Source organism: Rhincodon typus, chromosome 3, assembly GCF_021869965.1.
Source record: "Rhincodon typus isolate 14 chromosome 3, sRhiTyp1.1, whole genome shotgun sequence".
Lineage (NCBI taxonomy): Eukaryota > Metazoa > Chordata > Chondrichthyes > Orectolobiformes > Rhincodontidae > Rhincodon > Rhincodon typus.
In genome coordinates this window covers 3399094-3531538 of record NC_063334.1, presented here as the reverse complement: position 1 = coordinate 3531538, position 132445 = coordinate 3399094, and the positions used below count along the sequence as shown (strand labels likewise).

At 40.6% G+C, this 132445-nt stretch overlaps 4 protein-coding genes across 7 annotated transcripts in view; 2 read left to right on the top strand and 2 right to left on the bottom strand.

Annotated features, from left to right (window-relative positions):
- Window positions 1-28018, top strand: part of LOC109917483 (zinc finger and BTB domain-containing protein 5) — a 28735-nt gene extending 717 nt beyond the window's left edge. The window contains exon 2 of the mRNA XM_020517317.2: window positions 23969-28018. Within this exon, the coding sequence (XP_020372906.1) occupies window positions 23973-26018 (2046 nt within the window). The 5' untranslated portion in view covers window positions 23969-23972 and the 3' untranslated portion in view covers window positions 26019-28018. The remainder of the gene's footprint in view (window positions 1-23968) is intronic.
- A 2460-nt stretch (window positions 28019-30478) lies between these two features.
- Window positions 30479-48326, bottom strand: LOC109917484 (glyoxylate reductase/hydroxypyruvate reductase). The gene is made up of 9 exons (XM_020517319.2): window positions 48155-48326; window positions 46335-46465; window positions 43253-43325; window positions 40521-40637; window positions 40349-40437; window positions 37969-38073; window positions 34814-34949; window positions 32470-32600; window positions 30479-31508 (listed from the first exon to the last, which is right to left on the bottom strand). The coding sequence occupies exons 1-9, from the start codon at window positions 48238-48240 to the stop codon at window positions 31387-31389; spliced, it is 990 nt and encodes a 329-aa protein (XP_020372908.1). The 5' UTR covers window positions 48241-48326; the 3' UTR covers window positions 30479-31386.
- A 2639-nt stretch (window positions 48327-50965) lies between these two features.
- Window positions 50966-88854, bottom strand: LOC109925772 (glyoxylate reductase/hydroxypyruvate reductase-like). Of its 2 annotated transcripts, none has more exons than XM_048595081.1 (9): window positions 88571-88854; window positions 77433-77563; window positions 75208-75280; window positions 70011-70127; window positions 68291-68379; window positions 61983-62087; window positions 57704-57839; window positions 51442-51572; window positions 50966-51245 (listed from the first exon to the last, which is right to left on the bottom strand). In XM_048595081.1, exons 1-9 carry the CDS (start codon window positions 88729-88731, stop codon window positions 51124-51126), a joined length of 1065 nt encoding a protein of 354 aa, XP_048451038.1. In that variant the 5' UTR covers window positions 88732-88854; the 3' UTR covers window positions 50966-51123. The 2 variants fall into 2 exon arrangements, with proteins under 2 accessions (XP_048451038.1, XP_048451039.1); XM_048595082.1 differs by lacking the exon at window positions 88571-88854 and adding an exon at window positions 84153-84243.
- An 18436-nt stretch (window positions 88855-107290) lies between these two features.
- On the top strand, window positions 107291-128621 carry LOC109912970 (myoneurin-like). Of its 3 annotated transcripts, none has more exons than XM_048595078.1 (6): window positions 107291-107384; window positions 108537-109816; window positions 112100-112269; window positions 115154-115280; window positions 116255-116363; window positions 123901-128621. In XM_048595078.1, the coding sequence occupies exons 2-6, from the start codon at window positions 108708-108710 to the stop codon at window positions 124372-124374; spliced, it is 1989 nt and encodes a 662-aa protein (XP_048451035.1). In that variant the 5' UTR covers window positions 107291-107384; window positions 108537-108707; the 3' UTR covers window positions 124375-128621. The 3 variants fall into 3 exon arrangements, with proteins under 3 accessions (XP_048451035.1, XP_048451036.1, XP_048451037.1); XM_048595079.1 differs by lacking the exon at window positions 107291-107384 and adding an exon at window positions 107521-107859; XM_048595080.1 differs by lacking the exon at window positions 107291-107384 and adding an exon at window positions 107878-108262.
- Window positions 128622-132445: the final 3824 nt, after the last annotated feature.

The window sequence follows — 132445 nt, the reverse complement described above, 5'->3', positions numbered from 1 at the left end:
CCCCCCCCCCCCTCCCTTCCTCCTACTTCCCCAGTCCACATTTACCCTCATATCCACAACCACTCCTCTTCCTCCATCCATCAGGCAGAAGATACAAAAGCTTAAATATATGTACCAACAGATTCAAGAACAGTTTCTTCCTGTTATTAGATTTCGGAATTGACTTCTCAAATTTTCAGTTTAAATGTTGATCTCACTCTTTGTGCACCTTCTCTGCAGCTGTAACATTGTATTCCTCGCTCTGTTCTATTACCGTAATGCACTTTGTATGATATGATCTGCCTATATTGCAGGCAAAACAAAACTTTTCACTGTAGCTAGGCACGCGACAATAAATCAAATAAAAAATAAATCACCGCCCCCCCCCCCCCCCCCGCCAACCTTCTCTTCACCCGGTTTCCTGTAATCCAGTTGGGCAATTCCTACAGACCCTGCTACATCCTAAAGAGACGTCTTGCATTCAGCTTCCTGAGTGTCCAGATCTGGCCTTTAGCCCATCTCTGATTTGTTCACTTGACAGTTGTCAAGTGTGCGTTTAGTTGCATCACCTTACTCTTACCTCTCTAGTTGTCCTACTTTAGGACAACACTTAAAACGCACTTCACTGTTCTAGTATTTCCTTCTCTACATTGGCGTCAAAATTTTTTGTTTGAGTGCTTTTGTAAATCACTTGGAATGTTTCAAGGTACTATAGAAATGCGAATTATTTCTGTCCTTCCCATCTGCCCCCCAATCCGACACCCCCCAACACACACACACACACTCAGCATCCGATTGTATAAATTCCCTAAGCTATCTTCTAAAGTCTGGCCAGGATATCCCTGTGCATCAGGAGTATCCTCATTGAGGCAGCAGTCCAGGCATCTCCCAAATGACGACTATTCTCCACATCACCGGGCAATCCTGTCCATCTTTTCTCCGTTGTTCACGCTATTGCTGTCTGATTGTATGACTTGGATTTATTTCTCTAGAGCTTCTTTGTGATCATAGCTCAAATCCTGAGCCAGTCTTTTAAACTAGGAGGAGCAGCCTCATCTGCCTGACATTCGCGCTCCAATTTAAGCATCAACATGAGGTGGTTTCCGTTCTGTGATTTCAGTACGTTGTGTCCAGCTGGGACCTCGCTGGCATTGAGAGTTGCCCCCGCCCCCCGCGACGCTGAGTTGGAGGTGTCATTGCAGGCTCTGAATCCACATACCGCGAATCCATGCAGAAATAGAGTATTAATGCAACGTTATTAGGCACATGAACTGGATGCGGGCCATCCGCTTCAACGGTGCATTGCAAACTGAGCCGACACTGACAAAGCATTGGGCAGCCATCAGCACCCCTGTCCACTAGATATTGCAGTGGTAGCAGCTCCAAAGCTCTTTGTATCGCAGTTCCTGCAAACAGCTAGAGCCAATGCTGGACAGGCGCGGGTTGGAGACTTACTGAGTGTGTGTGTGTATGTGTATGTGTGTGTGTGAGAGAGAGAGAGAGAGAGAAAGGAGCGGGGTGGTGGGAGAAGAGATCAGGTCAGTGCACTGACAGGCTGGTGGGAAAAGGCGTTCGGCATCCTGTGCCTAAACTGCCAAGGAAGCGGGGGTGGGGAAGAGAGGAAGGAAGGAGGCAGCAGGCTACGTGTGCGAGCGAGTGCATTGGCCGATGGTGCTAATCTTTCATGCACCCGGTTCGCAAATGTAGATTCAGTTGCTCTTGCTATCTTTGCATGGACTGCACGTAGGATTTCTCAGTGGACCGCCAGTGTTATTGCAATGTCGCACAGAATGGTAATGAATGAAGAAGACTGACCCGCATCTTGTTCATGGGGAAATAAATAACGTCCTAGTTGGGACGCGATCCGTTTTCCGAACAGATTGAACGGTCTGATTGTTTTCGCTGGTTCAGACTATGCCACATACCTGAGTTAATTTGATCTATGAGCGAGTGGTAGCAAGGAGTGGTAGCCCAGGGGTTCACGTCCTAGTGTAAGTCAGTATAGTTTGAAGCTCAATAAGGTAAGAATGGGATTCTGAATCTTGCCTGAGAGCACTGCCTTGATTCTCCACCGCCCCCCTCCGTATCCATCTACCAGAAGTTGAATTTTATGCAATCGTTTTATTTAATTTCTTTGCAAGAATTTTTTGACGTTGGTGGACTGATGTAATTATAGTGAGTTTATAACGAAGTTACTTAATAAGTATTGCACTGGATATCTTGATTAATGTTTAAACGTGTTTAGGAATAACCCTCAGAAGAGTAATGGTAAATCCAAACTGATTGAAATAGCATTGTGAAGGAAGCCCTCAGAAACCACTACTCCCTCTGATTGTTGTCACCAACCTCAATGAGAGCAAAGATGCATAAGGAGAAATTGAATTAAATGAACACGTTTGGTCAGCTTTTTGTCCTATTCTTTCCTGCGATTTAATTTTTACTTTTTCAGAATTGTTTGTAGCCTTATATTTCAGATGAGGCCCTAGTTAGTCCCTTTCATCCGATAGCTCTGATTCAATGAAAGCAACAAGTCAATAATCCCATGGTTTACTAATGCAGGTAGTATGTTTTTTTTAGTTTTAAGGGTGTGAACATTGGCAAGGCCAGCATTTATTGGTCGTCCCTAATTGCCCTTGAAAAGATGGTAGTAAGTGCCTTCTTAAACTGCTGCAGAGCATGAGGTGTGGGTGGATGCACGGTACTGTTAGGAAGGGAGTTCCAGGATTTTAACTCTGACAGTGAAGGAATGACAGCAATTATAATTCCAAATCAGGATGGTGTGTGGCTTGGAGGGAAATGTGCAAATGATGGTGTTTCTATGCATCTGCTGCCTTAGACCTTCTAGATGGTAGAGGTTTTGGTTTTGAAAGGCCCTGTGGAATGGAACATTGACAAGTAGTTACAGTGCATGCTGTAGATTTTACTATAACTGCCACAGTGTGCTGATAGTGGGGGGAGTTGGTGTTTGGGGTGTTGATCGAGGAAGGCTGCTTTATCTTGAATGATATCAAACCTCTTGGGGGCTGCACTAATCCAGATGAGTAGGGAACATTCCATCATGCATGATGTGTGCTTTTGTCATGTTAGAGTCAACTTTAGGCTGTTTGGTGAGCTAATTGCTACAGAATTTCCAGCCTCTGACCTCTTTTTAGGTCACTTCTTAAAAAAAAAATCTTTCATGGAACCTAGGTGTCACTGCATGGGCAGCATTTATTGCCTGTCCTCTGTTGCTCTTGAGATGGTGCTGGTGAACTGCCTTGTTGAATTGCTGCAGTCTATGTGCTATAGGTAGACCAATAATTCTGTGAGGGAAGGACTTTAAAGGATTTTGACCCAGTGGTGATACAGTGAATGGTGATTGGTTTGGAGGGGAACTTGCAGGTAATGGTGTTTACATGTACCAGTGTTCCATGTAATGACCATTAGTCTTCCCCACGGGTATACTTCCTTTTTAAATGTTTTTATTTAATATAAATACTGGGTCAACAGATTTCTATGCATCTACCGCATAGAGCAGCAGACTAGAGCTTCATTGCCTCAAATCAGTAGAGAGTTAGGAGCTCACATGTACACAGTGTTAGCTGTACTGATCTGGGGAAGCAAAGTGATGAGTTGGCGGACTGACACTGGATTGTTCCCGTATACTTTCTCGTGACTAGTGTCAGAGCAGCTTTAGCTGGCACTTGAATGTTGTACAGTATCGTGCAGTAAAACCTAGGGAATGGGAGGAATGGAATCTTCTAGTGAAAAAGGATCTTTCCTGCAAGAAGTGACAGGTTGATAAATGAATGGTGTGAATTGTGTGCTTATTCTGACCTATCGGCATTGTGCAGCGCAACAAAAAAAAGGTCAGTTGGCTTTTTTATATTTTTTTCCCTCGTGCTTTCTTGCACCGTTGGATTTTGATCCAAGTTCAAAAATAGCCGGTAGCTGTTTGATTTTTTTTTGTCAAATCTTTGTCATCACAAACACATTGTATTTGAAACTCATCAATTCCATTAGCAGGATCATCTCAGGGTAAAATTGAGTGCTAATAAAGAAAGAAACCTTTTTTCCTGCTGATATTAGTTTTAGATAAGTGACAGTGAATTGACATTTGGCAAACTGTCTTATGTTCCAGTTTAGCTCGCTCTAGTCCTGAAGGTTCTGATCTGTGCTGGGATACTATTCTGAAAGGTTAATTGACCTCCAGTAATTTTTCTGTGGTCAGTCCTTTATATGAATCCCCTCCCAGGGATGTTGAGGTCAGATATTAACCTGGCAGAGATTAGCATAACTCGTGCTGGTTGGGATTTAGATTTGGGGCTTCCAGGTCTCAATGGGTGGTACATGGGAATTTGTTTCCATCTACTGGAATAATTAAGTTTTAAAGCTACTTGCATCTGCCCTCTTTGAGTTGAAAATTCATGTTCGTGCTGTCTGCCTTTTGCATGTATTCAAGGTCCGTGTATGGTAAATATAAGTGTAATTTTGGAGGAAGATTGGTAATCGATGCTTTGACCTACCATCAATAGATGAGTGAAGCCAAACAAAGGCAATGCCAACTGAGCTGGACAATGAAGGAGAAGCATTGGAAGAGGTTGACCCACAACTAGTGTCAATGCTGCAAGGAGAAGGTGTGAGAAGATTGACAAGTAAAGGAGGTGGGAAAGACGAGAACAGTAAGTGGGTTGAATGAAGTTTGAAACCTGGTGCATAGGAAGGTGTGCCCTGGCTTGGAGTTGATGGTTTCAGGGGAGGTTAAGAACAGAGAAAACAAGTGGAAAAATGAACAGGAATTTGGCATCTCTTATCGGACACTGTAGGAAGAGATAAATAGACAGAATATTTTAAATCTAGAAGAAAGATCGATTGTGTAAGTGTGGTGTGAGCAAGTTTTACACTGGTTTAGCAATTAGACTTGAGAAACCGAGATCGATCTCCTTGGAGCAAAGAAAATTAACTGGATTTAGTAAAGTTATTCAAAATTATAAAGCGTTTGTAGTAAATGAGAAGCAGGCTCCAGTCGCAGAAGAATCAGAAACCAGAGGATGTAGATTTAAGATAATTGGCAAATGAGCCACGGGCAAAATCAAAGTTTTTTTTTTTGTTTGTTTTGGGCAGTGTGCTATGATCAGGAATGTACTCCTTGTACAGGTGCTGGAGGCAAATACATTGAAAATTTTCCAAAGGGATTGAATATATACTTCAACAGGATAAATTGCAGGCCTTCTGGGGGAAGTGCAAGGGAATGGAATTAATTGGATAGCTTTTCAAACAGTTAGTACAAGCGTGCAGGTCTGAATAAGCCCCTCCTGAGCTGAACCATTTTATTCATCCTTGCCAGCATTGCATTTCAGCAAACATCTGTTGGGGTTGATAGGTGGTGCATTATAATATAACATTTATTGTACCCTATAGAAAAGCTTAGTAAGCTTTTCAAAGCCCTAAAGTTTTCCATTGCAATGTATATTTGAAATTTAGTTGATTTTAAGACAGCTTGACCTTCTGGTGTTATGTTTCTAAATACAAGGATTCTTTCTTGCAAGTGATTGATTGTAGGTTTGATTATAATGCCTCATGTCAGGTTCATTGACTTTTTTTTAATACACATGTGTATAGATTTGATTTATATATTTATTTTCAATTTGGTGGTCACACTTAAGAAGTCGTGATATTCCCATGGGTGAATATGATTCCTAATACTGTATATTTGATGTAGCAGTAATGAAGAAATAGTAATTAGGTATTAAAACTGGGTTGCTTTCATTCATAGAGATGGAATGTGCAGTTGGTAGTTTTTTTTTTCTCTTGTTATTCCTGCCACTGCTTCATGATGCTGCTAACTGCTCTTACAGTAAGCAAACCTGACTTGAGGAATACACCTTGTAAGGTCATAAGGGTGTAAATTCAGTGGCAGAAATACTCATCAAGCTGATTGCTTTGTCTTGGATAGTGTCAAGCTTCCTGAATATTGTTTTGACCAGGTGAAGTCGTGCTGCTCTGATGTGCATGCTCCCCTTGTTCTTGGTGTTTAAGGAGGTGAATGAGGTACCATTCCAAGTGGCTACTTTGTCATGGCTGCTGTAGAATTTCATGAATGTTGTTGGAGCTGCATTGAACCAAGCAAGTGGAAAGTGTTACATCGAACTCCTGATTTGTGCCTTCTATATGGTAAGTGTGCTTTGGGGAGTCAGTAGTGTGAATTGAACTGGCTGAAGACTGGCATCTGTGAAGTTGTGGTCCTCAGGAGGATGCTGAGATCATTTGAAACATATGGCTCAAAATGATTGCAGACTCATCAACCTTGCCTTTTGCTGGGTTCCTCACTTGTTGTAGATGGGTATATGTGTGAATTCTCCTCCCATTAGTTATTTAATTGGCACCATCATTTGCAACTGGATGTGAAGGTTTGTCAAGCTTTGCTCTGTCGTTTGTTGCGTTGCTTATTTATACTGATGCGTGCTGCCTCTGCTGTTCAGCTCATACGCAGTTCTGGCTTGTTGGTAGTGGTAGAGAGCGAGAGGTCTCAGGCCATGCAATTAGAGATTTTCTATAAATAAAGAAATTCTTCTGATGTCCCAGTTTAAATGTATCCAGTACCTACGTTGATGCCTGGTCTGTTTTTTTTTCATGTTTGACTTTTCTATAGAGGTAAGATGTATCTGAGTAGCTTGCAGGGCATTTCAGATGCCAGTTAAGAATCAATAGTATTGCTGTGTGGTTGGAGTCACGTGTCAGCCAGACTGGATAAGGATTGCAGAATTCCTGTCCCACAAGGGATGGAAAAGAAATCCCTTCCCAAGAGTACATTGGTGAACCATATGTTCTTCAGAATCCACTAGTTTAATGATCATTATTAAGACTGGCTTTTAAATTTTGGTTTATTCAAACTTTCCAGCTGCAGTGCTGAGATTTGAACTCATCTACAGAGTACATCAACTCTAGATTACTAGTCTAGTAATGTTACCGCAATTATAGTTTTTCTAATTGTGTTATTGAAGGTTGGGGATAATGTCTGTCTTTTTGGTGGTGGCCTGTTACTTGGTTAATGTGCTTTAACGGTGTATTTGGATGATGTTCAAGGAAAATTGTTGATGAATATCTAACCCAGTTACTTTATTTGTTAAATGTATACTTATTTATCCAGTCAGAAATCCCATGCTGCTGAGTGAATCTAAAAATATATTGGTCGAATAGAATCCTAAAACACAATTGTTTTGTTTCATAGCTAGGTTTTAAATAATTCTGGAACAAGTTTTAGATGGAGAAGCGTCCTCCCTAGGGATGTAGCTGAGTTTATTCCTCTCCAACAGAAGGAAAGTCTGAAGTATTCTTCTGACTTGCTCGAGCAATATAGTTGATTTTATTTATGGTTCAACTGTTAACCTATCACCCCTGAGCTCACTAACGTACATTGGCTCCGGGTCAAGAAATGCCCCGATTTAATTTTTTTTTTAAAATGCTCATCTTACTTTGAAGTCTCTGTACGACCTCACCATGCCTTATTTTTGTTGCCTTGCAATACTATGAGATATTTGTGTTCCTTTAATTCTAACTTCTTGAGCCGCCCCAACTTTACTTGTTCCATGTTAGTGAGTGACATTCTTCTTGGGTCTAATGATCCTTGTGACAACATTAAAAGAAAGTCCCCAATCTTGCTGCAATAAATGGAGAATGTTATGCACTGTTTGCCTTTGTAAATATAATGAACTGAAACCCAATTGGACACAAGCAGTATATAAGGTTTATACAAAGTTGCATTAAATCCTCTAGACCATCTAGCTGTCAATTTGTGAACTACACTGTTGATCTGTGAGAACAAGTTGGGACAATGGAAGAATGCAAGATCAACTTAAAAATCAGTAGAGTATCAAGGAGTCTCTTGTTTTTGCCGACATTTGGATTAGAACCCTCTGGATAGCCTGCATAATAAGTCCAAATGAGATAAACTTAAGCAGTTTCTGTGTGGAGTTGAGTGTACCATTTTAAAGTAAAGCAGTAGATGGACAAGAGGTGAACCTCTTCAATGAGGGACGTATCCTTATTGTCGAGAAAGAAAGCACTCACAATACACTCCCCACTCTCCCCCCACCCCCGCCCCCCATCTCGGGAGAAAACATCTGGCATAGAGCTTTTTTTGACTGAACTTGAGATAGACATCACTCATTTTAATCAGCAAGAATCATGCATTCATTCGTCCTTTGGATGCTCCACCAGAATTGTCCACGGTCCATAACTAGAAGCATGTCACTTCAATTTGGTTGGCTACATAGCTCTCCTTTTGTCTTCTGAAATTTATTATATTGGTAGAATATGACCTTTTAAAGACGGTCAACGAGATTAATTTTTGCTAAGTCCCATTAACCACACTGTCCTCCTAATTTTGGCAAAGGCAAATTTAAGTAGATTAGCAGCTTTCACATTATGGATGCTGTGACTTTCTGACAACTTGAGGATAAGGTGAGCTTGTAGCCTTATTACTGGGAGGTGTCAGTATACCAGACAAGACCACCAACCTTTAAGTTGCAATCTGATCGGGGTCGAGAGACTATTTTTGACTTTAAAGTAGACACAAAGTTTGAAAGCATTTGCTAAAAGAATAAATCCACAAAATTCCAGAATTTTGAACAAACACACAAACTTGTATATACAAACGTTTAGAAAAATACTCCAGGAAAATCTGCTGGCGGTATCCTCGGGAGATTGTATCAACCTTGAGTGGATGGGTAGTACGGAACCAAGATTCCTGAAAATAAAGGACTTCTATTGGTTCGGCATGTTTCACTTCTTCGGGGCACTTAGAGTCATGGAGACATACAGCACAGAAACAGGCCCTTTAGCCCAACTTGTCCTTGCTGACCTGGTTTCATAAACTGAACTAATCCCATTTACCTGCATTTGGCCCATATCCCCTTGAATCTTTCCTATCCGTGTACCTTGCCAAATACCTTTTAGACGTTGTAATTGTACTTGCCTGTACTACTTCCTATAGTAGCTCGTTCCATGTACGCACCACACTCTGGGTGGAACATGTTGCCCCTCCGATCCCTTTTTAAATTTTGCCCCTCTCACACCCAGGGAAGTACATTCAAACATAATCACTGTTGTTACTTGGGCAAATGTGAAAATTTCCGTGGAATATTTTCATATCCGAGCAATTTGGGTTTAAAGTATCATCCAAAGGGTAGCGTCTCTATTGCAGGGAACTCACTAACTGCCAGATTATTTAGTCTTGACATCATTGCTGTTTGTTGGAGCTTACTGCGCACAATTTGGCGGCTCTTTTCTTTACAGGGAAAATAAAACTCCAGCCAGCAAGTGCTTTTGAAGTTTTAAAAAGCTTTGGGACATCCTAGAGATCGTGAAAGGCTTTTGATAAATGCGAATCTTCTCCTATCACAATTAAACATCAGCCTAGCTCTTGTGCCGACCTTTGACTTAAAGGCAAGAGTGTTCCCACTAGTCACTTTATATTTGCCTTTATAAATCTGTTGGTGAGGGCTTGTCACCTAGGTCCTCTAATCAAATCATGATCTTAAAAGAAGCGTGTTGAATCAGTCCTTGGGTAATGAAAGGAAATGTTTTAGAATCATGGTATTTGAGCAAAATCAGCTTTTTTTTTATGGTCTCTTAACTCCTCTAGCTCTACAACCAGTGTCTCCTCACATTTCTTTGTTATGTGGGGCTTGTTCATGAGATTTGGGCGTCCTCGTACATGAATCACAAAAAGTTGATGTTCAGAAGTAGCAAGTAATTAGGAACGCAAATAGAATCTTGCTGTTTACTATGAGGGATGGAGTATAAAAGGGAGAAGTCTTGTTTACAGCTCTGCTGGGCAATAGTTTTGATCCCCCAAGGAGGATATTGTAGACAGTTCAGAGAAGATTCACTGAGTTTATTCCTGGGATGAAAGGGTTGCCTTAAGATGAAAAGTTGAGTACGTTGAACCTTTTTTTTTGAAAGCTGTGATCTTGTTGAAACTTATGGACTTGCCTGAGTAGATGCTAAGAGGATGTTCCCCCTCTCAATATCTAGAATAAGGGGCATGATTTCTGAATTAGGTGCATCCATTTAAGATGACAAACAGGATTAATTTTTTCTGAGGGTAGTGAATCTTTGGAAGTCTATAACCTGCGGAGTTGTGGAAGCTGAATAATTGAATATATTCAGAGCTCAAATAGACAGATTTTTGAACAATAGTGTAGTCGAGACCTGATGAAACGAAGAGCAAAATAAAGTTGAGGCCACAATCACCCATGATGTTATTGAAGGGTGGAGCAGCATCTGGTTCAAATAGTCTTCTCTTGTTCATGCTTGAATAAATTTGTGCTGTTGTGCCTTCCGATTCAGAGTCCTAAAAAGTGAGGTAACTGCCTCCTTGTGAGGTTTATATACAAGGTATAAGGTTGTACTTCTTAGTTTGCGCCAGTTTATAAGACTAATATGAGCCTCCTTGAGGCATTACAGATTGATGATAGATATAGAATGGTTAGCATTAATTTCTTTCAGGAAGAAGTTTCTGTTATCTTTAAGTTCTTCTTCCTTACTGCATATTTGTGACTGATTCACCTTTTTTGTTTGTGCAACTCGAACAGCCTTTAAATCAAGTTAGATCCTTTTAGAGACATCTGGATGAGGTTCGTCTTTGGTAGGTCCAAAGAGTGGAAGGTTTCAAATGCTTCAAACTTGGACCTTGAAAGGACTTCAATCTTTACAAAAAAAAAGGCCAGAGTGATTGATCTGTTAATCAAGCAGATGAGGGAGGGAGCAATCCAATTATTTCTGTCTGTCTGGAATGGGGTTATCCAGTATGATACGTACTCCATAAATGCCATGTACAAGTGATATTCAGGGCATTCTACATTGTGATCTCGTTGTAAAGCAGCAGAGGACACAGAATGTATTTTTTATTTGTGGAATAATCTTTTCAGCATGGTGACTTTGATGCCAAAATGCACAGTTTGTATGTAGGTATGTTAAAGGTTCCTCTTTATTGCTTTTGAGTTAAGAGCAGCTACATATTAAGAGGCATGCCAAAACCACTTGCTACAGCAAGTTCTCACAGATGTTTGTAATTGCTTGACTGACTGATTTTATTCAGTCACCTACTATGTATTCCAGATAGAAGACTCCATTCAGATTGACTGTGTGTTTTTTAAAAAAAACCTCTGAATGTTTGGGGAGAAAAAAGACCAGGTCAAGTTGTTTGATTTTGAATATTTATGGATCATTATCATTTTGAACAAAATGTAAGGCATTTTTAAAAAACAAAATGTGAACATTCCTTTCACGTATCATTTTGCAGAAGGAAAATATTTTTTCTCAAATTTCTAGTGTTGAAAATATGAGACCAGATTTGAGAGATTAAGACAGTTAGGAAGGTTGGGGCTCTGCCAATTCTGTCCTCTTAAACCATTGGGAACAGGAGTGGGTTGTTCAGTCTCTCAAATCTGCTCTGTCATTCGATAGGAACATGGCTAATCTGACATTCCTCATCCACTTTCCCAACCTTTCCCCGTAGCTATTGAGTCCCTACTGATCAAGAGTTTATCTGAGCCTTAAAGTCTCTGCCTCCATAGCTCTCCGTGGCAAGGAGTTCTGAAGACACTCAACCATCTGGACAGAAGAAATTCCTCCTCATCTTGAACTTAAATTGATGCCCTTTGGCCTTATACTCTCCCACAAAGGCAAACATCATCCTCTGTGCTTACCTTGTCATGTTCCTTAAGAATCCTATATGTTTCAATGCAATCTCCTCTCATTGTTCTAAGTTCCAATGAGTAGAGTCCCAGCTTATTTAACCTGTGCTCATAAGATAATCTCCTCCATGCCAGGCATCATCCTAGTGAACCTTCTCTAAACTACTTCCACTGAAATAATATCTTTCCTTAAATAAGGGGACCAAAACTGCTCTCGGTACTCCAGATTTGATTTCACCAGTAAGACTTCCCCACTTTTTATACTCCAATCCTTTTGAAATCAGGACTAACATTCCTTTGGCCTTCCTTACCCTCCTGTCTACTTGGATTCTTAAGTAGCCTAATTTGAGGTACCTTATGAAACGTATTCTGTCCACTACTCCTCCCTTATCTATCCTGCTTGTTACCACCTCGAAGTATTCTAGTAAATTTGTCAGGCATGATTTCCCCTTCATGAAATCATGCTGACCCTGCTTGGTTAGATAAGGATTTTTTTTCAAACATGCTGGTATTACTTCCTTAACAATTGATTCCAACGTTTTTCCAGCAATAGATGTTAGACTCATTTGGCCTATAGTTACCCAATTTTTGCCTTCCTCTTGTCGTTCCCAACTTTTAATCATGCTGCTATCGGAGGCTGTGCCTTTAGCTGCTAAGATGCTAGGTCTGAAATTCTCTTGCTAAACCTCTAATTTTTATTTCCCCATTTTAAGATGCTCTTTTTGGTCATTGATATATCCTCTTGTCTTGGTGCCAGATTTTGATTGGTAATGCTCATGTACAGTACCTGGGATATTTCACTACTTTAAAGGTGGTATATAAGTGCAAGTTGTTGTTCAGTTGCTTTCTGTTTTAAGAAACAAAAATCTGAAAGCTGGATGCCATAGGAGTACTAAATCTATTTTGCACAAAAGAAAGTGACAAGGTCTGAAGAGCTCACTTATTTATAGACCTGAGAACATTTTAAGCAAAGGCCAAACTTCATTTTCTTGATTGACATAATACCTACCAGCCATCATTCCGAAACTGCTTTGTTAAATCCAATTCTGCCAAGAGGCAAATCTGTTTGATCTAACTTTGACAATAGAAATATGATTGAAAAAACTAGGGGCTCCTGATCTGATTTTATACTGTTGTATAACTTAAAAGTAATGGAAAAAGAACAGTGTGGATTCGTTAGGATTTTACAACAGATAAAAGATTACAATCGGGGAGAAAATCTTGAAAGTTAAGCAGTTTCTGTTTAAAGTTGAGATAGTTGAGCGGTGATGCCATTGAAACTTTTGTGATTCTGAAATGGTCTGATAAGATTCGTGGTTTGTTCCAATAGTCTCACACCTTGGACCAGAGATTCTTATGGTTTCGGTAATAAACTGTCTTCTCAGAAATTAATATTTCGACTACAAATAGTCTTGTGGACATTTGTGTCTCCAACAGCTGGGTCAGTGCAAATGATATTAAGTAAGTCACAGAATCAAAGGAATCTGACAGCACAGGAAGAGGCCATTTGGCCCACGTGCCTGTACCTGGCCTTGAAATGAACATCATTATCTAGTGTCAGTCTCCTGCTTTTTGCCCATACCCTTGTACTTTATGTTCATCCAAATAATCATCCAAGGCCCCCTCAATGCCTCACTTTAACCTACCTCTACTGCATTTCTAGGCAGTGCATTCCATAACCCAACTACATGCTAATTGGAAATTTTTTTTTCTTGTATCACATTTGCTTCTTTTGCAAATGACTTTAAAACTGTGTCTTCTTGCTCCTTTTTACAAGCTGTGACAGTTTCTCCTGCCTACTATATCCAGTTTGCTTGTGAATTTGAACACCTCTCTCAGATCAACTCTTTGCCACCTTCTCCAAGGATAACAGTCCCAACTCCTTCAATCTTCCCTCCATAACTGAAGTTACTCATCACTGGAATCATTCTTGTAAATTACCTCTGCACAATTTCCAATGTGTTCATATCCTTTCTGTTGTATAGTATCTAGAGCTATACATAATATTGAAGATGAGGTCTAAAAATTGTCTTAAGTTCACTGTCACCTCCTTGCTCTTTTACTCTCTGCCCCTATTAATAAAGCAAAGGGTACAGCTTTACTTATATCTTCACCTGTCCTGCCATCTTTAATAATCTGTGCACACGTACGTCCAAGGCCTGCTGCTCCTGGAGTCCCTTTAGAATTGTTTCCCTGATTTAAAATTGTCTTCCAATGTTCATTTGACTAAAGTGCATCACCTCTCATTCTCTGCATCAAACCTCATCTGCCAACTATCGCCTCCTCCACCAACTTATCTATGCTTTTATGGAATTCTATACAGTCCTCCTCTCAGTTTGCAAGTTTTGTGACACGTGAAAACTTTGAACTTGTCCCTTGAACATCAAGATCTGGATCATGAGTATATGTATAGTAAGTGTAATTCCTGACTGGTACCCTCAGCACTTGATGCAGGCCTCTCAGTGGTTATACTGTCAAGCCTTTGATTTCCCCTTGTACAACATGGAGGTAGGCTATGCTGTAATCAGACTAGAATTATCAAATTAATCCCTGAGAAGTTATTAGGAAAATGTTAGTGTATTATAAAGGATAAAATTGAAATATATAATGGGATCAAGCGGAGTCAGCTTGGCTTCAAGAAGGGGCAATTATGCCTGATGAATTTACTAGAATACTTTGAGGTAACTAGCAGGATAGATAAAGGGGAAGTAATGTATTTGATGAGATATTTCACATTAGTCGACTTAAGAACCCAAAGTGTTGAGGCAATATATTAGCATGGGTAGAGAATTGGCTAACTAATAGAAGATGAGAGAGTTGAGATAAGAAGTGCATTTTCAGGACGGCATCCTGTAATTAATGGAATGTCAGAGGGATCACTGCTGGGGCCACAATTATTTGAATTGGATGAGGAATGATGGCCAATTTTGCATATGACCCAAAAATAGGTTCGAAGGTAGTGAGGATGACAGTGGACAAAAATTTCTTTGGCCAAAAAAAGAGAGAAGATGTGAGGTTAAGCATTTTGACAGGAAGAGCAGAGGAGCTGAATATTATCTAAATGGAGAAAGACTGCAGAAAGCTACAGCACAGGGCGATTTGGGGATCCTTGTACCCGAGTGACAGAGAGCTAGCATCCAGGTTTAGCAAGTAAAAGGGAAGGCAAATGGAATGTTGGCTTTTATTTCAAAGGGATTGGCATATAAAAGTAGGGAGGTTTGCTAAAACCACACAAGGTTCCACTCAGACCACAGCTGGTATACAATGAGCAGTTTTGAGCCCCTTACTGAAGGAAAGCATTCAAGATAGTCCAGTGAAGGTTCACCAAGCTGATGCCAGGTTTGGACAGACCCTTGCTTATGACGCTGTACTTACCATGGAAGCACTTGACCCTGCTGCTGATTCATGTTGTCACACAGACTTGATTTCTTTGACATGCACAATCTCCCATTTCCAAAAATAACAAGCAATCACTAGTCATTGTGGAACTGTGTCACAATTTTTAAATGGGTTTGAAATATAAAATTTTTCTAAAGTATAAACTAATGCTATAGTTGGAACTTTTCCAAGTTTTAATAATTTTCGACTTGGAGGTGACAGTGATTTAGAAAATTTTCACAGGAAACGGGAAAGTGTAGGGGTTATGATGCGTTCTTTCTCTGTTTTGGTGGGACCATGATTGACAATTCCATGTTTGATTGTTTCGTTTGTAAATATAGTGCTGAAATTTCTTTGTCACTTTTCTGCTTTTACAAAACAGTTAGCTGTTAGTTTGTGGATAATGTGTTGTCTGTGTTTTAAGTGCCTGGAAGGCAAGAGTAGAGGGTGAAAAGGAGGTAAGAAACCTCAGGTGTTTTCACTGTAATGGAGTGGCAGGGCTGGAGGTTTAAGAAAGTTACCGGGAAAAAGGATATGGTAAAAGAGGCTAAACCAGTGGGATTATTTAAGGTAGTGAAGGAACTCCCAAAAGGAGTCGAGGAGCTGCAGGAGAGCTCACAGCGTAGTTACAGCCTGGAAAGTGAGACAGTGCCCGATCTCTACAAAAACTTCACCTCCTGTGGGTAAGGTTTACTCAGTAAAAACAGGGGAAGAAGGCAAAGAAGCTGCAAATAGTGAGAGATACGGGAGCTGGTCAGTCTCTAATAGTAAGAGATGAAATATTTACGCTCCTTCTGAAATGTTACCTGAGAGAGCAGTAATCTGTGGAATAGATGAACAGAGATTTAGTGTTCCCCTGTGTAAGATCAGGTTGGAAGGTCCAGTCAGGATAAAGAATCACAGAACTGGTTAGCAAACCGATAGACTTAGGTGGGAGATAAAATAAAGTTAGTGCAAATTACTGCTTAACAATTGGAAAGCAAACATCTACAGCATTTCTTGAATTTTATTTAGAAGCGGCACCAACGCAATCTTTTTAAATTGTCCTGTAGGAGCCTGATGCTGCTATTAGTTCCTGTTTTGTTGAATTGGCAACATTCTGACAAACTCAGAGACACCAATTAATAGCAAATGCATGGAGTTCACCTCAAGGGCACTAAAATGGCTTTAGAATTTATGGAATATTCATAATGCACAAGGACAAGTTATGGTTCTTTTACACAGGGGTGTGGAAAGAAAAAAAATTCACCATCACCAGTGAGAGTGGATTTAACTACCCAAACCCCTAGTCCTACTTCAATTTCAAAAGTTGTATCAATATGATCAGATCATTAAAGGTAAAGAGGATAGAATCATACAGTACATAGGATCAGCCCATTGAATCTGTACTGCCAAAAATATACTACTAGCTGCATCAGTCCCTCTTTTTTTTGTGCTTTAGGCCCATAGCCTTGAATGTTATGATACTTTAAGTGCAGAACCAAGTACTTTTTAAAGATTGTAGTTTCCCATCTCGGGCAGTGCATTCCAGATCACCACCACACTCTTGGTGAAAATGTTTGTTTCGTAAAATTCCCAATAACCCTCCTGCCCTCCACCTCAAAATTATGCTCCCTTTTTATTGACCACTAAGGGGAACAACTGCTTTCTGCTTGGGTCCATGTCCCTCACAATCTTATGCAGCTCTATCAGGTTCTTCTCTCACACGCATGTGCATACACCTTCTCTGCTGCAAAGAAAACAACCTGAGCTTATCTAGTCGGTCTTCACAGCTGAAATGCACCATCCCCGGCAACATCCTGGTGAATCTCATTTGCATCTGTCCAGTGCAATCATATCCTTCCCATAATGTGGTGACCAGGACTGCTCGCAGTAGCTGCGGCCTAACTTGTGGCCTTAGCTGTGGCCTAACCGAAGTTCTGAACAGCTCCAACGTGACTTCCCTGCTCTTATAATCTATACCATGACTGATATAAGACAAGCGGCCTGTTTGTCTCCCTAGCTACCCTTTAACTAGTCCTGCCACCTTCAGGGATCTGTCGGCAAGCACCCCAATATCCCTCTGTTCTTTGGAGCTTCCTAGTTCCATTCATTGAATAATTCTCTGCCTAGTCTTTCTTCTAAAGTGCATCACCTCGCATTTATCAGGATCAAATTTCACCTGCCACTGATCTGCCCGTCTAACCAATCTGTTTATATCTTCCTGTAACCCACTCCTTTCTCCTCACTGTCAACCACTGGCCAATTATTGTGTTATCCAGGTGCTGGAGGCTTGGATTTTTTTCCCTTTGGATCTTTTTGCCATGAAGTTCCAGTTTCTTTGGTTGCACGTTATTTCAACAGCGCAGAGAGCGTATGAGGGAATGAAACAGTAACCCTGCTTCTATTTGATAACAGAATGGGGCTTTTAACAGTCAAGGAGTTAAGGAAGGGGTGGAGTTGCTCAAATGCAATGGATGTGGAATTGTGTAGTCTTGGTGATGCAGGTGCGTGGTTGGAAGCTCACCAGGGTGGCTCAGAAACTGAACTGTACTATCCCTATAAATACTGAGGCTGCAAGAGCAGGTCAGAGGCTAGGAATCCTGCAGTGAGTAGCTCATCTCCTGACTTTCCCAAAGCCTGTCTGTAATCTACAGGGCATAAGTCATCACTCTGATGGCACACTTGCTTGGATGGGTGCACTTCCAACAGCACTCAAGCTTGACACCATCCAGGATAAAGCAGCCCGCTTGATTGGCACCACATCTACAAACGTTCATTCTTATTGCTACCAATAGACAGTTGCAACAATGTGTACCGTTTAAAAGATGCACTGCAGATATTCACCTAAGGTCCTTAGGCAATATTTTCCAAACCCACAATCATTTCCATTTAGAAGGACAAGGGCATCAGATACCTGGGAACACCCGCAAGCTACCCACCACCCTGACATGGAAAAATATCACCATTCTTTTGTTTGGTTTGGTCAAATCCTGGAGCTCTCTCCCTTAACAGCACTGAGAGTGTACCTACAGTAGATGGACTGCAGCGGTCTAAGAAGGCAATTCACCACCACATTCTCAAGGACAACTGAGGATGGACAGTAAATTCTGGCTTAGCCAGAGACGACCTCTTCATAGGAGTGAATAAAAAAAAGAAGACCCCAAAGTATGCAATGCCAAATCATTTGCAAATATGTCAGGAATAAGGTGGAGTCAGTAGTTGGTGTAGTGTAAACTGAAGACAATGACTTCTTCCTCCCCAGGAATTAATCGAGGAAAATTGCTGCTCATCCACTTTTTTAGATGTCTGACCAGCAGTGGGCCAAATCACAAGTCAGATGACTTAACAATAAGTCTATCTTTTCCATTTCCTTTTTCAGCCCAACTCTTACCAATATAATTTTCATCCATTCCACTATTCATTTTAGGAGGTGATAATACATTTGAGGACTTGGAAGCAGAAGGAATGTTAGAAATGAGTAATTGTTTGCAAGCACAGAGGGGTGAAGCTGGTAGGTTTAAAAAGAATGGGAGATATTATTTGAAGGGAAATAACCATTAACAACATCAGCTAATATGTGGGCCAGGAAGAGAAATTGACTAATTCACATTTTGTTCCATGTAATGTCAAACAGCGGGTATTGTGGACAGGATTGTGAGGGGAGATAATGAAACGAGAGAAATTTGAGTTTAGAGCTTGGATCAGTATAAACCTTGCTTTGGACTTGAGACAGGAACAGCTAAACAAATGGATTCAACCTTAGTGACAAAGTTGTCCATGACCACCTTATGCCTGTGGTTGGAGGAGAGGGGTTGAAGAGTTTAAGGAGATGGTTTGTAGTGAAGAAGAGAAGCAAATTTTATTTTCATTATGGTTGGATCCTGGAATAATGAGCAGTTTTGATGGGGGAGCAGATTGTGCTTTATATGGTCCAGCCAGATCTGGAAATGAATGACGAAACCATTTATCCATCCTAATTGTTCAAGTCTACATCTCGGCAAATTGCCGTAAAATCCCAAATGCCAGTTGGTAAAATTGTCTGACGTATTTACTCGCTATCAGAATCTCCTAGATAATCTAAATAAGGCAGGGTATACTGACTTGCTATAAGCAGCACCATAGTAATTGGAGTGTGTGTGTGTGTTAATGATTTATTACCAAAGTAACGGTCAGTATTCCTTTTATATTAGTTGTACATGTGTCTCTAGTAAATGCTTCAGAATGAGGTGAAGAAAGCAGCTGTTTAGAAGTTATGCTGCTGTGATTTCGATGCACTGATCTGAACAAAGACTAGATGAATAATTTTGTAAAGGTCATTGCAGAATTTGTACAGATTTTAGAAGGAAACTGCGCATAGTGTTTTGTGTATGTGGGCTGAATATTAGTTTGAGTTGTGTGATTTGTACACTCTGTAAAAGATATATAATTTAACTGCCTGAAATCAGACATTTTGGGCAAATATTTATTCTGCAGCAATAGAATTGGTTATTGTGATAGTAGGGTTAATATAAGGCTCATTGTTTATCACTTACATAAAATGCAATGAATCTTGCAAGAAATACTGATCTATTTTAAATATAGCTCTATTACGAATTGCTTGTCGTGAGATTTATTTTATTTTCAAAATACAAAATAGCAGGTGATCATCTCAACTGCTTGTGGAGATTAAATCTTTGTAAAATATTGCTGTACAAAAATTCTACAATATACAGAAGCCAGTTCTTCTGACATGGAGTGATATCTGCAGCTCCATGTGCTTAATACACTATCTAAAAGGCAATCTAAGGTATCTATCCCAAAGGATTGCTAATCATGCCTGTGAATGTGCAGAGTATCTTCAGTTTAGAGATGCTTCTGTACTACCCCTTCTCTAATGATACAGCAGTAAACCTCAAGGATATAATAAAACTATGGAGCAACAAATTCTCAGGCTAAAGCCGAAGCCAAATACAAATAACTAAACTGCTTTATTTCGCGGCAAACGGAGAGGCAGAATAACCGTTATTGTCAACTGCTTTATGAACATCTCTACTCAGTCCTCAAGGGTAACCCTGACCTTATGGTTACTTAACATTTACTGTATCATTTGCTCTCACACTTGCCTTTGAATCCTAGGTTTGCTGCTATGTTCCACTGAAGCTCCATGCAAGCACCTCATTTTCCACTTGAGGCATTTTACACCTTTTTAGACTGAACATTCAGTCCGATTAAATTCAGACAATGAATTCAGTCTTCCATTTTGATAGATCTAGCCCCACATGTCTGTATCTTGTTTTTAATGCTTTTGCTTACAGTTGGTACTGACATTTCTCCTTCTGTTAACGTGTACTTTTGGATCTGTGCTTTTTGTTTTACATTCATTTACATTCCCTTTTGCCTTTTGCTACATGACTCCTTTGATCTCCAAACTCCCTTGCTCTCTTGCCGTCCCTGACCTTTACTTCTGGTCCATTTGCACCTCTCCTGTTTTTCAACAATATAAAATGGATCATATTTCCACCTCCTGCTCTATACTGAAGCAGAGTCATTTCAGACTTCATGTTAACTCTGTTTCTCTCTCCGCAGATGGTTCCAGACCTGCTGTTTTGCTATTTTTATTTTAGATCTTCACCACTGGAGTGTTTTTTGCTTTTTGTTTGACTTATTATCTTCCAGTTTCTTCCAATGAATGTACCTTGTCTTTGTATAATAATATGAAATAATAAAATTGCTGTTTTTTTTCTAATGTTTGTGAGTCCCCTTACTGTCACACTTCTGAATAGAAACCGAAAGAACTGCAGATGCTGTAACTCAGAAACAAAAACAGAAATTGCTGGAAAAGCTCCAGCAATTTCTGTTTTTGGTACTATACTTCTGAGTCTGACTAAAAGACCGCCCACACAATTTTAAAACCAGAAAGGTATAAGGAGATAGTAAGAGCTGCCGATGCTGGAGTCCGAGATAAATGTGGAGCTGGAGGAATAAGGAGTCTTTTTTTTTAAATCGAAACATCTGTATTCAAAGATTCTGCAGTATAATAGCTGAGGTATTTTCAGATTATCAACATGGGCTAATGAATTGCCTATTGGGCTAGAGTTTGCAGTCAGTGGCAAAGCCATTGTGCTCACCTCTGAATAGAACTGCCAACATAGATCAATGGCCTGCTTAACTACCCTGTCTTCCTACAACTTCACCTTTTGAAGGAACTATAAACCTGCACTCCAAGCTCTCTTTGTTCAGCAACACTCCCCAGGACCCTGCCATTAGGTGTATAAGTCCTGCCCTGATTTGCCTTACCAAAATGCACCACCTCATTTATCTAAATTAAACTGTCATCTTCCACTCCTGGCCCATCTGATAAGGTTCAGTTGTACTTTGAGGTAACCTTCTTCATTGTCCACCAATTTTGGTGTCATCTGCAAACTTGCTAATCATTCTTCCAATATTCACATCTATATAAAAATGAAAAACATTTATATAAAGATGAAAAGCAGTGGAACCCAGCATTGATCCTTGCGGCACACCACTGGTCACAGGCCTCCAGACTGTAAAACAATCCTCATACCACCACCCTCTGTCTCCTATGTTCAAGCTAATTTTGTGTCCAAATGGCTAGCTCTCCCAAGATTCCATGTGATCTAACATTGCTAACCAGTCTACCATGTGGAATCTTGTCAAACGTCTTCCTGAGGTCCATCGCTCTGCCCTCAAAAATCTTCTTTGTCACTTCAAAAAACTCAATCATGTTAGTGAGACGTGATTTCCTGCTCGCAAAGCCATGTTAATTATCCCTAATCAGTCCAAATGCATGAAAATCCTGTCCCCCAGAATACCTTCCAACAAAGTGCCAACCACCTATAGTCTGTAGTTCCCTGGCTTTTCCTTACCACCTTTCTTAAATAATGGCACCATATTTAGCCAACCTCTAGTCTTCTGTCACCTCACTATCTCACTATTGATGATACAGATATCTCAGTAAGGTGCCCAGCAATCTCTTCCCTAGCCTCACACAAAATTCTAGGATACACCTGATCAGGTCCTGGGGATTTAAACACCTTTATGCATATTCTTGAGATGTCCAGCACCAACACCACCTCTGTAATATGGACACTTCTCAATATATCACTATTTATTTCTCCAAGTTCCCTAGCTTCCATATCCTCCAACGTAAATAATGACACAAAATATTTGTTTAGTATCTCTCCCATCTCCTGTGGTTCCACACATGGGTGGCTTTGTTGATCTTTAAGCGGTCCTATTCTCTCTCTCAGTACTTTTTTGTCCTTAATGTATTTGTAAAATCTCTTTGGATTCACCTTAACCTTATTTGCCAAAGCTATCTCATGACCCATTTTTGCCCTCCTGAGTTCCCTGTTGACTATACTCCTACTGCCCTTATACTCTGTGAGGAATTCACTTGATCCCAGCTGTCTATACCTGCCATATGCCCCCTTTTTCTTGACCAGTGCCTCAATTTGTCTAGTCATCCATCATTCCTTATACCTATGAGCCCAGTCCTTCACACTAACAGGAACATACTGCCTCTGGACTCTCATTATCTACTTTTTGAAGACCTTGTAACGAACTTTTTCAAGGGGTTTTGTTTCAAAACCATGAGAATAAGAGTACTGGTAGTTCTCCTATAACACTATAATTGCATTCTTGTGTGACCTCGTGCTATAGAAAATCGCATTATAGGGAAATCGCTATACCTGAACAGCAGAAAGTTTGCATAATGCAAACAGCATCCACTATTCATCAATTGCATTACATCCAATTCGCATTAACGAAACAAGCATTATAGCAGAACCACCTGTAGATGTTCTCGTGAGTTCACTGATTTCCAGTTGACTGGATCCTGAGGAAAGGACTTCAACATTGCAAACTTAGAGAATCATAAAATCATTGACAGCAATTTCTGGATTTGTTCCCCTGAGCATGGACATGCTAAGCAGTCATCCTCTGCTTTCTGTTGGTTAGCCAATCCTCTTTCGAAGCTAATAAGTAACCCCTTGTGCTGTTACCTTGGTGTCATGCTTGGTTCCTGTGCTAACTGCTTTGTTCCATGAAGAGGATGAATGTACTGAGAACGTCTGATTCTTGAGACATTATTGACTGTTTAGAGTCATTACTGTGACCGCTTGGAAGAGGCCACCTCATAGTTCTGGTTAGCTGCAGCTGCTGCTGAGCTGATTTGTAAATTTTAAAAGAAGTTTTAAAAAAATACAATTGTGACCGGCTGTAGTGCTTTTTTTTAGTTTGGTTGTAATAAATTTAACTTCTTTAATATTGGCTGAAAAGTGCAGATGAACATAATTGCATTTGACTGAGTGTACATGAGGAAAAACTCTGGTGTCTCTGACTGCAAACAGGGAAAATATCATTTAAAATACTGGCAGAAATGTTCCAGATGCTATAACACTTCGTGCAGTGTGACTCAGGTAGTGAACATTCAACGGTGCCCAATCAAGATGCAGCTTTTCCAAATTAGATTTCATAAAAGGAGTTACTAGTGTAGAGAAACGGATAAGTACTTTCTCTTGTTGATAGTTATTGTGCATGTTTGTGAAACGGAGAATCAGTTGTTTTGTTTCTGTGCCATCTTGGCCAATAGCAAGCATTATGATAATGTGATCGGGCAGTAGCAAGCTGCTGATAGCTTTGCTATTGCAATCAACTGTAGTCAGTGAGTGGAATCCTTCGCTTTAAAACTTGGTACATGAAATGAAATGAGTAAGTATTTGCTATGATTAAATTTATACTTTTATAAGGAATGCTTTAGGCTAAGACCACCCTGTAGTTTTAATGCATTCGCCATTATCATGAACTAACTAACTGCAAGTCGATTATATGATTGTGACGAGATTTGTTTGTAACCAAAGAAAAATTACTAACTGGGAAATGATGACTGCTACAAATGGGGGAAGAAGGAAAAAAAACTATCACTGGCTTTCTTTCTCTTTTAACAGGATCATGGATTTTCCAGGGCATTTTGAACAAGTCTTCCAGCAGCTGAACTATCAGCGGCTTCATGGACAGCTCTGTGACTGTGTGATTGTTGTTGGAAGCCGTCATTTCAAAGCCCATCGCTCTGTGCTTGCAGCATGCAGTACCCACTTTCGTGCTCTCTTTACTGTTCCAGAGAGTGATCAGTCACTGAACATGGTTCAGCTGGACAGTGAAGTAGTTACAGCCGAAGCCTTTGCCGCCCTTGTTGAAATGATGTACACATCCACACTGATGCTAGGGGAGAGTAATGTTATGGATGTGCTGCTCGCAGCTTCCCACCTTCACCTGAATTCGGTTGTTAAGGCTTGCAAACATTACTTAACAACGAGGACTGTACCCATGTCTCCTACAAGCGAAAGGCTTCAGGAGCAAAATGCTCGGATGCAGAGGTCCTTCCTGCTTCAGCAGCTGGGTTTGAGCTTAGTAAATTCTGCCCTCAGCTCTAGTCAGGGAATAGATGAGCAAGTCAATGTGAACTCATCACTTCGCCATCACTTGGAGGATCAGTCGACTGCATTTCCTGTCCAGCGATTGCAGAAAAGGAAAGCCATTCCTGATGAAAGATCAAAGAAGAGGATGAGACCTTCGGTGGATGAGTCTATCATCACCGAAGAAACATCAGATAATGGGCAAGCCGTGGTGCACACATGTGAGGAATTATTTACACCAGACTCCCTGAAGTTGGGAGATGGTTCCAAAACTGATGCAACTGTTGAAAACAATGTGGAAAGTGCTATCATATTTGAGCAGGCCTTTAGCACTCCAGAAGATAACCAGGTACCCAGTCAGTCAGACAACAGTGCAGTAGGCCATTCTGAAACATCCATGGCTTCTCAAGCAACTCATGTTGAAACTGCTTTTAATCAAGATTCTGCTAATGAGAAGTCAGATTTCCACTCTGAGACCACAGAACTTCATGTGAATGGAAGTGAGGAGCAGGTCCGAATTGTTGTGAAAGCTGAACCATTGAGCTCACCTGATCCTCAGGATGAGGCCAGTGATGTTGCCTCACAGGCTGAAGGTAGTGAGTCAGTAGAGGTGGAAGGAGGAATGCCTGGTGCAGAGAAACTGGAGCTTAGCCCAGAGAGTAGTGACCGGAGTTTCTCTGATCCTCAGTCCAGTACTGACAGGGTCACTGACATACATATGCTAGAATCTGCGAACACTGACTCAAAAACCCCCTTTCACATTTCCACCTTTTTGAATAAGAACCGAACAAACAGCTACAGTGGGGGTCAGAACACTGATGACAACATTCCCAACACAACAAGCGATGGCAGAATAGAAAATGAAGCTACTTATTTAATGAGTTCAGTGCCTGGCATTTCTGCTGGAGCCAACTCTTCAATTGCTGCGGCTCGGCTGGAGAATCCATTTACTGATGGTTCCGATACTCATTTTATGCGACCCATGCATGACTTGCTGGGGCTGTCCTGTGGGCAGCCTTCCGGCTACAAAGCTGGGGGAGAACCATTCCGATTAGATTTTCCTAGACCTAGTTCTGGATTGCATTCATTATCCAGACAATCTATCATTTCATCGCGAGGAGGAGCCAGCAAATTCCCAGGTTATCGTCGCATTGCCCCTAAAATGCCCATTGTTACCTCAGTTGGAGATGCAGGCTCTGGTTCCCAGGACACTGGTTCGAACTCCCAGATCCGAATGTTGAACAGTACCGTTTCTGCTTTTGAAAATAATCATTCTATGCAGTCAGGTCCTCCCCAGCTGACACGGGCATCGGCAGACGTGCTTTCAAAGTGTAAAAAAGCCATGTCAGAACACAATGTTTTAGTGGTGGAAGGTGCCCGTAAATATGCCTGTAAAATTTGCTGCAAGACTTTTCTAACATTAACAGATTGCAAGAAACATATCCGTGTCCACACAGGAGAAAAGCCCTACGCTTGTTTAAAATGTGGGAAAAGATTCAGTCAGTCGAGCCACTTGTACAAGCATTCCAAAACAACCTGCTTGAGATGGCATGGCAGCAGCTTGCCAACTACTCTACTTTGAGATTAGACTTTCAGCATGACCATTTTCATGTCTCTGAAGGATCTTTAGATCTTTTTAAAACAAGGTGGTTTGTAAAATTAAAGAAGAAAATAAGACTTTTCACTTAATTAACAGCAAAGTGTCAGTAGGGTGCTGAGTTGAGCAACTTTAAATTTTGTAGAATTTAGTAACTGTATATATGTACTGCACTTTTATATGCTCTTAAGCAGTTTTGTTTTGGTAGTTGCACAATAATGCAAATCTGCCAAGTGATTAGTACAGAGTTGTCAGTTTGTGTATCTTTCAAAAGTTTAGCTTGTGTTTTATTTCTTAAAAATATTTAAATTAAAGAAAGAAACCAGTAACCTAATTTTGTCAATCGTTGGGAACCTCAGTATTTATGTGGGATGGTAGAGGTTTCAATCTCTCCATCTACCAATGAACAAACCTTTAATAACCACACCATTGTGCAGGAGGACTCATCCAAGATAAGTGCATGAAATGTTTAAGAACAAATCCTCACCTTTCAGTTCTGTAAAATGGTATTCCTATACTATCTAGCACCATCACCAGCCGAAGGCAGTCGTCCAGTAGAAATGTTAAAAGAAACATTCAAATGTGTAAAGTATTGCAAAATGAAGATAATAAATAAAGAGAACTATCCTGGAATCTGGTTCACCAGAAGTGAAATGAACCTCCTTCGGACTGTTTGATGGCACAGAATTGTCTATGATTTGTCGTTATCTCTTTAATGGTGTTGGACAGGGGCATACTTGTGTAACAACTTATTGAACTTGTAGACGTGCATGGGGAGACCTGTATTTTTTTTTTTTAATCCCATGTGACTTCTAAGCGTAAGCTATATCACTTGCACCAGGCACAGTTTGACCAGTCAGAAGGGCAAATAATACATGCATACATTCAGTTTCTTCATGAGCCAATAGTTTCCTAATTTTCCAGCTCTTGCTACTGGTTCTGAGCTCCTGAATCCACTGCTGATCCTTTTTACTTTAAAGCTTATCTTCCTCTTGGTGTGCCATATCACAACGTCCCTTTCAGTATACCAAACAGCATCAGACGTGGACAAGATGCTGCTTTGAAGATCAGTCTGTTGTGAATGATTTGAATCTGTTACTAGGTGCAGACATATTAAAATATTTCAATCTACCTTTCACAAGCACAAAAACTATTCATCCAAAATTTTAAGAAAATTTTCAGTCACTAACCTATTTTGTCCAACGTTCTTTCGAAGGAATGGTCTTCATTACCAAAATCTGAGAGCCTGTCGTGTAAAACTAAATACTGTGCATTTTGGTGTATAAATTGCACTTTTGAGGCAGTACTTTTGATTATGTAAGATAATGACTACACTGGTCAGTTATACAGAATACTTTCGGTCTGGAATATTTACTCAGACTTGTAAGTGCAACACAGTCTTTCAGGATATTATTTGAAGTTTATGGATGCCAATGTGTTCTCTACGGGTTTTTAACAAAATGGTTCTGTTAAAAGTTGGCATTAATTAGCACACAGCACTCTGAATATGTGCTGTCCTTATGAACATTTAAAATCTTTCTTTTAACCACAAAGGAGAAAATGTAAATCTGTGGAGAGCCCCATAAGTGTTTTTATTACAAGTCAAGAAATATTCATGTTGGCATTTTTCAGTATTTAGAGATGGAAGTTCTCAATTACAATGTGAAGATCAGGCTGAACAGCAGCACCTTTCTTCAGCCCATCCAAAGTTTCAGTTGTATGAATCCTCTGTTTCAGCTTCTCAGAACTTTTAATAATGTGAAAGGCATATTTATTCGACTAGGTTGTGTGAAGAGCCTTACACTACCAGTTATCCTGACTCAACTGAAATGCCAAAAAACTGCAATGGAATGGGACTAGAGGAATAATGGTGAAAACACTGTCAAAGTATACTTGTGTAGTATAAAGTAATTTTGTACACTATATACAGTCTCTGTAAAAGGTCAATATACTGTAATGAATAAAAAAATTCATGTCCACTAAAACCTTCAATTTGTAGACAATGTTATTTCAGATCTGCTCTTTTACAATGAGATGCTTTACATAGTGGTAGTGTAAATCGTCAAATATCATGATGCTATCCACAGGATATCTGACTTGCTTTACCACATTCAAATTCGTAAAACGAAGGAAAAAATCATTCAAGTAAAGATGAGAGTTTAAATTTAATTATCTAATTCACTAAATGGAGTGTGAATTTATTCTAAATTGCATTAGTTTAGTGTAAATATTGATTTATCAATGTGATAAGAATGGTTTAACAGTTTATTATTGCAATAGTATTGTAGAACCTGCAGATTCTCAGCTCCCAGTGTGTTAGCTAATTGATTTTTTTTTAAAAAAAAGGAAATGCCCTACTATTCTAACATCTAATACTGTGACGTTTGGTGTGCAAGTTATTTGAGAAGTGAAATTGCAGAACAGGGCATTTGATTTCATTGTCTTGTATCCCCCAAAGTGCTTCACACCAAGTAACTACGGTTACTTGGCTGCCAAGTTTGTCTCATCCAGTTTGTGTAGCAGAAACTCAGACAGTAATGAGATGAATGTCTAATTAATCTGCAGTGTTGATTGAGTAATACATGCTTTGTTCGTGTTCGAACCAAAGTTTCAAGGAGCAGCTATAGCCCATTCAATGTTGAGTCCAATCTGTCATTCATTTAGATCATGGCTAATTTGTAACACAACTATGTTGATCCTTAGACTCCATATCTTTGTACAATCAATCTTTCCTGTTTAGCTTTCAACCTGCCAGCTGTCATACACTTGAGCTTATTCAAAATTGTCAGTTTCCTGTTCTACTCACCGTTCACCTTTGTTCCTGCTAATTTACATTGACTCCTTGTTCCTGAAAAGCCTTGTTTAAGGTGGTTTGAATTCCTGCAGCATCTTGTCCCTTCCTGTCTCTCTCTAACCTACTATGATTCTTGTCACCAAACTGACATTGGTTTCTTAGGCATTCCTCATCACCTCTCCCTATGTGGAATTGTGCCTTCAGTTGTGTAACAGAATTCCCTCATCAAGATTGATCTTAAAATAAGCCACATAATCAAAACATTTGGTCTTGTATTCAACTCCTGCTTTGACCCAGTCTCCATTGTTTCCAGACAGACTTAAATTTAAGCATGTTATTATTCATGTGCTTTTTAAGGAACCCTGCTATGCACTGTTGTGCAATACATGACCTCTGCTGTAAGAAATGGTATTTCTCAGCATACAATGGAATTGGTAGGTATTACACAAATTTTCAGGTGGAAAAAAACAGTCCTACAACTGTTGAGGTTTCCCAGTTCAGGCTTCCGTGTAGATATTTTGAAGTTGATTAGAAACGCATCTTGTATCCTTTATCTGTGTCAAGTAAAAGCTAATAAATGGCTCCCAATATAAGGTAAACTAAAAGATGACTGAGCTAAAGTGATGGAAAAGGGGAGGTGACTGTTGTTTTTGGTAATCTATGCTTTGTGAACCATAAAGGGAGTACTATCTTTTATCCTCCAACAAATATGGTTAAGCAGATTAATTGGTCACTCAGCCCATTGCCACTTCTGGAACTTGACTATAAATGACTGTCATCTTTATATACAAAATAACCGGTAATAAATGCTGATCTTTTGTGCAAACAGCATTTTTTTTTTCCTGCTTATTAAGGTCTCAGTGAGCAATTAGATAAATGACTAGTGGTAGTGGTTGACGGCTAAATATTGGGAGAACATTTGATCTTAATAGCATCATGAGATTTTTAGATCCACCCAAGTGGTGGACAGAGTTTGTCATTGGAAAGGCATATGACAACCTTGATGTGTTCAAGTTTTTAAATAAGGCTTAAACCCATGACTTGACAAACAACAACACAAGTTTGGAGGTATGTTAGCATTATTCCTCACCCTTCTCACTAATTTGGTTTAAGTTGTGGGGACGGCCAGACTAATAGTGCAGTCAGACCCAGAGTGAAACTGTTTATTTAAAAAATGATTCAAACTTCATTTAAGTGCAAATAAGGGAATTTCAGGATAAAACTAATTGACAACCAACATGTTATAAATAAATATACAACTGACTCAGTAAATCAAGAACAGTGTTTAAAATTGCAACACAAGATATCTTGGAATGAATTATATAATTTGGTACAGGATTTGTGACACTTCCTAATGAGGAAATACCAACATCATAGAAATTACTCGGAGCATTTTCTTTGCTATTAAAGTCATTTGATTTGATCATGAGAATATTTTAAAAGTTGCAACTGAAATAATCAAAATAAATTCTGGAAATATACAGCAGGATACCGGAGAATTGCTTGAGTATGCAGTCGGAACACTGTCTGTGACAGATTATATTGACGTTTCACAATGTACTAGACAACCTTTATAGCTGCACTGTAGGATGTGTATGTAACAAACATGTAACAAACAATGCTTAATATACCGATGAGTGACACCAGTGTGTTTCAGATTCAACTTTTTTAATGTTGTCAGACTTAATGCTTACAGTACAAATGTCTGCCAAGTAAGCAATGTTGATAGGAGTGTTTATACAATATTTTGAAAAATACTTTCTGATCACAATTCATTCAAGACATGAAAGACAAATTAAGCTCTTTAAAAGCTTATGGATGGCATGAGGTTTTGATTGTTGTGAAGACATGGCCAAATTGTAAAAGTGAGTTCAAAGTAAATAGAAATTTATAAACAAAGTAATGCAAAATTCAAGACTGGACAGCAATCAAATAAGAGTGACCAGCAGCAGACCAGACTGTTGAAAGTTAAAGATTAGGTTAGGTCTATGAAATCTGGATGACTTAGAAAAGGGTGTTCATACATGAACAGGGCTAAATACCATGGTCATAGGGCTGCAATCTAAACTATATATTTGAAATAGTCAACATTTTCATTTTTCTTCTCTAGTTTAGTCAATGTGACCTCTGACTTGCAATTAAAGAAACAACCTGTAATAAGATATTAGATAGAATTGTTGGAAAAGAATATCAACTGTTTACCAGAAACTGAGTAGCATGATGAATGATTAAATTACAATATGGCATAAATATGGCAGTTCATCAGACTGAAAGTCATAAGATGGTACATCGTACCCCTTCAAACCTTCCACATTGTGCATAACCAGATGAATAAGTTAATCACTATGATATAGAATTAATACTTGCCATGGATAGTAAGTCGAATGATCCTGAGTTAAATTGATTATAAAACACATCCATTTCACTTTTTGATTTTTAGACAACATTGAAACTCAAACTTTTAAGGCTAACTTCCAAGTGTATCCTTCTTAAAAGCCATTGTCTGAACAGAAATTCTGAAATAAGTAAATGTGCGAATGTTAGACCATGTGAATCCAGTTAGAGTTTAAGTTCACTTGGCATTTGCTCTCCTTTGAGCCCTGCCAGGAGGTTGTTGGCTGTTAGTACAGACATGGTGTTTCTGGTTGCATAAGTGGCACTTCCAATGTGAGGTAGTATAACTGAAATGAAAACACATCACCAGATTTCAAAGCCCAAACCAAGAAACATTTGTGTCCCTCCAAGTAATGACTTATTTGGAAATCTAAAAGAAATCCAAACACATCCAATCACTTAATGTTTACAGATGTGAAAAACTTCATAACAAACATGGGCAAGACTGTCACAATCAACTGAAATCTAGATAGTATATCGGAGGCGTAGCAGTAATGTCATTGGACTACTACTGTATAGACCCAGGCTAATACTCTGGGGAAGAGGGTTCAAATACCACTCTGGCAGCTGGTGCAATTTAAATTCAGTTAATAAATGTGGAATATAAAGCTCGTCTCAATAATGGTGACCATGAAGCTACCATCAATTGTCACAAAAGTTCATTCCTTTCACCAATAGCCTTTAGAGAAGAAAATCTATCAAACTTACCCAGTGTATCAAGCGTGTGCTTTGACCCACAGCACACTGTCCCCTAAAATGGCTCTAGTAATCCATTCAGTACAATTAGGACTGAGCAACAAATGCTGGCCATGCCAGCAATGCTCATATCTTCTGAGCAAATTACTTTTGAAATGTAGGGAGCACAGCAATTAATTTGCACATAGTACAATCCTAATGCAGTGATAAGTGACCAAATAATCTGTTTTAGGTGTTAGTTGAGGGATAAATACTGGCTGGAATACTGGGAGAACCCTTTGAATAGTATCAGCCCAGACTATTCAATTTTTAGTCATCACAGGGCCATCAGGCCTGGAGGTACCGAGAAGATACAGATGCTTTAGAGAAGACTGACCTATCATCATTTCCTCCAACTCAAAAACATTCCAAATAAAAAAAGGAACTACTTGAAATATTCAAGTCAGTCAGCCAACATGTAGGAAGATTAATAAATGTCACTAAGGGTCTGTAATGACTGATAAGATTTCTGTCCCTGCAGCTTCCATTAACCTGGTGAAAGTTAGAACTTACCACAGTTTTTCAGTGACAGCAGAGGGTGATCAGTGGGTAATGGCTCAGGGACCGTGACATCTAATCCTGCTGCAGCAATCTGACCACTGGAGAGAGCATGATAAAGATCATCCTGGTTCACTACAGCTCCTCTGCAGGACACAAAGAAGTCAACAGAAACAGCGGCTGTGTTTCAAGGAAATCTTTTACCTTGGCCATGTGTGAAATTGATTACTTCTGTGTCAGTTCAGTAACATACACAATGCCTAAACACGATACCTCAAGTGATTGAACAGTGCAATGTAGCCATAAATGAAATATAACATTTAACTTTAACCACTTATTTTCCTTTTTCCACCTGTTGAGGTGATGCCAGCATAAAATGCCATGGGCAACAGGCCATGCACCTTTCTGACAGACTGTCAGATGATCCCAACTGTAGGGGCCATCTAATTTGGAAAGGCACAGCAGCGTTGTGATTCTAGAATTGTGCCAACAACCTAGAGGTCATTGGGCAGGTATTAGAAAAAAAATGAATTGCTGTAAGAAAACTGGGTCACTGTTATCTTTTGTAGAAGTAAACCTGCCCCTATTTGTAATGGTGTACACATTCCAGTCCACATTATTACAAAGATAGTAGGAACTGCCGATGCTGGAGAATCTGAGATAACAAGGTGTAGAGCTGGATGAACACAGCTAGACCCGAAACGTCAGCTTTCCTGCTCCTCTGATGCTGCTCGGCCTGCTGTGTTCATCCAACTCTACACCTTGTTATTCCAGTCCACATTATGATTGGTTGTTCATAGATTTTTTGATTGACGCGTTATTACGCACCTCTGAAGTGGATGGGGCTTCTGGATCAAAGGTACAGACATACCAGGCACCACAAAATTCCCTTTATTTGCTGTTAATATCTTGGATAGGAAGGATGGCCAATAAATAGGGTCTTGTTAGTGTCATCCACAATACAGGGAATTGAGTTAATCACAGTGCTCAGGCAGCCCGGTGAACTTACGGAGCAAACATCAGTTAATTAATGAAAGAAACATTTATGTGGAAGGAGTTGTTTTTTAAAATAGAAAGAATAAGTCACAGCCAAATAGCCTGGATATTTAAAGAAGCATGTCTTTTAGGACAAAGATTTGGTAAACCTACTGCCCAATCTCGAGACCTAAAAAACTAAATCTATATTGCTAACAATCACAGTAATGCAGGAACATGAGAGCATATGGCAGAAGATGTCATTGCCAATCCCTTAGCTCAATGACAGTGAAGTTCCTTTACAGAAAGTTAGCTGTTGCACATATAAACATAGGAATTGCTAGTCAACAAAGGACGAATCCCCATTTCCTAATCAAATGATACACCTAGTAGGACTAGTTATAGGGTTATAGGGAGAGGTTGGCCAGAATAGGATTTTATTTCTTGGAACGTAGGAGAATGAGGGGTGACCTTATTGGGGTGTATAAAATCATGAGGGGCATAGTTAGGATGAATACATAGTCTTTTTCCCAGGGATGGGGAATTGACAACTAGAGCGCATAGGTTTAAGGTGAGAGGGGAAAGATTTAAGGAGGACCTGAGTGGCAATATCTTCACACACAGAGTGGTGCGTATATGGAACGGGCTGCCAGAGAAAGTGGTTGAGGCAGGTATAATAGTAACATTTAAAAAACATTTGGATAGATACATGGATAGGAAGGGTGGAGAAGGATATGGAACAAACGTGGGCAGTTGGAACTAGCTGAGCGGGCACCATGGTCAGCATGGACTAGTTTGGCCCGCAGGGCCTGTTTCCATGCTGTATTACTCTATGACTCTATAGTAGAGTTGCTGACTAATCATTAACATCAAGCTCTACCAATTAGTCCAGAACAGAGGAGAATCCCAGAAATGGAGCTTTGGGAGTCATGAAGCCAAATTCTACTTCAACTGCTCTTCAAAAAAAAACACTCATCACACATCAGGTTAAATTACTCGGTTATCACAAAAAAGTGGGGCTCTTGTCGTGCAGTGGTGGTCTCCCCACCTTTAAGCCAGGAAGCCCAGGTTCAAGTCCTACCTGCTCCAGAGGTGTGTAATAACATCTCTGAACAGGCAGATTGGAAAATATTTTAAAATCCCACTAAGTTGATTTATGAAAGAAATCTCTCATTTGCACACATGTAAGTCAACGTTAACTGCTCCAATCAGTTATACCCCAAGAATAACTTCCACAAATTGCTCACTCACCCACAGAAATATTTTTCCACAAATTAACTGAGAATAGTTCTCATTCAAGTTAAACGTACATATGCCTAGTTTCCTGCAAATAGCTTTTGAAAAGGGAAGGGGTTAGCTAGGATCAGGATACAATGTCACCTACCTGCTTGTATTGATAAAAATTGCTGTCTTCTTCATTTTGGAAAACAGGTCAGCATTACACATATCCTTTGTTTGGGGACTGAAGGAACACGATATGACGACGAAGTCAGATTCTTCGGCTAACGCACTCAGGGGTACTGCATGTGAAATGAACATACGATCTGATTCAAGTTGCATTATTTAATACCCCTTTATAAGATCACTGTACTTTTTTCCATTGGAATAGGAATTTAGTGCCACTGACATCATTGTCATCTGCCCCCCTTTTCTCCATTTTTCTTCTCACCCCTACTCGCTACCCCCTCATTGCTTTGCTCATCGTTTGCTTGGCTCTGCACCATAGCTCCACTTATCCACACCACTTCACCATTTTAGTCAGTGGCCCCCTCTCTTGATGGTTGCTGTGAAGTGAGAAGCAAGAAATAAAACTTCATGACAAAACATTTATTGCAATAATAGTACAAACTGGTCAGAGGAGATTTAACTACCTCGGGCCTTTAAACAAACTTTGCAACAATATATATTAGCATTGCAAAACTGTAAAAAAAAAAATTCATAATTAACAGGTTTACAAATGAAGCAAGCCACTTAACTTTTAACTTGTTTTAATTCATGCTTTTGTTAGCATTGTTTCACAGATGCAAACTGAATTTGGGGTTATATTGTTTCACAAATCAGTTCAATTTTGGCAAGAAGCTAACTCCAGTGAGCTGGGTAGTGATGTTACAGGCACTGACAACTGTATATGTGATGTGTACATCCTCTGTACGCCCACTGACAGCAAATGCAAATAAATTTCCATGTTCCTACTGTAGAGTCTGATGATTATTTTCACTGGTCTGACAAACTGTACCTAACTTTAGCCCAAATGGGAAATGGAGTGAGAAGAGAGAAATTTCAAATGCAGGAAAGCCACCAAGAGAGCCAAACTGCTCACTAATTGATACAAAAACAAAAGTTGCTGGGAAAGCTCAGCAGGTCTGGCAGCATCTGTGAGGAAAAAAATCAGAGTTAATGTTTCGGGGCCGGTGAGCATTCCTAAGAAGTTAGGAAGGATCACCGTACCCGAAACATTAACTCTGATTTTTCTCTCTCATATGCTGCCAGACCTGTTGAGCTTTCCCAGCAATTTCTGTTTTTGTTCCTAATTTGTAGCATCTGCAGTTCTTTCGGTTTTTATTTTGTTCATTAATTGGTATTGCTTGAAGTAGAAAACATAGTTAGAGGAGGCCTTGGTACATTTGCATTTCAAATTCTATTTTCGTGCCCATGTTTGATGATATTGCAGTCCAACAGAGTGCAAAAGCAAACCTGTAAACAAATGATGCCTCAGCCTGGATCTTTTCATTACAAGGACAGACTAGGGAGTTAGGATTATTCACTTTGGGGAAAGGGGGCCTGCTGGTGTCAAATTGGGAAATGTTGAGATTTTGCAAAATAGGAAATAGAATTTGCAACAAACTTAAATACAAGATATATATGATAATTTTAGAACTGCACACCTGTAAAACACAGGCAAAATATCAGGTTAGACATTGGTGGCTTTCGTCACTATGGCTGTACCATAAAACTGTACTCAAGCCAGCAAGTGATAGGACTGAGGTTTTTTAGGATTGATACAATATCAACCATCTCTTTTAACACTAGGTATAATGGAGTAGTGAACACAGTCATGTGATATGTTCCGAGTTCTGCTCAGCAACAGGCTTGGTTGCTTTGGGGATAGAGAGGTCAAGTTCAGACTTAGCAGGAGCAAGGTATAAAACGCTCACATACAAAAACAATCCATAGAATAAAATCCCTAGAGTGTGGAAACAAGCCATTCGGCCCAACAAGTCCTTACCGATGCTTCAAACAGCATCCCACCCAGACCCATCCCTATACCCGATCCCTGCAATTCCCATGGCTAACACACCTAACCTACACGTCCCAGAACACTACGGGGTAATTTAGTATGGCCAATCTACCTAACTTGGACATCCTTGGACTGTGGGAGGAAACCGGAGCACCCAGAGGATACTCATGCAGACATGGGGAGAATGTGCAAACTCCACACAGACAGTGGCCCGAGGCTGGGATCGAACCCGGGTCCCTGGCGTTGTGAGGCAGCAGTGTTGACCATTGAGCCACCGTGCCACCCTACAAAGACAGGAACAACTGTGCTGACTAAATAGATTTTCAGTTTCCAAGTTCTGGACAGAAAGAGGGAAGTCTCAGAGAATGACAAAATGCCATAGCTAGTGTGGCCAGCAGTGCACTTTCTGTAAAACGCACGCATCCAAGCAGAGTGTGGGAGCGAGGTTAGTCTCTGGTTGAAGAGACACATTCTACGGCATTCTAAGAAATCCAGAAGATTTGTCCCAACAAGGCCAAGAGAGATCGGCAGGCTGGATTTTACTGCTGGTAGTTAGTTTGAAAACTCTGAAGCCTGTACAAAGAATGTTTTGATGGTCACTTCACAAAACAAGGAGTGAACCCATTGAAAATTGGGAGTTAGGTCAGTTCTCCTGAAATGCAACAGTGGTGTGGGATTTTCAGTCCAGTTAAAGGGGAGATAGCTTTTCTGTAGACTAGTGTATCAATTGTCCATTTGATAATATTTGGATGATGGTGCTTTTTATTTGTTTATTACAGTAAAAGTCTTAAAACTTGAAATCCAGGAGTGTGATCCTTTCAGTCAGTACGAGTTTCCGTGGGAGAATGCCTTTGACTGTGTGTTTGTAAACTCTATTAGATGATAATATATAGGTAACTACAATAAAACTGGAACCTGATTTTGGATTATGGGGTGAAACAAAAACAAGAAATTTCAAAATGTCCACAAGATATCTTTCAATGCTTCAACAAACAAGTAGTGTTAAACAAAATGATTAAACACTTCTGCTCTTGTACAAACAATGCACAGTTGGAAGCAGAAGAAAATCCTGTGCGAGAGTCTGGTGTAACAACTGAAATGATAGCAACATGATCCATTCAGAAGAGTGGAAATTCCAGAAGGAAACAGGGAAAAGGGAGATCCATGGCAGGCACAAGTATGGAGGAAAACTAATTTAATGCTACAACTTTTCTCCAAATGAAAATTAAAACAGCAGCTGTGTTTGACAGACCTGATTTCTAAAAAGGGAGGACCCTAAAAAGAACTTAAGATTCACTTACCATATTCACCCTGAATCTGGCTAGCAGCTTCAGGCCTAGGCTGACGTCCAGTGTAGAGGAATTTCTTCACTCCAAATGGCTTCAGACGCCGTGCAATTGCAAGGCCTAAAAGCAAAATGTGCTTTCAAAATTATTTTAAGGCAAATTCTTGTATTTATATACAAAAATACTTACCATGTCACAGTCAAGGATTCAATTTTTTTTTTTTTTTTTAATTTTTAAATTTTTTTTAAGTGCAGTAAATGAAATGTAGACAAACAAAATAGCTAATCTGTGCACAGAATGATGTCAAACAGCAAATGACATATCTTGCCTGGTAATCTATTACTAGTGATTTTGGTTGGGGGATAAGTGTTGGTCAAGACATCACAAACACTTACTGTTCTTCTTCAACAGGTATCCTGGGATCTACTAAGTCCACCTAAGGAGGCATAAGGGGAGAGTGCTTCATCCAAAACTTGCTGTACCTGTAGTACGTTGGCCTGCACTATCTACTGAAGTTTGGGAGCAGAGTTTGAACCCGTGACCTTCCAAGTAATTCAAGTTAAATGTAGACTAATAATAACAGGTATTGTGTGAAGTGTACTTGATGATCATATTGCTGACTGCCAGTACAAGGTTTTAACTGAGCCATATCTATGCTAGGTAGGAAGCAAAGTTCAATTAAAAACGCCAGTGACTTCAATCTGCTCTCAATTTCTCCCAGTATCTAGTAACGTAGTGAAATTGGCAGAGGCTTCGAAAGAGGGAAGGTAACAGACATTGACAAAGGACATACATATATCCTTTTTGACATCATACTGAAAACAGTCCAAGTAAAGCACATATGTTTTGTTGAAACATATGCAATCCACTTAAAATCAAGAATTATCACAGGATGTTTTACATTTCACAGTGAAGGGTTACACCTGAAAGGTAAAGGGCAAGACCAGAAAAATTCTCAGATAAAATACTATCTGACAAATATTTATGTCTGAACCATTAGCTAACTCCTTTTTGTGCTGATGCCAAATGACATGCTCAATGTCTTTTCTGTTTTACGATTTTGTTTCAGATTCTTGGCATCTGCAATTTTTTTTTCTATTTCTGAAGGAAGTTGACAACTTCATTGTTCCATTGTAGTTACTCTTTTAAAATCCATTTTAGGTAGCTATCACTTAAGGTAAAAAGGGTCAGCTGTGGTTCAGCAGATAGTACAGTACCCATGCCTCTGATTCAAAAAGCAGTAGGTTCAGGCTGCAGTCCAGGAGTTTATAACAAAAATCAAAGCTGCCACTCCAGTGCAGTGTTGGGACGTGCTGCACTGCTGCTGGTGCTATCTTTTCAACCAGACTTTAAACCTGAGCTGTGCTTACCTCCTTAAATGGATGCACACGATCCTACTGCATATTTCGAAGAGGAACAGTTGAATTATCCTTGCAGTCGTGCTCAATACTTATCCCTCAATCACTTCAAGACCAAATTTTGCTCATATATTGCTTTCTGTGGGAACTCGTTATGTTTAGATTGGCTGCCACATCTCCTACACAATAACAATGACTGTATTTCAAAGCTTTAAAGCACTTTGGGACCTCCTATAGTCACGGACGGTGGTGTATAAATGCAAGACCTTTTTTTCTCCCCACATCTCTTGCATTCACCACTGTCCCATTTGCCGCCTAAAAAAATTCAGCAGGCTGAAGGCAAGTGGAAAGTTAATCTGTTATTTCCCAATTTACAGCTCAACTGGGGCAGCACAGAGCCTCACAGCACCAGGGACCCAGATTCGATTCCAACCTCGGGCGACTGTCTGTGTAGAGTTTGCACATTCTCCATATCTGCATGGGTTTCCACCGGGTTCTCTGGTTTGCTTCTGCTATCTAAAGATATGCAGGGTTAGGTGGCTTGGCCACGCTAAACTGTCTCGTAGTGTCTAGGGATCTGCCACCTAGGTGGATTAGACATGGCGAAATCTAAGATTACAGAAATAGAGTAGGGGGGTGGATGCTCTTTGGAGGGTCGGTGTGGATTCAATGGGCCGAATGGCCTGCTTCCACACGTAGGGATTCTATGATGAACTGGGGTATGATTTGCTACTATGTTCTTAACAATTCTACCACCCGTGCAAATTAACACACATCACCTCTTAATTGTTTTACTTATTTTTACCAGGAATCTAGTGTGAAGCAACAATACCTGCAATCCCTTGAAGTAATTTCTAGAATTATAAAAAAGTACCTTTACGACGTAAACAGTAATGTCAAATGCATCCACTGAATGTAAAATGTTGTGTTCAGAATCCACATTTTAAAAATTCTTTTAAATAATCTACGCCCCTACATCATCATCATCAGCTGAATATGATGTTTTGTAAAAAAGTGCTTTTTTTTAATGAATTTACCTATTCTTCCTAAGCCCACGATTCCAACAGTGCTTCCAGACAGTCCATAGCCACACATCCAAAGGGGTTTCCAAGTGATCCATCCACCACTGGAACAGAACAAACATATTAGTGATCTTTACCAAAATTAACTGCTGAAAAAAAGAGAAAGTTTCCTGTACACATCACCTACTTTTTCACTTCCTCAGCTGCCTCCATCAGTCGACGGGATGTTGCCAGGAGTAAGGCCACAGTGAGTTCGGCAGTGGCATCGGTCAGGACATCAGGGGTGTAACCCACTCGGATTCCCCTTCAAACATAGAAAACATTTTTAAAACTGGTGTCAAAAAAGCAGTAAATTATCTGAACTGATCAGTACGTTGGTGACCCGAGGTCATAAATTTAAGATAACTGGAGAAGATCAGAGAAATAAAGTCTTTACAGACAGAGTAGCTTGTATTATGCAATATTTGCCATTCAATGCTGTTGAAGCAACAAGTAGAATACTTATAGTTTAAAACAAAAGAATAATGATCAAGGATATAGGAACCAAGGAGAAGGATTAGATTGGATGGGATATTAAGTGGATAGGGGAGTGAGCAGGAGAATGGTATCTGATTGGATGAGATACTTAAAGATAGGCAGACTGTACAGGACAGTGGAATTGGTCTAGATGGGATTATGAAGATATGGGGGCTGAGCACACAGTTGAGAGGAGAAAGACGATCACAGAAAACCCGCTTGATGAGTGAGAGACCTCAAGAGGTGAGGCACGTGGGATGACAAAATCGACACTGTGAATCTGGAATGTGTTTGGGATAAGGAGGACAAGGTTGTCAACTAAGGTGGGCGGAAGGAGATTTGCGCTGTAGAATAAGAGGTCAGACAGTGGAGAGTAGAATTCAGGGCACAAAGCTATGAGATCCATGGAGAGGATTCTTACAAATTTATATTTGAAAAATTAGAATAACTCTTCAAAAATGCAAGAAAACACAATGTTTGATTTGAAAGATTTCTAAATTATCAAAGTATTTGTAGTCAGCTCCTCTAAAGTCTGGCTTCTAATTAGTATTGTAGATATTTTCTATAGCCAATTCACAAAGAGATCTTGGAATTAGCTTTAAAATATCATTGTCCATACTAAATGAAATCCATGGCGGATTGCAGCAATTAGCCTGCCAATAGTTCACAGTGTGTAAGTACTTGGGTGAGGCTGGTGCCTCTAGCACAAATGCTAAAATCAAGGTGCATGATGTCCATTCTATAAAAAAGATTAATACAAGGTGTTTGTTTATGAGTGATTAAAGGTATTCAATGCTGGAGTAGTCCTCTGCTTTTGTTTTTCAGTTTTACTATCAAGGACTCCCAGTTGCAGTACAATCTGGGGCTTTAGTTGTTCTGTTCTTTAAAATATTAACCTTTCCTTTTCCAACACCACCTTCTTTGAAGGCATGTGGTGCTTTTTTTTAGGATAGCGATATATCCAAGAAAAATGAAGGGATGAAAGTTTTGAAATAATGGTTGGATAGTCCCATGTCGAACAGGTGTGCAGTACTCCACAGCACTGTAGATGATTGTCTAGTCTGATTCACTAATAAAAGAGACCTCCTTAACCACTGATGAGGTCGCCGAGTATGAATTTACTCAATTCCAGATCACCCTGGTTAGTTCAGCAGTTTTCAATCATTAAACTACTGGGCACATTCAGCCTTTGGCCCTGTCATGGCCATCAGGCACCTAAGCTTTCTGAACTGAAAACAGTAGGGTGCATCTCTGCAGAATACTCATTACACACTCCAACGTGAACAATGTGGCATTTCCATGTCCCATGCTACAAACCCCAGATTGCTTCCTGAGTGAACTACACAATTTTGTATCAAGCCAGAGCAGTTTGTTCTTCGACTCTGCTCCCCAGATGTTACAGGGGCCTCGTCTTTTGAAACCTTCACATCTGTGGTCTGTCCCCAGTGGTTACTGATTCAACCTGATTTCTGGGAACCAAAGTTCAATTTCATGCCAGCACCAAGGGTTTCTGGACAAAAGAATTCAAACAGGTTTGTCTGGGTGTAGGCAAAAAGCAGTGAACGGCCTCACTTTAGAAATGATTAGCAATCTCATTCAGGGAAGTCAAAGAATATTGGTGCTTAATGGAAAATGTCAGCTGTAATAGATACTGTATTGAAATAAAGGTAGCTTTAATCTATATCTACCCCAGTACAATATCTGTCCTGAGAGCATTGATTTAACAGTGCAGCAGCACTAGTCTACATCTAACATGTCTTATAGCTCCTACAGGAGTGCTTGCTAGGCCAGTGGTAGAGGGTGCTTCACTCGGTGTTTGGCCTGTACAGATGTCCTGTTCTGTACTGTACTGACACTTCATCCCAGAGAAAAACATGAACAGAAGACAGAATTTTGCTTCCTGTAAATCTAATCAGGTTCAGGACAGGTTTGTGGGGGTGAACAGAGCACTTTCTGATTAACTGTGCACTCAGAGTTCCAGTAATTCATCAGCTCTTACAAGTCAGTATTACGTGGCAGCAGCTCTGAAGCCCTTCTTCAGAGTGACTGAACTCCAAACGTTAACCCTGCTTTCTCTCCACAGATGCTGCCAGACCTGCTGAATTCCTCTAGCAATTTCTGTTTGTTTCAGATTTCCGGCATCCGCAGTTCTTTGTTTTGTTTGATGCATGAAAACTTTTTGCTTATGAATGTCCTTCAAGGAAGGAAGGAAGAAAGCTAGCAGGATCCTGTCCACACCCCCTGTTCCTCTTACCTGCCCCACACGACCTGGTTTGGTCTATGAGAGATTCCAGGCCCACACTACACAGTTGACTCAATGCCCTCAGAACAATAAAGGATTTGCAATGACATTGCTTGGTCCACGTCAAGACTAAAAAGAAATCTTTAAAAACTAATTTTTACCGCTTTTTAATTTCATCTATAGAGAGGTGGTCGAATCCAACGGACAATGTGCTGATGACTTTCAAATTTGGTCCTGTAACAGAACAAGAAAAAATAAATTTCTTTGAAGAGAAGCATTATTTTAAACTAAAATCGAATGTCTTTGATCCCATGAATTGGTCTGACAGAGTTTTAAGAGTCATACAGCACAGAAACAGACCCTTTGGTCCAACTAGTCCATGCCGGCTGGGTTTCCCAAACTAAACTAGTCTCACCTGCCTGCACTTGGTCCATACGCCTCCAAATATTTCTTATTCATGTACTTATCTAAATGTCTTTTAAACGTTGTAACGTACCCGCATCCACTACTTCCTCTGGCAATTCATTTCACACATGAACCACTCTTTCTTAAAATCTCTCTCCTCTCCTTAAAAATCTGCTCCTAGTCTTGAAATCGCCCACCCTCAGGAAAAGACACTTGCCAGTCACCTTGTCTACACCCGTCATGATAATAATAAACCTCTATAAGGTCACCTCTCAAACTCCTCCACTCCAGTGAAAAAAAATCCCAGCCTATTCAACTCTCCATTCCCAGCAACATCCTGGTAAATCTCTTCTGAACCCTTTCCAGCTTAATAATATCCTTCCTATAACAGGGAGATCAGAACTGGACACGGTACTCCAGAACAGGCCTCACCAACATCTTGTACAACTTCAACATAATGTCCCATATCCTATATTGAAAGCTCCGAGAAATGAAGGCAAGTGTGCTGAATGCCTTCTTAACCACCCTATCAATATGTGATGCAAACTTCAAAGAATTATGTACCCGAATTCCTAGGTCTCTCTATTCTACAATACTACCCATGGCCGTACTTTTATTTGTATAGTTGTTTGTTATTTGTTTTACCAAAATGTAACAAATCACCTTTAACCAAATTAAACTCCTTCTGCCACTCTTCAGCCCAATGACCCAATTGATCAAGATCTCTTTGTAATCTCATAACTTTTTTCACTGTCCACTACACCACCAATTCTGGTGTCATCCGCAAACTTACTAACCATGCCTTCTCTATTCTCATCTAAATTATTTATATAAATGACAAACGAAAGTGGATCCAGCACCGTTCCCTGGTGAACACCGCTGGTCACAGGCCTCCAGTCCGAAAAACAACCCTCCACCACCACCCTCTGTCCCCTAACATTAAGCCAATTTTGTATCCAAATGGCAATCTCACCCTGAATCCCATGTGATCTAACTTTATTAATTAGTCTACCATATTGAGCCTTGTCAAAGGCTTTACTGAAGTCCAAGTAAAAAATGGCTACCGCTCTGCCCTCAGTCAGTCAGTCACTGGGAATAAGTGAGTCCAAGAATGAACAAACACTGACTCTTGTGCAGCAGTTTATCAGTAAGTCCTAATGGTTGAATGCTAGAACAATCCACCTCAACACAACCCCTCTACTTTAAGTTATGTTCTTTATTCTTTGATGTGCCCACAAACTGAAGACATTGGCTCACTGTCTTTTCATCCATGTGAAAGGACATTTAATAATCAGCAATGAAACCCACTGAACAAACTATATCTTTCATTCAGGAATTAATCTGTTTGCAGCCAGACAAAGGAAGTACTCTATAGGAATGGAAGCACAAGTCATCCAGCCTTTCAATTCTGCTCTGCCACTCCAGACAATCATGTTTAATCACATTGTCATTTCATCTCTACCTTACTATCTATCCCTGATGCCCCTAACTTTGATTCCCTTGTTTATCAAACACAGCCGTGAATAAATGCAATGACCCAGCCTCCGCTACCTTCTGGAAAAGGGAATTCCACAAGTCAACGTCATTCTAAGAGAGAGCATTTTTCCTGTCCACATCTTAAAAAGGGTGATCCTACTCCCACAACATTCATTTGATACAGTCGAGTCCTCTCAGGATTTTATATCTTTCAATGAGGTCTCCTCTCATTCTAACTCCAGTGGGTATAGGCCCAACTTGTTCAGCCTTTCTTCATAAGTCCCTCATCTCAGGAATCTATCAGATGAATTTTTTCTGACAGGCTTCTAAAGTAATTATTTCCGTTTTCAAATAAGGCGACCAAAACTGTTCACAATACTCCAGATGTGGCCTCACCAATACCCTGCACAGGTGCAATAAAACATCCCGATTTTTATATTCCATTCCCTTGCAATAAACAACATTCAATTTATCTTCCTAATCACTTGCTGCACCTGCATACTAACATGTACTAACCTACTTAATTCATGTAACTCGGCATCTCAATTACTCAGTACCACAAAGTTCTGTAATCTCTCTCCGTTAGTATACTCTTGTTCGATTTTTCCTGCCACAGTGGACAAGTTCACATTGTCCCACTGACAAATTTGTATCCCACCTGACAAACTTCTGCCTATTCACTTAAACCATCTGGATCCCTTTGTAGGTTCATTGATAATTCCTCTTGATAACTTACTCTCCAAACTATCTTGGTGTCATTAACAAATTTTGTTAGCATACGTTCGATGCTTCCAAAAGTAATTGATATAGACTGCAAATAGTTTAGGACCCACTCATTCCCATCACACTCCACAAGTTTCTGCCTGCCAAACCAAAAAACACATTTACCCCTACTCTGTTCCCTGTTAGCTAACCAGTTATTCAACTAATGCACCAGGGGCTTACGTTGTGCAGTAGCCTTGGAATGTAACACATTATCAAATGCTTTTTACACCTTTTCCACAGATACCACATCTTGTCCAATAACATACAGTGTCAGAGTAATGGAGGTCAGATATCTCTTTAAGGAGAATCCAAAACGAACCGTTTCATTAAAGTGATTCTCTCTCCCTAGATCAAAAGTCTCAACCTTCTTTTAAATCTGATTTCTTTGTGTGGCAAGATGAAAGAGTGTGCAACAGAATCAATCCTAAACAGAAAGGAAGACACGTACAGAAACAATAATTCTTTACCATCACTGGCAGGTTTCAAATATTTATAGTTCACAATGGGGCAGCTAGGTTTACACAATAAAATACCTCTCTCACATGCCAGCATCTTTACATAACTGTGAAAGCAATTCTGTGAAGAACAACGGTTTACCTGCTGCTTGTAAAACCTCATGATCGATTTTGTCTGATAACATACAGTACAGGCCATGCGCCCCTGCAACCCCCTTCAGCAACTCTTCCTTAGGAACCGGCTCATCGGAGTCCCATTGTTGAATATTGCAACTGGAACACAACAAAAATCAAACTAACAATCACAATGAGGCTACATTTATGCCTCATAGTAAGCTGTACGGAAGAAGGTTGACTTTGAAGAGAACAAAAACAGAAGTTGCTGGAAAAGCTCAGCAGGTCTGGCAGCAACTGTGAAGAGAAATCAAAGCTAACGTTTCGGGTCTGGTGACCCTTCCTCAGAACTGTTCTGAAGAAGGGTCACTGGACCCAAAACGTTAGCTTTGATTTCTCTTCACAGACGTTGCCAGACCGGCTGAGCTTTTCCAGCAACTTCTATTTTTGTTCCTGACTTACGGCATCCACAATTCTTTCAGTTTTGACTTTGAAGAGACGCTGTTCAGAAAGTGACTAGAACCACAAGCTGAATATAATTTTACTTTTAATTTAAAAAAATCTAAACATGTGACATTGAGTTTTGCTGCTGTTGTTTTACATCCAGAGTGAAAGAGGTAGATAAGCAGTTAAAAAGATGCAGGCATCATGTGAAGAAAGTTAAATGTGTGGTTGGTTCTGAGTGAAGATCAGCTCAGGACAGTCCTTTTGCTTCTTAGGATAATCATCAAATGGGTTATGGGATATATTAATGGCGCAACCAATGTTCCAGTTAGGACAAGAGATTGTGTCCTGGATGACCCATTACATTCAATCTTTTCTATTGGAACTGATAAAACTAAATTTGTCAAAGTTACCACAATATTGGAAATTAATTTAAGATTATCTGCAAAAGAACAAAAGCAGCAGTTAGAAGTTTTTTTTAATGCAAAGGCCTATTGGGACATGGAATATTCAACAAAAAACAGACTCAAAAGCAATATCTGTAGGGCTTTAAAGGGGAATTCAACAAACGTTTGAAGAGAAGTTTACAAGGACAAGGAACGATGACACAAGAAAAGTTCTTTCACAGAGCTAGCATAAGAGTGATGAACTGAATTAAAACCTTTGACAAGATTACAACTTGACCAGATTAAGTAAGCAACTAGAATTAAAACTTTAGTGCCGACCTCATCAAGAGCAAAACTTGCAAAATGTTCATTAATCCACTGATTCAAGGATGAGAGATAGTAGGATGAAATGTGTTTTAGTACCAAACAGTTTGTCTCTAAAATGAACATTCACGAGTTTCACCACGTCCACCGGACTGCAGACTGCCAAAACACAGGCAGGACATTAAAACGTTGTGACCTTTTGCTAATCCCCTAGGAATCAAAAAAGTGAAGCTGGTGGGACCTAAAAGAATGAAACAAAAGCTTTCAGCGTAATCATGAAAACAATCTTCATGGAGACTCAGGTATAATCTAAAACAAAACACAATAAAAACTGCAGACGTGATCGAACTTTGAATTAAGAACAGAAAGCGATGGAAATACTCAGGAGGTCAGGGCCGATGTCCTCTTGATCAAGATAAGGTCATTAACGTGAAACGTAAACTCTGCTTCTCTCTCCACAGACGCTGCTGGACCTACTGTGTGTTTCTAACATTTTGCTTTATTCTTCAATTGCACAGACAGCGTCCTCTCCCTCTCTCTCTAATGCCTTGTTTTCCCCTCCCCTACCCCCGCCATTGGAGCTCCCCAGGCTCAGGGCCTTCAGGCTGGGCGGCGGGGGCTCCCACGGCCCGGGTTCACTCGGGGCGGCCTCAGGAGCCCAGCCCGGAGAGGAGGAGGAGAGGCGGATACTCACATCCCGGACTCGGACAGAACCTGCAGCCCATCTTTAGGAATCCGGCGGGTCACGAACACTTTCATCAACTGCTGAGCGGCCTTCATCCCCGAAACCCCTGACCAGCACCGCCCACCGAGTACATCACACACACCCACCACGGCGGAGGCGGGGCCAGGTTCTGACCACACCGCCCCAACCCCGCCCCTCAATCGCACTCGCCCAGCCCCTACCCACAGTAAACGCCCGGCCACGCCCCCTCCCCAACGTCGCCCATCACCCCGGCCACGCCTCGCCCCCTCTCCGCCCGGGCTCGCAGCTGCCATCTCCCGACCGACAGAGGAGCTGCAGGGAGTGGCCAGCGCCTGGGTTGGGGTTGGGGGGAGGGGCAAGTGGGAGAATGGTGGGATTGAGGGGGGAGAGAGAGGAGGAGTCAGCGGGAAGGAGTGAGATGGTCAAGAGCTGAGAGAGAGATGGTGGGGAGTGAGTGGTGTAGGAGTGGGGGAAGGCGTTTGGGGCGGGGAGGGTAATAAGTTTGGAAGGGGGTGAGGGAAGGGGTGAGGGTTGGGGAAGAATTTGAAGTGGGGCTGGAAAGAAGGGGATAGGAGGGGTGAGGAGGGAGGAAGGGATGGTGAAAAGGGGGGGGGGGTTAGTGGAGGGAGGGCAGAGGAGAGGGGGACTGGGAAGTGCCAGTGCTGCGCTGTATGGTGTCCCACAGATAGCCTTGTCACAGTTGGTAGAACACTTTCTGACTCTGCACTGATCCAGACCCTGACCCTAACAACATAGTTCCCAAGGCTGTTGTCGTGTTGTGCCAGGTTCCTGAGTCATAGTTGGTGGTGTTTGGCATAGGCAGCCAATCCACTGTCATGTTCAGGGTTTGTGCATTAGGTGGGTTATAGGTCTGGGTGGATGTTCTGAGGGTCGGTGTGGACTTGTTGGGCTGAATGGCCTGTTTCCACACTGTAAGGATTCTATGATCTATAACGGGATTTGTACATTCTAGGTACAGATGATTTGAAAGATTTTAAAAACAACTCAATATCATGAATATTTTGGCATCAGCATTATGTTTTGGTGAAAATATTGATCCTATTCTCTCAGCTTCCTTTGGCAAGAGGCATTTTTAACATCATTAATGGTCTCGACAAAACATGGATTTTTCACCCTGTCCACAAACATGGGTGAAATTACATCTTGGTATTGCACAGTTTCACTTGCCTGCCAACCTCTGTACAGCTTCATCTCATAATAAGCAGTTGACACGGGTAAATCCACTGGTATCAACAATGATGTTGGGAAAAACATTTTTTTAAAAAATTATCTTGATTGCCACAAAGAAAAGATGGGAATGAAGATGGAACCACTGCATGGAAGAAATGTCTCAAATACAAATATTAAAAACAAAGGATGGGAAATTGTAAGAACATAAATAGGAGCTGATGTAGACTATTCAATAGGATCATTTATTATCTTGGACTTCAATTTCACACTCTGGTCCAATCTTAATACTTTTTGATTTCCCCATTGTTAGACAGCTATAGAAATCTACACTTTTATCTCAGACTTGAATATGCTTAACAGCTGAACATCAAATACCCTGTGGGGTAGGGATTTCCAAAGATTCACAACCTTCAGATATAATTTATGCATAGAAGGTGAAGATGGACTAATGAGATATACCTACTGCACAGAGTGCTAATGACCTACAACCTTTTGGCTTCAGCAACTTGTCAGAAGAAATAGCTACATGATTTATTTCCAGTGCGTCAGATTATTGGATTATGAGGGTGACTGGAGAAGTTTAGGATTGCCAATGGAGGTAACTGAAAGGGAACCTGACAGCGCTGAAAATTATTGTGAATGGTATAAGCTGATGCTCAATTGAGGCACTCTCACCTCTTTATCAAAAGGATTAAATTGAATTCCAGGACTGAACTCAAAATCAAAGCAAACATTCTGGGGTAGTAGTGAAGGAAATTGGCAATACTGGACATGTTCTCTTTGAGATAAAGTGTCAAACTGAGGTCACATCCTTCATCTCAGTTGGACATAAAAATACCAAAGCACTATTTCAAAAGAAGTTATCCCTAATGTCCTGGCTAATTTATCTCTCAATCAACATTAAAAAAAAACAGGTTTGCTTGTCATTCTATTGTTCAATTGTCATGATCATACTGTTGTTTATGGGAGCTTGCTGTTAGTTCCCATGTTTTCTGCATTATACCAGTGACTACTATTCAGAAGTAAAGCACTTTGAGAGACCTATTTGTTGTTAAAGATACTATATGCTTTTCTTCTTTCATTTAGGAGAAGTGTGATTAACAGAGGATTTTTTTTATCCTCCACTACTTATTCGGGAGTTGTGTTTTTAAGGCATGGATTGGTATTGCAATACAGAAGATTGGGGTGTGTGATTAACTTTGAAGTGAGCCAAGATGAGGCCCTAACCTTAACCCTTTCTCATTTCATATTTAGCTTGTGAAAAAGACAAAGGGTTCACACTTTAAATACACACTGCTGGCCAGTGGTTTCAAAGTTAGATTGAATGATTTATTCCTAACAATTTTTTCCTGAACTTAAATGAGAAGATGCAAAGTTAGATTTTGAATGTGATTTCAGAGCTTCTCATCTACTGGTGTCCTGACCTCCACGATGCAACGCTAACTTAGCAATTGCAGAATCAGGGTAAAAGTTGCAGGACAGTCTCAGAACACTTACTTCAGGGTATTCTGTTTTCTCGTTTACACATTTGGAAAAAGAACAACTTGATTGGACTTAAAATGTGAATTGTCGCAACTATTCTACAGAGATAAATGACTCACTTTCACATTTGTTAGCAGTTTCAACTTTATTAGTTGCAAGGTTCATTTCTTCAGAATAGTTGAACAAGACTTTTATAACCATATAACTAATTAGCATTGCATAAAGTTTCAGGTCACAAGATCTACAGCAGAAGTCCCCTCACAGCTAGGGCACAACCTCCAACCTCACAGGGTCAGCTCCTTTGGCATCGGTTCACCTTTGAGGCCAGCCAGGAGATTATTGGCAGCCAGCACAGCCATGGTAGTGCGAGTGGCGATGGTGGCACTTGCAATATGTGGCAGAATAACTGGAAGTATAATGTAAGATAAACCATTTTTTAGATATGGACCATGGCTCACTTCAAGCTATTTATAAAGTGAACATCAGAGAGCTGAACAAATTGGATTTTAACTGATTGCATTTACTTTGTTTTATAACATAGCGAAATCTAAATTACTCGAGACATTAAAGGACAGCCGGTTATTCCCAGTATTGTAACTTACCACAGTTTTTCAGGGCAAATAGAGGATGGTTGGTGGGTAATGGCTCAGGAACTGTGACGTCTAATCCTGCTCCAGCAATCTGACCAGTGCTCAAAGCCTGATAAAGATCATCCTGGTTCACCACAGCTCCTCTGTGAAAGAAAACAAGAGTCTTAATGGTCAGAAGATCTTAGATGTTTCCCCAAACTCTGCAAAAAGGATGTAAAGATTTCTTCCATTTTTACTGCCTGCCATTAGCATTTGTTGGAAGTATTTAAAAGATAATAATACATCTTTTTGGCCTCATCATGAGTGCACTTTCCTCACTATTAAGTCCTGGGTTTTCTGGTTCAGGAATAGGGAACTTACCCACGGCCCTACACAACAAGCTCTGAGAGATAAAATCACTTTGACTTGAAGCAGCGGGTTCTTCATACTTTCAGCTGCACTGCTGAAACTTCATGACAGGTCCTCCAATGCCGGGTATAACAGCTGGTTTCCTTTTCACAGATAGCCCCCTCATCTCTTGTCCTGTTCAGAATTGGAAGACAGCCTCGCTCTCCAGCAAGCTCTCTCCTGACCTGTCTCAAGACCTGCTATTGCTCATTTGTGGTGAATGCAGATCATTGTGCGTCACTATCTAATTCAGGTGGAGTGGCAATGTCCGTGCTAGGGTTATGGAGATTGTGACTGTGCAGCCTCAGAAAGATTGCGCTCTTTCTGAGAAGAATATGCCACATTATGTTAAATGGAATCCAAAAGTGGATCTGTGCATTATATTACACCAAAGTGACAGTAGTCTAGCACAGAGGCAAGGTGCCCTCAACCGTATCCTCTGGAACACCCTGGTCCATTCCTCCTCCACTCCCAACGCGTCCCTACAGCCTCATGATACCTTCCCCTGCAATCGCAGAAGGTGTAACACCTGCCCATTTACCTCCTCCCTCCCCAGTATCCAAGGGCCCAAATATACCTTCCAGGTGAAACAGCGCTTTACCTGCACTTCACACAATCTAGTCTACTGCATTCGCTGCTCACAATGTGGTCTCTTCTACACTGGGGAAACAAAGTGTAGACTAGGTGACCACTTTACAGAACATCTACATTCTGTCTGCAAAAAAAGACCCTGAGCTTCCAGTTGCTTGCCACTTCAACACGCCACTATGTTCTCTGGCCAACATTTCTGTCTCAGGCTTGGTACAACTCAGTGCAAGCAGGAGGAAAACAGCAGCTCATTTTCCACTTGGGAACACTGTAGCCTTCTGGACTTGAGATCAAGTTCACAATTTTAGCGCTTCAACACCTTTTCCCATGCTTTCCCTCACCCTCACACACCAGGCCTTGTCATTACATGGTCTGCTACCACACACTACCAATTGTCAGTCCCTACCAGTCTCCATTAGGAGCTGCTCATTTCCCCAGACTGACCTTTAACCACTCCTTTATCCAACTGTTTTCTCTCTCTTTGGGCTCTATCTCCACCTATGGTTTGCTCTCTCCACTACCCTCACCCCATATTCGGTATAAAGCCATCCATTTGCTAGCTACCATCAGTTCTGAAGAAGGGTAACTGGACTCGAAAAATTAACTCTGATTTCTCTCTACAAATGCTGCCAGACATGCTCAGATTTTCCAGCAATTTCTGTTGTATTTCTGTGTATTTCTATGTATTTTGTCAACATAATTGCAGGTCAAGCTACAGAGAACGGAATATTGTCTTTTCATTTTTGTGTTTTTTGAAACTGAAATGAAAAAGAACTGTCTTAAAAAGCAGTGTTTGGAAAAGCGCTTTTGAAAGCAAGTAACCCCATGTCTTTGGTAAACAAGCAGTAATTGAGATCCAGATTTCAGATGATCTGAAACCAAGGGTGTTTAAGTATGTAGCTCTTGTTGTCTGTGGACTAGTTACAGTGATCAATGACAGAAACCGTTTTTTTTTTATTCACTTGTGGGATGTGGACGTCGCTGGCTGGCCAGCATTTCATGCCTATCCCTAGTTGCCCTTGAGAAGGTGGTAGTGAGCTGCCTTCTTGTGAGTTGGTTGTGAGCTTGTTCACAAATGGCTGAGCAGCTTGGAGTTGGAAACAAAGACTTAGAGAAAGGGAGAGAAAAAGAAGGGTGAAGATCTCTCTGCCCAGAAGCTGCCTGTTTTCTGCAATTCAAACCTTACGAAAACAAATTACCTTTCCTGCAGCAGTCACCATAAGCTGTAACTTTTCAACTGATAATTTTTCAGTTGAATCAGTCACCCTTACAAATAAGTTGAAACACGAGAAAAAGGCATCTGAACAACAAGAGGGCCTGACCAACTGAAGAAGGGTCATTTCAACGTTAGAACTGGGAAGCAAAGACCACTTTCCAGTTTTTCTACCTGCGGCAGTAATAGATGCTGTGATGTGGGGGTGCTGGTGTTGGACTTGGGTGGACAAGGTCAGAAATCACACAACTCCGGGTTATAGTCCAATGGGTTTATTTGAAATCTCAAGCTTTCAGAACGCAGCCCCTTCATCAGGTGACATGAGAGAAAAGAGCACATGGAATTTATAGGCAGAGATCAAGAGCAGAGAGATCAAAAGATCATACGATGGGTGTGAGGGTAGTGTTGAATAATGAGTCTCTGCAGGTGACCAAGAGTGTTAGACAGTGTGAGTAAAGTGTCAACACCTTAATAACAAGCAAAGGGATGACCTATAATCTGACTAACTGAGGCAGAGAGATGGTTACAAAAAATTAAAACTAAGGTGGTGCTGGAAACAAACTAAATGACTGGAATAACATGATAGGTATAAGAGTCACAAGCTGAGGGTTTAACCAATAAAACAAGTAATCCAAAACTGTACAAACTAATCAAGATAGACAGATCATAATAATTCATCAAGGTGATGGTTTCAAAACAGGACAGTGAGGAAGGTTTTACAGATACAGAACAGTGTGGTAGGGTCACATGTTGCGCAACATGAACCCAAGATCATGGTTGAGCCCATCTTCATTGGGTATGGAACTTGGATAACAGCCTCTTCTTAGTGATTCTGCATTGTTGTGAATCTCGAAGTCCACCTTGGAGGGCGCTTACCCGAAGAACAGAGGCTGAATTGCCTCAACTGCTGAAGTGTTCCCTGACTGGGAGGGAACACTCCTGTCTGGTGATTGTTGTGTGGTGTCCATTCACCTGTTGTTGTAGCATCTGCATGGTCTCACCAATATCCCATGCCTTGGGGCATCCTTGCCTGCAGCATATGAGAGAGACAACATTGGCCGTGTCACATGAGTCTCTGCTGTGTACACAGTGGGTGTTGTTCCCATGTGTGATGGTAGTGTCCGTGTCGATGATCTGACAATGTCTTGCAGAGGTTGCTGTGGCAGGGTTGCATGGTGTTGTAGTTGACGCTGTCCTGAAGGCTGGGTAGTTTGCTGCAAAAGGTGGTCTGTTTAAGGTTTGGCGGTTATTTGAAGGCAAGAAGTGGAGGTGTAGAGATGATCTTGACAAGGTGCTCATCATCATCGATGACATGTTGAAGGCTGCAAAGAACATGGCGTGGTCTCTCCACTCTGGGGAAGTACTGGTCATATCCTGTATCTATCATCTGAGGAGGTTGTTGCAGATTTTTTCTGTGGCACTAAACTGGTGATCGATGAGTTGAGCATAATTTTCCCCTTCTTATGAGGATGTCCTTCAAAATCTTTCGGTGTCTGTTGCATTCCTCCTCATCTGAGCAGAATAATAAATGCAGCTTTGTGGAATATGTCATACATGTCAGGTGGCAGGAAAACCTCAACATGTAATCTGACCAGCACCTTTATCTGTTTTTGAAGAACCATTTAGTATTGGTGTATTAGTCTGGTATTTGGGTCAGCACAGTGGCTCAGTGGTTAGCACTGCTGCCTCACAGCGCCAGGGACCCAGGTTCAATTCCACTCTTGGGTGACTGCCTGTGTGGTGTTTGCATTTTCTCTACGTGTCTGCGTGGGTTTCCTCCAGGTGCTGTGGTTTCCACCCAAAAATGTGCAAGTTAGATGGATTAGCTATACTAAATTACTGATTCTGTTCAAGGATATATAGGTTAGCTGCATTAGCCATGGGAAATGCAGGGTTACAGATATACAGTAGGGAGATGGATCTGGTTGGGATGCTCTTCAGAGGGTTGGTGTGGACTTGTTGGGCCAAATGGCCTGTTTCCACATTGTACAGATTTTATGGATTCCGGTGGATTGTATAAGGCCTTTACTGAAAATGAAAGCAGGACATCAGTATATTCTTACAATTATGGATATGATAACTTGATTCCCAGAGACTATTCCTTTAAGGACAATTACATGTGAAGCAGTGGTAGAAAAGTTAACACAGTTTTTTACTTGTTATGGACTACAAGTTGAGGTACCGTCTGATCAGGGTTCTAACTTCATGTCTAAAGTTTTCCAGGAAATCATTAGCAGTTTGGGCATAAAACTATTGGAGTCACTGCATATCATCCACAATCACAGGAAGATTTGGAGAGATACCATCAGACTCTCAGAGCCGTGGTTAAGGCATTCTGTCATGCACCCACAGGATTGTGACAAAGGATTAGAATTTTTAATATTCAATACCAGAGATTCCCCAGATGAACCTGCATGATTTAGTCCAATTGAATTGGTTTATGGTCAAGAGATTAGAGGTCTATAAAAATTGATTAGGCAGAAGTTCTTGAATGAAAGAAACAAGTTCTCAATGTTGGATCTTGTGTCTATGTTTCTAGAAAGATTGACAGGTTCATGTAGGCTAGCACAGGAACATTGAAAAGTCTCATAAATGAAAATGAAAGAATGGGCAGATTCAGCAACTCAAATGTTTCAGGTGGGAGGTGAAGTATTGGTATTGTTACCTTTACAAAGTGAACCTTTGGAAGTAAAATTCAGTGTTCATATAAAGTAGTTAGAAGGTTTGGTAAAGTGACTTATGAATAGTCCTGATTTTAGGAAGAAGAATCAGTTATGTCATGTAAACATGCTCCATAGGGAAGCGGGTAAAGAGGAGCAAGTGTGTCAGATGATCAGAACAGTGAAAAATGATCGAGATAATGAGAATGAGGTTGAAGGAGAAGTAGAAAATTCTCAAAGTGAACCTCCAACAATTCAATGAGCTAACACAGAAATACTATAATAGTTAGGCAGTGTTCTCATTGTTAGAGAATACCTGGATGCATTACAGTAGCAAGATATGATGTGGTCACAGTGTAGTCACGATCAATAAAACAACATCCCAACTGGTTTAGTGCAGAGAAACAATCTCAATTGGAAATAGAAATTCAGTACATGCTAGCGAACCATTTATTTGAACCTAATCAAACCAGCTGGATTTCATCAATAATGTTGGTTCCTAAATCAGGGGAGAGGGGATCAATGAGACTTTGTATAGGTCATAGAAAGTTGAATGTGATCACGAAGACAGATTCATACCCAATTGCATGATTGGAAGATTGCATTCATAAGGCTGGTAGTGTCTCATTTCTTTCTAAAATTGATCTATTAAAGGGGTACTGGTAAGTGCCATTAACATCAGGGCAAAAGAAATTTCCACTTTTATTACACCAAATGAGTTATACCAATGTTGGATGATGGTAGTCGTGTTAAGGATCATCCCACTTACATTCCACTGGCTTAAGAATCAAGTTGTAGCTGGAGTTATAACTGAGTAGAGATTGAGTTGCTTTTGTAGTTTATAGTAGTACTTGAGAAGAGGATGTAAGACAAGCTAAAGACCTGTGTAAGCAATTACAGTTTGCTGGTTTAGCAATAAATTGAACAAAAAGCGAATTTGTGAAAGCAAGAGTTACGAACTTGGGATATGTGGTTGGACAAGGACAAGTCTTGCCAAGGACAGTGAAAGTGAAGGCTTTAATAGAATTACCTATTTCTAAAACTAAATGAGAAATCACGAGACTTTTCGGAATGTATAGATTTTACCAGAAATCTGTACATAATTCTAATACAACAGCTGTACCTTTAAATTGCACCACTGTGCATACTTAGCAAAAGGACTTAACATTTGGTATGACTCCAGGAATTACAGGACTCAGTTTACAGCACATTATTCTTGTAGATCATAACAATATCATGTTTGAGAACCTCTATTCATAGGGACTGTTGGATAGTCATGTCTAATTTGTAAGACATTAAAGTGAACAACAATAAATACAGACATTTTTAAAAAGTGTGCACAGAGGTAAATTCTCTGCTAGTACACTAGCTAAAAATAAAATCCCATCAGGAGACACTTCAGTACACCTCTGTGTTCATATCTCACCTGCTCGCATTGATAAAAATGGCCGTCCTTTTCATCTTTGAGAAAAACTCTTTGTTGCACAAACCGTTTGTCTCAGGAGTCAAGGTACAGTGCACTGTCACAAAGTCTGATTGCTCTGCCAATTTATCCATGGGCACTGCAATGGAGGAGTCAACATCAGTACTTCTATTATCCTGAAACAAATGAACTTTTTCAACACCTTCCTTATTCTGATTATTGGAATGAAGGATTTTTCACTTAGTCTTTAAGTTTAGGATGGTGTAGTTGTCTGAATAGAGCTTTGTTCATAAATCAGTATTTAATTGATTTACATGTCTTCCTAAAAATGTCATTGCATGAATCTTAAACCATATGATGCTACTTAATGCGTCTTTTCTGTGGTTTCTCCTCTTCATATTAAGCCTCATTCAGTGCTGGCGTTTGTCAAAATCCACATGCAATGAGCCAGTACAAGTGATGAAGTGTTGCTTGGGTTGGCTCACCTTCAAAACTTTACCACCGGCATTGAAAAAGTTCCCAATCTATTTGACCTGACTAAAGTTGGCCTGTGAGAAATCTACAGTGCAAAAATGGTTTACTGAGCCAGTACATCAGTACATCTTTGTGGAGAAATTCCAGGTATCCCGAGTCCATGATAAGCAAAATCAATTACCATACTAACAGCCTACTTCCAGTCAACTGAGTGTAGCATCATTAGGTTAAAATCCTGCAACTATGACCTAACAGTATTGTAGAAAAATCTTCACGCTGCAGACTGTAGTGAAAGTACAGCACCTTCTCAATGAAATCTACAGAGAGCCAATAAATGCTGGTGTTAATGCAGCATTCCAAAAATAAATATATTTGAGAAAAAGCTATGCAAGTTTTTGGTCAACCGTGTTCAATTCTGATTTCCATGAAAGGAGACACTTAACAGCTTAAAGTAGGAGTGGAGATGAAAACCAAACCCCGGAAAAATGTACAAACTAAGTAGAAGCAACAATGGCGAGTACAGAGTTGCTTTGGCCAGACAAAATAAGTTAGATTGAATATCCTTATTAAGTATCTTGTGCTTTTCTCATGGTTGTTTAATCCAACCCTCAAAAGTAATTTATCCTAATTAACTTGCACTATTTGTAGTGGAGAGGACCGATAACTTTTGAAGTGACACATGAGGGAGATGAACAAGTAACATGTTGTTAGCAGTACGTCATTTAGTCTCTTCAATCTGCTATGAATCTATTTTTATTTCTATTTACAGGAAAATGGATCTAATGTGAATTATCAACACAGACAATGCTATTTATGCCAGTAAATAAATGAATTATGCCACATTAAACATAGTAAGGATCAATCTCCCATACTATTACACATGGGAAGTTAGTGTGTAGGATTTCTCAGGGACTTCTTCTGTAACTTTTTTCTGGAAACCCATTTACTTATGTAAGCAGTTTTTTAATTACTGAAGTTTTACCGCAAAGTAAGGGAATCAAGAGGAAATTGCTTTCTCCTGTCCTCCAAGAGTAATCTTTAGCTTGGGGATAATTGCGGAACATATCAGTTCTCTGTAAGCCTGTACCATCTGTAATAATTACTATTTTATTGTTCAATTAAATATATTGACATAATCGTAAACTCACATTTATATAGCAGAGACTGTCAATGTTAAACTGCTGCAATTGGATACTTTCTCCACTGGTAGCAGTGCAATACTTTCATTGACATGAGAGTGACAAGTTTATATTGGCTGTTTACTTCATAAGTGCGGACGTATTCTTTTGAAGCATATGTCACATTAATGAAAGAGCCAAATATTCTGCAGTATTGAACTAATATTTTAATTCACCATGTGACAGATTCTTAGGATGTGTTAACATATCCTACAAATTTTATGAAAGGCCATTAACAATGAATTATGCTAAATCTATATAAGACATTAATTTGTATTAGGGTTATAGAAAAGATTTAAGAATGGTTCAAGGAAGATGAATTGCAGTCACGTGTACATATTGGAAAAACTGGGGTAGTTATTGTTACAATTCATAGAATCATACAGTACAGAAGAGGCCTTTCAGCCCATCAGATCAGCATCAACAAAAACTACTCTAAATCCACATTCGTCCCACTTGACATTTCAAGTGCTCATCGAAGTACTTTTTAAAGGTGGTAAGGTTTCCCACCTCAACTACTGTCCCAGAGAGTACATTCCAGATTCCTACCACACTTGAGTGAAAACCTTTTCCTCAAATCTCCTTCAATCCTCCTGCCTTTCACCTAAAACTTATGCCCTCTTGTCATTGACCATTCAACTGAGGGGAACAGTCGCTTTCTATCCACCCCCTCCATGCCCTTTGTAACCTTATACATCTAAGTCAGGTTCACCACCCACTACCCACCCCCCGACACACCACCCTCTCCGCTCTGAAGAAAACAACCCAAACTTATCCAGCGTCTCTTCAACGCTAAACTGCTCCATCCCAGGCAACATCCTGGTGAGTCTCCACTGTTTCCCCTCCAGTGCAATAACATCTTTCCTGTAGTGTGGTGACATATCCAACATATCTCAGCACATTCTTCTTCTGAGGGCAATGTTTAAAATCATCATGTGTTTAGACAGAGGAATTAAAGATAAAAATTTCCAACAGCTGAAGGGCCGAAAGCCAGAGGGCATTGACTTAAAGGTAATTGGTAAATAAGGCGGATGTGACACAAGGACAAAAAAAAATTATGAATTGAGCGTTTCTTCTGCAATGCCTGATTGGGCAGTGAATATATATTCAATAGCAGTCTCCAAAGTAGTTTGGATAAATACGCGAAGAATAAAAAAAACTTTCCCAATTAAGGGCATATTTTGGCATTTTATCAGCACTTGGGGAACCACTTCATTGCATGGACAGTCACCTAGTGATACCTGTTGGCCCATGGAGGTTTGTGGTTGGGGGCGGGGGGTGGGGAGCGGAGGTGGTGTGGTGGGTGGGAAATGGTGCATATTTGAACACTTCACATTTGAGCACCTTGGCCTACAGAGGTTGACTACCTCCACTATTGGGGGTAGGCAGCAATCCTTAATGGGGCTTTGTTGAGGATTAATTGGCTGTTGCTGACAAGATGCATTCTAGGTCTCACTGATTGCTGAAGAAGAATTTTGTAACCCCCTTTCCTTTCGGGCAAGTCACTGGAAACTCTGCCACGCTCACTAAATCCAGCACTACAGGCCAAATGAAGTCCTCTGACTTGTCCCTTCTAAGATTCTATAATCGTCCCACACCCTTTAATCAATCTTTTGCAGACATTTTTAAACACGATGGCAGTGCTTCGGTTATCCTGCAATGTGGAATACAGTTGTGACTTATAGATGTGAATCTAGCCTTTCAACACAAGAATCCAATAAAATGGAGCTACTTTTAAATAGCTGAGGTCAATCAAACAGTGGTTTTAACGGGTCATAGGTTTCAGACTGCAAATCAGTGGCTGACTTTCATTCTCATATTAAATTGGCGCCTGACATCTGAGGAACATGTGCCAGTAATGACATTTTCAATGTGTATGGATACATAGTTTTTCTAGGGCGACACGGTGGCACAGTGGTTAGCACTGCTGCCTCACAGCACCAGGGACCTGGGTTTGATTCCAGCCTCGGGTGACTGTCTGTGTGGAGTTTGCACATTCTCCCCGTGTCTGCGTGGGTTTCCTCCCACAGTCCAAAGATGTGCAGGTTAGGTGGATTGGCCATGCTAAATTGCCCGTAGTGTTCAGGGAGGTAGAGGGTGTATATTAGGTGGGTCATAGGCGGATGGATCTGGGTGGGATGCTCTGAGGTTCGGTGTGGACTTGTTGGGCCAAAGGGCCTGTTTCCACACTGTAGGGATTTTAATTCTATTGGTCATCCAAGAAAATGGTCTTCATCTGCTTGAATTTGTAGTGATGCTTTTTAAACAAAAATCATTCTCAGGATATTCATCTCTATAGTAGATCAGCATTTATTCTCCAGGCCCAGTGACACTTTGGAGAATGGTGGTGGGTCTGCTATTTAAATTGCATTTTTTTTAAAAGACTGAAATGTCTTGTGGAGCACAGACAGCATTGATATGGAGTTAGGGACACACATAGGCCAGACACAGTGAGGACAGACAGCTTCCCAGTCTAAAGGGTGTTACTGAATCAGTTGAATTTTTATAATAACCCAGCAGCTTCACAATCACTGTCATGTGATGCACAAATTCTCAAATTATTAATGATACCCTCAAACATTTTCCCAGTTATTGAAGGACCGAATAGCCAGTTGCCACTGGTCCCTCACCGTATTCAGCCTGTATCTCTGCAGCAGCCTCTGGCTTTGGCTCAAAATCCGTGTACAGGAATTTCTTCACACCAAATGGCTTCAAACGCTGTGCAACAGCAAAACCTTTGGAGAGACAAAATAAGTGTCAACCCATCCAGCCATTAAAACTCTTTCAAATACGGTCTGACCTCCTGAGGGATTGCACACACGGAAAACCAAAAAAAAAGCAGTCTTCAGGTACGGTGAGGATAAAGATTTTGGATATCCATTAATCCAGCATGTCCAAACATAAAAACACACCATCAATTCATAGTCATAACTTACACGTTTATTTTAGTACTTTGAAACACACAAGTAGGAAACCTACTGGACATATGACAGAGCACATCCTTTTCAGATTTTACATTAATTACGCCAAATCCACAAACAATTTTGACTGCGGAGAGTTGTGTGGGAGATCATGGAGGCTGTTTGGTTGTGGTGGGGTGGGCATTGTTTGGTTTGAAGAGCATTCATTGTGTTGATGTCAGTATGTTAACCACTCAGCCACCATGTCATAATATTAGGTCACCTGCCATGACATGGCAATGACATGGTGAGCATTTCCCTCAAAGGTATACTACATATCTGCTCTGATACATAACACAGGCCCACAAAGATCCTTTCTAAAAATTCCTTCGTGTATGAGGGTATTGCTGGCTAGGCCAGCATTTATTGCCCATCCTGAATTGCCCACAGGGCAGTTAAGAGTCAAACCACATTTTGCTGTGGGTCTGGAGTCACATATAGGCCAGACCTGTCAGGGATGGCAGTTTCTCTCTGTAATGGACATTAGAAAACCAGATGGCTTTTTCCTGACAATGGCCTCATGGTCATTCTTAGAACCTTAATTCCAGATATTTTTAAATTGAATTTAAATTCCACCTTCTGCCAAGGTGAGATTTGAATCCCCAGAATTTTGCCTAGATCAATAGTTTAGTGATATTACCACTAGGTCATTACATTCGCAAATAAGGTAAGTAGTAATGCAGATATGCTGATTTGAAAATCTCTAATTTATCACTCAGAAGGCCTTAAGGCAGGTTTAGAGAGGTGGATATGGTGGGTGGTAGTCTTCAACATGGAAATCCATTCCCCTTCTTGTCCCTTGCTCCTAATCCACATCCAGTAAACAGACCAAGAGGTAATCAGTGTGGAGCTGGAGGAACACAGCAGGCCAGGCAGCATCAGAGGAGCAGGTAAGCTGACGTTTCAGGTCGCGAGAAGGAGGCTGTGAAATAAATGGGGGGGGGGGGGGGGGGGGGGGGGGGGGGGGAAGGTAGGTGGGATGGTGATAGGTGAGTGCAGGTAGGTCATGGTGGGGATTGGTCAGTGAGGTGGAAGGAGCGGACAAGTGGGAGAGAAGACGGACAGGTCAAGGAGGTGGGGATGAGAGGGAGGGTTGGTCTTGGGATGAGGCCGGGGGTGGGGAGATTTTGAAGTGAGTGAAGTCCACATTGAGACCATTGGGTTGTAGGCTCCCAAGGCTGATTCTGAGGTGCTGCTCCTCCAGTTTCCGGGTGGTGTCATTGTGACACTGGAGGAGGCCCAGGATGGACATGTCGTCCAACGAGTGGGAGTGGGTGTTGAAGTGGTTCGCGACTGGAAGTGCTGTCGTTTGTCGTGAACCGAGCGCAGATGATTTACAAAGCAGTCTCCGAGCCTCCGCTTGGTCTCCCCAATGTAGAGGAGGCCACATTGGGAACAGTGGATGCGATAGACCACATTAGCAGATGTGCAGGTGAACCTCTGTCTGATGTGGAAGGTCTTTTTTGGGGCCTGGGATGGAGGTGAGGGGGGAGGTGTAGGGGCAGGTGTAGCACTTCCTGCGGTTGCAGGGAAAGGTACCGGGTGTGGTGGGGCTAGTGGGGAGTGTGGAGTGGACGAGAGAGTTGCGGAGCGAGTGGTCCCTCCGGAAGGCAGATAAGGTGGGGACGGAAATATATCTGTCGTAGTGGGGTCAGATTGCAGGTGGCGTAAGTGGCGGGGAATGATGCGTTGAATCCGGAGATTAATAGGGTGATATGTGAGGACAAGGGGGATTCTGTCTTTGTTTTTATTGCGGGGAGGGGGTGTGAGGGCAGAGGTGCGGGAAACGTAGAAGATGCGGTTGAGGGCATATTTGACCACTAAAGGGGGGAAGTTGTGGTCTTTGAAATACGAGGACATCTGGGATGTTTGGGAGTGGAACGCCTTGGGAGCAGATGTGGCGGAGGCGGAGGAATTGGGAGTAGGGGATCACATTCTTGCAGGAAGGTGGGTGAGAGGAGGTGTAGTCTAGGTAGCTGTGGGAGCCGGTGGGCTTGAAATAGATATCAGTTTTGAGGTGGTCACCAGAGATGGAGACAGAGAGGCCCAAGAAGGAGACAGAGGTATCAGAGATAGTTCAGGTGAACTTGAGGCTGGGGTGGAAGGTGTTAGTAAAGTTGATGAACTGTTCGAGCTCCTCGTGGGAGCTCCTCCCAGGCCCTGGTTCAAATTGGCTTCCAGATTCTACAGATCAGTAGGATTACTGAGGAGCTAGCCCAGGAAAGTGCCATTGACATCACAGAACATAAACCAGCTGTTCCTACTCAAGATGGCAGCAAAGTAGCAGCACAGCATGCAGGTTCCTAAGCCTAGGATCCCGGAGCTCGCCTGCTTCATTTGCTTTTACTTAGTTTTTCTTTCTTTCGTCTTCTCTTTCTCTTTTCTTTCCTTGTCTTGTGACTTTGTGGGGAAGACGGAGCTATGTTGGCCGTAGCGGTGCCTGGAATGAAGATTCCTGACTGCAGTAGGCCCAGAGCCTGGAGTCGGGAACTCAGTACGTCGTCAGCTGTGGCGCTGCATGGGACCTGGAGTGAAGATTTGTGACTGCATTAGGCCCAGAGCCTGGACTCGGGGACTGGTGGGCCGTTGGCTGTGGGGGTACTCAACAGGTCTTTGGTTGTGGCAGTGCCCAGAAGAGGACTCTTGGCTGCGGTAGGCCTGCAGCATGGACTTGGGAGTCTTTGGCTGCAGTGGTGGTGGTGCCTGAAGCATGCCCACAACAAGGACGTCTGGCTGTTGTTCATGCAGAGAACTTGCAAAAGCCCTGTACTTGTATTTGTGCACCCCCTTGTTCAGAAGATGAACTTTATTTATGCAATTTCTTTTTTATACCTTTTGCAGTCTGGAGGCTAGCTGCTGGCACAGAGTGGGGTGGCAATTCTGAACTTTTATTCCTTTATTTTTCTATTTTATTCCTATGGTTTTGTATTTTTCTAATTTATTGCTAAGAATCTGTACCTAGGTAATTTTGTAACTAAGATGGCGCCATAAATGGTGACTTGTAAACTTTTCACTGTACTCATGTGAGTACATGTGACAATAAACTTAATTCTGATTCTAATTCACTCTTGACATCAATATAACCTGATGTTGTCTATTAGTCAGTTTATATCGCCGCAGTCCAGTTGAAACTGGTACATCCTAAATCCAGAATGAAGCTGGAATGAATCTAGCTGTCTCTTTCTCTCTCTCTCAGCGGGAATCTTAGTGAATGAAGGTTGATAATTATTGAGGATATTGTTGAATTTTTCTAATTCTGTGTGTCCAGATATCAACATAAATACTGAAGATAATGTCACTATATGTTTACATCTCACCTAATGAAGGAGTTAATGAGAATGAGAACAGTAACCCTTGAGAAATCCCAAAAGGAGCCATTGAAATAAATTGACATGCTTTGATTCACCACAGTGATCCAACTCAGAGAATGTCAGGGACCACCTTTATGTAGCAATGCACTACAACCCACACAATGCTCCTTGCATCTCTAGAAGCAGCTGCATAAAGGTTAATCCAGTCACCTTCACTGTCACAATCAGTGCTGTCCTTGCTCTGGTTTAAGGCTGTAGTTATTTGATTTGATTCGATTATTGTCGCGTGTACCGAGATACAATGAGAAGTATTGTTTTAAGTGCAATCCAGGCAAAACATACCATACACATGTACATCAGGGTAATAGAACAGAATGTAGAATATAATGTTACAGCTACACAGGAGGTGCAGAGAGAGATCTACCTTAATATATGAGAGATCCGTTCAAAAGTCTGATAACATGGGTAGGTCTGATAACAGCAGAAGTGATTGCAGTAATTAGAAGATTGCAGTTAGGATCACTGTGGTGAATCAAAGCATGTCAATTTATTTCAATGGCTCCTTTTGGGATTTCTCAAGGGTTACTGTTCTCATTCTCATTAACTCCTTCATTAGGTGAGATGTAAACATATAGTGACATTATCTTCAGTATTTATGTTGATATTTGGACACACAGAATTAGAAAAATTCAACAATAACCTCAATAATTATCAACCTTCATTAAACTTAAAGCCAGAATACAAAAGGAAAGCTTAAACCTTTGAGATAGAGGAGTATTTAAATTGGCAGAGGACAATGGGTTTAATTCAGAACAAAAGTTTTGTTTTCGCTAACTGACACACACTTCATAAAAAAGTGCGTTAATTTGCAAGGAATTCATTACATGACACTTCAAGATTCCACAGCCACGAGGTTTTGGCCACATTTTCCCTTTGTTCCCAAAAGTGTCTGCCCTCCTCTCCCCTTTGTAGCCATTAATTTCTCCCCATTTCTCCCTGTGAACCACCCACTTCTCAGCTCACTTGGAAAACTGTCTGCTCCTACCGTGACCTCACCTGCCAGATTCTCCGGGCTCTCTGGCAGCAGAACTGCTGGCCTTGGCTTTGCCTGGCCAACTTGCTCCGTCCTGGCCTCACCAAACCTTGTTCATCGCTGGTACCCACTTTCTCACCGCTCCTCTAACAGAGGCTGTTCCACTCCTATCAGCAGCAAATGTAGGGAAGAAGCAGCTTTTGAAAGGAGTAGCAGCTCCTTTCAAAATTTTTCCATTTCTGATATGGGCAAGACTCTTTTCTGGTTGGCTGTCCGCATGATTCATTCTTCCTGGATGATTTGACAACTTTCACTGCCTAATTCGCCAGCTCCCCCTGTGCATTTTGAAAGTTGAATCAAAGACATCCCAAACATCAATCCTTACTGAAGTGCAGCTGAGGTAATTAATCCCTCAAGACTCTGAATGGATATGGCTTTCTCCTCCTTAGCAGCTTGTCCTGTTTTAAATGGCCTCCCTTCATTCTACCAGTCATGTTTAATTCACAGATGAAGCCCTTGTTTGGAAGCAACTAGTTTCAATTTAAGCTTTTAAACAAATAGAAAAGTACTCTAGCACCAGCAGATCACTCCATGTAGACTACTCAAACTTTAGTCAAGTACAGTATAAGAAAGCATTGAAACTGGTTTGAGTGGTACCAGGAGCCAAAAGAGAAATAATTCAGCTGCTAGTTTGTAACTAGTACTCGTAAGGGTAAGAGGTCTTTCATTTCATTTAACCTCAGCGGTCAGCTGTAGCTACTGTGTTGCCAGACCATGGAAGTGAGCAGTGATTCAGTATTACAGGCTGCCTGACATTTTAATCTGTGTGATGTATAAGCAGTCAGTGATCATTTGGTGTGCACGCACGAATTTCTTTGTCAAAATGATGTCCTGTACACTTCCTATCAAAAGTATGCATGCACTTTTCAGATGCCAAAACTATTCAGTGGTCTTGGAATGCCCAATAAAGTGCACAGCTCAGGTGAGGTCCCCTCCATTCTTAAAATGCAGCAGTAAAAGCATCAGGATTGGAACATATACCTGAAATATGGTAGAGTCCAGCCTCATTTCAGTTGCACCAAGATCTTTCTGGTATCAGTGAATGGGGTACAAACAAATACAGCATGCAGATTGAACAATCAACTTGGCTATTACATTTACCTAAATCTGAAAGTATTTCAGTAAAGTGTACACAAGATGTTCTGGAGTTTGAGAGGAATTTAGTCACATTGAAACCCTCCTGGAATTTTATATTTTTAAATGGAATCTTCCAATAAGTCTGTGTATAGTGAAGTAGAAACGCATCTATTTTTATTAACAAAGATTTTTCTTAAAAATTGCTCATTTTCCAACGTCCGATTGAATTTTCAGCCTAAATTGGTTATTCCTGCCTTATTATTATTCTTCGTTGGGCTTAAGACTCAATTGTTTCTCCCCATGCTATCCATTATTCTTGGCCCAAGGACTGGGAGGAGACTGTGTTCATCCTCCATGCAACACCATCCTGCATCCAACAAATGCAAATGTGAAGAAGCATAAATCCAGTGGATTTTCTTTTGCTTTCTGTGAAGTTCGATTAAGGTGGGCCAAATAGTCTTTGTTTGTCTGTAATTATTTTATGACCAATGACTCACCTATTCTTCCCAGTCCCACGATCCCCACAGTGCTGTCTGACAATCCATAGCCACAAAGCCACATGGGTTTCCATGTGCCCCAGCCACCACTGGAAGTAAAAGAGTTCAGTTATTGGGGCATTACAGCCTAGATCAAATCAACACACATGTATATTTCAAATTGAACATTTTGAATCAAAAGTGAAAGAATTATTCTAACATATAAACTTTCTAAGCTGTTAAAATATACAGGGCTAGAAAGTGATGATAGTCTGCTTTTAATCATAGGCAGTGCATGCCTCTATGGGTAGGCCCTGAGATCAGTGTGAGATTGGGTCTCAGTCACATTTACATCAACTGAATTGCTAATACTAGATAATAAAAAATAAAAGAACTGCGTGTGCTGGAAATCAGAAACAAAAATAGAAATTGCTGGAAAATCTCAGCAGGTCTGGCAGCATCTGTGGAAAGAAATCAGAGTTAATGTTTCAGGTCCAGTGACCCTTTTTCAGAACTGCTAATTCCAGGTGCTTGCCTCATTGTCAGCGATTTGAAGGTAATTTATAGTTTATGGTGGAGTACAACAGGGGGCCCTATCATTTGTATGGAGGTGCTGCAGAGCAGCACTCCTGCTGGATCTTAGCAACTTTTCTTTGGCCCAATTGGAACAGCCCTGACTCCTGCTTCACTCTGCGATATCTAATTTAGCAGAGTCTAAATTTTAAACTGAATGAAGACAATTGGGGCTCAGCCAGTTCAAATTTGCACACGACAGTGTTTGTGCATAGATTAGTGCCTCAGTGCTTCTAATATATCATTGGAATACAGCGTATGGTGGGCCCAGGTCAGCAGACATGCTTTTGTTGATTTAGTAATCAGGAGGTACAGAACTCTAAGTTTAGCAAAGAGCTGAAACAAAGAAAGCAAACAGAATTTTTAGAGATTGCTGTTTCCCTCCTCTAGAAATACTTCCAGATAGGCAAAACACCTCATATCAATTACAGCCATACTAGTTGACCATGAAGCTTTAGCATGGCAATAGGAGTGACTCTTTATTGAGGTTGAGTGTCTGAAAAAATATTACTTGGGTAAAAGGGATGAATCGTTCTTTCTGATATTTGTTAAGGAGATTGTTCCAATAGTTCCTGTCTGGTGTAATATAATTTGTGTTTTTCTTTGTGTCATAAACTTTTATGTTCTTGTGTTACAAGTAAATTGGCAGCCTCTTTTGAATATGTTCAGTAATTGACCTCCATGCTAAACAAAATGAGAAATAAGACTTACAGTTTATCAAGCCAGGTTTCATTTTGGGAATTGACTTACCCAGCATTACTATCAGCTGGGATCATAGCAGGGTGAAGGATTAGTCTTATATATCCAAATGAGGTTTTACTTTTAGAAGAATTGAAAAATGGCTATATTTTTCAGAGAGGAAAACTCAGAGTAAACAGGCTTCAAAACAATTGCATTTCTACAGTTCATAAAAGGTAACAATTCAGTACAATCAAGCCTTCTGCATTGATAAAATAGGAAAAGAAAATACTGGAAATAAATCTTTGCTTTTCCCACTAAAACCTATAATACATGGAAGGACAAGGTAAATCCCTTTTCTGAAATGGGCACGTTATCCTATTTATAACTGACACAGTAACTGTACACCACCAAATACGATCACATTTGCTTTGAATATTAACTGCTCCAATTCAGATAATTTCAGACAATAAAACGAAAGTCAGCTTACTTTTTGGCTTCAGCTACTGCCTCCATCAGTCGACGAGATGTTGCCAGGAGCAAGGCCACAGTGAGTTCAGCAGAGGCATTGGTTAGGACATCAGGGGTATAGCCCACTTTTATTCCCCTTCAAACACAAGAAATATGGAAGTTAATATTCCACTTTGCAAAAGACTCGGTGGTCATGTCACTGCATAAATTTCAAACTTGTCTTGAATTTTATTGTACAAATTTAAGTGTTTCTCTCACACCTAGAAACCAGAGATCAACCAATCAGCGCAGTAGGAAATGTCCTTTGTTCATTATTCTCAGACTGTCCAAGTTATATAAAACAGACCCTGTTACTTAACAGCAAACAACACTTTTGCTGCACAAAGTTTTCATGTAGACGTTACCAGAGACAGGTGAAGAAATAAGATACTGAAAGGCAGTACTTTTCGTCACATTGAAAGCACAATGACAACGGGATAAATTGAAGAGACAAGGGATGTGGGGTTGCTGGGAAGAAAGAGGAGCATGACAGAGACTTATGTGAGGAACAAGTTTATGATACAAAAGCCTAGTTGCAGTGAGTTAGAGTCCATGAGTGTTCTGACAAAGGGTCACTGGACCTGAAATGTTAACTCTGCTTTCTCTCTCCATAGATGCTGCTAGACTCCTGAGTTTTTCCAGCAATTTCTGTTTTTGTTTCTGATTTCCAGCATCGGTAGTTCTTTGGATTTTTTTATTGTAAGTGAAACAGTCTGACAATGCATTTTCATATTATTGTTTTCTTGTTGTTCCTTCATTAACTGATCAAGTTGCACTTTTTGCATCTACCTGAAAGAAGAAAGGTGCAAGGTTGTGGTGGAGAGACGGAGAAAAGCAAGAGGTGCTTAAGCCATCTGAGCTTGTAAATCAAAAGGGATTAGGCAATGAGGAGGGAATGAGTGTAAGAAGGTAAATTTTTTATGAGGGTATAGTTATCCTTGATGATTCCAGTCCACCACTGTCCATTTCCACAGCAATGGATATTCAGATGGAGAATGGATGTGCACATGAATCTGTGCACTCATAGATCACCTTTGCGGCCTCCAGTTCTGTGCCCTTTCCTCCTACTAGAGAGAGGGAAGTGTGTCAGTAAAAGTTGCACAATGTGTTTGAGGGATGTGCTGTCATTGTTCAGTAGGTAGAAATGTTTGTAAGGCATGAGATGTGGATCTGAGGCATGCAGCAGCTATAGAGGTGAAGATGAGATAGAGTATATGACAGTTAGATATTAGATTTATTAGATAAACCTTGTTTCTTTGTTTAAGAAGGGCAACAGGGATAATCCAGGAAATTACAGGCCAATAAGCCTTATGTCAGTGGTAGGACAAATTATTGGAGAAGATTCTTATGGTCAGGATTTACTCAGATTTGGTAAAATATGGATTTATTAACGATTGGCAGCATTGCTTTGTGGGGGATGATCATGCCTCACTATTTTGATTGAGTTTTTTGAGGAATTGACAAAGATAAGGGCACGGCAGAAGATGTTATCCATGTTGACTATAGCAAGGCCTTTGACAAAGTCCCTCACGACAGGCTGATACAAAAGATGAAATCACATGGAATCAGTGGTCAGCTGGTAAGATGGATACAGAACTGGCTTAGTCACAGAAGATAGAGAGTAGCAGTGGAAGGGTGTTTTCCTGGCTGGAGATCTGTGACCAGTGGTTTCTGCAGGGTTGATGCTGGGATCCCTGTTGTTTGTAATATAAATAAATGATTTGGAGAGAATGTAGACAGCTTGATTAGTAAGTTTGCAGATGACACAAAGATTGGGAGAGCTACATACAGTGAGAAGGACTGCAAGAGGATATAGCAAGATATACATGGGTTGGTGACGTGGACAGAGAAATGACCCAAGGGGAGGTGATGGCCTACTGGTATTATTGCTGGACAGTTAATCCAGAAACCCAGATAACGTTCTGGGGATCTGGGTTCGAATCCCACCATGGCAGATAGTGGAATTTGAATTCAATAAAAATATCTGGAATTAAGAATCTAATGACGACTGTGAATCCGTTGTCAAATGTTGGAAAAACCCATCTGGTTCACTAATGTCCTTTAGGGAAGGAAACTGCTGTCCTTACCTGGTGTGGCCTACATGTGACTCCAGACCCACAGCAATATGGTTGACTCTGAACTGCCTTCTGGGCATTTAGGGGTGGGCAATAAATTCTTCCTAGCCAGCGATCCCCTCATCCCATTAATGAATTTTTAAAAAATGGCAGATGGAGTTTAATCTGGACAAATGTGAGGTGACGCATTTTGGAAGATATGATGCAGGAGGTAAGTATACAGCAAATGGAAGAACCCTTAGCGGCATCAACATACAGAGACATCTAGGTGGACAGGTCCACAGTTCCATGGAAGTGGCAACACAAGTGGATAAGGTGGTCAAGAAGGCATAGTGAGTTTATCGATATGTACAGCATGGAAGCAGACACTTCGGTCCAACACATCCATGCTGAACAGATATCCTAAATTAAAATAGTCCCATTTACCAGTATTTGGCCCATATCTCTCTAAACTCTTCCTATTCATGTACCCATCTAGATGCCTTTTAAATGATGTAATTGTACTAGCCTCCATCATCTCCTCTGGTAGCTCGTTCCAAACACGCATCACCCTCTGCGTAAAAAATTTGCCCCTTAGGTCCCTTTTAAATCTTTCCCGTCTCAACTTAAACCTATACCGCCTAGTTTTGGACACAGACTTTATGCTATGCTTGCCTTCATCGGTCAGGGCACAGAGTATAAAAGTTGGCAAGTCATGTTGCAGCTGTATAGAATCTTAGTCAGACCACACTTGAAATAGTGTACAATTCTGGTCATTGCACTACCAAATGGATGTGGAGACTTTGGAGAGGGTACAGAAATGGTTTACCCGGATATTGGCTGATTTGTAGGGTATCAGTTATGAGGAAAGAATGGACAAAATTGGTTTGTTTTCACTTGAATGTCAGATGATGATAGAAGTTGGAAAATAGCGACCTGAGAAATTTACAAAATTATGTGAGGCATGGATAGGATGGAGAGTCAGTCTTTTACCCAGGATAGAAATGTCAATTACTGGGGAAACTGGGTTTAAGGTAAAAGAGGGAAGTTTAAAGGAGACGTGAGAGGCATGTTTGTTACACAGAGGGTAGTAAGTGCCTGGAATGCACTGCCAGAGGAGGTGGTGAAGGAGGATACAATAGCAATGTTTAAGAGGCATCTTACAGATTTATGAACAGGTAGGGAATAGAGGGATATGGACTGTGTAGACCTAAAAGGTTTTCAATTTAGAAAGGCATCATTTGGCGCAGTCTTGGTTAGCCAAAGGGCCTGTTCCTGTGCTGTACTGTTGTTTGTTTTCCACTGTTTTAAGGTATATCTATCATAATAGATTTCCTCAGGACTTTGTCTTAGGCTCAACCATCTTCAGTTGCTTCAAAGACCTTCTTCCATCATAATGGCTAGAAGCTGGGATGTTCGTTAATTATTGCAAAATGTTCAACATCATTTGCAACTCCTCATAGACTGAAACAGCCTCTGTCCATGTGCAGTAAGACCTGGACAATATTCACTGACTAGGGGCAAGTAACATTCACAACATATCAGTGCCAAACACTCCAGTGAGACAGAATCTAAAAACACTTCCATTGACATTCAAGGGTATTACCACCAATGAATCCTCCACCAACAACATTCTGGGGTTGTCATTCACCAGAAACTGAAATAACCATATAAATGCTGTGACTACAAGAGTAGGTAAGAGGTGAGGAATTTTGTGGGAAGTAACTCGCCTCCTGATTCCCCAATATCAATCCATCATCTGCAAGGCATGAGTCAGGATTATGATGGAACGCTTGCCTGGATGGATACAAATCCAACAACACTCAAGAAGCTTGACATCATCCAGGATAAGGCAGCCTGCTTGATTGGCACCCCATCCACTAACTCAGCATTCATTCCCTTCAACTCTGCATAAAGCAGAATGCACAATTTACAAGATGAATGCAGTTCCTTCGACAGCAACTTCCAAACCAATAACCTCTACAATCTAGAAGAAAAATGTTAACAGATGCATGGGAACATGACCACCTACAAGTTCTCCTTCAAGTTCTGACTCAGAACTATATCACCAGTCCTTCACCACTCCTGGGTTCAAATCCTGGAACTGCCTTCCTGACAACACAATGGGTGTACTTACACTCAGTAAGAATCCAGTAGTTTGAGAAGATGGCTCATCTTCACCAATAAATGCTGGTCTGGCAACTGATGCCAACATCCCATGAATAAATGGTCAAAAAATTGAAATCTCATTAACTGGTACAGAAATAATCAAAAGGCCAATAGAATGCTGGACTTCGTGTCTACAGGACTAAAATACAAGATCATTGAAGCCATACTACAGCTATACAAAGCCAGACACGGAGTACAGTGAGCAGTTCTGGGCACTACATCCTGGGAAAGATATAGTAGTATTGGAGGCAGTGTAACATAGATATACCAGAATGACACATGAACTCAGAGGTTTAAATTATGAGGAGAGATTACAAAAACTAGAGTCGTACTTCCTTAAGTTAGAAGGTTAATCAGCAGTCTGATGGAAATTTATGATATTATAGGGAACTGATAAAGGGAAACTATCTTCTTTATTTGACTGAATAGAATATCTAGAACTGTGGACTTCTCTAAGAGAAGAATCTGACAATTAGACCCAGGCCTTCTAGAAATGAGGCCAGTAAACATTCCTACACAGAAAGGCTACTGGAAGTTTGAAAATGGCGATTGATGCTAGCTTCATTGTTCATTTTAGATCAGAGGTTAATAGATTTCTGCTAAGCAAAGCTTTGAAGGGGTATTAGGCAGAGGCAATTGTATGGAGTTAGCTCACAGACTAGCCGTGACCTCAGTAAGTAATGAAATAGGCGCAAGTGCTTAAATGGTCTCCTCCTGTTATTGAATCCAAGTCTCAGAGTTGAAAAGCTTGGTATAATCTACTGTGTTACTCAGTTCAAAATTATACATTTGTCAAGAATGTAGATACTTCTAAATAAGGAAAACTATCTTCAGAGAATAATATTATACATGGCACTATAGTTTCTTAGATACTATACTCTGCACAAAAAGTTAAGTTAATGAGGTTGTAACGTACAAACTGAATAACACTGAATTTTATTTTTAATCTTTTACCTTCTTTTAATTTCTTCTAGAGAGAGATGATCGAACCCCACAGACATAGTGCTGATAACTTTCAGGTTGGGTCCTTTAGAAGGAAAATAATCTTAAAATGAAACCAAGCTAACTTAGCATTTCTGTAAAATGTCAAACTTGAGTTGAGAATTAAAATATTTTCACCTTATACTGGGAGATTGCAAGAACTGCAGATGCTGGAGTCAGAGACAACACAGTGTGGAGCTGGAGGAACACAGTAGGCTAAGCAGCATCAGAGGAACAAGAAAGTTGACTTTTCGGGTCGGGACGCTTCTTCTGATGCTGCCTGGGCTGCTGTGTTCCTCCAGTGCCACACTGTGTTGTCTTTTCATCTTATACTGGATAGTATTCCATTCTAAATAATAGAATCCGTTATTAAATTTCAAGTTTCAAGTTGCAGTAAGGCTTGGCTCAGTGGCACACAATTTCTGCGTGAAAGTTGGGAGGTTATGATTTCATTTCAGACAGTTGTGAGTTCTAAAGCTGGATATAATGGGCTGCCATAGTCTCTACTCCCCAGTTAAAAATTCAGGGTTGGAGTGGGAGGTAACAGCTGTATCACAGGAATTAAACAGCAAATTGACAACAAAATGACTTTAGGCAGGACTTCCGCATCTCAATAACAGGACATCCCACATCAGAGACGTGCCAATCAAACATAGGCTGATGGTTCTCCAGTACCAACTGGGGGCAACAACTGATACTGCAGCCAGGCCCACAAGGACAGTGCAGCACTGGTTCTGGAATAGCATGCAAGTCAGGGTCCTCATGAAGACAAGAAAGGGGGGGTTTGTGAAGAACTTGGGTGTCTTACTTGTTGGGGTCCTGCTGATGAGCCATGAAGGGACATTAAGGCAGGAGGGCCACCTTCATTGACCACCACTAACGTAAACAGAGAAAGCTACTGGGCTGGATGCTTGTCATTGGGGCTTCTCCTTTTATGGGCTATGTATCGTCTCTGTGGGCCACAATGCAGGTATGGGGGTGGGAGTTTGGATTTGGAGGCTCTGGTCAAGTCATTGAGTGTATTTAAGGAAGAGATAGATGGGTTCTTGATTACTAAGGGGGTCAAACGTTATGGGGAGAAGGCAAGAGGATGGAGATGAGAAACATATCTGGCATGATTGAATGGTGGACAGACTCGAAGGGCTGAATGGCCTAATTCTGCTCCTACATATTATGGTCTTATGGATCAAAAAGACCAATTTTTCAAGGATTTGGAAGGAGATTAGAAGATTCTTGAGTTAAAAAGATAATATCACTACCATTGTGAAAGTTCCCGCTTGGGAACCCTGCAACCCAATGGTATCAATGTGGACTTCACAAGCTTCAAAATCTCCCCTCCCCCAACCGTATCCCAAAACCAGCCCAGCTTGTCCCCGCCTCCCTAACCTGTCCTTCCTCCCACCTATCCACTCCTCCCACCTCAAGCCCCACCCCCATCTCCTACGCACCAGCCTCATCCCGCCCCCTTGACCTGTCCGTCCTCCCTGGACTGACCTATCCCCTCCCTAACTCCCCACCTACACTCACCTTTACTGGCTCCACCCCACCTCTTTGACCTGTCTGTCTCCTCTCCACCTATCTTCTCCTTTATCCATCTTCCATCCGCCTCCCCCTCTCTCCCTATTTATTTCAGAACCCCCTTCCCCTCCCCCATTTCTGAAGAAGGGTCTAGGCCCAAAAGGTCAGCTTTCCTGCTCCTCTGATGCTGCTTGGCCTGCTGTGTTCATCCAGCTCTACACCTTGTTATCTCATTGTGAAAGTTTATGATTAAAAGTAACCAGGCTGGGAAAGGAAAAGAATGAAAATAAACTGTCAGGAGCTAAGAATTACTTTGGAATGGGTCCGGGAGAATTGAATGCCTTTTTAAGGTCAGCATAAATCTTATCTTTAAAGTGGAATTTTTTAGTTGTGGTAAGCATAAAAGGGGCAATTTCTGCTCTGTTTTTGAAAGTATGATTTATCTACTGAAATAATGTTTGGTCAATGTTGCTTTTACAGTTTGTTTTTACCGTAACGTTCTTAAAACTTGAAATCTTGTCGTGCCAGCCAATGCACGAGAAGTTCAAATTTCTTTTTAAAAGTTATCAGTCTCTCAGGGATTGTATCAAAATACTCCTTGAACTCCAAAAAAAGTAATTACATACTTCAGTCTTTTAAATTTAACAAAGAATCATTACAGAGGCTACATAAAATTGTACCTGCAGCATCTAAAAGTTCCTTGTCTATTTTCTCAGTCAATAAACAGTATAATCCATCTATTCCAGCAACCCCTTTTAAGAGGTCTGCACGAGGGACAGTGTCATCAGAATCCCAGTGTTTAATATCACAGCTGAAATTTAAAAAAAACACAAAATGAACCTATTAGTATTGACTGTAGATCAGTGGTAGCATTCTTGCCTTTGAATCAGAACGCTCAACTATGCTAAAATTCTACTTCAAGTCCTGAATACACAATCTACATTTAAAAATCAGTGCAGTGATGAATCTCCTCAGGACTGATGGAAATGCATTTTTCAGATGAGATGTTAACTCAAGACCCTTTCTGCTTTCTCAGGCAGATGTAAAGACACCCCACAGCACCATTTCAGTTTTCCGCAGTGTTCTGACAAATGTTCATCCCCAACCAACATCCAAAACCAAATTATTCGGTCATTATCTTGCTGCCTGTGGAACACTGCCGTGCATAAGTTGTTTCTTATATTTTGACAATGACTACATTTCAAAAATATTCCATACCTCAGTCCTTTGAAACGTTTTGAAGTGTATTCATGAGAAAACGAAGACTGTTGGAAGATTACATCAGAAGGGGCGAAGGCATAAGAATTGTGCCTGATGAGTATTGACAGAACTGTGTTGAGTTTATTTTTCAGAAATAATAGAGTTCCAAAGGACAAGTGAGATTGAGACATTGAAAAAACATATGATCAGAGGATTTAATAGAACTAAAAGTTGGAAAATGCCCAAAGCTTATCCTAGAGTATTGAAGTAGCTGGTTGTAGAGATAGTGGATGCATTGGTATCATTTCAAAATTCTATAGATTCTGGAATGGTACCAACAGGTTGGAAAATTGCAAAAGTAACCTCATCATTTAGTAAAGGAAGGAGAAGGAAAATGAGGCACTAACAGACATGTTAGCCTGACATTACTACGACAGACAATACTAAAACTTATTGTAAAGAAAGTGATAAGTGGACAATTAAAAATTAATAATCTGAACAGGCAGTCAACATGGATTTATGCAAAGGAGAATTATACTTGTCAAACCTGATGAGGTTCCTGAGGCTGCTACCAGCAAAGCAGATAAGGGCAACGAGTGGATGTGCTGTATTTGGATTTTCAGAAGGCTTATGATAAGATCCCAAGCAGGAGATTAGCAAACAAAATTAGAGCACACGGGAGAGGGGTAATTTACTGGCATGGATCAAAGATATGTTAATGAAGAGTAGGAATAAACAAGTCATTCTTAGTTGGTAGTCTGTGACCAGTGGGGGTACTGCAAGGATCAGTGCTTGGACCCCAGCTGTTTGCAATCATTATTAATGATTGGGATGTGTGGATCAAATATACTACTTCCAAGTTTGCAGCTAAGAAACTAGGTGGGAATGTGTGTTGTGCAAATGGCGTTAAGAAATTTCATGGTGATTTGGACAAGAGGGTAGTGAATATTTGGAATTCTTTACTCCAATGACTGAGATTCCTCTGAATATGTTCAAGACAGAGATGTCTAGTTTTCTGGATACTTATGACATCAAAGGAGATGGTGATAGTGTGAGGAAATGGTCATGAGGTAGATAACCAACCACGATCTATTTGAAAGCAGAGCAAGTTAAAGAGATGGATGGTCTTGCCCTCCTCCTATGTTATCTGCTCTTTGCAGTTCCAATTATTATTTCAGATTTTCTGCATTTGCAATTTAACTTTAATTCTCTTACTTTATTATTGTGTGCATGTCTTGTTACTATATTTTCATTGCCCTCTTCATAGCTGGATATACACCCATTTCATAAAATCATCGAATGATGAAGCACCAAAGAAGCCCATTCAACCATTTTACCTGTCCTGGTTCTTTGAAAGATCTACCCAAATCACTTTTCTGCCTTGCCTTTTCCCCTACAAATGTTCCCCTTCAAACATTTCACCAATTCCTTTTTACAGTTATTATTGAATCAGTTTCCAACATCCTTTCAGGCAGGCAATGGGATCTCAGTGTTCCCATCTGGTGTTGCGCATTGGTCATAGTGCACACCCTTGCCAATGGGTATGCCAGTGCAGGGAAGGTATGCAGATCATGCTGGGAAATTTTGTTGCACCTCCAGCAATGTAGCAGTCAAGAAAGAAAATATTATTATCCTGCTCTTTCCTGGCATTGACATTTGCAGTTTTCATGGCAGGAAGGTCTGAATGCAGATGGTGTGTAAATCTCCAAAACAGCATTTTAAACAGTAGGCACTGCACAGATAGGGCAGACTGAAATGATATTGTTGAATTGTCCCATTCCCACTGGGAGTGACATAGATGTAAGTTTAATTTAAATTTATTTTATAAAAGGGGCCTAAAACTTGCATTGTACCCCTCCCCAAAAAAGAGCTGGTACTAGGAACAGAGGATATCTACCAGAAGTCCTTCGACCTCTGTCATAATCCCTGTATGCTGTATGCTCCAATCAAACCCCCTCACCATTGCCCCCAACTTTCAACACACACCTCCTACCCCAAACACAGCTTGTTTGCTTGTTAAGGCCTAATCATATTCAGTTGAACTCCAGAGGTCTCACCTAACATAGGGACATCAACCTCACATAGTGCTGGGACTGGGCTTGAAGATAAAGTTGAAACTAACTGATTAGAGAAAGCCCGAAAGACACCAGGGACAGGCCAGCCAATAAAGTTTATGTGAATGATCACATGCCCAACAACAATGTCTGTTACTCAATTTCTATTTCTGTGTGGCGATTATCCTCATTTGGGTTCCTAATTAAATACATGCACAGTAGCCGAAGAATCAGATAACTAATCTACTAGTCAGGTTTAACTTCTAATCCAAAAGAAGATTTTGGAAGATTTTATCTATTTTGTTTCAAATCAACATCAAGTGTTGCCATTTAAGAATAAGATCAAAGTTCATCCGAAGCACTTTGAATTGGAACAGCTAGTAACCCATTAACTGAACTGTCATTGATTAACTGTGGTACATAATGAGACTGGGACATTCTGATGAAATATGGGAGAACTCTTGTTTTTCACAATGTGGCAACCCATTAGTGAAGTACAGGAATACATGGCTTGTAACATGGAATTTTAATAGGTTCTTAATTGTGGAGAATATCCTTTTCCTTAAAAGAACCAGAAGAAACTTTACCTCAATTGGTGGAACTAGGATATATAACCTAGGAACATCGTTGCTGTTTGAGAGATATCAACGTGTGTAAAATTTTTCTGATGAAGGGTCTAGGCCCGAAACGTCAGCCTTTCTGCTCCTGTGATGCTGCTTGGCCTGCTGTGTTCATCCAGCTCTGCACCTTGTTGTCTCGGATTCTCCAGCATCTGCAGTTCCTACTATCTCTGTGTAAAATAACTTTTTTTTTCTTTGTTCATTCATGGGATGAGGGCATTGCTGGCTAGGCAGCATTTATTGCCCATCCCTAATTGCCCAGACGACAGTTAAGAGTCACCCACATTGCTGTGGGTCTGGAGTCACATATAGGCCAGACCAGGTAAGGATGGCAGTTTCCTTCCCTAAAGGACATTAGTAAACCAGACAGGTTTTTCCCCCAACAATCGACAATGGATTCACAGTCATCATTAGACTCTTAATTCCAGATATTTATTGAATTCAAATTCCACCATTTGTCATGGCGGGATTCAAACCATGTCCCCAGAACATTATCTGGATCTCTGGATTAACAGTCCAGCGATAAAACCACTATGCCATCATCTCCCCTGTGATTTATTTGGTATATTTGATCAGATAACTGTAGTCCTGCATTTTTTCTAAAGCCTCTCTAAAACCTTCACATGTAGTGCTCAGAACTGGACAAAATATTCCATGACTTCCTTGTTTTGGTACACTATTCATAAAGCACAGGATTCCCAAAGCTTCCAAGTTTTGTATATCCAAATCTAGGTCATTAATAAATACCAAGCAAAGCAATGGTCCTAACATGGACCCTTAGGGACTCCCTCCCCCATTACATAGTTTCCTATGGTTTGAAAAACAATTCTTCACCGCAATTCAATTTCCTGTTACTCGTATCCATGCTGCTACTGACTCTTTTATTCCCTGGGTTCTAACTTTGCTGATATACCAGTTTATCAAATGCTTTTCAGATGCTGTACACCAAATCGGCTGCATTTCTCTTATCAACCTTCTGTTACCTAATCAGAACAGAAAAAATTCAGTGGCGCATAATTTATCTTTAACTAATTTCTGCTGATTTTCCTTAATTAATTAATATTTGTTGCAAGCGATTATTAAATTGATTGCTTTTAAAGCTTCTCCACCACCAAGGATAAATTGACTGGCCTGTATATAGTTGTTGGGTGCACCTTTATGCACTTTTTTGACCGAGTGCGTAAAATTTGCAATTCTCTATACCTTTGAATTCTTATCTAAAGGATGAATGGAAGATTTAAAATGGTTAATTAAAGTAATTAAAACTAATTAATTTAAACACATTAAAGAATTACAGCACATGTGATGTGTTGTGTTTGAAGAATATGGGAGCATCTGGATAGCAGTGTACACACAAACAAATGAAATAGGAACAGGACGAGGTCCTTCAACTCTTCCAGCTTGCTCCGCCATTCAATAAGAACATGGCTGATCTGCTTGTGTTCCGACATCCACATTACCATCCACCCCTGATTACCTTGATTCCCTTGCCTAATAAGAAGCTATCTACCTTAAAAATATTCAGTGATCCTCCTTCTACTACCTTGTGAGGCAGAGTTCCAAAGTCACAAAACTCACTGAAAGGAAACTGTTCTCCTCATCTTGGTCCTAAAAAGGATGAACCCCTATTTTAAAACAGTTCTTCAGAATGGTTCTGAAGAAGGGTCACTGGGCTTTCTCTCTACAGATGCTGCCAGACCTTCTGAGATTTCCCAGCAAATTTTGTTTTTGTTTCACGTCCTTTACATGTCCACCTTATCAAGACTGTTCAGGATCTTATACAAGTCATTTCTCACTGTAAGCTCCACTGGAAACAAGTTCAGCTTGTCCAAGTTATCGTCATAAGATAACCCACTCATTCCAGGTGTCAATCTAGTGAACCTCCTTTTAACCATTGAAAACCTGCACTTATATCTGTCCTTAAGTAAGAAGACTAACGGAATGTTTAATAGTTGGAAATTAAATAAAACAGAAGTTTTATTTCAAGTGATCCAGGCTGTAAACATCTGAAGTGCCCACAACTTGATGAGTGTTGGCTCAGAATCACTGAAGCTGTGCTGATCAGGCACTGATATCAGAGATGGGAAAAGTTACCTGTACACTTTGTTCCAGGTGGTGGTCACACCTCTTAGGTTAGAATCTTCTGATTTGATTAGTGGTCAGAGACAGGAGGATACGACTGCAACAGTCCTAGAAGGCAAGAGTGCAGGACCCTCATCTCTTGTAACTGTCTAACAGGTTGGAGGTTCTTTCTGCTGATCTGGATTACAGGAGGGGCTGCAGGATGGATCAGTCAGCCGACCAACAGCTTAGTGGTACAGTAAGCCACGTAATTGTGGGGCGCGAGAATAAGTAGGAATGTTGTGTTAGTAAGATATCATATAGTTAGGGGCACTACAGAGTCTTCTGTAGGAGAGAGTGAGAGTTCAAATGACTGTGTTGGGTGCCCAATACATCTGCTTGGAGATGGAGAGGTTCTTGCAGTGGGAGGCGGAGATCCAGTTGTGATGGCCCATATGGGCACCAAAGACATAGACAGAGCGAGGAAAGAGGTTCTGCTGAATAAGGATGAGTAGCTATGAGATCAATTGATAAAAGCAGAACTTCAAAGGTAATAATCCCTGGATTGTTACCTGAGCTATGGTCAATTGGTGTAGATTAGAGATGAATGCATAGCTTAACGCTTGGTGTGAGAGAAATGGGTTTCAGTTTATAAGGCACTGACACTAGTACTGCGGAGGATGGGAGCTGTACCATGGAGACAGTCTACACCTGAACTGCACTGAGACTGGTGTTCTGGCAAATCACATAACTAGGGCAAAAGTGATGACTTTCAACTAAATAATTAATGAGGGAAGGGATTGTGAAGGCAGTTAAGATAAAGTAAAGCGAAACAAAGAAGTAATTCAAGCATCTCCATTCAATCTGCAAGTGTGATCCAAGTTCAGACTATCATCTTTAATTTTCCACCTTGTTCTCACGGTAACATTGCCATCCTCAGCCTACTTCGCTATTCCAGTGAAGCTCAATACAAGCTCAAGGAACAGCACCTTTTCTTTTGATTAGGTACTTCACAGCCTTCTGGACTCAACAAGGAGTTCAATAATTTTTAGATTATATTCTCTTCTCCATTTTGTATCCTTTCCTTTGGTTGTTTTGTTTTTTTTCTCCTTTCAGTCAGCAGCACATTGTTCTTGGGCACATCTTTTGTTTCTTTTCTTGCCTCACCACAATTCTCTTTGCCTCTGGAAGATGAACTGTGTCATTCAATCTCCCCTGACTTTCTACATATCATAGACCTTCCTTTTGACCTTGTTCAAAACCTATCACATCAATAAACTTTCCCAGTTCTGATTAAAGGTCATTTACTTGAAACATTAACTCTGTTTCTCTGCATCAATGATAACTGCAGATACCTGCTGAGTATTTCTAGTGTTTTCTGTTTTTATTTCAGATTTCCAGCATTACAGTATTCTGCGTTTCAGTTTAGTCAGGAAGGCCTCAGTGAGGCTGAAAGGGTAGTTACCTGAAGTCCATGAAAGGCTTTGAGCTGAATTTCTGGATCTCGATTCTTTTCTTCATGGCCAGATTTACATCTATTGCTGGTGAATATCTAATACAAATCATTTACTTTTTGAGAAGGGAGCAAAGTTTAAAACATCACAACCTCAACCTCTGCTCCCTACTCTACTGAAATCGTCACTCAGACTTTAACTCAGTCCTTCTCAAAGCACAACTCATTCTCTTCTCTCTCTGCCTCCCTTAGTATTTCCTACTTCTTACTATCACCACAGTTTTAAAACTCAAACTTGTCATTGCCACGTCCTGATTACCTCATCACCTCCTTAATTCTTTTCAGAGTAAGTCTTGGCCCTTCACTTTGGTTTTCAAATTTCAAATTTACTTTAAAATTTTCAGCATGAGAAAGAAGGCAGGCTTCGACAAAAATTAGTTGCAAATTTGGTTGACTAACATTCTCCTCCCACCGTCCTCCACTCCACTTCAAACAGCCACTTTGCATTCAGTGTTTCCTCCCTCTTCATTATGTTAAATAAAAACAGGTAACGCAAATGCCCCACAATTGTCTTAATGCTCTATAAGAACAGACAAGAAGAATTGGCTACATATTTGCCTGACAATTAAGGGGGCAGAATTTGCAAGTGATGAGTTTAGATACATTTACGAAAATATGAACACTGTGGTCATAAACACCACAGACGAAAGGCCTTTCAAAAATGGACTGGTGATCAATGAGATGCACCATAGATCTTAGTTGATGAACCAAAGTGCAAGTTAGTAGTTGCCCTGATATGGCAGCAACATAACAGAATGGTTCAAGCACGGAAGGTGGTCTTTTGATGTATCTTGTCAGTGCTATCCTGCACAGAGTTCTCATCAATTGGTTTATTGGAAGGAAACCCAAAATATATTCTATGCTGTGTGACAGTCCCCCTAGAAGGAGTACAATTATTTCATTTTTTTTCCTGTATACACATGCTTTATGTACAGGAAGTAGGGCATTCATGAAAAAAGTAGTTTGAGAAAATTCAGCACTCCAAGTTATCAATTAAAACTACCTGAGATAAATTGTAGTCCTGGGGATTTAGAATATCCTAAAAGGAAGGGTTATAAAGAATTAACCTGTCTGGTTCTGAGGAAGGGTCACCGGATCCGAAACGTTAACTCTGATTTTTCTTCACACATGCTGCCAGACCTGCTGAGTTTTTCCAGCAACTTCTGTTTTTGTTCCTGATACACCGCATCCACAGTTCTACTGGTTATAAACAGTATAAAGTTCTATGTAAGGCAATGGGGTGTAAGACAGTGATTTTTAAATGGTAACTATTAAGATCCATTCACCTCAGTTGATTGAGATGGATTAAGAACTTTCAGCATCTTAGCAATTAACAGAACACATCAAGGCACCCTGTACTTTGCATACTTAAATGTTCAACATCTATGATGAACACGACGTAGTAGATAAGGGGTCAGATAGTGATATGCAGAATAATACTGAGATACGAACAGAACAATTATACCTAAAGCATAAGTGCCTAGAAGGGATATTCAGATAACATATATACCAGAAAGGTCCAGTGAATGGAGGAGTGAAACTACTGTAGGGAGAGCTAGTAGCAACTTCAAACATTGACTAAATGTTCAAGATGATGGGCAAGATATAAGATCAATAGACTGCAAATAGGTGAAAAAGTGAAAATTGAGAACCACTGTAAGAGTTCTCATAATGGATCCAGGAATGATCCTTGCACTGGGAACAGATCACACGCCAGCAAGAAAACCTCTGATCTCTCTTAGAGAGGTTGTCTAGAAAGATATAGGAGGGCAAGTAGAGGCTGTAGCTTGACTAGACTACGCAACAGAACAATCCAGAAACATTACTCAAAGTAGAAGCCCTTACAACTGGGGAGTTTTTGTGTGAAAAAATTAGAGGATAAATTAACAAGAGGGAAATCAAAAGTTGGTGTTGACTCTGAAGTGCCAGATAGGGGACAGCCAGTCTTAATGCATAGAAATGCATGTATGGAAAAGGTCCTCTCTTGTGGGACATATAAGACTCGGGGTTTCAAAGAGAGACTTGGAAACCAAACAGCTAGATTGAAGTCCCCACCACCACTACCTCTATCCCAAGTGCAGGAAGCATAATCATGGTACTTTTCATAGCTCTGATGGCCACATATTCATGGGAATGTAAGTTGACCAAAACTAGGCCAGACAAGCAAGTCAATGATTTTCTACTGGGCGGTTCTGTGAAATGTAAGCAGTTTGAAATTGGGAGTCAGGCTACTGGGTATTTAAACAAATAGGCTTAGACATTAAACAGAATAGGTTGGAAGTAACCATGCATCAACAATTTTACTTAGAAAGTGTTATTCATATACCAAAAAATCATGCCAGGTTGTCACAGAAACATGGTCTTTTATTAAAGAAGGAAGAGAGCATTAAGAAGTTCTTTGGAAGGTTGAATTGGTTATATAAAAAGACCAAGCATCAAGTTTGATGTATTGGAACTAAATGTTATGATGAAATATGCTACCATTGAGGATGTATTAAAGGCAAACAAAACATTAAAATTAAAAACAGAGAAACAAATACTCAGGTTTCCAACTTGGGAAGCCCAAAACACATGAAATTAGTCATTTTCTGTGATGCTTCTTATTTCAACCTTCCAGACAGGTATCGGAGTACAACTGACCTTGTTATATTTATGGTTTGTGAAAATGGAGCAAGCCGCCTGGGATGTAAGGTCAGTGATAATATATATATATTTTTTATAGATATATATATATATTTTATATATATATATAAAATTTATTTCAGAATTTGGATTTTGAACTAGAAGCATGTGGATTTTGGTCTGTTTATATGACAGGGTAATAATTAACTTGTAAAGCTTCCTGAAACCATGATTTAAACCAGTATGTGTCAGAGAAGTGGACTAAGGCTCCTCTGAAGTGATACTGGGAATTTGTTTGCACTGTGAGAGTTTTATGATCAGAGACAGCAAACATTGAAAGGCTTTTGGTTTACAAGAATCAATAATTGATATTTTGCCTAGAAAAAGCTAATAGATTGGAAAGCTTTTGAGTAGTTTGCAAAAACCTGGCTGAGGTCACATGCAAGTACAGTCTCCCTTAAAGGAAGGGAGTTTGTTCAGAGCAGTTAGGAAATAGGTTACCTCAACTTAAGGGTTTTACGTTTCAAATTCCAGACTAGTTGTGTTTTGTTAGAAATCTGAAGGAGTTAAATATTGAAAATGTGGGAAATACACACCAGTAGTCTTTTGAAATCAGGGCAAAATTTTCAATCAGGAGACTAAACCAGTTGGGTAGAATGGATCAAGTTGGACCTCGAAAATAGCCAAAAAAACCCCTTTTATCATTTTTTTCATATGCCTTATAGACAAGGAAAGATCATGAGCGGTGAGTTGACACTGTACAAGTCAATATTACCAGTTACAACTTTTCTTCTTACATATGAAAAGACTAGTGATCCTCCCTTCTGCTCCTGAAGGCACTAACGCCACACGGGATACAGGCCGACAGCATGCCATAGCCTTCTCCACAATTTACCAAACTGGCCTCAGTCATTTATGGGCAGCTACATCGAGCAGACCGTTTGGCATCAGGAACACCAAGGCAGGGAGTCATTGAATAACGATCAGGATCAGGAACTCTGGCTAATTTTCTAGATATCGTGTTGATAATTGCAGCACATCATTACTTTACAATTTGCACGAATCAGTTTTCTAACAGATTCTAACTAACCTGACAGGCCCTTCCAAAGGGATCGTGCATGTTCCCATATCTATTTACATCAGAGAGCCGACCAGGCTCAACTGAAACTGTGCGCTGCAAACATTTCTCTTACAAATTCATGTTTGAATGAGATACTGCAAGAGGTAGTGACCCCTGAACATTTAAAACTATCCTTCTCCTCTCTTGACCCGTGTAAACACTCGCTGTGTATTTTAGCGCTGGCGGTTTTTGTTTTGTTTAACTGCAATAGATGAACTATTAGAATTATAATAGTCAATAACCTCTAGAAAAGCTAAGAGCAGAATCATCCCCAGGTAAGAGAAGGTAATGACAGGGGAAGAACATCCTAAAGGAATCTTTGAATTTTCTTTATGACAAAGCAAATAAACAACAATAATTTAAAGACACAATGAGCTTATCATTCTTGGTTTCTCCAACGCTCATTATTTTCTGGAACTGGTCCCAGTATCTTGCTCTGCACACCAACACCTCCTCTGTACCAAGGATGTCTCCTAACTTAAACTATTTCAATTTTTAAAGCCTAAATATAAAGTAGCTGGCAAGTTGGGTTAACGTTGGCAAATGAAGTTTACAAAGTATCTGAGCATATAAGTGGCGTTGACATATTTTCCTGGAACAGGAATGCTGCGGGAATGAAAACACTCACATGCCCGAGTCCCGGAGCAGGCCCAGCGCCTCCCGTGGGATCCGCCGGCTCACAAAGACCTTCGCCAGCGGCTGGTTCCTCTGCATGGTCTGTCCCGCTTCACTGGTCACAGCTCGGCTCAGCTCTGTGAGGATGCCGCGGCTAAAGCCCTGAAGCCACATGCTGCCAGCACAAAATGCTGCCTATGCAAACAGGGACTTTGGGACACTCTTAACGGGGCTATTGAGTTCATTCCAACAAGGGGAGGCTCCCACTTTGACCAATGTTTGATTTAGCCCAATCCACCCTGGATACTATCTGGACAAGCAGCTCTGTTTGACAAGCGGACCGCTGGTGAACCAGGGTCAAATAGAAGCACCTGTATCACCCTCCTCCGACCTCAAACTTCAAAATTCAGCATCAGTCATTCGTGGAAGGTATTTTGGTTTAAAAAAAAGCACAACGTGAGTCAAACGTATAGGGGTGAAATTAGTTTCCTTGTTAATGGAAAACAGGCTCAGACCCTGTTTTATGCCATGCTTGATTTTCTTTATGAGTCAATTTGTGCTGTGTCACCCCGCACTGAAACATTCTGGCTCATCTCTGTCCCAAAGCCTAAATGAGGTGTCAAGCTTGCTTCAGCGGAGTAAAGAGGAGTCCTGCACTCTCAGAAGTGCAATATCAGCACAGGGCAGAATTTATTGCCATTTCTTGAGTAAGGATGGCACATTTGCCACTGTCCAATCCTCTGGTACCTCCCCTGTATCTATGCGACATTGGAAGATTATGGCAAACCCTGGGATGTAATCACTCAGGTGAGTATTCACTCAATCATTGCTAGCCTTTTCAGTACATTTCTTTTCAGTAAATCCAGCCTCGTAATGTTCATCCTATCATTACCTCTACCATTGCTATTTCTAATGATATTTTGTTAGCATCCTCCTTCTTCCAGTAAACACTGATGCAGAGTACTTATTAAGTATTCTAGTCTTGCTCTGCGCCGCTTAGTATATATCAGCTTCTGTCTTCCTAAAGTTGTAGTGGATATTGACACTGTTTGTTGAGTTTTGAATTCAAGCAGCTTAATTAATGTGCACAAGGGAGTTGAGCCTCCAGTCAGCCCCTGCTGAGATCTCTACAATTGCTCTGTTTGAACAGTGATGAATACAAGGTTTTATACAGTCTACATTTCCTCAGCCCAGTTGAGTTGAATTAGCTTTATTGTCACATGTACTCACATGAATACAGTGAAAAGTTTACAAGTTGCCACTTACGGCGCCATCTCAGTTACCAAGGTACCCAGGTACAGATTCTTAAGTACAAATTCTTAGGAAAGAAGATTAGAAAAATAAAGATATAAAAAGTCCAGCAATAAATTAGAAAAACAGAGAAAAAGAGTTCAGAATAACAGTCCTTCCAACCCAGACTGAGCCCTGCTTCACCTCGAGGCTGGGAGCGCCAGGAGTTGAGTCCATGCTGAGGCAGAGAGTCCGAATCTACATTGAGGCCAGGAGTTTGAGTCCACGCTGAATCTGGGAATCTGAGTCCATGCTGAGGTCGGGAGTCCATGCTGAGGCCAGGAGTCTGAGTCCACGCTGACACTGGGAGTTGAGTCCATGCTGAGGCCAGGAGTCTGTATTGGTTTTCACCCCGGACATCGCCGATGCTCGCTGAAGATGGGAAGGAAAAAGGTAAAGAAAAAAAACACAAAAGAGATAGAAAAAAAGAAAAGAAAAGAAACAGACAAAACAGACAAGGTCTAGCTCAAGAGTCCTATTCCGCCGTCATCTTGGAATGGTTGATTTGTTAATTTAGGATATCTGTTCGGCATGCATGAGTTGGACCGAAGTGTCCATTTCTGTGCTGTACATTTCTATGACTCTACTTAGCCTATCATTGCTGGATACATATGGTTATTCAGCCTATTACAATTTGATACACTGGTTTCATGCGGACCCTGGATATGCCTGGAATTCCTTCCTGCACTTTACTCTGCTGACATGGACAGTTCTAACCACTGAGCAGTTGTTTCATCTCATTTAATTAAAATTATTAATCTAATTTAACTACTAACTCAAGGTGTTGTCTGCCCATCGTCGCACAAGGTAGGGTGCACCCTGCCCTGTGTGCAAGGCTGCATTTCATTGTTTGTAATGACATTAACACCCTCTGTACTTGTCTTGCTTCTGAAAGGTTATTATCTCTGGTGCTGTTGCTGTGCGCTTTTACATTTGTACTGACCCTCTATTGCTCCAATCCTTGATTTTTTGTGTGACCCTATTTGATCTCTTAATACCTCTTCACTATTTAATGGTAGATGATTTTTTGATTCCCTTTTATTGCTAATTGCATTCTATTTCATATATCTCTTTGCTAGTCATATTTCCCCTTCACTGTTTCATTCACATTATTGTATTTGGCCTGGCTGTGGTGTGCATCATACACCTCATGTTTGTTGCATCATTTTCTCTATCTCTCTTATCATCTAAGAAGGCCCGGGTTTGGTTCCTTGACCTTTGTCTTTTTTGTACATACTTGTGAGACATGGTCATCGCTGGCTAGCCAGCATTTACCACCTGTCCGTAGTTGCCTTTGAGAAGGTGGTGGTGAACTTCCTTCTTGAATCACTTTAGTTGTAGGGTGACACACAATGCCCTTAGGGAGGGAATTCCAGGATTTTGACCCAGCAACATCGGGATAGTGAGTGGCTTGAAGGGGAACTTGCATGTGGTTATACTCCTCTGCATCTGCTGTCCTTGTCCTTCTAGACGTAGGTGGTTATGGGTTTGGGAGGTGCTGTCTAAGGATCTCTGGTGAATTTCTGCACAGCATCTTGTAAACAGTACACACTGCTGCTACTGAGCATCGGTGATGGAGGGAGTGGATGCTTTTGTTTGGGTGCCAGTCAAGCAGACTGCTTTGTCCTGGATGATGTCAAGCTTCTTGACTGTTGTTGGAGCTACACCCATCCAGGTGAGTGGGGAGATTTCCATCACGCTCCTAACGTGTTTTGTAGACAGTGGACAGGCTCTGGGGAGTCAGGAGGTGAGTTACTCGCCATGGTATTCCTAGGCTGCAAACTGCTCTTGTAGCCACTGTGTTTATGTTGGGAGTTCAGTTGAGTTTCTGGTCAAAGGCAACCCCAGGAATGTTGATAGCCAGGGTTTCAGTGATGGTAACATCACTGAATGTCAAGGGATAGTGATTAGATTCTTTCTCTTAGGAGATGATCATTGCCTGACATTTGTGTGGTGCGAATGTTAGTTACCACGTGTCAACCCAAGCTTGAAAATTGTCCAGATCTTGTTGCAATTGAGCACGGACTGCTTCAGTATCTGAAGTGTTGCGATGGTGCTGAACATTGAACAATCATCAGCGAACATCCCCACTTCTGACCTTGTGATGGAGGGAAGGTCTTCATTGAAGCAGATGAAGATAATTTGGGCTAGGAGAGCAACTCCTGCAGAGATGGCTTGGAGCTGAGATAACTGACCTACAACCACAGCCATTGTCCTATGTGCCAGGTATGACTCTGACCACTGAAGAGTTTGCTCCCGATAGTCATTGATTATATTGATTGCTTGGCCCTTTGATGCCACGCTTGGCCAAATGCAGCCTTGATGTCAAGGGCTGTCACTCGCACCTCGCCCCTGTAATTCAGCTCATTTGTCCATGTTCCAACCAAGGCTGTAATTGAGGTCAGGAGCAGAGTGGCCCTGGCGGAACCCAATCTGGGCATCATTGAGCAGGTTATTGCTGAGCAGCTGCAGCTTGATAGCACTGTTGATGACACCCATCACTTTACTGATGATCAAGAGTAGACTGATGGGACGGAAATTGGCTGGATTGAATATTTCCTGCTTTTTGTGTACATGACATACCTGGGCAATTTTTCATATTGTTGGGTAAATGCCAGTATTGCAACTGTACTAGAACAGCATGGTTAGGGGAGTGGCAAGTTCTGGAGCAGAAGTCTTCAGTACTACTGGCAGACTGTTGTCAGGCCCCACAGCCTTTGCTGCATCCATTACCTCTGACAGTTTCTTGACATCACGAGGAGTAAATCAAAATTGTTGAAGATTGGTATCTGTGATGCTGGGTACTACTGGAGGAGGCTGAGATGGATTGCTATAAATGAAGATTGCTATAAATGCTTCAGATTTATCTTTTGCACTTATGTGTTGGGCTCTTCCATCATTGAGGATGGGGATATTTGTGGACCTGCCTCCTTCAGTGAATTGTTTAATTGTCCACCACCATTCACAACTGTATGTGGACTGGACTACAGAGCTTAGATCTGATCTGTTGGTTGTGAGATTGCTTATCTATGTCTTTCACTCACTGCTTATGCTGTTTGACATGCAAGTAGTCCTGTTTTATAGCTTCACTAGATTGTCACCTCGTTTTTAGATATGCCTGGTGCTGCTCTTGGCATGTCCTCCTGCATTCTCCTTTGATCCCCCAGCTTGATAGAAATGGCTGAGTGGGGGATATGCCAGGCCATGAGATTGTGCTGGAGGACAATTCTGCTGTTGTTGATGGTCCACAGTACCTCATGGATGCTCTGTCCTGAGTTGCTGGATCTGTTTGAAGTCTGTCCCATTTAGCATGGTGATAATGCCACACAGCATGATGAAGGGTATTCTCAATGTGAAGGTGGGAAAATAATACTTTTCTCTGTATCTTGGTACATTTGACAATAATAAATCAAATCACATCAAATCAAAAGTGAAGGTGGGATTTCTTCTCCACAAGGACTGTTTGGTGGTCACTCTTACTGATACTGTCATGGACAGATGCATCTGCACTGGCAGATTAGTCAGGGTGAGGTCAAGTATGTTTTTCCCTCCTGTTGGTTCCCTCACCACCTGCTGCAGACCCAGTCTAGCAATTAGGTCCTTTAGGACCCAACCAACTCAATCAGTAGTGCTGCTGCTGAGTCACTCCTGGTGCCGGACATTGAAATCCTCTACCCAGAGTACATTTTGGGCCCTTGCCACCTTCAGTGCTACCTCCAAGGTAGCATGTTGAACATGGAGGAGTACTGAGTCATCAGCCAAGGGAAGATGGTATGTGGTAATCAGCAGGAGATTTTCTTGCCCATGTTTAGCCTGAAGCCATGAGAGTTCCTGGGGTCTGGAGTCAATGTTGAGGACTCCAAGGGCAACTCCCTCCTAACTGTATACCTCTGCTGGGTCTGTCATGCCAATGGGACAGGACATATCCAGGGATGGTGATGGTGGTGTCTGGAACATTTTTAGTAAGGAATGATTCCATGAGTATGACTATGTCAGGCTATTGCTTGACTAGTCCGTGAGACGGCCCTCCCAATTTTGGCACTAGCCCACAGATGTTAATAAGGAGGACTTTGTAGGGTCAACAGGGCTGTTTCTGCTGTTGTCTTTTCCTGTGCCTAAGTCAATGCTGGATGATCCATCTGGTTTCACTCCTTTGTTGACAGTTCATAGTGATTGATACAAATGAGTGGCTTGCTTGGCCATTTCAGAAGGCAGTTGAGAGTCAACCACATTGCTGTAGGTCTGGAGTCACATGTAGGCCAGACCAGGTGAGGATGGCAGAAGGACATTAGTGAGCTTGTGGGAAGCTAGTACATTGAAACATGAAAAACTGCCTCCTCATTTTGTAGTTACAGATTTTCCTGTCAATCTTTGGTTCCATTTTACTTTGGCTAATAACCCTTTTATCCCACTGAAGTTAGTCCCCATTGAAGTTAGAAGTTCTATTTTAGATTGTTCCTTGTTCTTCAATGTTGTTAATCTAAATCTAATGCTACATTAATCACTCCTACCCAAATGTTCCCTCACACTTTGTCACTCATTAGCACCAGATCTAGCAATTTCTTTTTCTTTATTGGACGAAATACATGTTAGTCAAGGAAAAGAGGCTTGATGAGGCAAAATCTGTTAATGTGATATCTATACCGAAAACATGTTCAAAACAGTGCCACACACCAGACTTGTGAGGAAAGTTATCGACCATGGAATAAAAGGAACAGTAACAATATGGATGCAAAATTCACTAAGGGATAGGGATCAGATATAATGGTTAATAGGTATTTTTCAGGCTGGAAGAAGGTTTGTACTGGAGTTTCCTAGAGGTTGGTATTGGGGTCCCATGTTTTTTCTGATATATGATATATATTTTTAAATGATCCAAATCTTGGTACGCAGAGCACAATTTCAAAGATTGCAGATGACAAAAAACTTGGGAGAACTATAAAGTGTGAGGGGGATAGTGTAGGACACAAGGACACCGACATGCTGGTGGATTGGGCAGAAAGGCAGCAGATGAGGTTCTTTGCACAGAAGTGTGAGGTGATGTGCTTTGGTACAAAGAACAATGAGAGACAATTTAAAATAAAAAGATGTGCAAGAGCAGAGTGACATGGGTGTGTATGTTTGTAAGTCATTAGAAATGACACGACAAGTAGGAAGAACTGTTAATAAAGCATACAGTATTCTAGGCTTCATAAGTAGGACATAGAGAACCAGGGAAGGGAGGTTATGATGAACTTCTGTAAGACACTGTTTAGACCTCATAAAAACCGAAAGAACTGCGGATGCTGCAAATCAGGAACAAAAACAAAATTGCTGGAAAAGCTCAGCAGGTCTGGCAGCATCTGTGAAGGAAAAAACAGTTAACGTTTCAGGTCTGGTGATCCTTCCTCAGAATGGTCACCAGACCCGAAATGTTAACTCTGTTTTTCCCTTCACAGACGCTGCCAGACCTGCTGAGCTTTTCCAGCAACTTTGTTTTTGTCACTGTTTAGACCTCAGCTGGAATATTGTGTACAGTTTTGGGCTTCACATTATTGAAGTATGTGAATGCTTTGGAAAGAGGTTTATGAGAACAGTTCCAGGGCTAGATACTTCAGTTATGAGGAGAGATTTGAGAAGTTAGAACTGTTTTCCTTGAAGAGGGGCAGGCAAGAGGAAATTTTATATAAGTTTTAAAAATTGTGAGAGGACAGGGAGAAACTGTTCCCACTCATAAACAGATCAAGAACAAGAAAGCACAGTTTTGGTATGTTTTGAAAAGTAAGCAAATTTGAGGTAAAAACAAAAAACTTTTTCACACAGTGAGAAGTTAGTAATTGGAATGCACTGCCTGGAAGTATGGTGGAGGCAGGGTCAGCTGAGGCATTCAAGAGGGCACTGGATGATTATTTAAAAGGATACAATGTGTCAGGTTACAGGAAAAAGGCAGGAGATTGGTACGAGGTTTAAAGCAAATGCACAGAGAGCCAGTGTGTACACAATGGTCTGAGTAGTTTTCTTCCACACCGTAACACTCCTTGATTCTGAGATTTCATAAATTCACCCCTCTCCTTACACTTTACCCTAACATTAAATGACCAAATATAACTTGGCATAAAGTCCTCCATTATCACTATTCTATTCTCCTTGATGTTCTGTGATTTTACCCCATATTTACTTCTCTGTCACACTGTGTTTGGGGGCATTTGCATACAGTAGAAGAACCAAGTATTTTTTGTTTTCCAACTCTAATTCAATATTTATATATCCCCTTCAAGATTGTCCTTTTCTTTGACACAATAATGTTGTCAGTCTTGCCATCCTACCTTCTCTAACTGAGCACTTCCAGTTTTGACTCTCCCTAACCACAATAGTGAGCTCTGCCATGATCATAAAGAACCTCATGCCCTAGAGCTGATACCAATGTCCCAAGAATCTGGTGCCCTCCATCTTCCATATTCCCTCAAGCCACACATTGGTCCATCCTGTTTCCTAGTTCTATTCTCACTAACATCTGACACTTGGGAGTAATCTAGAGATTACTGTATTCGTAATTTTTAAGCTTCTTGCAGGGCACCTGAAAATCTGAACGCCAGATCTCAATACCTGCTCTCTTTTGGTATCAACAAGTGCCCCAGTGCTAGATCATTTCCTTCTGTCTGCAGAATATTCTATACCGTCACGATGATGTAAATTACAATTGTACTAACAAAACATGCAAGACTCATGGTGATGTTTACAGAAATGCCTAGCTGTTCCCTTAATTATGAAATCTCTTGTATTGACTACATTTCTTGGCTCTGATGTTCCCTCCTATGTATTCCTGGGTGCCCATTTAGGACAGAAATTAATCAGACAACTACACAGTTATATAGCAGTGCATGTGGGTATACGGCTATACTTATATGGCAGGCTGGGAAGTTGCTGTAAGGTCTCTCTTGTTGAGGCTTGAAGGATTAAATAAAACATTAAATGTAAGCTTAATTTGGAACTGCACAGACATAGGTTCAAAAAGCCAGTTCACCACCACCTTCTCAAGGATAACGAGGGATTTCTTTTCTCTCTGTGGCCAAACAATGTGCACTGATTATCCTAAATAAACTGATTACCTTGAACATTGTTCAGTCCAAGATAATGATTTCAAAAGCTGGTTCATTTAAGTCTGGTCACTGAACTTGTAGCGCCAGTCAAAACTCTTTAAAGGGGAAAAAAAATGAATCAGCATACTCATGGATAATAGGTTTATGTTTGGAGTTGTGACCACACAATCACCTGGACCAGGCGAGAATACACATTACCTTGGGTGGGGTCATATTCAGCACCAAAAATAATTTGGAACTTCATAGTGACAGCAAAAAGTTGCATTATTGAAAGCTAAGGTTCACCAATTTTTATCCCAGTGGCAACATAAAAGGGGATCAATAAATAGTTAGGCCCAAGTTGCAAAAGCAGGCTCAGCACTTTGCTGGCAAAGACCTTCCAGGGTCCTGCAAACGAGTGATACTGCATGTATTGGTATGGAAAGACGAATGGAAACACTGGATACTGTTCAAAGAGATTGGAAGTACAAAAAATATTTAGGACGAACCTGAAACGACGGGCATTTACTACGTTCTCTCTTGATAGGACCATGGAAAGCACAGTATTGTCGATATGTCAGGCAACCACAATTACATAAGGAATCAAGTTAGTTGACCAGGTTACCCAACAAGGCTGTCATACAGTTATAGAGACGTACAGCATGGAAACAGACCCTTCCATCCAATTCATCCATGCTGACCAGCTATCCTAAATTAATCTAGTCCCATTTGCCAGCATTTCACCCACATTCATCTAAACCCTTCCTATTCATATATCCATCCAGATACCTTTTAAATGTTGTCATTGTACTAATCTCCATCACTTCCTGTAGCAGCTCATTCCACACACGCACCACTCTCTACATGAAAAAGTTCCCCCTTAGGTCCCTTTTATATCTTTCCCCTCTCACCTTAAGCATATGCCTACTAGTTTTGGACTCCGCTACCCTGAGAAAAATACCTTGGTTATTCACCCTATCCATGCCCCTCATAATTTTATAAACCTCTTTAAGGTCACCCCTTAGCTTCCGATGCTCAAGGGAAAGTAGCCCCAGACTATTCAGTCTTTCCCAATAGCTCAAACTCTCCAAACCCAGCAATATCCTTGTAAATCTTTTGTGCACCTTTTCAAGTTTAACATTTTTCCAAAGGAGGGAGACCAGAATTGAAGTTGGTATTCCAAAAGTGGCCTAACCATTGTCCTGTACAGCCGCAACATGACCTCCCAACTTCAATACTCAATGCACTGACCAACAACAGCAAGTGTTCCAAACACTTTCTTCACCACCCTATCTACCGGTGACTCCACCTTCAAGGAACTATGAACCTACCCTCCAAAGTTTCTTTGTTTGGCAACATTCCCCAGGACCCTACCATGAAGTATATAAGTCCTGCCTTGATTTGCCTTCCCAAAATGCAACACTTCACATTTATCTAAATTAAACTCCACCTGCCACTCCTCAGCGCATTGGCCCATCTGATCAAAGATGCATTGTACTCTGAGATAACCTTCTTCACTGTCCACTACAACACCAATTTTGGTGTCATCTGCAAACTTACTGAACATTCCTTCTTTATTCCTATTCAAATCATTTATATAAATGACAAAAAGCAGTGGACAAAAACAAAGTTGCTGGAAAAGCTCAGCAGGTCTAGCAGCATCTGTGAATAAAAAAAGAGTTAATGTTTCAGGTCTGGTGACCCTTCCTCAGACCCTTCACAGATGCTGCCAGACCTGCTGAGCTTTTCCAGCAACTTTGTTTTTGTTATGGAATTTTAAGTTCTTTTGAATTGAACTAACACAATAGTAAAACACTTAAGACTATAGAGATCATGACAGATTGCAATAAAGGACTTCCCTGAATCCAAAGAGATGGTTTGCTGCTTAGGTGTAAAAAACAACTGCCCACATCCTGTAGGGATAGGGATAAGAACCATGTATGGTTTTAGAAAAACACTAAACAGCACCCATGAAATTCCCAGTGCCTGGCACAAACCAACATTGGTGGCATACCATGGAGAAGAGGAAAACTGTATGACCACCGGCAAGGCTCAATACCATGATGGTAATTCCCAGTGCCCAGTGAACTACTCAACTTTATGCTTTCACCTTCTGTTCCCAACAACAATCGGAATTTCATTGATAACTAACATCTGGCCTCCCAGGAGCGGATGTACGTATCTGAGGATCTGATGACTTGCTGAGATACCTAATTCCCAAGGGAAAGTGAATCCTAAAACTGCCTGAATGTCTACAGATGAAGCGAGGGGCTCAGACAGTAATAAAGCATTATCAATGACTCCAACAGGAGATTTGAACAACTGAGGGAGAATGTAAAAGCCAAAGTGGAGGACCTGCAATGGTGACAGACAATTTGGGTTTTGGGAGTATTAGGATGGATGCTCATCCCTGGAAGGCCACCAACTCACTATCCTGAACCTCAATGTCTGTTGGGTGGGCACTGTAAACTAGAAATTCTTCTTTTCCCTGTTACTTTATAGTGACTCCAACTGCTCTGCAAGCTCAGAAATTCTGAAGTGCAGCCCATGCAAGCAGGTGGGGATGCTTCCCATGTATGTGATAACTCTAAGACACATGAAGTGTCCTGAAGTTCCATATGGCTCAGGAATTGCAATTTTCAGGTCTCAGCTGCTCATCCATGATCTGACAGAAAAATTCTCTTTCCTCTTTTATAATCTAATTGCACCTTGTATAAACTATTAGCTTTAGTTAAATCTTCTGGATATACTTAATTGAAGTTTTATTAATTAGGCTTTTGGAAGAAATCTTAAGCCAAGGCCGTGTTTGCCCTTTGACGTGAATGTGAAAGATCCCAAGGCACTATCTGAAGAAAGGTTGGGAATTCTTCTTGGTCTCATGGCCAATATTTAGCTCATATCAATACCACTTAAACAAAATTATTTGGTAATTACCTCAGTGTACCTTGTTTGATCTTGATGTGAGCAAATTGTTTCCTACATTACAATTGTGACTACAGTTCAAAAATATTTCATTAAATTACTTTTGGATGTGTTTTTTTTCCTAAAGAATACTGTCATTTTCTTTTCTGGATAACTGGAGGAAGCATCTCTCTTAAACTGTGATTTCTTTATAAGTCAGACTCAATTTTACACAATAGCCCCAACTAACCCACTAGAAACAGTAATTGGAAAATGTCAGGGATCATGAATTGTCTAAAACATGAAGATGCTGCCTTGTCCAACTAATCAGCTCAGGCCCCATGTTCAAATTATTTGGCAGTTTATTTCCAACTTGGCAACATCTACAGTGGATTTAATGTGTCACTATGTTTCTAATTTGAAAATTTTTAACCAATGAGTTGTTTTCATTGGAGCAGAGAAGCCCAAGAGAGGACCTGATTGAGGTGTATAAGATTAGAGGGGCATGGACACAGTGGATAGAAAGCAAATGTTTTCTTTCAAAAATAATCAGTTAGGATCAATAATCAGGGGTGGCCTAATTTTAGGGTGAAAGGCAGGAGGCTTGGAGGAGATTTGTTGGGAATCTGAATTCACTGCTTGGGGGGATATTTGAGGTGGGAAACCTCAATTTTTAATAAGTACTTGGATGAGCGCTTTACATGCATTAACATTCAAGGCTATTGACCAAGTGCTGGAAAGCGGGATTAAAAGACTAATTTTAGAATCATAGAATCATATAGTACAGAAGAGACTGCTCGGTCCATCGAGTCTGCACTGAGAAAAAGCTATTCTAACTCTGCACCCTCTTTGTAACTTTGCTGTCATAGTCAACCCAAAGATGGGCTCCAAAAACATATTTATGCCTTCACTAAGATAGATTGCTCACATTGATATCAGTAATATTGCTTGATTCTGCCTCTGCTTCAGCTTATCTGCTCCTGAACCCCTAATTCATACATCTGTTACCTTTTGGTGCAACTTTCAAATATATCCCTGTGTGGTATCCCACCTTCAGCTCCTAAACTTGAGCCCATCAAAAACTTTAAAGGGATAAAACTAAGTCCTTTGCTGAGCACCAGTTGCTCATCATAGCATTTCCAAGGAAGAGTCAGACTGGACTTGAAACCTTAACTCTACTTCTCACCTCATAGATGTTGCCTGACTTGCTGAGTTTCTGTAGCACTTTGTTTTTATTTCAAAACTTTACTACCTGTATCCTAATTCACGGGAACTCCAGTTCATCCATTATCTCTGTGCTCACTGATCTGTGTTGGTTCCTGTTTGAATAACACATGGATTTTAACATTTTTAATCTTGTTTTCAAATCTCTGTGTCTTCATGTCTCCCTGTCCCTAATCCACATTAACCTTTCAACTTTCAGAGATAGTAGGAACTGCTGATGCTGGAGAATCTGAGATAACAAGGTGTAGACCTGGATGAAATCAGCCAAGCAGCATCAGAGGAGCAGCAAAGCTGACGTTTCGGGTCTGAAATTATTTCTGAAGGAGGGTCCAGGCCCAAAACATCAGCTTTCCTGCTCCTCCGATGCTGCTTGGCCTGCTGTGTTCATCCAGCTCTACACCTTGGTAACCTTACAACTTTGATCTGCACTGCTTTAATTATGGGTTCTAGAGAATCACAGATTTAAATTGTTCCATCTTTAGTAGCCATGCTTTCAGCTGCCGAGGCTGTACTTCTGGAAATCACACCCTATAACCTGTACACTTTGCTTTCAATTTTTAAGAGGCTCCATAAAACCTAGCTCGACTTAAACTTTTGTTACCTGCCTTAATATCTCTTTATGCCTGATGCCAAACTTTGTTTAATAGTGCTCCTGTAAAGTGCCTTGGGAAGTTTTGCCATGTTAGTTGAATTTTTGATTTTAGTTCTGTGAAGGTCAAAAAGTAATTTTTTAATCAGAGTTCATAAGAGCCTTTCCAGGAAAGCATGTACTAAATTAAATGACTAGCAATCTACCTTGGAAGATAACGCATAAATGTTTTTAAGTGAAATTTTTATGCTATACACAGACAGACAGCAAGAGTGAATTCAGAGGAACAGCCTCATTCCAGAAGAGGAGTAATTTATTTTTGTCGGTCTTCAGGCCATCAGAGTTGGAAAGAATTCTTACACTGTTTTAGCAGTCATAAGTTTATTTTCTTAGAGTTCAGTGAAATGATTTGTCTACGTCAGAGACACACAGTAATAGAGAAAATCTGAATCAAATCTGTGAATGTGTAGAAACTCGTGAAAAAGAACCATTTACAAATATGTCAGTTGAATAAAACATTTTAAAATCAAAATAGGAATGATACTTCATGGGGGTGGTGAAAGGTATTGCTGGGGGAAAGGATTTTTTTTGTTGCTTATGATCAGATCTTGCACAACTGTCATATATAAATACATTTTTCTTTCCTTTGTGTAAAAACCTATGTTTTTTTGTTAAAAGTACTTTAGCAGTGTGATGTGAATATGATCAGTGACTGACCATAACGGTAATCAAATTACAAAAATAAATCTTATGGCCAATCAAGCCAGGTTTCACACTGGAATCTGACTTATCCAGGATTATCATTGGCTGGGATCCTGGTGGTCTGCCAGCTAGATATTTCAGTAGGTCTACCTGCTTCCCTGTTCCACCATCCTTCATTTGATGGTGAAATGGAGGTAACCTACTAACTGACCACCATGCAGAAGAGCTGCTATGCTGGAACAATGCTGACCCAAGCAAATTAGCAACTGTAAATGCTCTCAACTCATGGAATTTTACAAGTCTGGAAGATTCTGCCAATCTACTTTTGTTCTTGCATGATTCCTGTTATTCCCACATTTAGCATCCTATATGATCAAAACCCATTTGTTCTTGGCAGTTAAATTTTCCTGCTTTGAATTTATTTGTGCTACAGCTAATATTCTTAAGCATGTATAGATAATTAAATAGCAGTAAATTTAATCCAACAACAGTCAGAGGATTTTGCAGTATGCCTGACATCTCAGTTGTGTTGTACCATTCCACTGTTTTTGTATCATGGGATTGACACAGATAATTTCAAAATGAAGCGTTTTAAAATTTCAGTTTGTTTAATCAATAATATTTTTCTAAATAGAATGTTGGCTTCCGTTCTTACTGACATTTTAGCATTACATTATATTTTTAAAGCACTTTCAGCGTTTAACGGATTTTGGTAAAAAGTATTTAATCTGCTTTATCTTCCCTTTTTTCTCTTCTTGTATTTTAAATTTGGTGTGAAGAGTTGTGGGGAGATATTCAAGATTGAAATTTAATCATAATCCTCATTGGTGATTCTAGAGATGCAATTGAAGTGTAATGAACTGAACAATCTCCCTTTTCCCTTCTCCTCAAATAGAATATTTCCCCATAGTCCAGGGTTCAAGTCAACAATCTGATCATTTAGACAGAGCAGTGTGAATGACAGCCAGTGCCAAGAATTGGGCTGTCAGCCTTTTAGTTGTGAGTCAAGCATTTAACTGCTTGAGCTATTGGGCCATCCTTGTTAAACTTCCAATTCCTTATCAAAATATTGCACGCACCTCCAGTAATGGGATCAAAAAACTCAGCAACTATTGATCCTATGAGTGCTATAGTATTTCCAGCACTGAAATCAAAGTGACTTGTTTTGAAAAGTTTATTCCTCCACAATTGTAAATTAAAAAGACCCCATAATACATTTCCAACTTCCAAGATATCAGGTGATATTTCTTGTGAAATAGAGGAACAAAATAAAGATCTGCCCAATATTTCACCTCTGACTTATTGAAGCCATTTAGAGAAAAACAAATAAAGACCACATGTAGATAATTGTTAATAGAATTAGAATTTTTACTCATTCACTAAACACTCATGCATGCTTATAATTTTATTGTTTATAGAGAAAAATGAGAGGACAATACAGACTAATTCTGCAAATTTTATGAAAAACGATTATACAGAAAGTGCAATAAGGCCATTCAGCCCATCTGGTCTAAGTTAGTGTTTATGTTTGACATGAGTCTTTTTCCACTGTCCAACCCATACACACAGACACAACCTCTTTCCACCTCACATAGGCTCACTACTCTCATAATCACAATCACTTTCTTGTACTCGTCATAATCCATAAAATCATTCGGCCCATCAAATCTGCTCTATGATTCAAGATGGCATGGTTGGTCTGATAATCCTCAACTTTACCTTCCTACAAATTATGATACAATCCACATTCCCATTTCAATCACATTGCCATTTTGAAACAAGAGCTATCCCTAATCAACTATGTTTAACTGCCAATTATTTAACCATTAGTCGTTCATTCAAAATACTTACTTGTGCAGTCAGTGATCAGATCGACAATTCACTTACTCTATCTTTGATGTCCTTATCTTCAGCTAAACATTTACTCTTCCCTTCATTGACTCATAGAATAAAGGCAACTATTTGGCCAATTAAGCCAGCTCTTTGGGACAGTTAGCCAATTAGTCCCACTCTCTGCTCTTTCCGCATTACCCTGTCAAGTATTTTTCTTTGGGCAGGTATTCCTTTTGAAAGTTATTACAGAATCTCCTTTCAACACTCTTTTAGGCATTTTTGATTAAATGTCTTGTTCTTCACAAACAAAAAATCCTCAAATTACCTCGAGCTCTTTTGCAAAATATCCTAAATCTAGATCCACTGATCCATCTATCACTGGAAATGGTTTTGCTTTATTTACAACAAAATCCTTCATGTTTTTGAACACCTCTATCAAATATTCTCTCAATATTTATTTAAGGACAAAAACACCAATTTCTTTGGTTTCCCCATATACCTAAACTTCATGCCCAGAGGCATTCTTGTAAATGTCATTTGCATTCTCTCTGAGTGCTTCTTATCTACGGTAATGTGCCAAGAATTGGCTGCAATACCCAACTAGGGTCTTGACATTTTGCCCAGCACAGCACTTAAGCAGTTCAAATCACAAATTACATTCTCTGCGTACGATTCCATTGTACATCATGATTCCATTGTACATCATCCCTCCTCTATCATCCCTTTCACTGTCTAGTTCAGAGGCAATGCCTTTGTTTGGTTTCACTCATCTATTCAGCTGTAGTCAGAGCAATTACAGAGATGTTTTCTCTTCCCAACTTTTGCAACATTAACCATGGAGTCCCCCAATTTCTGCCCTTGGCTCTCTCCTTGAATGCATCTACATGTTACTCCTTGGCTGTATATCACGAACATGGGTCCACTTCCACATGTATACTGATAACACCCAACTCTTCCTCATGACCACCTCTCTCTGTCCCCCCACATTTTTATTGTCAGATTGCCTATCTGGTATCCATTCCCAAAATAGCTGTAACTTCCATAGTTAAATATCAGTAGGCCAAAGCTATTTTTTTTCAGTCCCTGCTACAAACTGTTCACTACCAATTCCATCCTTCCTCCATGGTCACTGTCTCGAACTAAATAACAAACATTACATTGGCCAGACCGGAAGGAAACTAGCCATTAGGATACATAAACACCAGCTAGCAGCAAAACGACATGACAAACTTTCCCACATCTCATTGCACTCGGACAATGAAGGCCATCAATTTAACTGGGACAACGTGACCATCTTAGCCGAAGCCAACCACAGACACGCATGGGAATTCCCATAGGCCTGGTTTTCAACCTGTAATGCAATCAACAAACATGTGGAATTAGACACCATATACAAACCCATGCAGAACAGAACCGGAAATAACACAACCCAACTTAACAGACCGGATCATATAAATTCCAAGCGGAGTAGAACAACACCGCTTCATTGGAGGCTGCACTTATGATGTAACCTAGCTTGGTGATGAAACATCTGTACGATAACTAGCCAGCTTGGCGAGCAAGCCAACAACCTCATCCACAACTCGAGCTAAAAATCTTTGCAAGAACCTTATGGATCAAATGCTTCAAAGGAAATATTCATGCAAGTTAAATTGCCAGATAGAAATATTCATGTAATATTTCAATTCCTACAGTGGTTTCAACTATTTGAGTATACTTGAATTCCTTATTTCTGTAGTATCAGACGAGCAGAACAGAGGCTACAGGTGTCATTATATTCTTCTGTGCTGGAGTGCCTTGGTGTACAATTACCAAGCGAACTTTATGAGTAATAACTAAAGTCAACAGAATGCAATTAACAGAAATCAATTATCTAAATGCTTCCAAACGGAGGTGCAGACTCGTTGTACTTGTAAACTCTCAAATTGAAGAAAATGAATTATAGACAACATTTATATATATTCCAGTGTCTAGGCTAAATTATAAGCTATTTAAGAAGGGCTAATTTTGCATTGAATTTGCTGTTGAATATCTAATCCTTCCTAAGTGCTCAACCCTCTTAAAGGGCTGAAATATCAGGTCGCGCCGCTGGCAGGAATGGAACTGGGCAAGAGGTGAAAATATCAGTACCACTCAACATTCTGGTTTTCAAATGCCATTTCCACTGAGTCATCAAGGAAGGGAGAGGGTGATCCCAAAATTCTGCCTGATCTGAACTTGTTGATGGACACATTCTGATTTTGATGAGCGTGCAAAAGCTACACCTGCCGTGTCCATGCAAACCAGGTGAATGCAGGTGGACACACATTGGAGAGACGGTCCTGTCCACTCTGAGGAATTAGGTGGGCCCTTTGAGATGTTGGGTATCTGGGTTGGGCTTTGGTTATTGATACGCAGGTACCATCGGATCAGCGCAAGCTGCTAAGAGAATTGGACGTAAATGCCTGGTGCTGTGAAGAGTTGCTACCCTTCTGGTATCGCAAGGCAAAGAGAAAATAGAGCTGCTAAACACAACTGGAAGAGCACCTGAACACATGAAAAGCAGCCAGATCACCAAGAGTCAGGAAACTGTGACTCTCCAAATCATGTTCAAAAAGACCTATGCTCCTATTCCAAACACACTGCACCTTGCAGCACTGCTCACCATGATCCCTGTCAGTGGCTGTCAGAAGAGATGTCTAGAATCGAAACGTTAGCTTGCTCTTTCTCCATGGACAAAATCACTGTGGACTTTGCTTCTGGTTCCTTCCACAGATCATGACATCTTCTCACATGTGGCTGCACATCACTATATTTCCCGGGGTTAAAGGAAATGTTTCAAAGACAGTCTTGAAGCCTCCAGGTCTGCTCTGCTGACATGAACACGTGGAAGCAGATGCAGAATCATGTGTAAAATGGCAAAGGCATCTTCAAAGGCGAGACCTTCCAAACTGACAGAGCACCAAGAGCTGCTCAATCCACTCCCACTTGATAATTGGTGCGACAACCTACAAAGCTATCAGTGAAACTGCAGCCTACACTGGCATCTCCCTCAAAGCCCAACCCGTCAAAAAGTGAGGAACCCGATCGCGATCAGTGAGATGGCCTCTGAGCAACCGGTCACCTAGCAACCACCTCCCCCCTGTCCTCCCCGAGGGCCGCCTGGCTCCGCGAAGTCGGGGGTCAGAGGTCAAAGGCCAGAGGCGGCGGGTGGTCGCCGGTGAAGGAGTGTGTTCTAGATTCCTTTGAAGGTGAGGGGGGGGAGAAGGGAGGTCCTTAGAGCTGGGGCGCGAGGGTTTATTTCTTTTTTTTCCCATAAAGAAAGTTGTTTCAGGGCCCAGCTTGGCGTGTGCGGGTGAAGGCCGCAGTCGGGCTGCTTCCCCCCCCCCGAGTGGGCTCTCCCTGTCTCCCGGGTACAGCCGGCGGAGAGGGGCCGCGGGGGAATCCCTGTCCCACAGACCGGGCCGGTGACAGCGGCTTCATGGCGGTGTAATCCCGGGCGCAGAGCCTGCCGTCTTGGAGTTCTGCTGCCCCGACTTCCCAGAAGACCCGTTCTCTTTGACATTGCTTGCAGTGCAGCCGGGAGCCGGCGGATTTGAAAAACGTCCGTTAACTTCCCTCCTTGCTCACAGAATGACTTGTCAACGTCAAGGGAAGTTTGAGGAAGTAACCGCGGATCAGAATAAAATGGACAGAGGCACTTAAGAACCTACTTAAGCGAGTGAAGTATGTCAAAATAAGTCCCATGAGTAAAACTTGAAGTGTTTTACGTGAGCGCGAGATGTTGGGATGCTTGTACTCCCGCATGAGCGACTGTACGTTATTATAATACTTTACTGCACTGCGGAGGAATCATTTAACCCTAAAGCTTGCAAAAGGCACTGCCTTTTTGCTTTGGAAATTGAGACCAGATGTGACTATTTCATGAACCTGAGCTGTATGACCATCCGAGAATCACCTGTAATCACTTATATTCCTACTTCTGCATCATAATCTCTGGTTGTTCTTCACTTCCCCTGGATCCATCCGTGAATCCCGTCCTGACTACATAGCCGTACCGTTATGAAGATTATTTCCACTCCCGTGGCATTGCCCAACTCTCAGTTACTTCATTGGTGACTGGCTGAAGGTCATCAGTTCTCTTATTAAATCTTGTTGCCTTGCTTCTCCTCTTTCCTCTTAAGATGCTCCTTAAAAGCTATATTTTTGACCAAGCTTTTTGCACCTGACATAATAATATTGCCAGTTTCAAATTTTGTTTATAATACACCTAGGAAGCAACTTGTGATTTTGTTTTCATTGTTAGCGGTGCTATATAAATGCAAGTGGTTGTTAGTGTTAGATACAAAATTTAATGTAAAAAGTCCTTCTGATTTAAATTACTACTTTAATTGTTTTTACAGTAAACACATTGAGAAGAAGCAGCTTCTTCAGAGGAACTGAGAACATTTGGATTGTAGATCATTACAAACTGCACTTTTTAAGCATTTGTGGTGCTTGATTTGGCCTGCTATTCGTTTCTCCTTTTGAGAAGTCTTAATGCAAGTGCAAATTCATTGAATCTTTTGGAGGAAATGGAGAGTCCTTCCTATATTAAAGAACGTTACAATCACTGTCAAGCAATTCTTCAGAAACTTTATGAACAGCGAGCTATAGGTTTATTTTGTGATATTGCAGTTGTTGTGGAGGGAAAGACTTTTCATGCTCATAAAAACATCTTGTCTGCATGCAGCAGCTACTTTTATACAACCCTGAGCAAGAATAACCAGGAGTGCACAGTTGTTCTGGACACAGTGAGCTTGGAGGGTTTTAGCCATTTGTTAGAGTATTTTTATACTTCTAAGGTCCCAGGTTGTCACATGAGTGACTTCCTTTCAGCTGCTCAGAGTTTGAATGTTTGTGTACCAGTAAAGCTTCACATGGAGAAGAGTGGAATTAATGGTAATGGTCAAATATTAGACAAAGAGATCTGTAAATTAAGAAATGTTCTTGTAAGGAACCAAGAAGTGGGTTTAGACTTGGAAAACCTAGAGTTGCTTAAGAGAATGAAGGAAGATAATTCTGTACAGGCGGTGAGTCCACCTTGCAAGACTGAAATGAATAATGAATCAGTTGTTAACAAAAAGGTTCACAGACCATGCTTGGCCAAAATCAAAACTCGATTGCAGACTGCCAGATTAGCTAGAACAATTGCTTCTAACAGAAAATCAAGATGTCCAAAGACCGGACTAATTCATGCGAATGGCAGGAAAGAGAATCAAGATATTATTGCCAAATCAGAGAATTGTAAAGTTTCATGTCAGTGGACCAAAGTGAGAATAAGTGAATCCCAGAAAAAGGCTGTGCCTGAAATTCTAAATATTGCTGTGGAGGAGAGAAACTCAAACAGTGGTGTTCATGGTAGTGTCAAAAATAGCACCAGTGTTTTGCCATCTTTGAATGTGGAATCTTCGTTAGTGACACATTGCGGAAGACCAAAACGATCAAAGGAGAAACAACAGAAGGACTCTGTACTAATAACCAAGGACCTTTCAGAAGATGGAGATGACATTCTGGAAAGGAAACGACTGAGATGTGAAGGTTGTAAGAAGCTGCTGCCATATACACGCTACCTCTCTCATCAGGTTTCTGCTGGTGGGGAATTGTTCAGCTGTGATGTGTGTGTGAAATTGTTCAGTTACAGGTGAGTTGCTGCTTCTACAGAACTCTGGGTTATCACAGCACGTCAAGTATGATGTATTGTGTTGCGCAGCCAGTTAGCTTTTTTAATTCATACTAGAATATGGTCAGCGCTGGTATTTATTGCCAGGATGATGGTGGACCATTACCTTAAACCAGTTCCTTTCAACTGAATAACTTTTTAAAAGATAATTAAGAATCAATGATATTGACACGGGGCTGGAGTCACATAGAGGGCAATCTTGATGAGGATGCCAGGGTTCCTTCCCTAAAAGATATTCGTAAAACATTTGGATTTTTATAATGGTCTGATATGTTCTGTGTCACGTTTACGGCTACCACTGTTTTATTTTCAGATTTTAAAGCAAGTAATGAAATTTAGCTTCTCAAACTGATGGCCATGATGGAGTCTGAACTCCTGTTCTCTGAATGTTAGTTCAATAACATAATCGGTACCAAGATTGTGGTGGTGCTTATAGCTATTTCAGTGTACCCTCATTTTCCTGTTTAATTCTTGTCTGGAATTTGGTTCTAACCTTGTAAACCCTGTGCTGCTTATAGAACAGAAAAATGGAATATTGGCCCAGGGCTATGTGCAGAGACTTTTGCATCCATGTACGTGTGCGTGCACACACAAACACAGCAATGTGCTTCTCCCATAACTTCCAGTTAGTTTTGCATCCACTCTGCAGCACTAAAATAGCTCTAAATAAAATTGTGGATGAGATCCACATTAAAGTGCTATTTTACATTTCCTCAGTTTCTTTGTGGTTGCATTTTTACACAATGAGCTGCATCATTCTCCGATAACTTCCATTTATCGTTCAATTTGATTAGATTTTCTTCAGTTGATTCAACAGAGGTTCTTCAGCAATGGCTTCTCTTCCCTTACCTGCACTGTCACCTTGGGTTTACCTCTCCTTTTCCTTATCTATAGCCTATCCCTTTGCAACATTAGATTGTATGGTTCCACATGTTCGTTGATAAAGTCAAATTCTATTTGACCACCACTTCTCTCACCTACTCCACTGCCTGTGTTCTCAAAACTGCTTATCCGACCTCATTCTTAGAAAAGCTGTAGTAACTTCCAGCAAAGTGATGGAAATACCAAAGCCAATACTTACAGCCCTGGCCATAATCTCAAGCTGAATCAAACAGTTTGAAACCTCTATATCCTGTTCTAGCTGCAGCTGAGCTTCTAGCACCATATTCTTTCCATCAAAGAGGTTATTTACTTTCATCTCTGTGCCATCATCCAGCTAGGCCCCTGCCTTTGAAATCCTCTGTCTGTTCCACCTTCTGACTTGACTATTGGATGAACATCTGAAGATGCTTTCCAGGGAGAGATGAGAAAGGTGGGCAAGCAGGATTAACTAAATTATTCTTCCAGAGAGTCGACGTGAACATGAAAGGCAAAAGAACATTTTCTGTGCTGTAACCATTCTGTGATTTTATTCCAATGATCTTTTGGGTCAGTCTGCAAATTTTCAGCTGATGCAAACTTCAGCTCATTCAATACTTTGCTTCCCATATTCTATCTCACACTAAATACCACCCCGCTTGCCCCATCACGCTCAACATTGCTGACCTGTGTATTTCTGTGTTAAATTTGCTTTTTTGTTGCAAGCCGTTGGGGGAAATGTGTTATTAAAAGTGTTGTTTTTTTTTTAATTCATTCACGGGATGAGGGCAATGCTGGCTCCCAGAGGGTTGTTAATAGTCAACCACATTGCTATGGGTCAGGAATTACATGTAGTATAGACCAGGTAAGAATGGCGGTTTCCTTCCCTAAAGAACATTAGTGAACCAGATAAGTGGTAAAATAATTCAATGACAAATGTAGATTGATTAATTTAATATCTATGCACATTTAAATATGACTAAAAACAAACTAATATATGGAAGAGTGGAGAAATGTTGGTCTATATTACCTTTTTTGGGAGAGGAAAAAATGGAAGGTAAATCAGGAGACATGAATCATCAAGCTCTTAAATGATAGGATGTAAATTTTCTCAGAGCCTTCTAGTATCCTGATACATGGCTTGCTCAAGAATCATTTCGGCAAAGGCCTTTGTCAATTTTGATACCAAATTTTATGCCATTCTCTTCCCTACTCCCTCCTCTCATGCACACCTCAGTTGTCTAATTTATTAGCAAGTAATTGATTTTGCACACTCATATTAAAGTTTTCAGATTGTTTGGTACCCTGAGCACCAGCACTTTTTCTTTCAGAAGATGTTCTAATGGTTAACAAAATGGACGATTGAAAGTCACTTTGTTTTTCTAGCTGTCAGCTTAGCCAACACCAGAAAACCCATCACAGCAAGAAATTATATCAGTGTGACCAGTGTGGGAAACAACTCAAGTCCATGGAAAAGCTGCGTGACCACGTGGCATACCATGGGGATGCCAGGCCCCATCAGTGTAGCCTGTGTGACAAGGCATATAAAGTGAAAAGTAAGTATGAGTAAAATGTTTTTCAGGTGAATGGATTCTGTGATCATCTGGTAAACTTACCATTATATTCAATAACTCAGTACATCATTGTGGTGAAAATCCACAGAAATCGTTTAGGAGTGAAATTCTATGTAATGGATAGATTGCCCGTCATTCATTGGGTCTCATTTCCTTTTTATTGACTTCATTGGTAAAGAAGATTGAGCAGGGTATAAAGTAGGTGTCTGTTTTGTTTTTTGTTTTGTCATTACACCTTCCCTTGCGAACGTTCCTCACAGGGTCTGGTTTGAGACTTGAAGATCTGCAGGACCAGATGGCTGTAGTAGTAAGGGCATTCTCATTGTTTCATTGTTTGGGATGCCACTCCACACACCCAGTTCGACAGAATTTATTTGTTTGTATACCCACTTCTGCACAAAGGCCTTGCAGCAACCAACAACTGATCTGCTACAAATTGTTTTATGCCATGGATGAAGTTGAATTTCACACCTTTCCCTTTTTGCAACTAATCTTATGTAACTACATCATAAAATCTTTCTGATCCATGTCTGCAATTGAGGACTTAAGGTCTTAATGCATGCCTTCCAATAGGATTCTGGAATAGTCAGGATACCATTGTACCAAAACTCCAACACATTTACAAAACATAATTGATAGATTAAGTGAATATGCAAAACTGTGACAAGTAGAGTTTAAAAGAGTAGAACAAGGTACTTTCTAAATGGTGACATGTTAGAGACAGTAGTGCTCCAAAGAGACTTGGGCTTCTGTGTACTTAAATCGATAAAATGTTCTGGACAAAACAGAAAATAATAAGAAAGGCAAATAGAATGGTGGATTTCAAGAGGACTCCGACAAAATGGGTGAATGTAGAAGACATGTTAAAGGTCACACCTGAAATACTTTGCAAAGCCAGCATAGATTTTATAAAGGAGAAATAATGTTCAATAGACATGTTGGAGTTTTTGAGGATGTTTCTAATCGTATATAAGGGGAAACTGATGGGGTGGTGGCATATTTGACTTTTCAGAAAGCTTCCAAGTAGGCTCCTGTCTGGTGGTAAATAAACAAAGTTGGGGATAATTACTAGCATGGATGGAAGATTAGTCAGTAGAGTGAAAACAAAGTAGGAAAGTATTAGTGGGTGTACGACAAAGTTCAAGGCTTGGGGCCCAGCTGTATATAAACCATATCCATCATTTGGATGTAGAGACCACCTGTAATGTTCCCATGTTTGCAAATGACACAAAACTTGGTGGGAATGAGCATTGTGGGGATGATGCAAAGAGGCTTCAATGGGAATTGGACTTGATGAGTGGACAAGAACATGTCAGATGAAATACAAATGTGAAGTTGCCCATTTTGGAAGGATGGATGGAAGTGCAGAGTAAATGATTAAAGTTTCGAACTGTTGATGTCCAAAGGGACCTGTATCCTTATTCATAAATCACTGAAAGCTAATGTGCAGTGAAGTAAATAATTAGGAAGCAACATGGTATGTTGGTCTTTTATGCAAGACGATTTGAGTACAAGAGTGAAAATTTCTTGCTTCACTTGTTTGAACCGGACATATGATGTACAGTTTTGATTCCCTTTAAGGGGGAATATGTTTTCTGTAGAAAGAGTTCAAAGGTGGTTCACCAGTCTAATTCATAGGATGGTTGGACTGTCCTCTGAGGAGACATTGAGGAGATTGTATTCTCTAGAATTTATTTAATGGGTTATTTAATACAAATTCATAAAGAATTCATAATTTGTAAAGGGCTAGACAGGGTATATGCAGAAAGGGTGCTTCCCTTGTTTGGAGGAAGGATTCTTTGAATGAGGAAATTAAGGTTAAGGTAAAGGTAAACTATTTCAAACTGAGATAACACAGAATCCTTGGAATTCTCTAACCAAAGGGCTGCAGGAGCACAGTTATTGAGTATGTTCAGGATAGAGGTTGATAGATTCAAGATACTAATGATATCGAGATATGGGGAGTAGTTCAGGAAAATGGCATTGAGGCAGATTATCAGTCATAATCTAGAATGGTGGAGCAGGCTCAAGGAGCTGAATAGCCTGCTCCTACTCCACTAATTCCTTCTATGTCTAGTTCTGTGCACTGTACCTTTGGGAAAAATGTAGTAGGCATGGAGGGAGTGGGTCATAGATTTACCAAAGCGACTGCACAACTCTAAAGGTTAAATCATGAGAGATTACACAAACTCGTGTTATATTTCCTGGAACTTAGATGGTTAAGGTATCACTTTGAAGTTTTCGAATTATTAAGGGGAACTGATGGGACAGTCAGATAGAAACTAGTTCCACTGTTTGGGGATTTTAAGACTAGGCAAATTGGCTTTAAAAATGAGATCTTGACCTTTCAGAAGTGAAGTTTGAAAATATTTCAATAATTTGGAACTTAACTCCACAAATGGTCATTGATCGGTTACTTTTCATATAGACTTTTATAAAAAATGTAGTTCAAATTGAATTGAGTCTGAAATGATGATCAGGAGTAAAACCTAACTGTACCACTGGAGATAGGAAGTTAATTCTGGATTGGTTTGTGACACTCTCATTCCAACAATGATTAATTAAAAATAAAATCTCCTGTGTGGATATTTATAAAGACAGGCCAACCCTCTGCGATGTCTCTTATACTGTTCTAATAGCATGCCAGTGTAACATGTATGAAGTCACTTGTGTGAGCTAATGGAAGACAGTGAGCATCCTTGAACAATATTGTAACAGACTTCAGTGGCTGTGAGATGTTTGATATTGTGCACAGAACATGTAAAAATATGATTTGATTTTTGAAGTTCCTGTGTGTTTAGTGCTAGAAGTGCACTGAAATCTAAACAGTGATACTTCATTAACCAGGAGTTTAAAAACATTTCAGATGACCTAACTCAGCACATCCGTGTGAAGCATATGGAAGCATCAAAAGGAAAACCACCCCTGGTGCAGCTCTGTGAATTCTGCGGTCAGGCTGTGAAACACTACAAGAGCCACAAGATTTTCTGCAGGTACAATCAAAGAACTGGGGTTCCTGGATGGTAGGCAGTTGGTGAGTTGTACCAGCAACATCCAAGAAAAGTTAAGGGAAATTAAACTTAAAGGTTGTGAAAGATACTCCATATGTCTCTCAGCCTTTTTGAAGTATAGTTACTATTGTAGGAATGTGTAAAGCAAGATCCCACAAAAACGTTGCAGTAAGTGGCCAGCTAATCTCTTCCAACGATATTGGTTGAGGGACAAATATTGATGAGGACTCCGTAGATCTTCGCTTTAGAATCATTCATATCCACCTAGAAGGGCAGACAGGGCCTCAGTATAATGCTTATCTGTAAAAGGCACCTCCTAAAGTCATGAACTCCCTCAGTATTGCACTGAAGTATCAGCCTAGATTTTGTATTTGAGCATTGGGCATGAAACCTTAATCCCCAGCCTTCTTACTTGAGTATGAGATTTCTACGGTTGAGGCACAGCTAATACTTAAGTTATTAAAATTTGAGGACAGGTTTCATAACGTTGGGCTGTTATTCCTTTGAACTTAGAAAGTTGAGGATTGATCTAAAAATTACATAGATTTTAAATGGTTGATTTGAAGTAACTATTTCCTTATGTGGGGGAAATCAAGAACAAGGGGTCCCATCTTAAAATTGCACAAGATCATTAGAAGTGAAATTAGCAAGCACTATTTCAGGAAAGGGTGATCGAAATCACTCTCTCCAATGTGCAGCAGATACTGGGTCAAATGAAGTATTCAATACTAACAGAATAATGCATATTTGTCAGCATTGAGAAATATAGACAAAGGTAGGAAAATGGAGTTGAGGTCTTAATCAGCTGTGCTCTAATGGAATAAGCAAACACGTTAAGACAGTTCAATGGCAGAATCCTGTTTCTGCTGCTTTGGTGTAATATTTTAAATTTATGAAATGACTGTGGCAAGAATGTTGGATTGCTGCCATACCTTTCCTTCCATTTTGGTTCACAGTGGCATTAAGAAGTTCCAGTGCAAGTTCTGTCTACAGGCATTTTATCGCTTGTCAGAGCTGAAGAGGCATACGTGGACCCACACAGGGGAGCTGCCTTATCAGTGCCGTGTAAGTACTGCTGAAGACCAACAACTACGTAAAGGCGATGGTTTACTGCAGATAGGCTTTGAGTAAAGGTGATGGTTTATTACTGCCAAAATTGCTGGAGAAACTCAGCAAGTCTGGCAGCATCTGTGAGGGAAAATAGCAGAGTTAGTTTCTCAAGTCCAGTGACTTTGTCAGAACTATTAGTAGGTATTTATGGACAGAAGCTGAATAAATAACAATAAGAGCTACGAGTGAGAAAATGGGTTAGCTTTGCTGAATGCAACTCATATAATTGATAATGGGCCTAGGATTACGTATGAATGGGTGACTATGCTAAAAGCAACCCATGTCATAATGGGACCAGGTGTGGGATGAATTAAAAGTATAGAAGGATGGAGTCAGGGTCTCTAAAGTTTTTGAACTCAATATTGAGTCCTAGAGGTTGCAGGGTGCCCAGGTAGAAAATGATGTTGTTCTTCGACCTTGCACTGAGGCTTGCTGGAACACTGCAGCAGGCCTGCGACAGATATGTTGGCATTGAAACACAGTGGTGTGTTGAAATGGTGGGCAACTGGAAGCTCTGGGTCATTTCTGTGGACAGATCCAGCCACTTTGCAAAAGTAGTTTATTTCTGAAGAAGGGTCTAGACCCGAAACGTCAGCTTTCCTGCTACTCTGATGCTGCTTGGCCTGCTGTGCTTGTCCAGCTCTACACCTTGTTGTCTCTGATAGTTTATTGCAGGTTGGATTTGTGTGAAAGCAATAGTATTTCACAAATGGGCTTTGTGTATGGGTTAATTGTGGAAGGGCTCTGAAGATCAGTGATGGCTTATTGTGAATTGGGTTTCTGTAGGTGATGGCTTTCCACAAGTGGGCTTTGTCTAAAGGTGATGGTTTATTTTGTGTGGGGGTTTGTGTCCAGGTGATTGTTTTTCACAAATGGTAATTGTGATGTAAACGTGATGGTTAATTGCAGGTGGGGTTTATGTAAATATGATCTGCAGGTTGGCATTGTGTAAAAATGATGTTTACTCACTTTGTTTTGTAGCAAACTGAGGTTGTGTGTACCACATGCCATATTCAGGCCCTTTCTTATCAGGTAGCACACAGCTGGATTCAGATTAAACTAATTCAACTGCATCATGGGCCCCATTTCCAACTGCTCCTAATAAGCAAAGTTTTTTTTTGCACAGTGCAGATATGTATCCTGCATCTGAGAGAAATTACCAAGCCAATTGTAGCTGAATTACCTTGCATTTTGTACTGTAGGCCTGTGCTCGTTCTAACCTGGATTGAAACTGTGTATGTATCACCTCTTATTTGGACTTGCAGAAAAGTTTGGTCTGAACCCATTTTCCAAGAAGTGAAAGTTCATTGTCTATGATCCAATTTGCCCAAAACTTGTCGATACACCTCAGGCCATCTGAGTCTGGGCCTGCCTGGCTTGTACAGTTTAGCACTTGCCAGATCAAATCATTGAGTTTTTGGAGGAACTGTGAAGCTGGTATTCTGAAATGTGGCTGCTATTTCTGAAGTTTCTTTTCCTCTTGTATCCACAGTGTTTATATTTGGTAGCAGAAGACCACTGTTTTTAATAGCACAGCAGTAGGTTTAATGTCTACATAAAATCATGAGGCATAGTGATTATAGATTTTGACATTTACGCAAATTATTGAACATTAGCATATATATTGAGCCTTAGCTGCAACATCAAACAAGGCTGGCATACAATGTTATCGCACAAGTCGAGAAATTGAGAGGACACTCCTGAAACAGGATCACCATTTTCATGAGATAACAAGGTGTAGATCTGGATGAACACAGCAGGCCAAGCAGCATCAGAGGAGCAGGAAAGCTGACATTTTGGGTCTGGACCCTTCAGAAATTTTCATGCATGTGCAAGGAGAGCTAGTCTTATCACCATGAAGTGTAAAATCAACTCCACTCAGCTTTGTCCAAAATATTATAGCATTACATAATGCGATTGCTATATTTCTGCAGTTTCCCAGATTTTATACTGCATTGCCTATGTTTCACCCAAGGCTGATGCTATCTTGCTGATTGTGTTTGTACATCTGTGTTCCTGTGGTTTTTTGCTATTAAAATTTAACCCTTAACTTAGTGAAACTGTTTTTGAAGGGGTTCAAGCATTAAAAATTAATAGGGAAGGTCTAGTTGTTCCATCAAAATTTGTGCCATTTTCACACAGGCCCAAGCAGCATAACTATACAGTTAGTATTTCATTACAGTCAGGTAATGTCCTAGAGAGACAATGAAGAAACGGAATAACAGCTTGGCCAATAAGGGTGAAAAATCAGATAGCAGTCAAATGCAAGAACTCTGGTGACTATCTCTTCTTCCTCCTTTCATAACTCCTCATCCCAAACCAATGACTCTCCAATTTCCCAAGCATCAAGGTCCTGTCACACTTATCACAACATGTCCTCAGCCTGGCTGAGATCTCCCTAAAATGTAAAAAAAAAATTAATCAAAATGAACTGTGATGAAGAAAAATCATAAAAGGCTTGTACTGTCCCAGCTAACACTGACTGGTTGGTTGGTCTTCATTTTTGCTAGAGAAAAACTGATGTGGAAGGAACTGTTTATTGATGAACAAGCTAAACCCTGGTTTCCATGGTGAAGTAGCCCTTGGTTGATTAAGGTCTGATGGTAGCTGCTTTAATTCAGGCTATTTGTATTTTATCTGTTATTTGGGCCATTCTGCTACATAACTGGTTAGAAAATGCTTTCTGCCATTCTGTGACTGTGAAAGGCTTCATAAATGTTAATTTGCTATTGTGAATAATATTTTAGTTTGGACTTGAGCATCTTTCTTTGACACATAAGTAGATGTGCATAAAGTTCTGGTTGAGATCGTCTGAATTGTTATTCTTCAGCTTCTAGTGATATATTCTGTTCTCTGGAATGTCAGCCTATATAGACAATCAGTGTTTCTTTCGTGACCTAGAATTTCTGGTTTCTAACACTGCTTTCTAATTTGAGGAACTAAATTTAGTTGCTGTCAGTTTAGCAAGGAAATAATTGTCATCCATGAGGTAACATTGAATTATGTCATGTGCTACATTTGAGTCTCATTGGCCAGTTTCAACCTATTTTCTTAGCATGTCACTAAACAATGTGAGATAAAGTAAGAAAAATATTTCTACACTTTTCAGCTTGTGCAATGTGATAAATGTGACTGAGCTAATAAACCAGATAGAATGTTGCTGTGTAAATGAATGTGATTTTGTGTGTCATATTTGAGACGAGCAACTGAGTGGAGCAACCCCAACAGACAGTTCCACCTACAGGAGCAATTGAGCAGAGAATCGAAACATGGGCAGTTAGCAGCACTTAGAGGAAAAAGACCCTGAGACAGGCATTATGGAAGAACAGTAAAGTGATTGGCTTTCCTCTCTTTCCCATTACAGTGATGTTTGATCAAAATTACATTAGGCCCAGAGTGTTTACCTTCAGGACAGCAATGAAAGATGAGGCAGGTCTGATAGCTGCAACTCAGCTGGATTAAGACAGAAAACTAGTGATGTCAGACAAAAGTCATGAGTTGGTTAGTTGGTAAATCAGCCATTGCTGTTCAGGACTTGTGTGTTAGTTAGATTTAGTAGTAGTAAGATTCATCAATAATTGCAAGGCCTATTGAATTAAAGCCTAGTTGTATGAAATTTACATAAATAAACCAAAATTAAAATAATGTTAACATTAGTGAAGTAAAGTAAGTCACGGCAGGGTATTTTGATCATGTGGAATGTGCATCCTGTTGTACATGGGAAGTCATGGCCACTATTGGTGATTGAGCCAACAGCATTTGCAGGAAGTGTCACCAGCTGCAGAAACTTGAGCTGCAGGTTTTGGTGCTTGAGCAGCAGTTGGAATAACTATTGCACATCTACAAGGCTGAGAGCTATGTGGATATCAAGTGCAGAGAGGTGGTTACGCTGCAGACTAGGAACATGGGAATGGGTGACCACCAGACAAGTCGTACAAGACTCTACTGAGGTCCTGCTCACTAATCGGATTCCCATTTTGGTGAGGACATTAGTTCCTCGGAGTGCAGTCAGAGCGAAGTTGGTGGCACCATGGGTGGCTCAGTTGTACAAGTGAGGAGGAAGAAGTAGTGAGGAGCAGTAGTGATAGGGAATTCGTTAATCAGGAAAACAGCCAAGTATTTCAGTGTCCATAGATGCAGCCTTAAGATGGTATATTGCTTCCCTGTGCTAGGGGTTAAGAATGCCATAGCGTAGCTGCAGGACATTTTTCTGGGCACGGGTGAACAGCCAGTGATGATAGTTCTTTCTTTTATTCACTTGTGGGATATGGGCATGGCTTTGCTCACACCTAGTTGCCCTCAAGAAGGTGGTTGTGAGCTGCCTTATGAATTGCAGCAGGTAGACCTATGATGCCTTAGGTGGGTAGATTTCCAGGATTTTGAGTCGGGTGACAGTGAAGGAATGGTGACATATTTCCAAGTCAGAACAGTGAGTGGCTTGGAGGGGAACCTGGAGGTGGTGGTGTTCCCATGTATTTGTTGCCTTCTACTTTGCAGATGGACGTGGTTTTGGGTTTGGTACATTGGTACTTGGGAGACCTCTCCTCAAAATTATATTTGATTATTTAACCATTAATCCTACACTCCAAAACTGCCTTAGTGACAGGAAACAAGATCTTTGAATGTTTTTGCAAATGGAATGACGTTTCCAGTATTGTTTCACAGGGCTGAGTGTTGGATCTCTTGCTTCTTTTTGTATATATTAATGGTTTGCACTTAATTTTTGTCATCTGCAAATTTAACCAGGTAGTTCATAGTGAAGTCGGTGGCTATAGATTGCAAGAAGACATAAATAGTTTGTTTGAGTAGGCAGTAAAGTGACAAATGGAATTCAATCTGGAGAAGTCTGATGTGATGCATTTGGCGATGACAAACGAAGCAAGGGAACACAACAAACGGGAGGATATTGAGAGTGGTAGAGGAAGTAAGAAAGCATGTCCCCATGTCTTTGAAGGTGACCATATAGGTAAGAGAGGTGGTAAAGAAGACATTTGAATGCATTCCTTTACAGGATAAAATATAGAGCACAAAAGCAGGTATGTGTTATGGAATTATATAGAATGCTGGTTATGCCACAGCTTATATTTGTGTACAGTTGTGGTCACTGAGAGGAAGGACATAATCGCTTTGGAGACAGTACAAGAGAAGATTTACAAGAATGTTGTTAGGACTTGAAAATTGCAGCAATAAGGAAATATTTGAAAGGATAGGTTTTAATTAAAGAATATAGGAGGCTGTTGGGGTGACTTAGTTGTGTGTTTCAGCTATCTTCTAGAGTTTGCTTGTTTGTTAATTGGAGAGGAATTCCTGTTGTTCTTCCCATTTGTTTGCTTTGAGGGAAGTTTAAAAGAAATGAGCGAGGTACACACAGTGGTGAATGCCTGGAACATGCTGCCAGAGGAAGTGGTGGAAGCAGACACAGTAGCAACAAACACCAGGACAAATACATGAATAGGAAGGGAATAGAGGGATATGGATCCTGTAAGTGAAGACAGTTTCAGTATGGAAGGGCAAAATGTGTTGGTGCAGGCTTGGAGAGCTAAAGGGCCTGCTCCTGTGCTGCTTTGTTCTTTGTTTCTTCAGGAATAACATTCCTGGAGATTTGGGTATGTGAAACTTGAGTTTGCCTTAGACGGGATAAGCATTCCAGGGACTGGACATTTATCTCATTCCATTTCATGAACTAAATTGGGTCCCTGGATGCTTACTTCCTGGACTTCACTAGCTAGGTTAACATTTATTGCCCAGCCACAATTTCCCTTGAGAAAGTAATAGTGAGTCACCTTCCTGAATCACTGCAGTAACTCTGCTGTAGGTACATCCACTGTGCTTTTATGGGGGGATTTTGAGGATTTTAATTCGTGACAGTAAAGGAATGGTGATATAGTTCCAAGTCTGGATTGATTAAGACATGGAGGGAGGTGGTGATGCTCCTTGTTTGTCTATTGGTAGACACTGGTATTGGAAAGTCCCATCAATGGAGCCTTGGTGAATTGAAAAAATTCATCTTGGAGATGGTATGTAATGCTTTCACTGAATACTGGAGGTGGAAGGAATAAACATTTAAGGTGGTGAATGGGGTTTCAATCAAATGGACTTTGTCTTGGATGGTGTCCAAGAACTGCTTAAAGCATTGATGGAGCTACACTCAGGATGTGGAGAATATTCTGTCACACACAACATTTGTGCTTTGTAGATGGTGGACAGGTTTTGGGGACCTATTAGTTGAGTTGCTTTCTGCGACATTCCCAGCCTTTGCCCTCTCTTGTGGCTGAAGTGCTTAAATTTCTGGTCAATAGTAGTATCTAGGATGTTGCTGGAGGATTCGGTGATGGTAGTGCAGTTAAATGTCAAGGAAGGATTCTTTAGATTCTCTCATGTTGGAGGTGGTCATTGCCTGGCACTTTCTGGCACAAATGTTACTTGTTGTTTCTCAGCCCAAGCCTAATGTCTTGCTGCATGAAGTTTTGGCTGCTGCAGTATTGGAGGAGTTGCAGATGGTGTTGAACATTGTGCAATCATCAGCAAATATTGCCACTTCTGACCTTTATGATGGATGAAAGATTCTTGACGAAGTACCCGAAGATGGTTGAGTATAGGACACTACCCTGAGGTATCACACAAGAGATGTCCTGGGGTTGGAGATGACTGGCCTGCAACAACCCATAACCATCTTCATTTTGTACAAGGTAGAACTCCATTCAGTTGAGAGTTTTCCTCCAGTTTTGCAAAAAGTGTCTGGGACTTGATTATTTGTGGTTTAACATAGTTTGCTTCCAAGAGTTATTAAATGATTTAAAAACTTAAAATGATTAATTTATTAAAAATATAATTTTAAGAAAGGGTAATTGTATTAGTTATGAGTTCTACATTATTTTCAGTGTTCCTGTACTTCCTGTAATAACCTATGAGCACAGATCTACTTTTGGCTCTTTGTCAAGAGGTGTCTTGATTTTAACATTCTCATTCTTGTTTTCATGTTCTTCCTTTCCTCAGCAATCTCTCTCAGGCCCAGATAATTGCACTCCAATAAATATAGGTTCTTATGCAATCCCCGATGCTAACTGCTTCACTGTGGTGTCCATGTATTTAGCTGGAATGCCCTCCTTTCATAGCTGAGTCTCTGTTCTGTTTTAATGTAGTGCTTGAAGCTACTTGTTCTTTTCTTTTCAAACTTTTCATCATCCGAACTATTTTTTTAAAATATGGTTCAGTGTAACATATATTGTTTTATAATGCTCTTGTGAAGTACTTTGTGTGTTTATTATGTAAAGTATGTTACATGAATGCAAGTTGTTCACTGGCATTCAGCTGTAGTATTCCTGCATTACCTGTAACAATTTGTGTTCAAATGCTGTGATCCTATAATCCTTACAGTATTCCTGCATTAAAGTGTTCAATTGCTACCTTCCCATCTTCCCGCTCTTTCCTGGCATTCTGGTAACTTTCCTTTACACCCCTACAGTAATTTTGTGCTCTGGTTATGCGTTAGGTCTGTGGAAAGCGGTGCCGTCATCCAAGTAACCTCAAGAAGCACATTAGAACAGTTCACAAAGAGGAAATCCGAGTGCAGATCGACAAGGAACATGCTTCCCCAAAGCTTCTAAAGGACTTTCTACCTCGAGAGATGGAGAGTGATTGCACAGTCATGGAGAGCGGTAACTTCGTGGAAATGACTGATATTCAGTTGAGTGGATCAACTGATTCTACGATACCCTCTTTTGCAAATGCTGTAACAATCTCTGATGCAGTCTCTAGCATGCCGCATGTGCTCTGCACTGCTCCTGATGATTGTAATGCTATCATCCCACCTATATACACAACTGTCTCCACGGCTTTAGAAAGACACCATGATAAGATGATTAGTCCACTTCCGTCTTTCAAGTCCCTCCTTACCAGCCCCCATGTGGATATGTTCCAGAATTCCTTTCACCAAGCAACAACCTTAGACCAGAAGCTACAGTAACTTTGGAGATTTGAATGATGAACTGAGGGAAACACAATACACAAGATGAAATTATCCACCAGCCTACACTTAATATATTCTTCCTTTGATTTATGCAAAACTGTGGCCTGCAAATTGATGGAACAACTGAAGTTTTTTGCAGTCCTACTTACAAGTTATGCTACCACATTATATTTTTCTGTATTAAATATTTGTATTGCCAATACCTTGTTAAGATATTTTTCCTCCACTTAGATCTTAATTTTGTTAAATTGCTGTAAAAGATCTCTGTTCTAACAGGAGATGGAGAAGTGATTTAGCTTCATCAACTTTGCTTCCTGATTCTGTTCCCCTATTAAGGTGTGGAAGACTGGTAAATTATTGTTGTTTCAATTGAATAGATTGTAGTAGTCTCCACTGTAAGATTCAACAAAGATCCATCACTTTATTCCTGAAAACACGCTGAAAGCAGGTGAATTATGATTTCTCAGGAATCTGTCCATGTATTAAGAGCTATAATACTGTGGTTATTTTGTTTGCTATCCGTTCGGGAGGTGATGGCCTAGTGGTGGTATTGCTGGACTGTTAATCCAGAGACCCAGGCAATGTTCTGGGGACCCAGGTTTGAATCCTGCCATGACAGAGGGTGGAACTTGAATTCAATAAAAATCTGGAATTAGGAGTCTCCTGATGACCATGAAACCATAATTGACTGTTGAACAAACCGATCTGGTTCACGAATGTCCTTTTAGGGAAGGAAATTGCCACCCATACCTGGTCTGGCCTACATGACTCCAGACCCACAGCAATGTGATGACTCTTGACTGCCCTCGGGGCAATTAGGGATGGGTAATAAATGTTGGCCTTGCTGGCGATGCCCTCATCCCATCAATGAATAAAAAAAATGTCATCAGCTCCTATAATGAACCAGGGATATTTCAAGCTGGGCATAATTGGTGTTTTTGATATTTTTCATGGGATGTGGGCATCATTAGTTGTTGATTCTAAATTGTCCTGAGGGCAGTTGCTGTGATTCTGAATCACATGTAGGCAAAACCAGGTAAGGATGGCAGGTACAGACACTGTCGAAATTGGATATTTTTCTTCCCCAAGTTAGATTTTAAAATGCTTCTTCGAATGGTAGCAATTGTATTGATATGCAGTGACTCTTTGCTGTATAGTGAGGGAGATACAGTATACACATGTCCAATTGTAGTCTGAGTTTTTTTAAGTGTAATTTTCTTTTTAGAACTCGCTGCTAGTTCTTCAGATGCTGGTTGAACTAGGATATACTGCCCACTCCTAATGCCCTGGATAAAGTGGTGAGGAACTGCCTTCTTGAACTGCAGCAGTCTGTGTGATGTAGGGATACCAAGGAGAGGGCTGCTGTGATGTCTTGTGGCTGAGCTAATTGACCTCAAAGAACTATAATCATCTTTGTTTGTGGTAGGAATGACTCTGACCAGCAGAGTTTTTCTGCTAATTCCCGTTGAATCTAGTTTTGCTAGGGCTCCTTAATGCCATGTGTGTTCAAGTGTTGCCTTGATGTCAAGGTCAGACAATCTTGCCTTACTTCTGGAGTCTCAGTTTTTCATGTCTGGACCAAGGCTGCTATGAGGTCAGGAGCTGAGTGGCCTGTGTGGAATCCAAACTGAGCACCATTGAGTGACCTGCGCATCTGTGCAAGTGTCACTTGATAGCACTGTTGTCAAACCCATCTCTCACTTTGATGATTGAGTGTTGATTGACAGGTAGCAATTGACCAGGTTGGATTTGTCCTACTTTTTAATGGACATTGATTTCTGGGCAATTTTCCACATTGCCACATAGATGTCAGCAGTACTGGAACAGCTTAGCTAGGAGCACAGCCAGTTCTAGGATACAGGTCTTCCTCTACTATTGCTGGAATATTGTCAGGCAGGGCCCATATGCTTTGCAGTATCCTGAGCCTTCAGCCATTTTTTTGATGTTACATGGAGTGAATCTAATTGGTTGAAGACTTAATGTTGTGATGCTGAAAACTTCAGTTTTAGCTTTGTCTGGGCTTCCCTCATCACTAAAGACACGTCGTCTATTTTGTTTAACTGTCCACTGCCCTTTATGACTGGATGTGGCAGGGTTGCAGAGTCTAGCTGTGATCCATTGGTTATTAGATCATTTAGCCCTGTCTTATTTTCTCGCTGCTTCCTTTGCTTGATGTGCAAGTAGTCCTGCATTATAGATTCACTAGGTTAGTGCATCATTTTCAGGCATGCCTGATGTTGTTCCTGGCATGCTCTGTGTGTTTTATTGAACCATGGTAGAGTGTGGGTTAGATTAGGCCCATGAGATTATGGATTATTATTGAATACAATTCTCCTGCTGCTAATGTCACAATACCTCATGGATGACCACTTTTTTGAGTTGCTAGATCTGTTCGAAGTCTGTTCTATTTTGCATGGATGTTATCCTCATTGTGAAGATGGGACTTTAAGTCCACAGTAACTGTGTGATGGTCATTCCTACCGACGTTGCCATGGACAGATGTTTTTCCCTCTTTGCTTGCTGCACAACCTGCCACAGAGCTGCTGGAGGAACTGTACTTGGCCAGCTCACTAAGTCGTGGTGTAACTTAGCCACTTTTATTGAAGGACTTTGAAGTTTCCCACTCGGAGTACATTCTGTAGCCTTGTCACCCCAGTAGATCCTACAAGTGGCGCTCCATATGGAGGAGCACTGATTCATAAACTGAGGACAGGTGTTACATGGTAATCAACAGGAGGTTTCCTTGCCCATGTTTGACATGATGCCATGCGATTTCTTGGGTTCTGAGTCAGAGTTGAGGTCTTCCAGGGCAACTCCTCTGACTGCATACCACTGTGCTACCATCTCTACTGGGTCTGTCATGCCAAGTGTGCCAAGTGAACTTTAAGGTATGAGTCCATGAGTATGATTGTCACATGTTATTTGACTAGTCTGTAAGACAGCTGTCCCACTTTTGGCACTAGATCCAGATATCTGTAAGGGGTTCTTTACCGGCTTGACAGGGTTGAGTTTGCTGCTGTTGTTTGTGTTATGTAGGTCAATGTCAGATGGTCCATCCAATTTCATTCCTTTTATTTGATGCAACTGAATGGCATTTGGGCTATTTCAGAGGGCACTTTAAAAATCAACCTTGTTTCCCTGGGTCTGGAGTAATATGTATACCACACCAGGTAGGATGGGCATATTTGCTTCCTTAAAGGGCATTAGTGAACCAATTGGAATTTTATAACAATTGTCTGGCTGTTGATACCTGATTTTTGTTTTAATTGAATTCAAAGTTCACCATCGGATGGCAGAGTGGCTCAGTGGTTAGCACTACTGCCTCACATCGCCAGGGACCCAGGTGTGATTCCATCCTCTGCTGACTGTATGGAGTTTGCACGTTCTCTCCATGTCTGCTTAGGTTTCCTTCCACAGTCTAAATATGTGCAAGTTAGGTGGATTGGCCATGTTAAATTGCCCATAATATCCAGGGATATGTATGTAGGTGGATTTTCCCTGGGAAATGCAGGGGTACAGGGCTAAGGTAGGAGAATGTGTCTGGGTGGGATGATTTACGGAGGGTTGGTGTGCACTCGATGGGCCAAATGTCCTGCTTCCACACGGTAGGAATTCAATCTTCTGTGGTCACATTTTGACCAATGTCCCCAGAGCATTGCCGAGGGACTCTGGATTACTAGACCTGTGGCACTGCCACTACACCACTGCTTTTTCAGCATATTCACACTGTAGAAACAAAATGGTATAATTGTTTTTATGAAGTTAGCCTAGTCATGGTCTTTGAGAGGCTGGTTACATTATTACAATAGGTATACTCCTTCATGGGCTATACTGCCAGATTATTGGAATGTTAAAGACATAGTTTTCAAAAAATAAAATATTTACATTTTAGTAAAATCTCGATTGTAATGAAGGCTTATTTTTTAACAGTAATTTGAATTTCTATATCACCACTAATGTAATCAAATGTTCCATGGCACTTCAAGGGTTTTATTAAACAAACTTCTAACTTATTTCTTCATTTTTCTACTTTTTAACCTAAGATTTTGTACCTAGGTACGTTGTAGCTAAGGTGGTGTCATGAATGGCAATATTGTAAGCTTTTCACTGTACTCCCGTATCCCTGTACTTGAGTACATGTGACAATAAAACCTAATTCTAATTCAAAGTTTGACATGTCCGAAGATGATAGACTGTGTATGTCTCTTTTGTATTGGACATTATCTGCTGTGGTTGTAGAGGCCAACTTGTGAGTGGCAGTCCCTTTTGCAGCATAGATATTTGGTATTGACTTGAGGTCAACTGATGATTTTGACCCTAGGCAGCATCTCTTTTCGACTCCAGTCATTTCTTCTAGCACTTTTCCTGACTGCTGATCTCCAGGCATTCTGGATGCCAGCAAGGACTGCCCAGTAACTGACTAATATCCGGCTAAACCTGTGGTCTCGCAGACAGATGTCCTTGTATCACAGATCTGGGTAGCATCTTGGTCTTGTGCCAACAGCAAGCTCATTAGATGTCTTTGAGGATGCAGCCAGAATCTATGACCCAGCTATTGAACTTGCCACTGACTCAACAGCAACCATGTTGGGGATCTGTGCATGATGGTCTACTTCCATATTCTGCATTCAGCCTCACTAGGAGTTGCCCAATATTTGTTTTAAGCAATGGGAGTTATTCAGCTGATTTTCTTGGCTTGTTTAAGTTGCCAAGCTTTGCTTTTCTAAAATTCATTCATGGATATGGACATCGCTGGCTAGGGCAGCATTTACTGTTCATCCCTAATTGCCCAGAGGGCAGTTGAGTCAGCCACATTGCTGTAGTCTAGAGTCACATGTAAGGCAGACCAGGTGAGGATGGCAGATTTCCTTCCCTAAAAGACATTCATGAACCAGATGGGTTTTTCCCTAATAATTGGCAATGATTCATGGTCATCATTAGATTCTTATTTCCAGAGTATTACAGAATTCAAATTCCACCATCTGCCATGGTGGGATTTGAACACAGGTCCCCAGAATATTACAGTGGTCTTTGGATTAATAATCTATTGATAATACCACTAGGCTACTGTAAAGGAGGTCTTTAAGAACACAAGCCTGATGAACATGGGGCTTTGTATTTTTGGTTAGTTTGCTGATCCAAGCTTGACTTCTCAACTTTGATATGACAGCTTTAATATTGGCAATCCTGGTGGTGATTTAATCTGTCAACGGTCTCTAGAGTGAAGTTAGGACATTTCTGCAAAGTCTTTATATCTGGCCCATATCTTTGATCTTCTTGACACTGATAGTCAGTCCAAACTCCTTACATGCCCAAGAGAAGCGATCAATTGTTTGTTGCAAATGAATTTCAGTATGGGGTGTCAGCACAGTTTCATCAAACAGCAACTCGGGGAATGGATTGATTTGTCTAGTAGACATTTTTGTCTTGGTGTGTAGACTTACCAAGTTGAACAACTGTCAGCTCTGGCATGCAGATTGACACTGATAACTCATGTAGCACCATATCAAATCTTGTGATGACAAGTGACCAAAAAACCTGGTCAAAGACGTAGATTTTAAAATGTCTCCTCGAGGGAGGAAAAGTGAAGAAATTTAGGAAGTTTAGGGCCTGGGCCAGTGCAGGCAAAGCTGCCAGTGGTGGAGTGATTTTAAAATCAAGAATATGTAAGATGCTAGAATTGGAGGGTTGTGGGAAAGCAGGTGGTTGCAGAAAAAAGTGTAAAGTGAGGCTGCAGTGCTTGTAACAAGGTCAGCCAGGTGGACCTCCAAATATGAGATTCCTGATTAGATCAGATTGAAAGCCCCAATCAGGGAGCCCTGGCTGACACATTTTAAATAAAGAGATTGTCGGACATCCTGCTCGCTCTGACAGTTGGCTCGGAGGGAGCTGGATCAGTGTCAATGACTCTCCACCTGTAAATAAAGGGTGACTCGCTGACAGGATACTAGCTTGTGTGAAGTTATTTCTGAGACCACGCAGGGATTTGAAAATAAGGATAAGAATTTAAAAATTGCAGCATTCCTAAACAGTGAACATAGAAATGATGGTGAATGGAACATGATGCAAGGGGTAAACGCTGCAGGGTTTTTAAGGAACTCCAGTTTATGAAAGGTGAAGGATAGGAGGCTGGGAGAGATTTAACTGTTCTAACAAAGGCACTGGTGATGACTTCAGCAGCAGATGAGCTGAGATAAGAGTAGTTGTGTGATGATACTTAATGATAAAAGCTGCCAATTACAGGATTCTGAGTAGAAAACCCAGCCAATGTGCAAGGTCTGAAATCACACGACACCAGGTTTTAGTCCAAACAGGTTTGTTTATTTTGAAATCACAAGCTTTCGGAGTGTTGCTCCTTTGTCAGGTGAACTCTTCACCTGATGAAGGAGCAGCACCCTGAAAGTTTTTGATTTCAGATAAACCTGTTTGGACTATAACCTGGTGTCGTGTGATTTCTGACCTTGTCCATCCGAGTTCAACACTGGCACCCCTACATCAACGTACAATGTGACTATGCACATCGCATTTGTTCCAAAGTTGCTTGATATTTAATATTGCTCGGAGGACTTAAGTTTTGAAGAATTGTGGAAAGTAGATTCACCTCATTTTGCAGAAATGTCTGCAGTTCTTTGAGTCTTTTTTTTTTTTTTTGAAAATTTGTCATAAAATCCAAAGCACTTGACAAGGTGTAGTGTACATCTCATGACTGCTGATAATAGATTGTGTTGCTTTAGACCCCTGCTTGAGCTGTTTTGAACCGTGATTGGCTTGTGGAGATTCTTGTTTTCTCTGGTACAGTTGGAGGAAAGTCTGCTAAAGAAGCTGCTGATTTGGAGGAATGCGTGCAAAAAACAACATGCCCAGCTGATTGCTTATATTTCTGTAAAGTAAACCCTCTTATTCAGTTCAGGATGTAACCTCCATGTTCTTTCAAACAAACATATCAAGATAGCATTTCCTGAGCAAATTGTGTCTATTGTACTTTAGAGACGATCATGCATGACTACTGACTTGACCAAGAGTCAGAATGTCGGAGCAACTGATTCTTGCACACAATTCTATGCTTTATCCTTTAGCCTTCAAGACTAACCCGTCGGTCAGAATGCCTTCTTTTCTGAAAATCAATCTCTGCAGGGAATTATTTTTCTGTCTTCCTGAATTTGTTCAGTTTGGGCATGTTTAGAGAGACCAGCATTTATACTTCTATACTACTGACACTTTTTAATGTTAACTTATTATTGCATCTCCATTTAATAAGTTTTTTTTTTTTGTTTTGACAATTAGTCAGTAATTGTTTGTTAAGAAACCTCCAGTCATATATCAGATTTTAAATGGTAAGATATTTAATTGGTCATCTTGGTAATTTGAAAAGTCTTTATTTCATGTAGTAACATGTGAAGTAGTGAGATTAGCACGACAGTTTTCTCCTCCAGCCTCGATGATTGATTTAAAAGTTTTGTACTGATTGTTAGAAGGATAAATTCTTGTTTTAAGGTTGTACAGAGGCAACTCTGAGCATACTTCAAGTAAGAGTACAATAGTGGAGAAGACCTTTCCTTGGAGAGCAAGGGTGGGAATCCCTTATTGTACCTTCATTCTTGCCACTTTACTAATACTACGTCAGTGTAATTTGGAGATAAGATTCTAAAATCTAGATACAAAAATTAGCTATACTTATGTGCCTAAATAGGAGAAAAATGTTGGACATCGGGAATAAAAATAGGAAATGCTGGAAACCTTTTTTGTAGAGAAATAAACAGTTAACGTTTCACGTTGATGATGTTTCATTATAACTTCCTTTGGACCTTGGGCAATATCGTAAAACAAGCATTATTGAATCAGCTGCATGTTCACACACCTTTTCTGTTGACATTGTTGTTTTGTGCAGAGTTCACTGAGGGAATTTAATGTTTTACATTGTATAACTTGTTAAAAGAATTTGCAAGCAGATAACAAGGTGTAGAGCTGGATGAACACAGCAGGCCAAGCAGCATCAGAGGAGCAGGAAGGCTGACGTTTCGGGCCTAGACCCTTCTTCAGAAACCGAAACGTCAGCCTTCCTGCTCCT

Bases quoted from the DNA above. Each gene is read 5' to 3' on its own strand.
- LOC109912970 (XM_048595078.1), top strand. From the start codon at position 108,708: ATGGAGAGTCCTTCCTATATTAAAGAACGTTACAATCACTGTCAAGCA. The intron at 109,817-112,099 runs GTGAGTTGCTGC...TTGTTTTTCTAG, and splicing joins GTGAAATTGTTCAGTTACAG to CTGTCAGCTTAGCCAACACC. The intron at 116,364-123,900 runs GTAAGTACTGCT...GTTATGCGTTAG, and splicing joins AGCTGCCTTATCAGTGCCGT to GTCTGTGGAAAGCGGTGCCG.
- LOC109917484 (XM_020517319.2), bottom strand. From the start codon at position 48,240: ATGAAGGCCGCTCAGCAGTTGATGAAAGTGTTCGTGACCCGCCGGATT. The intron at 43,326-46,334 runs GTAAACCGTTGT...GTTCTGTTACAG, and splicing joins TGAGGTTTTACAAGCAGCAG to GACCAAATTTGAAAGTCATC. The intron at 40,638-43,252 runs GTAAAAATTAGT...CTATGTTTGAAG, and splicing joins ATAGATGAAATTAAAAAGCG to GGGAATCCGAGTGGGTTACA.
- LOC109925772 (XM_048595081.1), bottom strand. From the start codon at position 88,731: ATGTGGCTTCAGGGCTTTAGCCGCGGCATCCTCACAGAGCTGAGCCGA. The intron at 70,128-75,207 runs GTAAAAGATTAA...TTGTGTTTGAAG, and splicing joins CTAGAAGAAATTAAAAGAAG to GGGAATAAAAGTGGGCTATA. The intron at 51,573-57,703 runs GTGAGATATGAA...TTTCTTTCACAG, and splicing joins ATTTTTATCAATGCGAGCAG to AGGAGCTGTGGTGAACCAGG.